Source organism: Rhineura floridana, chromosome 13 (assembly GCF_030035675.1).
Source record: "Rhineura floridana isolate rRhiFlo1 chromosome 13, rRhiFlo1.hap2, whole genome shotgun sequence".
NCBI classification, from domain to species: Eukaryota; Metazoa; Chordata; class Lepidosauria; order Squamata; family Rhineuridae; genus Rhineura; species Rhineura floridana.
Window position 1 is genome coordinate 9,137,392 of NC_084492.1, and position 144,179 is coordinate 9,281,570.

Genomic DNA, 144,179 nt, shown 5'->3' on the forward strand with positions numbered 1-144,179 from the left:
GTCCTTCATCTATTGTAACTTGTTTTAATTAAAATGTACCTTCAAAGCCTTATGCTTTGATGTTAAATGGATATTCAACAACTTCTTTCATACTGATATATATTTCTATTTTTCTGTTTCTGCAATGATGGCTAAGGGCACCTAGAATGCATTTTATTAATTGTAGTGTGCAAGATATGAATAAATAGGATATATTATAAAGACTGTTCTGCTGTCTGAAGTCTGACTCCCAAATAGAAAATTTCTGGTACCTCCCAAGACTCAAGAATTCTTGAGTGGGACCTCCTCTATTCTCCACCTACATTACACGACTGCTGTAGATCACTTGTGGTGACCTAACGTTCAACATACAAGGACTCTATGTAGACATGGAGGAAGGGAGAAAGTAAGAACTTTTGACCCTGTGCATTCACTGGCAAGGGGGCAAGTCTTGCCGGTAACGCTCCCATTAGGAGTCAAGCAGACACTGCCCTTGCTCAGTTTCAGATGCCTCATTAAAAGAGTTTTATTTCAGGAGACTTTTGCATCATGAGTACTTCTCTCCTGTTTTAAAATGGCCTTGTGGTTTTGTTTAATTTTTTGAGATGTTATATTTCTGAGGTTTTCGATTGTTGAGGTTCAGCTTGTGTTTTAAATTTTGTATATTGTGTATTTTTAATTGTAAGCTGCTTTGAGACCTAGATGATGAAAAGCGATATGATTTCTTTTTCTTCAGAAGAAGAATTCATGGAGGATAATGATTAGTGTGCTCTGGCTTCATAGTTGGAGGCAGTATGCTTCCGGATACCAGTTGCTGGAAACTGCAGGAGGGGAAAGTGGTCTTGCACTCAGGTCCTGCTTGGGGGCTTCCCATTGGGGCATCTGGTTGGCCACTGTGAGAACAAGATGCTAGACTAGATGGGCCACTGGCCTGATCCAGCAGGCTTTGCTTATGTTTTTATGTAATATATGCACTGTTGCATGCAACTTTGCGAAATTGCTTTTAGTACGCAGTTTCCCTAATAAAATGCATTTTTGCATGTAATTTTCACTAATATATGCATTTTATGCACACCTTCCCCTAGTATACACATTTTTTGCACACATCTGTTTGCACCACAACATTCAGATAAGTGTGAATCCCAAAGGATAGCTGTGTTTTGGCTCATGTATTGTTGCAGGGAAGTGTGAATTACATAAAGGCTCCCACTGGGAGGAAGGGCGGGATAGAAATTAATTAAATAAATAAATAAAATAAAATTTGCACTGGAATGCGAACCAAACCAAATTCCTCTCCCATCCCTAGTGCTGTGGATTCAGATGGGGAGCAGCTCTTGCGTTCCGATTCCCTCTCAGCTGTGACACATCCTTGGTGACTGTGGACTAAGCATGCTAGAGAATTCTGACAAAAAGTGGGAGGGGAACTTGCCAATATTTGCTTCTTCATCCCATGTCCGGAATGGAAATCAATCCAGTGAATAAGATTGGTATTTTCTGTTGTGGTTGCTTTCAGTCTGCAAATGATGTGTAATTGATTATGGGTCCCTCCCCATTTGCATTGTGTTTCCTTTGCATCGAAGAGAGGTGGAATAATGTAATAGCAATGTGATTTATGTAATTTACATAATTAGCTATGTACATTATGTAATTTCGCCATAGCAGACAGTGAGACAAATAACATTTGGCAGAAAGCAGGCTGCAGCGGAATGGAGACAGTGCCACATGCGACAAATACAGAGCAGAATGGAAAACAATCCCATCTTAAATCCATCCTGTGGACTAGTTTTCCTCTCTGAGCCTAACCTACTTGCAGGCAGTGGAGGCTGGTGGCCCCAGTGGCAGTGGGACAGTGAATCCACTCTGGGCTTTCATCCAGACTTTCACTTTGCACCTTGGGCAGCTCCTTGTAAGTTTGGACTAAACCTCAGAGCGGATTCACTGCCCTGCTGACATTGGAGCCACCAGTTTCCACTGTTCACAGGGCTGCATGTGGGAAGGAGGAATAAGAAAAGGCAGCACAGGCCACCCTGAGCTACTTGGAGGAAGGGTGGGGTATAAATATTAACCATCTTACAACTTTTGAACAAACACATTAGACACAATTTGCCGGATTTCTCTAGACACTTAGATGTATTATAGGTTTCAGGGAGGAAATTGCTACTACTTTCACAAAGTCCCATTTTTGACATGGTAACACACACTGTGCCTACACAGATCCCCAGATGTTTCCAATGCAGATCAAATGCTTGCTCCATGTCCCTGAAATCAGCACTGACACACCGTTCTCCATTCCAGGAAAACCATACAGACATTTCAATTACTGTTTTCTTTATGGCCAAACACTGTTTATGGAATGCAAGACAGCAAGCCAAGACCCCAAGTTGAGCTCAGATTTTATGGAGCAACATGGCGTGGGCTGGCCGCACTGCGTGCGCTTTGGCAAACGATGGACCCAGGCTGGGCTTTCCAAGTGCTTTTCCTGCAGCTACTGTACATCCAGCAGCAGCCATGTGGACTGGCCTTGAGAAAGGCACACAGAGAAAGTGCTGGCCAGTTCACACGTGCAAGTACACTGCTTCCCTTCTCATCATTATCATTACTTTCCGCTGCAGTGGTGGAGGGTGACTCCATGTCAGTGGGGCGGTGGAATACAGCTTCAGAGTTTCCCGGAAGAGGGACAGAGGAAGAACAGATGAGGCACTTGCCTTTGTGTGGTGGGCTATATTGCAGCCTCACAAAAGTCAGAGGTTTCTGCACACATACCCCTCTCCATTCTCCAGCCAGACAAGCAAGAGCTATTATCACAGTTCAGAATCACAGAATCGTAGAGTTAGAAGGGGCCTATAAAGCCATAGAGGCCAATCCCCTGCTGAATGCAGAAATCCAAAGTAAAGCATACCCGACAGGTGGCTGTCTAGCTGCCTCTTGAAGGCCTCCACTGTGGAACAGCCCTGTGAACAGTGGAGACTGGTGGCTCCGAGGTCAGTGGGGCAGTGAATCCGCTCCGAGGTTTAGTCCAAACTTTCAAGGAGCTGCCCAAAGTGCAAAGTGAATTCCTCCAGGGTTGGAGCCCACCACCTCTCTAGGTCACTGTTTCCATTGTTGTACCGCTCTAACAGTTAGGAAGTGTTTCCTGAAGTCCAGTTGAAATCTGGCTTCCTGCAATTTGAGCCCAATATTCCGTGTCCTTCATCCCAGCCTGAAAAAAGCAGTAGAGGAGGGCATGGAGCAAGGCTGGTGAGAAACGTGGCCTGGTGAGGAAGGGTTGTGGCCTGGGGGTTGTGGCTGTGCAGAGAGACCCCTGAGGGTTGGCGTTGTGTTCTGGTCCAACGCCAGATCCCACAGAGAAAACAGCAAGAGGGATTTAATTTTAAACCATTCATTGAGGGGGAATTGGGGTCTCCTAACAGCTGTCAGCACCTTTAGCAAACTACAGTTCCCAGAATTCTTTGCAGGAGGCCATGGCTGTTTGGTGTGATACTGCTTTATATTTATAATGCAGATGGGGCCTTATACTTGGGGGAGGCAGTGATACACACTTTGCATTGCTTTTGGTAGACTGCTGCATTTCTTTCTTTCTTTCTTTCTTTCTTTGTAATGTCCTTGCATTGTAGAATATATGAGGCAGCTCATAAAAACAGCCAGAGCATTTTGTTTTTAGTCTGTTGCCAAGTCAAACTTTCAGAAACGAAGCTCCCTTTGGACTTAGGGTGCTGGAGTAGGAATAGAGAGGTGTTCATTTAAAATACCACAACTCCATGCTCCTATAGCAAATGGTTGCAGTTGCATTCAGCCCATCTGGAGATGTGCTGAGCTAGCCTCCAAATGGACTTAAGCTAGAGAGCTGCTCTGAAAAATGATCTTTCCCGCACCACAATTTTTGCAGTGTGTATTCACAGGCAAATATGAGACATTTTCCAAGGGGCAGGGCATGTCTATCCCATTACCTTGATACATTTTGATGCACTGGCTGGCAATATGTTTTCCTCCGCTCCTGTATGGTTTGTATTGACAAGGGATTTATACTTTCATCTCTCTTTTTGAGGGGGGGGGGTAAGGGGCCCCAATTATCATTTTTGATAGCTCTTTATATAAAACCATAATGATAAATTTGGTGAGTGTTATTTATGGTCATTAGAGTAACACCTCTATCAGATTTCATTGCCTGTCGGCTGAATAGGCCATACACATACACAGACCCAGTAACAGTATCAGCAACATAAAACAATAGTTAGTAACACTTCTCTCCTAACCACCTTCTGGAATTTTGAAAGCAGAGCCAGCATCAACACCTGGCATCCGAGGGCAGCTGACTGGGTCCCAGTGCCCCAGTAAGGCCCAGTGCAGTGGTGGCTGATGCCCATTTGGGACCAATGGGGTTCAAACAGGAGGTGGGTTGAGTCAACTCATTCTAGCTTTGTCCCCATCCTCCCCCCCCCTGCTGAGTTCTACAAGGGCAACCCTGAGACCAAAGAGGAGGAAGCTGACTGCTAGGGCCACCCCTTGCACTGGCTGTAAGTGGGAAAGCAGGCAGGGGGGGGGCTAGCTGACATTTGTGGGGACAGTGCCCCATTTGCCCTGATGGACCAGCTTCCACCATTAAAATGACTGCTAACATTTGCAGCTTAGATACGCCTCTGTGAGCCAGCTTTAAAGTAAACCGTCTTCAGACTGGCTGTAAATAAGAAGGCAGGCAGGTGAGGGCTGGCTGAGGGCAGACGGAGTTTGATGGGGCAGCCCCCCACTTGCCTTATGGGCCAACTTGCACTGGCCCAGGGTGCTGACATTTACCTTACACACACACACTTAAATTTTCCTGTCTAGCCTGGCATTCCAAGTAGCACCTAGCAAACGGGTCTGATGACCATTAAGTGCCCCACAACACCCCAGAACCATGCTATACTCGTGGCATTGTAGAAAATGTAAATGACAGCTAGCCCTGGCCGGCTGCTGGGCTGCTTCTGCTTGTTTGTTTGTCTGTTTGTTTGTTTTGTTTGCTTGTTTGTTTGGAAGTGGGGAGCAAGATACTTCCTGATGTTTTGGAAAATAGTTCTGCTTGCTGAGCCAATTCTAGACTGGCCCAAGGGGAGTTCATCCATCACCGGGCTGCAGCAGGGATGTAAGCAAGGTGGCGATTTCCATTCTGACCTGTCTTCATTATAATTACCGCTGTTTCTGCTCTGCTGCAGTATGGTTCCTGCCAAATGTTACATTATTTGCCTTGCTGTTCAGTATTTAATGCAATTTACATAATTTGCAATTTGCATGTGTTACAAATTTCACATAACTAATGATGTCATTATTGCCAACACCATACATTTCAGTGCAAAGGCAATACAATTTAAAGGGACGGGAATGTCGTCAATTACATGTCATTTGTACGCCAAAAGCGACCCCAGCAGATGCCGGTTGGTGTTGATTGGATTGATTTCCATTCTGGATATGGGATGAATAAACAAACATAGTCAATTTTTGCTTTTGTTTCTATTTTCTTTGGAATTCTCCAAAATCCCTAGGCTACAATGAGGATAGCAATCTTTGTTGATATCTTTTCCTGCCAGATTTAACTCGTAGAGCTGAAAAGTCATGATGTAAGTCTTAAGTCAACTTGTGACTTAAGTTTCTGTTCATTTACCTTGACATAATGTTCTGTTCATTTACCGGCAAGACATGCCCCAAAGCCTTCCAGATACTTTTTTAAAGTGTTGGATCCGTGTCATGGGCTTTTTCTCCTTTAAAATTATCTCTCTCGTGGGACATTTTGAAAGGCTCTGCAGGCAACTGTTGTGGCCCAGCCCTTTCCACAAATAAATACCTCCAGAGAGAGACAGACATAGCTGGGAGAGCCAGCTCTGTTCATGGTGTCTGATGAAAATTATAGTAGTTATATTATTAAAGTAGCCTGCTTAGGCAAAGCATCAGATTCAGATAGCCTACCGGGGGAAAAGATTTTTAAAAGCAGAGCTTTTGGGATTGCTGCAAACAGTTATTAAGATTATTATGCATGTTCGCTCCTGCATTCAACCAAAGGCAACTCTTTAGAACACCCTGGTCTAACCCAATGCTCTCCTTAGCAGCAATCCAGAAAAAAATCCACACCTGTATGCCCCTCCTTTAAACTCACGTCTCTTCTCAGAAAGAGATTGGACTAGCTTAGTTTGGACGGCGCAAAAAACAGCCACAGTTGCACGCCTAGATGATGAAGCTGGCATTCAGCCAGTCAGATTAACATCATCCAATTTATGTAGAGCCTTCAAAATTACAGACAACGTTCCCAGCCACTAAGAATGTGATGTGTTCACATATAATGATAGCAGCAAGGCTCCCATTGATTTGGACAGGACAAGAGCCAAACCTTTATTTAATTCTAATGGTTTCTTTTTTAATTAAAGACAGCTTTTTCTTTCAGTGTTTCATCTGGGTCGCTGTTCTGGTAGAAGGATGCCTGAAACATCTTTCATTTCTTTTTTCCCCCAGTTAGTAGCTGAGCGCTAGATTATATTTATTTTTATTACTCATCTAAGGATGGAAAAAATTGTTACTTTTGGTTTCTTTCACTCTCTCATTTTTCTAATATTACGTTCAGTTCTCCACATTTCTACACCATTTTGTTATTTTTTAAAAAAAATGTTCATGAAAATACTTCAGCATTTTAGTGCAAATTTCTTCTTATTCTTATTATTACTATTACTATTACTATTACCACTATTATTCTACTACTACTACCTGCCCTTCACCAGCACGTCCCTAGACAGATTACAATAGTTTAAAATTTAATATAAAAAAAAATTAAAACAAATTACAATCACAGGAACAGGGTGAATACTGAATATTCACATTTTAATGTGATTTTGCCTAATATACACAATTTTTTTTTAAAAAAGCAATGTTCTTTTGTATGTTTATTTGCGCTATATGCATTTTCATGCACAGAACCCTAGCATATGGATTTTTGTACACATTATTTGTCTGGAGAACTGGATTGCAAAATTCGGAGAAGCGTGAATTTGAAAGGAAAGCTGTGTTTCGGTTTGTTGAAAGCACATAAGGACACAAGAGCCTGCTGGATCAGGCCAATGACTCATCTAATCCAGCATCCTGTTCTCACAGTAGCCAACCAGATGCTGACGTGATGCTCAAAAGCAGAAGTGTGGATTAGGCAGGTTTGCCTTTAAGTGCAAACGGAATCAAAATTTTCTCCCATCTCTATAATTCATCCAGATAGCACTCAAAATGCCTAACTGGGTGGATCAACCTTTGCCAACACGGTGTCTTCCAGATATTTTGGACCCAACTCCCAACAGCCACTAAGGGGAAGAATCCCTCAGTTTGCAAAGACATTTATTATTATTATCACCATTTATTACCAGTTTTTAAATACAGCATTAAAAACGATTAAAAGCAACCCAGAAAACACTAAGTTGAATTTCATTTTAATGTAGCACACATCACTGTTTATAGTGGGGAAGCTCTTCAACATTTTCTCTGATTTTACTGTGGACTTGGGACCACCAATGGTCCACAGATCAAAATGTTAGAATCATTGTCATTGAATCATTGCCATCACTTTGCATACACTGTCGCAGCACATTAGAACTGAAAGTAATTCCCACATACAGAGAGAGAAATTGTCCCAAAATTATCCTCTGTGATTTTTTCCTAGTGGGCATATGTGATGTTCATGTATTAGTGTATATATGGTAAGTGCTGTTTGTATAGGAGATACATGGTAAGTGGAAGGAAAGAGGAGGGGGGAGTGAATGGGCAGTAGAATGCTGGATGATTGGCTGAGTGTTTAGAATGGCTGAGTGTATAAATGGAAGGATGACAGTTAAATCTGGGTGGACGGTGAACGTGAGTGGGTTGTTTTGGTGGGTTTTTGAGAGGAGATTGGGTGGAGAGTTGGTGGATGTGAGGAGAGTGTGGAGTTCAGATTAATACTAAAACCAGTACCTCAGGAATAGATGAAACCATATGCTTAAGTGCCTTTATAAAGTAATCTTGTTACCTCTGTTATTTAATAAATATATTTGGTTTACCAAAGGCCTGATCCTTGGCTGGGGTTCCACAGACCAGAAGGGAGGGTAAGGTCAATACCAAGGCTGAAGGGTAACAAATGGTGGCAGCGGTGAAGAGAATAACACCACAAGTATTCAGAGCAAACCAGGATTATCTGCATTGATACAAAGGGATTGGGACAGCTTAAGCACGCAGTCACAGAGGTAACCTGATAGAGAGACTCAGGCAGAGTCTCTGGGAATACGGGTTATAGGACGTGACTGGTGGTGCTGCCTAGCAGGGGGATCTGGTGAGGTCTATGCTAGAGCGGGGAGAGAAACCATAAAAAAGGACAGTCCGGACTGGTGGAGTCCCTGGTGGTGCCTAGTGACAGGCAGTAACCACGAGCAGGTAGGAACCTGACAGGGAGAGCCAGGGAAGGGCGTCACAGCATACTCCAGGTTTGCATACATATGTGGAATGTTCAGGGGATATTTGATCTTCAGCATTTCTTTAGTTGCAGTTAGTAATAGATGGACTGAGCAGTCTAACTATATTTTTTCAGTCTTGCTGGCAATCATAGGACCATGTTCTAGCTAACCCCTTTTCAATCAGATTTGGGATCACTGACATGTTTTTCTCCTTTATTTTTAATGTGAAACCTAACTCTAGAGAGGTATATAGATCAGACTGTAGGTTACACAGGTCTCTCAGTCAGGGCCGGCCCCAGGCATGCCGGGGCCCTTGGGCATCAGCTTCCCCCAGGCCCTGGTGTGTGTGTGTGTGTGCGCGCGCATGCATGTGCATGCGTATGCACGCCCCCCCTACCTGTCGCCTGTCTTTTAGCATTGCCATTAACCAAGATGCCAGCCATGGTGTCCCTAAGGGGATGAAGCCTCCGCCACCATCTTGGTTGATGGCACGTGTGCGTGCTACACATGTGCATCTCTGCCATCAACCAAGATGGCGGCAGGAGCTTCAGCACCTTAGGGAAACCTCGGCTGCCATCTTCATTAAGGGCAATGCTAAAAGGCAGGAGACAGGTAGGTGGGGCAAGGGAATGCCGGGCAGGTGGAAGCTCCTGCCCTGAGATCCACGGCTCCTGCCGCATATCTCAGAAGGTGAGCAGAGGGGCCCCTCAGGGGCCCCTGTACTTCCAGGGGCCCTCGGGCCAGTGCCCAACCTGGCCACCCTTTAGAACCGGCCCTGCTCTCGGTCTATGCCAGGCTAGACATGGTTCCTCAAGTGAAAAAACAGCAATTTGAGACATCCCGTGAGCAAGCAGGCACTTCTGCAGATGGACTGGAGAGTGGGTCAGTCTGTGCAAGCCTGTGGAGATGGTGGTATGTCCTTGCCTCAGCCAGTTCTTCCCCAGGCTCCTCCTCTACTCTGCCTCTGACTCCTCCAGCACTGGGGGCAGAGTGGGAGGTGGCTTGGGTGGCAAGGCTGAGTCAGGAGGTGTGATGATGGGTGGCTCATCCTCAGCTACAGTCTGATCTATCGCAGACTGCTGCTCCAGGGCAGGGCTATCACTGGGCTTACTACTGAAGTCTTCTCTAGTTTCACCCACCTCCCTTTGCAAACTCTGGCAGGAGTTCTCCTCAGGGCTCATGACAGCCCATCCCATCCTGTTTTGCACATATTTTTTTTCCAAAGAATGCACTAAAACTCCACATTTCAATAGTACACTTTTACACATATACAACATGCATACTTTTCAATGCATTCATCCATAAAGATATGCATTTTGCATGCAACATTTATGGAAATGCATATTCTTGTGTGCACTTTTTGTGCTCTGAAATCACGTCGCAAAACCTGGAAAAGTGCATAATCCAACAAGGAGGTATGTTCTGTCCCACAAGCAAGTTCAAGAGCATCGGATCAGGTTGGTCCGCTGCAAAAAGTGGACTAAATGAATTCTTCTCCCATCTCCAGTAGTAATTAACCTGGCAGTCTGAATTTGATGGGATCTGACATGTCACAGTCAGCTGCACTGAAAATATTTGATATAAGGCCTGCAGTATCAATTAGTATTTCACAGTTGATTTGTCTCAGAATTCAGTAAATGTTACCTGAGTAACATATTTTGAATTCTGCTGTCAGATTTGGATTCCAAAATTTTGCAAACTTGTGAGTTCAAATGTTGACATTTAAAATTCAAATGTGAAAACTATTGGGATTCATTTTGGAATTCTGAGAAGCTTTGAGTCCAAAGGTTCCCCACACCTGATTTAGTTGCAGGTTACAAGTTATAGGAAGCCAGATTTCGCAATGGGACTAATGACCTAAGGAGGTACTGGGCCCTCCAACACTGGAGGCATTCAAAAGGCAGCTAGACAGCCACCTGTCAGGGATGCTCTAACTTGGATTCCTGCATTGAGCAGGGGATTGGACTCGATGGCCTTATAGGCTCCTTCCAACTCTACTTTTCTGTGATTCTACTGTAGACATGCACAGGCTGTTCCAAGCATGACCAGCCCACACCTCACTCCCATGCTGGCTGTGGCTGCTGAAGAAGCCAGGGAAGAAGGGTCCTCAGGGGGGCAGGGGATGAAGCATTAACAGCTGTTCTCTTCCCTCCTCAAGTCAGCAGGAACTGTAGTACAGGCAATACATTTGTCTAAGACAGTGGCGCCCTCCAAAACACCTTAGACAGCTCCTTAAAAGTATGGACTAAAACCCAGAGCGGATTCACTGCCCCACTGACACTGGAGCCACCAGCCTCTATAGCCAGTCAGCAACAGCTGAGGAGCCTCAGGGACCCCTCTCCTGGAGACAGGGCAAATGTCAGCAGCACCCGGCATCTTTGGGCAGATGCCAAGGCCCCAGCACTCTGGCAGGGGCCACCACTACAAGCAGCTGGGTGGGAGCCACTGGCCATTGTAATTGCCCACTATGCCTCCAATGTGGTGTCACTCCAGGGCATTGCCATTTAAATTCCGTGCAGCCCTGTACAGGTTGCAGCACTGAACACAGGAATACAGGAAGCTGCCTTATACTGAGACAGACCCACTGGTTCATCTAAATCAGTATTCTCTACACTGACTGGCAGTGGCTCTCCAGAGTTTTAGACAGGGAGTCTCTCCTAGCCCTTGATAGAGATGCTGAGGACTGGGCCAGGGTCCTTTCGCATGCAAGGCAGATGCTTTACCACTGAGCTACTGCCTTTCCCCTGCTGCCATTGCACCACCATTTAGTTATCTATTTAAAGTGCTTGATTACAGATTTAATGTAATTTTTTTGTAGAGAAATTCAACGAACATAATTATGTGTAGATATTATTACTACTACTGAGATTATACTAGACACATCATGAGAAGACATGATTCACTAGAAAAGATAATGATTGGAAAAACAGAAGGGAGTAGAAAAAGAGGAAGGCCAAACAAGAGATGGATTGATTCCATAAAGGAAGTCACAGACCTGAACTTACAAGATCTGAACTGGGTGGTTCATGACAGATGCTCTTGGTGGTCGCTGATTCATAGGGTCGCCATAAGTCCTAACCGACTTGAAGGCACATAACAACAACAAACTACTATTGCTACAACCTAAGTTTTACCAGCAGATATTAGAGTGGGTTCCAACAGTTTTAAGTTTGATACTTCTGTTTTTTAATATGATGAACGTATTATAGGTTTGTTTTTATGTGTACATAATAATTTTTTTAAGTTAAAAAAGATTGCAGAGAGCCTCCCTCCCTCTTCTGTGGCCCAAGCAGCAGCCACTCTGTGCCATGGATGCTCAGCATTCTGGATAGTTTTCAGAGCTCAAATTTAGCCCTGGACACAATAAGCTCCTTTAAGGGGCAGAGCCTCCCAGTGTGGTTTTCGTTCCTCCTCCACCACCACCCCCAGTCACTTGTGGTTCTCTGCATACAGGAAGGCTGTGCGCCAACTGTCCTGACCACCTTGCTCTGCCTCTGCTGGATATTGACTACATTCCTCCTTGCAGAATAAGACCACTGATCAGATTACAAGGGGCAGAGGGTAGAGAAAGGGCCTTCAAGACAGCCTCTGTGGTGCAGCGGTTAGCATGTCAGACTAGGACTGGGGAGACTCAGGTTCGAATTCCCCCTCAGCCATGATATTCGCTGGGACAGCCTCGGGGCAGTCTCTGGCCCCATCTCCACTATGCATTTAAAGCAATATCATACCACTTTAAATACCCATGGCTTCTCCCAAGGAATCCTGGGAACTATAGTTTCTTAAGGGTGCTTAGAGTTGTGAGGAGTCACAAGAACATAGGAAGCTGCCTTATACCAAGTCAGGTCATTGGTCCATCTAGCTCAATACTGTCTGCACTGACTGGCAACAGCTTTTCAGGGTTTCAGGCAGGAGTCTCTCTCAGTCCTACCTGGAGATGTTTGGGATTGATCCAGGGACTTTCTGCATGCAAAGCAGACACGCTGCCACTGAGCTATGGACCCTATCACCCTCAGAGAGCTAGAATTCCCAGAGTGCCCTTGGCAGGAGGGTTGATTGTTAAAGTACTCTGGGAATTATAGTTCTTGGAGGGGGAAAGGGGTCACCTAACAACTCTCAGCACCCTGAACAAATTCCACACGCTAGGGACCACTACAGAGAATGCCCTCTCCTGGGCCACCACCACTCCAAGCTTCTGAGGGTGGGGGAACTACCAAGAGGGCCCCTTCTGCCAATCTGAACACTCAAGGGGACCTGTAAGGAAGGGCACGGACTCTGAGATATTCATTTAGGGCTTTAAACACAAATGTGAGCACCTTGAATTGGAAACAAACTGGCAACCAATGCAGCTGTTCTAAAACAAGGGTTATATGGAATCTGAATGGAACCCCAGCCAATAATCTGGCCACTGCATTTTGGATGAGTTTCTGAGTTGTCTTCAAGGGCAGTCCCACATACAATGCATTGCAATAATCCAGTCTGGAAGCTACCAGAGCATGGAGTACAGTGGCCAAGTCATCTCTGTCCAAAAGGGGTCAAAGCAGGTAAATCAGCCAGGGCTGGAAACAGGCACTCCTAGACACTGAGGCCACTTGAGCCTCCAGTGACAAGGCTGAATCCAGGAGCACCACAAGGTTAGGGATCTCATCCTTCCAGGGGAGTGGAACCCCGTTCAGGACAGGCCGTCCCTCCACCTCCCGTACTCAAGACCTCTCCACCCGTACACATAACATCTTTGTCTTTTTAGGATTCAGCCTCAATTTACTGCCCCATGTCCAGCCCATCACTGCCTCTAAGCACCAGTCTAACCTCAAACCACCTCTCCCAATTCAGATGGAACGGAGAGATAGAGCTGGGTGCCATCCACATATGGATGACACCTCATGCCAAATCTCCTGATAGCAGCTCCCAGTGGCTTCATATAAATGTTACATGGGGGACAAGATGGAACCCTGAGGGGTTTTTTGAGAGCTTGTAGCAGGGGTAGCCAATGTGGTGCCCTCCAGATGTCTTGAACTTCACCTTCCATAATCCTTGGCTATTAACTGGCTGGGGTAGATGAGAGTTGTAGTCCACAACATTGCGAGGGCACCATGTTGGCTATTGCTGGATTGGAGGAAAGATTCTTTAGTTGATTCGAGTTGTATGACTAAGCTGTGTCCTTTCCTTCTATGTGGTCAGGCAGTGGTCCTGGGCCGCAGCACAGACAGCTGAGTATGTTTGCAAAAGTGTGCCATACTTTATGACCAGTTTCTCCATTCAGGGTCTGATCATTTCAAATCACGGTGGGAAAGCTGCACAACCAACCGCTGCCACTTCCTCACAGACATTTAAAAACACAAACAAAAATGTTCCACAAAAGAAAACATCAGAAAGCTGATGTCAAGAATGTTTTTTTTTTAATTTATGAATGTCTAACTCCTGGTTTTTAGATACCAGAAATTGAAACTCATTTGAGAGTTACTGTAAATTATACAGTCAAATAAATAGATTGCAAATGGAGACAGAGGCAGAACTACCAAAGGATGCCCATGTCGGGACTCCTCACTGTGGGCAGTTTTTCTGGGGTTTAGGAGGAGCTTAAGCCACCCCGTCCAAATTCGGGGATCAGAAGCAGATTTGCATCAGACCCTTGGAAAGATGTATTCTGGGAAATCTTGTCAGTGACCAATGCCTGGGATGGCTGCTTGGACTTATGGGGGGCATCGAAATTGGACAGGGCCTGCTGGAACCCCGCTGCATATTTCTGAAGGTCGTTGCTGAGCCAGTTCACAACGTTGGCCTCGTCCGAGGAGCCCTGCTTGAAAAGGCAAACAGTGTTGATGGCGTTGTTTCGCTCATTGTCCTTGATCACAATGACGTCTTTCTCTTCCAGATTCTCCAAGGCCAGATCAAAGTCGTTGGAAGAGACAGAAACAATGCTGGATTGGCTGGTAGTTTTCTTGGCTTTGTTCTGATCCTTCTCTTTTAGATTCAGGGTGGAGACGTCGATGAAACAAACCACTTCGCAGTTCTTGTCTTTGGGGACATCATGCTTGTACAGATCTACTCGGCACAGGCCGGCCTGGCTGTTTAACCAGTCGATCTCCTGAGTCATCTTTGTGTCTTGAAAATGAAAACAATAGTTTGAGGGAGCTTTAGGATGTTCTTTCAATGGACTGGCCTGGGTGACTCTGCCAGACTTAAGATGCTGCCTCCTATCTCAGCTTTCTGTGCTCCTTTGGACAGAGAGCGACTATTTCCTTGAGTGGGCATATGGTTTCTATAGCAGCAATGACATCACAAACCATCAATAGCCTCCAGCAACCAATGATGCACTGGCAATGCTTGAACAACAGCTACCTATGCAACGTTCTTTTAGAACAGTGATGGGAAACCTTTTGCAGTCTGAGAGCCATGGTCCCCCATGGACAGCCTTCTTGGGGCTGAGTGTGTGACCAGACAAGAGATAGAAGGTTCTGGCCATTTTGGTTCCCTCTCGTCTCCATGTTTCTCCAACAATTTAGGGATTTTTATTTTTAAAATCCTCATGAAAATAATTCAGCATTATGAATGTTAATTTTTCCTAATAAACACATGTTGTATTTCTCCTAACAGCAGAGCTTGGAAAAGTTACTTTTTTGAACTACAACTCCCATCAGCCCCAGCGAGCATGGCCACTGGATTGGGGTGATGGGAGTTGTAGTTCAAAAAAGTAACTTTTCTAAGCTCTGCCTAACAATATGCATTCTTTATGCTATTTTCACTATACGCGTTTTTGTAAACATTGCTGAGTAGGAGAACTGAATCACAAAATTCAGATAAGGGTGAATCTCAAAGGATGGCTGTGTTTTGGTTCTCATATTGTTTCAGAAAATGTGGATTCAGTAAATTTGGCTTTAAGTGTGAACTAAATCAAATTGCTCACCCATCCCTAGGCCAAACACACACCATCCTTCTTCCTCTCTCTAGGCAAGCAAGAAGTACCACAATTCAAGGATGCGTTCCAGCCTGGTAAAATCACTAGAGGATATACACCAGGGCCAGTGAAGGGCATGGCCTGGGGACGGTCATGGCCTGGGCAGACTCCCAAGGCCTAGACAGAGAGGGCTAGGGATGAGTGAATCCGTCAGTTTCATTTTCTTTACATAGCTTCCCCTGCTGAAATTCCTTCTTCTTCCCAACTGTGAAAGGTGCAGTGACCCTGTTCCCTTTGAATCTGTGCACCTTGCACCTGAGTGAGAGGCTTTGCCGTGCATCCCCAGACAGAGGACTGCAGGCAAGCTTTTTGTTAGATGTTTGTCTCCAACATTTCAAGGCAGAGGACCTGGAAGGTTATGGCCCTCCAGATGCTTATCTGTTTATTTGCAAAATGTTCTATACCACCAGCATTAAGAAGAAATACCATGGAAGTGAACAGCATAAGATCAGCTATACAATGTTCCTGGACTACAGTCCTCCTCGTCATGGGGGTCCAACAACATCTAGAGGCAGAAGAGGATGGGATGCAGCCTCTACACTTGCTTTCTGGCTGGAGGAGTTGCTGTTGTTTCCTGGGAAGGGTGAGGCGTACAGAGATCAGCGTGGTGCAAACACATGGGCAAAGTCAATCAGGCGCTCTTGCTGGTGCATGAATATAGCATGGACATCCCCACTGCTTTGCCTCTCCCAGTAAACAACAGCAACCCACCTGCCAGGAAGCAAGTGCAGAGGGTCTGCCCCCCCCCGGTAAGCTGTTTCTATCCAGAAGGCCACCAGTTCCCCATCCCTTCTGTAAGGAGAAGACAGAATGCTCTTCTTCTGTTTCAGGTGTGGGGGACCTTTGGCCCTCCAGATATTGCCGAACAACCACTCCCATCATCCTTGCCCATTGGCCATGTGTACTGGGGCTGACAGGAGTGGTCGTTCAGCAACATCTGGAGGGTTGAAAGTTCCCCACACCTGCTGTGTGTGTTATGGGCTGTGGCTGTTTGTGCCAAGGGCTCTCTCACTTGAGTTCCCTTCACCAAAGTTTACCTTTTATGTGTTTTAAGTTCTCCATATATTAGGCCTGTCTTTCCTCTTTTTTAAAAAAAGTATTTGCATGATGGGTTCTTTAATAATCCATCCGCAGGTCTTGGAGAACTGAAGTAAAACAAGCGTTTTCGCAACTCATTTACTGCTACAACTACAAAGGGTCCCCCCCCTTTCCAGTTTTTCCTTTTGTTTTAATGCTAATGCATTAAATTACATCCAGTAGGCAAAAGATGTCTCAGGAATACTCCTCTCTGGAGAGTCATTTATCTGAGGCAGGAATGTTATAAGAACATATCTTTCTGTCTTGGCACTAGCTTTCAAAAGTTTTTCCAGATTTACTATACAGTAAACTCTGTTTACACACGCACAGAGAGAGGGGATGGTTGTCTGGGCTTTATGTCTTCGGACTGCTCTTTCTAATTCATGTACTGTAGGTCATATGTGCTAAAGGACTGATCCTGACAGCAAAGTGGTTGTATATGAGAACTGGGCCTTTGGCTTCTGGGCTGGAAACATTTTTGAGAGATTGTGTGAATGGCTCTATTTCCCATGGTGTACATGTATATTTCTTCTGTCCTGCCATCACTTTAGGTCAAAAAGGTTGTGCAGGTTTTGGAAGAATGGCCAAAGCCTTTGAACCTGTGTATCAGAGGTAAAAGTGGGATGAGGTTACATATCAGAAACACACATCCCTCTTTTAAATGACTTTCAGTTCTCGCAGTGGGGAAATCTATTAGCTGGCCCTAGCCTTTTATTTACTCACAGCTGAAAAGGGGACAAGCAATTCTGAAATGGTGGCATGGGGCTGAATTTAGGGATGGGCGAGAAATTCAATTCAGTTTGCATTTCAGGCCGAATCTATCAAATTCGCACTTTCTGAAACAATATGAGAACCAAAACACAGCCATCCTTTGAAATTCACACTTAATTGAATTTTGCAATACAGTTTGCCAACCAAACAATGTTTACAACAATGCATACGTAAGGGGAAAGTGTGCATAAAAATGAATAAATGGGTGAAAACATATAAAAATGCATTATATGATGATAAAAAAGGTAAAGGTGTCCCCGCACTTGTAGTGCGAGTCATTTCCGACTCTTAGGGTGACGTCTTGCAACGTTTACTAGACAGACCGTATATATGGGGTGGGATTGCCAGTTCCGTCCCCAACCTTTCTTTACTCCCCAGCATAGGCCAGGTACTCATTTTACCGACCATGGATGGATGGAAGGCTGAGTGGACCTTGACCCCTTTTACCGGAGAGTCGACTTCCTCCTTTCGTTGGAATCGAACTCCGGCCGTGAGCAGAGCTTTCGGCTGTGTTACCGCCGCTTACCACTCTGCGCCATGGAGGATCTATGATGATAAATGGCTTGCAAAAATGTGTACATTAGTCAAAACTCCCTGCAAAAAATGTGTTTATTGGGGAAAATGTGCACTCAAATGCTGGCGGGTTTTCATGAGGATTTTTTTTAAAATGGAAATTGCTGCAAAAACCTGGAGAACTGAATTTAAGATAGGAAAAATTAGAAACTGAGAGAACCAAAAGTGGCAGATCTTTCCATCTCTAGTTGAATGGCCTGAGGATTGGGGCAATAGCTTAAGTAGGGAGTGGATGAATCTGAAGCTGCATAGTAGACAAGATTCTGAAGGTGGAATTGTTTTGGAATTAGTTTCATCGTCAACTTTCTTGGAAGCTCAGTTCCTCGTGCTCTCTCACACACAAGAGGGAAAGCCTGCTTTAAGACAATGCCTCCCGTGTGGTTGCCAGTCTCACAAGGATAGTAACACAGATGTCCCTGGAGAATATTTGACAGTTGTCAAGAAAAGCAGATGGCACACCAAAATGTTTCTTTCAAGGCAGAATAACACAGTTGGTTTGAAATGTGCATATAATGTTTTCCAGCTCTCTATTGGTCTCAGGAAATGTTTTCAGTAGCCCAATGCATACAATGGATGAGTTGAAATGCTTTCCTTGGAATGTACATCTTGACGAATATACCGTAAGTTATGAAGATGTAGAGTGTGGGAGGCAGTAGAAATGCTGAGTCAACATTTTCCTAATGTTTTCAAGGTAAGGCTCTTGCCCAGTTTAAAGAAATCTGAGTTGATTGGTTGTATGAGTGTTAACGGATCAGTTAAACCTACATTATAAAACAATAACCTTGAAGAAAAACAAGCATAGTTTTGCCTTTCTTTTCTTTTAAACTTAAGAATCTAAGATTTAAATCTTTTTAGTCTACGGAGTTAGGGTGGGCAAATCTGTCAATTTTTGTTTCTCATTTTTCCAGTCTTAAGTTCAGTTCTTCAAAATCCTTTGAATTTTTTTTTAAAAGCCTTCATTAGCATCAACATTTTAGTGTACAATTCTGCTAATACACATGTTAGGATGCAATTTTGCCTAATATACAGATGTTTGCAAAGCAAATCTCTCTATTGTAATTGTTATGCTGATTCCACTGTGTTTCCACCTCTGTTTTGTGAAAATGAGGACACACAACGCTAGTCAAACTCCACTCCTTTAAAACCTGGTCAGATCAGCTCGAGTTCTTTTTGTTTTTTTAATCAGCTTCAGAGATATTTCACAGCTGATTGGTAGATCAACCCATTTGCCTTCCAGGTGTGGCCAATGGAAACGCTTTGCTGCAGGCTCAGGCAGAGACAGTGATTGGCCCAACACTTTGCTATCGGTGGTCCTGAAAGGTCTGAAGTCAGCAGTGGGGAAGGGAGGTGTGTCCAGCCAAGGGCGGAGTTGCTTCAAAACACAGCCAGAAAAGCCATTCGGGCTGCTTTTGAAACAACTAGTGTGCCCGCAGTCTACATTAAAGGCAGTGCTTTTGGGGGGTCAAAAATGAATTACCAGTACTGATACCTTGATAAAAGTGCTGTGGGGTGCCAGCAAAAAATGGTTGCCATAGACAGCAAAAAAAATTTTTTTTAATTAAAAAGCTGCAACATTACTCAGCATTGGTGAGCACCAATTAAATATATGGTCATGCTTAACACATATGTGATGGGAACTTGTTCTCCAAAAATTCTCCACTCTGTGGGAAGCAAATGGGGAAGGGGGATTTGCCATATATTCTTGTGTGTGTTGAGGGGGTGAAATCGTCTAGTGGTTTTTATTTCTTGGAGAACTCTCTTCTGAGAAACTCTGGCTTTCATTCAACACCAAGCCAACCCCTCTTAATTCATACAAGTGGGTGCAGGAAGAAGAGGAGGATTAGGAGAAGTGGCCAAGGCCATTGCTTCTTTCAAACATATTAACAGAGTATTGAATAGTTTTAGAACTTGACCTACAGCTGCATCCAAAATTCATGGGTAGGTAGCGAGACTGGGGTGGCCATTTTGCCAAATAGTCTCCAGGGTAAGACTAATATTTTCCCACAGTCTAGGAGGAACTGAGAGAGAGAGAGAGAGAGAGAGAGAGAGAGAGAGAGAGATTGGCAAAACTTTGTCAGAAAATTCTTTTCTGAGGAATTTTGGTTCAACCCTATCCCAAACTGCAAACGGGCTATTTTTCACACACCCTCACCTTGCGTCAGCCCCCTCCCCTTAGCTGATGGCTGGAATGGCCACCTCCAACTCTTTTGACTTTCTCGTTATGTGTAGCTTTTAGAAACACTTTTTAAAATGGTGTCACAACCCACCTGAAGCACAGAAGGACGAGCAACACAGTCTTGGGATCTTCATGTCAAGGAAGGTTCACTTTCTGAATGCTCGCCCCTCCACCTTGCTGCTCTGAAGGGCACATGAGCCTTTCTGGAGAGAAGAAGCTGTCACTCTAAAATGAGAATTGGGGACCTGTGGCCCTCCAGATATTGCTAGAGAAGGACCACATCCACACCATACATTTATTCTACTACAGTTCGACTTTTATTGTTTTATGGCTTTCCCCAAAAAAGAATCCTAGGAAGTGTAGTTTGGGAAGGGTGCTGGGAGTTGTTAGGAGACTCTTATTCTTCTCATAGAGTTACAGTTTCCAGAGCTGGCAAGGCTCATTTAACATCGACACGAAAGCGAGCCTTCAGTGTCATCGGCCCAGTTCTCTGGGATGCTCTGCCGACCGAGCTGCAGCAGGCGCCTTCTCTTTTAACCTTTAGACGCCTGCTGAAAGCCTTTCTGTTCCCCCAGGCTTATGAAGATGTCTTTTTTGCAACAGTTGACCTTTGTTTTTTACTGTATTTTCAATGTTTTTTACTGTATGCTTTTTATTTGTTGTAAACCACTTTGATTTTTTAAAAAATGAAATAGCAGTTTACAAATATGTTTACAAATAAAGAAGGACTGACTGTTAAACCGCTCAAGCAGTGGTCGCTCTGTGACGAGGAGTCTCCTAACAACTCTCAGCACCTTTCACAAACTATCCAGGTGACAGGACTGTTGAAAGTAGAATAAGAGTGGAATAAATTCCTGGTGTGAGTGGGGCTTACATCACCCCCAGTAGCGTAGTGGCAAATTCAGAAGTGCAGCATCCCTTCATGTTAGTCACAGCCACGCCCCCTCTCCCTTTTTTTTTTTTGCTGCAGGGTTGAGAATGAGATCCTTATTCATGCCATTTCCAACAACAGACACTCCTAGGAGCCATAAACATGAAAGAAGAGAGTGTTAGTTACTGAGAAGAGTCTTCTCAGTGGCTGACTACCTACTTTCACTCTGATTGGTTCCAATCAACAGGAAAGGATAAGGAAGCACATTAGAAGACTCTTCTCAATGACTAACACAGTTCCTTTTCATGCTGATCAGCTCATAGCATGCTGGAGAAATAGGGACTCTGCTGGAACCCTGCTCCTTAAAAAGTAACGGGCTAAGACCCCCTGAGCCCCCAGACGACTATACCGCTGATCACCCCTGACTATTGGCCATGTTGACTGAGGATGATGGGATCTAGTATCCAACAGCATCTGCAGGGCCACAGAGGGTTCCTTATCCCGGCTCTAAAATATTCCATAATTCTTGGAGCCTGAGGGGAAAGTTAGGTAAGTGACATCCCACATAACAAGGGTGCAAATGTGAGGGAGTAAATGTATGAGAGTGATGAAAGTTCCCTTCAGATGAATACCAGATGAACATTGGCAATCAGGTGGAAACAAATGGGAGATGGGCTGAAGGCCAACACCTCTCGGAAACAACGTCTTATAAAGTACAAAGCTTCGCTTAAGGCAGAATGGGGGAAAATTGGAGACAGTGCATCGAATTAATTGCACAAGAGACGGCGCGGGCTTGAGCCACATCTCAAGATAAACTACCTGAACGTGGAGCCCATTAAGATGAGAGAATGGCTTCACATATTAAAAATACGTTTTTAAAAAAAAAATGTAAAAGTCTCTGAAAGAGCTCTGATTTATTTATTTTTTTGAAGTGTCCATTCCACGGTAGGAAACAATTTAGTGATGAATGCAGAAGCACAAAAATGGATGTTTTGAAATAGGCAAGGGGTTGAGGACATGTCTTCACCCACCACTGGCATATGGCCCCCAGATGGTTGCCCAGAATGGAATGTGGCCCTCAGGCTGAAAAAGCCTCCCCCTCCCCAGTGTACAAGATACAGGAATCAACTTCAACTGGATAGGCCATTTGAAATAGTTTTTTAAAAAAAAATCTGCCTGCAGAAAGCCAACAAGGATCAGGTGGTCATCAGGGCTGTAGCAAAGAAACCCCTGCTCCTGGTGGAGGCCAATTTAGCTTCCCAAGGCTTAGTGTTAGCACATAGAAAAGTAGCATGTCATGAAGGACGCTAGGCTGAACCCTTCTCCCTGACATAGTATTTTTCTATATGCAGGTAATGGTTTGTTTTTCCACCTATGGAGAAGTATTTAAATATGCATTGAAAGACGCAGGCCAGCCATTTGTAGCTATGCAGCTGCAGGCTTCACCGGCTCAGAAGAATCATTTCCCTTAATTATTAGTCAACATCTTTCCAGGACCGATTGCTGACATTTCAGTCAGGTTCTGAGTGTTTGTGAGCTCCCAAGAGATTCTCAGCCACTTCACCCAGCTCTGTGGAATGTGGCCACCCTTGGAGGATGGAGCTGTTCTTTAGAGGTTCCAGAGGTGAGCGAAGTATCTTCCCTAGCAAATTGCCCGAGGTGAAACTGGGTGCTTCCAGAGGAATGACAGATTTTGTCTTTCTCTACAAATTCCCTAAACAGAGCAAGTATATGAAGGCAATATCCCTATTACGGATGGATGAATCTGCAAGTTTTGCTTTCTCTCAATTTCTCCCTGTCCCAAACTTAAATCCAATTCTCTACGTATTCACAGCAGTTTGCAATAACAATTTTTTAAAATCATCATGAAAATCATTCAGCATTTTCGTGCAATTCTCACCTAATATACACTTTTTATACGGCAGTTTTGACTAATACACTTGTTTGAGGCAGGAGGCATGGGGGGCGGCACGACGGTGCTCACAAGACCTCCTGACAACTGAGTCACTGCAGTGTACCACGAAGGAGGGAGGAGGTGACAGAGAGGTCAGTATGGAGCAAATGCACCAGCAGGAGCACCGGATTGGCACATCCAGTGTGTTTGCATTGTGCCAACTGCCCTGCTGCCTCCCCCTTCCCTCCCAGTAAGCAGCAATGACTCAGCTGCCAGGAGGACAGGTGAGCACTGCTACCCCCACCATGCCGCCTGCTACTGCTTTGCTTTTTTGCAAGCCACTTCCCCTCATATAATGCATTTGGGTATGTTATTTTCATTCATGTATGCATTTTACGCCCACTATGGGGAGGTCCCACACTTTGCATGCAGACGGTCTCCGGCATCTCCTGGTAGGGTTGGGAGAGACTCCTGCTTGAAAGCATAGAGAGCCGCTGCCAGTCAGTGTAGACAATACTGAGGTAGATGGACCAATGGTCTGACTCGGTATAAGGCAGCAGCTTCCTAGGTTCCCCTAATATGGGCATTTTTGTTCACGTTGGTTTGGAGAACGGCATCACAAACAGCTGGAGACGTGCGAATTTTGAAAGGTAGTTGTGTTTCAGTGTGCGTATTGGTTTGAAAAGGGCAAATCAGGCAGTTTTCCATTAAAAATCAAATAAAAAATCAAGCTGAATTTCTCTCCCACCCCAAAGCACTGTGTAAGACAAGTCTCTACAAAGCTTTTCTCTGAATACGCCAGGGTGCTTGCTATATGAGGTTATCATAACATATTACCAAACCATTGTCAAAATCCATCTTTTGAATGAAGTCTTTGGCTCAGCTGCCTAGTTCCTATGTCCTACTTCAGAGGTTGGAACCTCAGGGGCAGGGGACAAATGTGGCCCTCCAGGTATCTCTCTCTGGCCCTCAGGATTCTCTGTAGGCCACACACCCCTCTCCCAGGCCCCACCCCTCCAGAGTCCTGCTTTGCACTCTCCTTGAGGGTTTTTGCCTGGCTGGGCCGTGTCCTTGAACTGTGAAAATGCTCCTTTCTTGCCCAGATGGAGGATGGATAGGAGGGGTGTGTGCAGAGCTTGGAAAATTTACTTTTTTAAACTACGACTCCCATCAGCCCCAGCCAGCATGGCCACTTTTCCAAGCTCTGGTGTGTGTGTGTGTGTGTGTGTAGAAACCTCTGACTTTTGCACGGCTGACATGTAGGCTGCAAGTACAAAGGTGACCTGCATCTGCTACTTCACCTACTTTTGCCTCTGGACCCACCCACCACTGGCAGGTAGCCCCCTTAGAAGGCTGCTGTCTTGGGAATGCCGCCTTGAGGCTGAAAAGGATTCCCCACCCGTGCCCTGCTGTTAAATGAAGCCTAAGCACGGGCAATTGAAACAACTTTATACTGTATCCCTGTTTACCCCTGCTGCTACTTCCTTCCCCCCATTCCCTCCCCTGTTGCTTCTCCTGTATTGAATTTTAGGTTGCATGCTCCTCGGGGCAGGGACCTCGCCTCTTGTAAATCACTGTGCACACAACACCACGAACAACAACAACATGCTAAATGTTGGAGGCTATGATATAGCTCCAAAGCCACAGGGCTTACTCAGAGCTCACCTACTGGTGCATATTACAAGGCACTTTTGTTTGGTCATGAACTTAAAAAAACCCACCTGGTTTCTGTCCCTCTCGGTTACAGAGGTACATCTGAAAATGCAGTAATAGGAAGCCCATAATGATCAGAATTTAGAACTACAAGTAACAAAAAGAGAAGCCTAAAGCTACTGCAAGCATTGGGTCTTTGCGTGCGTCTGTGCACTGAGCATGATCGAAAGCTCTTCAGCTCTGTTGCACACATGGAGCTTTGCACATAAAGAGGCTGCCCCATTCACTTTCACAGAGTTAGTACTCTCTAGGCACAGGGGAATATTCCTCTGGTTTATCTGTCAGCTCACAGAGGAGTACAGGGCAGGGCCTGAGCAAGTGGTGCGACATGTGCGTAGTGGTGCATTTGCACACATACAGCAGTTGCTCGGTTGGTGCAGCTCGTTTCAATTCACCATATGCAAATACAAGAAGCTAACAGCAGCCCACTCCTAGGTAAGCTGAGACAGAACGGAAGTGAGTCTTCTCAGTATGTTTAATGGGACTTGCTCCCTGGTAAGCATGCGCAGAACTTAAAACTTCCTTTTAAGTATATTATGATGCACTCCCCGGGTATCTCTAATTAAAATCTTATTGCATCCAGTTTCCTGAATATTTTACGTTAGCTTCCCGTAAACTGAAAAACTCTTACCTTCTGGTTAATCATGGAAAAGAAAAGGAAGGTTAAAAGAACCCAATACCTGTGAATTTCTGACACTCTTTCTCTCACCTTCCTCTCGGATATTAGCCACAAGTTTGGTTTGGAACAACATCTGCAAAGCAAAGAATATTTTTAGACATTAATGATCTGCAGATATTTGCAAATGGCAAAAGAGGGAGAGATGCAAAACAAGGGCACAAATATAAAACAGCCAAACAACTCTCGCTTTTAGCTCTGTTAGGTAAACAAACATATTTAGGAAGGGCACAAATTATATTCCGCTATATTTGGAGAAAGCAGACACGTTGTCCGCCACGGGCCCTATCAATCTGGCAGGCTCCCTACCCTGATCCTGCCTTTGCTGGACGCTGTCCAGCTAGCTGGATTTATGGCTGACCACTGACCACCCCTTTCCTGGCAAGACGGGGAGGGGAAAACTCTGGTTTCTTTCCCTTGTGGCATTTGAAATGCCTCCAAAGGGCTAATTCGAGACGGGTTAGGAAAGGCATGTGTTACGGGAGAGTGTGGATAGATAGATTCGTTTGTTTTCTCTCCCTCAGGAGGGAGATAAATCAAAGCACTTCTGTATAACACATATTGTTCACACATTACACTGAACACAGGCACAAGCCATCTCTACACTTGCACAAGTGTGTGTGTGTGAAAGAGTGTACTCTTCTTGGTTTGTAGAGCTCAACTGTTTTACCGATAATTGCAACGTTTTTTGTAAACCGCTTAGAGGTTGGTTGTTGTTTTTTACAATCGATCAATATTTAAATTTTGTGAAATAAATTAAAATAAAAAAGATTGTGTACTCAGGTGCACAGACTGTAAGCTTGTTGAATGTTCCATGGGAATTGCCGTGGGAGTGTACAACTCAACTATCTGTATACACAGGTACACTTGTGGAATGTAAGGTGTGAACAGCCCTATAGGAACACAGCAAGCTGCCTTATACGGAGTCAAACCATTGGTCTATCTAGCTCAGTGTTGCCTACAGCAGCCTTTCCCAACCTTTGGCTCCCCAGATGTTGCTGGACTACAACTCCCATCAGCCCCAGCCACCATGGCCAATGGTCAGGAATGATGGGAACTGTAGTCCAGCAACATCTGGGGACTAGGGTTGCCAGGTCCATGGCCTGAGACTGATCCTGTATCTTTAGGAGAAGAGAAGGTCAGCCAAGTGCAGGTGTTCTTGCAACACTCTAATGGGAATAACCACAAGGTGGAATTCTCCCTCCCCCCTCCACAACTTTAAGATATGGAAGACCTCTTGGTTGCCAGGCCCAGCCTCCCAGAGGTCTTCTGTATCTTTAAAAGTTGTGCAGGGGGAAGGGAGAATTCTACCTTGTGGTTTTTCCCATTAGAGTGTTGCAAGAACACCTGCACTTGGCTGACTTTCTCTTCTCCTAAAGATACAGGATCAGTCTTAGGCGATGGACCTGGCAACCCTACTGGGGACCCAAGGGTTGGGAAAGGCTGGTCTACACGGACTGGCTGCAGATCTCCAAGGTTTCAGAAGGGGGTCCTCTCCCAGACCTACCTGGAGATGCTGAGGACTGAACGGGGGCTTTCTGCATGCAAGGCAGATGTTCTACCACTGAGCTACTCCTAACCCACATTGGCAGCTGCCTTCTACTGAGTCAGGCCGTTGGTCCACCTACCTTCGTCTTGTCTACGCTGACTAGCATTGGCTCTCCAGGGTTTCAGACGGGGGCATTTCAGACCCTACCTGAAGATGCCGGGAATTGATCTCAGGGCCTTCAGCATGCAAAGGAGATGCTCTACCACTGAGCTATGTCCCTTCCCCACATTGACTCACCTCCGTGTAAATGACTTATGGAATTCACTGGCTTGAGTGGTCTCTTTCTCCCCTTCCTTGCTTTGTGTTGCTTCCCTCCATGTTTGTGGGGTTGGGAGCTGTAGTGTAATGGCAAATTCAGAAGTGCAGGGTCCCTTCATAATAGTCACAACCATGCCCCTCCCCACCCTTTTGCTGCTTGGTTGAGAATGAGATCCTTGTTACAGCTTTCTCCCACAACAACAGATGTCCCTAGGAGTCAATATGCATGGAAGGGGAACGTGTTAGCTACTTAGAAGAGTCTTCCCAATGGCTGATTCATCTCCATTCACTCTGATTGGCTTTGATCAGCAGGAAAGGTCAAGTTCAAGACTCAAGTTAGAAAACTCATCTCACTCCCTTTTCATGCTGATTGGACAGTAGGATGCTGGAGACATAGGGACCCTGCTGGGACCCTGCTCCCAAAATAGTAAAGGGTCTAAGACCCCCCGAGACCCTAGATGACTACACCCCTGGTTGGGAGGGAGGAATCTGGGATATCCAGGAAGGCCAAGTACCGATCTAGATGTGTTTGTTTCATATCATCATATTGATGGAAATATTTCAATGCGTTTTAAATAAACATAAATTGTGTTCAGTTTTCATAGTTATATTCCTACTTTTTTGTTTCTTTCTCCAAGGGTGACATGCATGGATGGGGCTAGCCCATTTTGTCTCACAACAGCCCTGCAAGGTTGGTTAGGCTGAGACAGTGACTTGCCCACACTACCCGGAAGTGTGAATATCTGTGTTTTCCCTGGTAGGATACAGCTGAAATACCAATCTTTGTTTGAGCAGTGTTATGCTTTTGTGTACAAGTTAGGGGGGAAATAAAATAAAGGCACCATTTGCAGCAACATAAAAAAGGCCAGCAGAATGGAGGAGAGGAGCTGGAAGTTCCTTTCAGCCTACAGAAAATAAAATGAATGTGAATGGAGGAGGAGACAGTGGGCATGGAGAGGGGAACTATTTACACACCAAAAGCATTGGAGCAAAGCATCTGCAAGCAGTAGAGATACGGAGTGAAGACTTATTTCCTTCCCTTTTTGTAACGCCAGGGGATTGGGTTAGTACGGATTTACAGGGGGAAAACTGTCTGATAGCTTCTGTTTGCCAGTAACTTCATGTGAACCATGCAGATTTAAAGAAGATGTAGCACCAAACACACACTAAGCCACTGTGTAGAGGAGCCCCTTGACATTGAAAGGAATGTAAGTTACGTAAATATTGATGTAAGCTATGTAATCTATGTAACTTGCATTAAACAGCAGGCAGCAATTTAATGCAAAGCAAACTGAAGCAGAATGGGAATAGCATTGACTGTGACAAGTGCCAGTTGGAATAGAAATCACTGCCTTCTTACATCCCTAGCTGCAGGCCCCGCTTGTCATCAGCTGTTAGCCATCCTCATAGCTTCATGGTCAACAGGAAGATACTTCTGACAGCCAGATAGGAGCAAAAAGCCATGGTTGGGGTGGAACTGATGCCTTCAAGTCCTCCTTGTGGTATTTCTAGAGGCACCTGAATTAGGATGGCCATGTGTCCTATATCACAGAGGAGGGTCTTCCGTGTGTAGGAGTCCTCTTTTTGCAGGGGCCTTGAACTTAAGAGTTGACCCCGGGATAGTAGACTGAAGAGGCAGACACAGTCTTCTCCACTAGAGTAATATCAGTAACAATAAAATAAACTATAGAAATACAATTAAAAAGCAATATAAATATTTAATCTGGACATGCCATGGACCACCAGAATGAATCTCATGGACCACCGGTGTTCCACAGACAACAACTTGGGAACCCTGATATAGTGCATTTCTGCATAAATTACCATAATTTCAGCAGGCATTTTAAGGAAGTTTTCTGATTTTATGATTAATTGTAATTGATTTTATCCACTGTGTGCTTTTTTTTTGTAATCTTTGGGTTATCGCCAACAAACTTTTACTCAGAGTAGAATCACTGATGTTAATGGATGTCCATTAATTTAAATGGGTCTACTCAGGGAATGACTAACATATTGGATACAATCCTTTATATGCACCACTTAGAAACTATTCCCACGTTTGATCTCGGGATTCTAGTAAAAAAGTAGATCCTACAAACCTGAAGTCGGCCCATCCCTTCCTTGGTCTGTATGCTGCTTTGATTCATCTGGCATCCTTCCATTTTCTCTTTCCCTGCATTAATATGATAAATAACACACTCTTCCTTTGATAACACGAATGCTCACTGTGGTAAATTGTGCGTTCTCCCCCCACCCCCAAAGGAACACTGTGTGCTAACTCCATTCCTCGAAGGCATCGTTCATCATCAGAACAGCTAAAAGGCACAACTAAAATACTTTGGTATTAACAAATGAAAATCTCACACACACTGTTCTTAAACGTCAAGTGTCACAGCTTCTAAAACATGAGCCCCAAGATTTTTTCCTTTCCAAATGATATGGCATTCCAGAGTCAATCTAGGGTTGCTCCCTGGCTCAATAAAACTCGTATAGGCAGTCGTTCCTGTAGCGCAACAAAAGCAGAACAAAAAGCAACAACCCCAGAACGTTTGTGGTACAAAAAGTTAACAGGATTTTGGCAGGAAGCGACAGGCCATGCACTGAACGAAAACAAAACAGGAGGTCCACGCAGAACTTTTTGCAAGAACAAACTGTAGTGAAATCAGGAAATCTGTTCTGGATTCAGGTATTATCAGAAATAGGTACTATTACCAGCCAAAATAATCCATCCCAACGCAGCCCTTTCTCTCTCGTTGGCATGTAAAGGTGCCTGTTCAACACGTATTCTAAACACTTTAGTGATTTATTTGTTAGTAGCCGCAAGACTTGTGTCAGCTCAGGACTGCAAGTATGCCACCAGCATTGCCATGAATGCTGAGCACATCACCCTTTCAGAAAGACTCATGCATCACCTTCAGGTGTTATGGGGGTGCGGAACCGCAGGACTTTGCTGCTGTACAGTGGACTTTTATCATTTACATTTTCGCTCGTTCTCAGCAAAGCCTGATTCCTGCTAATCGAGACTTTGTACAGAGATATTCATAGATGTCTTTTCCTTTTGTGGTCAGGGGCTCCTGGATTTTCCCCGTTCTTATATGATTTTTTAAATTGTTTATATCTCTCAGCTTTCACTTATTTCCTTTCTCCTCAATAACCTTCTTATGCTTTGCTTCCTTGACAATGGAAGGTCTTGTTTTTGCTTTTCTTGGTTGCTTTTTGTTCTTAATGTGCATTTTATTAATGTTAAAATAATAATTAAAAAATCACACACAAAAAGAGACAAGGAATCAGGGTTGTATGTAACCATCCCGATGCCATCCTGAGCAAAAGAAAAAAAAATGAATGTACAATTCCTGGAGAGGCCCCCAACGAGGGAGGAATTAAACATTAAGTCCTACACTGTGCCTTTTATGAAGCAGTAAGAGGAGGTTTTCTGGGTTACATTATTGTTAACTTCTCAGGTTCAAAAACAGGATGCCCTTATGTTAGTTACCAAGTGGCCATTTTTACTCTGTTATCTCTTGAAGAGATATGTACCAGCTAATCCTGTTAGATATTTGGCTAAATTGTATGTTTAGACAGGCCCAGCACCAGCGGGTGGCCAGGTAGAACAGTGTCTGAGGGCCCCTGCAGCCCAGAAGGGTCTCTGAGGGGCCCCTCCTTAGGCTGGGAGGGTGGAGCTCCCACTCTGTGATTTGCACTAGCATTGGGTCGTAGGGCCCAAGGATATGACGCTGCTGCAGATTGCAGAGGATCCGCCCTCACAGGAAACACCCCCCATGCAGATGGCATGGGCTTAAATAGGCCTGCCCCACTTACCTTTCATGTTGCCGCATCAGTGTGCTCACGTGTGCATGCTTCCCATCACCCAAGACACAGCGACGCGGCAGGTAGGTTGGGCAGGCGGGCCTATTTAAGCCCATGCTGCCTGCATCGGGAGGGGGTGTTGGGGAGCATAACGGTGCGGACCTGGAGCAGTCTGGTGTGCAAGGGCCCAGCCATGCCTGGCGCCAGCCCTAGTTTTAGAACTAACCTTGATATATGGATTATGTTTATCAGTGTTGCAGCTACTGTTTGGTTATTTTGGATTTTGTAGTTTTATTTTTTATTAATGTTTTTAGCCTTTTTGAATGTGCAATCCACTCATGTGCACGTTTTGATCTGTTACAAGACATGGTTACATTAAGCTAAACTTACCTGCATACAGAGGAGTCCAAGTTCCCCCACCCAGCCTGCTCAGCCACCACTTTAGGATGGCAGCCTAACTGGCCAACTGCTGTTGACTGGCATTTTAAGTATTCTCAGTGGTGGCTGGTGCCCATTGGGACTGGTAGGGCAGATGGCAGGGAGGCCAACAGTAGGCAGAGGGAGAGCCAATGACAGAGGGAGCCGACTAATTCTGGTTTTGTCCCTCTCCTTCTCCCTGCTGAGTTCCAGGAAGGCAGGGCTGAGGCTTAGGAGTCTGATAGCCGGTGCCATGCACTGAACTGCTTGTAAGTAAAAAGGCAGACAGGTGGGAGGCTGGCTAAGAGCAGAATGAGGTTGCAGAGGCACTGCTCATTCTTAATTCCCGTTGAATTCTCACTTCCATCCTTTACCTCCCTGCCTATATCCTGGGCAGCAGATGGAGATCAAAAGATGCTCAGTCAGGTCCTCTGGAATGCCAGATGCCAAGCCACTGAGCTGACTCCATGCGCCGCATGCACAGTGGGAGCCGTGTCTCTTTCTCCAAGAGATTTACATAGCTGAGAATTTTGGTGCCCCAGGTGGTTGCCTCATTTGCCTCGCTGGTTGGGCTGGCCCTGTGCCAACTGCATGGATTGGCGTACATGCCAAATGCACTCACTTCAAGGTTCCTGTGATTTGGAAATCTCTCCGGACTTTTTGGCATTTACGGAAATGTGTGTAATATCACGGACAGCGGGTAGCCAAAACAATTATGCATGTCTGTTGTATTTGCATGTGGTTTTTAATTTTTTTAAATTTTATTCTTAATGTGTTGTTTTATAAGTCAAAAAAGGATTTGCTGGAAATAGAGAAAAGAGTTGTACTTCTTTTGCCAACATACACATAGGTAGCATTGAATCATGTGGATGGATTTCTGTTTACCTTTTTGCTATTTCCAAAGGTGAATAACAGAGGGAGTCATGCAGCCTGCTTGGAACATCTGTTAGCATAAGGTAGCGTTCATGCCACGTTACATCATCAGGAATGAATAGCCAGCTCTGACATTCTCTGGGCTTCTTTCCATCTTGGTTATTAGCAATGCTAACTGTAACCAATGAATGGATGTGATTAACTGAGACCACCTTTAATGGCAGATGTTTTTTAAAAAAGAACAACCACCACCCAACAACATAGCAGTTAATTCACTCTCCTTGTGGACAGACTTTATGTGTGCACCAAAAAGTACCCACCCAACCCGAGCTTTGGATACTGACTAAGATATGGAAGGAAATTTTACTGATAAGGGTCAGAAGTAGGTCGCCCTGGATCTAGTGGAGGCTCATCCATTAGGGCAAATGAGGCACTACCCCCTCAACCTCCTAAGAACACAAACATGCGAATATAAGAAGAGCCCCGCTGGATCAGGCCAGTGGCCCACCTAGTCCAGCATCCTGTTCTCACAGTAGCTAACCAGTTGCCCATGGGAAGCCCTCAAGCAGGACCTGAAGGCTAGAACATTCTGCCCACCAGCCTTTCCAGCAACAGGTAAACCTCAGTCTGCCCTCAGCGAGCCCCCACCTGCCTTTTACCAGTCCAGAGGGTGGCATTGCTTGTCCTCCTCAGTCTTAGGATTGCCCTTGTCGAACTCAGCAGGGAGGAGGATGGGGACAAAACTTGAATTAGTCACCTCTGCCTCTCATTGGCTCTGGCTCACCTACTGTTGGCCTCCTTGCTTTCTGCCCCACCAATCCCAATGGGCATTAGCCACCCTTGACCAGATCTTCCAACTTTCACAAGCCCAACTGCAGGGAACTCTGAAAGGGAAAACCCCCAAAATTCCATTTTCTGATAATGACACCAAAAGCAACAGGAAAGGCCAGATCCAGCCTCTATTTCTCATCACATAGTGGTTTTTCTGCACTTTCAAGGAACAAATCCTTCAGTATGCCAACACCTAAACTTTGGAACTCCCTGCCCACTGATATTAGGCAGGTGTCTTCCCATGCTAAACTCAGTTTTGGTTAAGCAAGCCTACCCAGACATGTAGGTTCGGTATATATTTAAATAAATAATTTTGTTTTATGATGTCTATTTTTTAAAAACTGCTGATTTTATTTTGAAAAAAAAATTAGGCAGATCTGACAGATCTGGTTTATAACAGAAGAGGAATCTTTTATAATGTAGTTTGCTGAGAGATAATCATGTTTTGTGAATTATTGGAATATGGATTATGGAAATATCAGACTGGAAAGAACTTTATTTTTGTAAATTATGATTTATGGATAAATAAATAAATAACTTTTATAGACATCTGGCATCCTGTTCCCACGTATGCTCTGAGATAAAGAGGGGTACTGAGGCCAGCAGCGGCTCAAAAATCATTCTGGCTTGATTTTTTTTTTTTACTGAAATGCTTGTGGTCTTAAATGGGTTCCTGATTGGTTTAGGGTGTAATCCTAACCCAAATTTACACCAGGCTGGAGGCATTCGGTTGTGCTGGATCTGGTAGGCTCCCAGTGACGCCAGGCTCCGCTGGGATCTGCTAGCAGCAGCCCCCTGTCCCGGCTGAGCCACGGCAGCACGAGGAGCCTGCTGGCATGGCTGGGAGTCTGCCGGGGACAGCCAGGCCAGTGGACAGAGAGCTGGTGGAAGCCAGTGGTAGCCTCCAAGATGGGGTGTTCCAGGGCTGTGGCAGGTCAGGAGCCATGAGGGCGGGACTAATGCAGCATCCAAGTCCCCCTCAGAGTGCTCCCGTAGGTACCAAATTCCTGTAGGGAATTCTGATGGCAAAAAAGTCAGCAGAGGAAAACTGAATTGTGGGTCAATGGGGACTGCTTACTCCCTGGTAGTGCTATTTGTGGGAGCCGGCTCTCACTTTCTGGCTCCCGCACATAGCTCCCAATGGATCCTGCATTCAGCTAAGCCGGTAGCTCCCGAATGGGGAGTGGATGCCACAGCGCTTTCCGCTGGCTCCTCCTCCGCTGGCCCCCTCCACCAGCTTCCCATGATTTGGATTGCTCTGCCTGTCTTTACTTAAACTTGGTATATGCAGCCCTGTAATTTACCTGGAAATGAGATGGATATGAAACACACCGGAGGGTGAGGGTGTACTTTGTTTTTATTAATCTTTCAGGTGCATTATACTATGATGGAAAACCTCTTCGGGAAACTCATAGACTAGCTTGTTTTTAACATCTGATTTTATCAGTGGTTTTAATGTGTTTTTTATATTTCATGGAAACCGCTTTAGTGGTTTTGATGATCAGGCAGAATATAAATCCTGTTAAAGGAATAATAATAATAATAAAAAAATCTCAGTTTCTCATTTTTCCAGTCTTAAATTCAGTCCTTGACGTTTCTGCAGCAATTTGTGATTTTTTTAAAAAAAATCTCTTGATAGAAATTCACGAGCGTTTTCGTGCAGATTTTTCCTAGTAAACCCATGTCTGCGTGCAGTTTTGACTAATGTAGGCTGTGCTTGACACAAAGCCAGGCATGGGTTGTGGGCAGCAGTCTGGAGCCAGCCAGGAGCCAGACTGAAGAGCCATCGGGATCAGTCGGCAAACAAGACAGGACAAGAGAGCAAGATTGCCCAAGAGCCCAGGTAGATCTTGTTGCTCCAGCAAAGCATCGCTGAGCCAAGAAGCCTTCTTTTATTCCTTGCTGCTGAGAGGAATCAATGGCCAGCCCAATGGGCACAGCCATTCACAGCTTGGAAGGTTCATCACGGAGAGGCTGCAGTTATGTGCTTTGTTACATGGGACAGTGGTGAGCTGTTTCTGTCTGGCTTCTGGCTGTCAGGAACACAGCATCCTGAGAGAAACGACACTGACTTTTTCCATGCAAAAGGACCGCCTCTCCCAAAATGAACCAGCCCGGACCCTGAGGTCTTCATCAGAGGCTGTTCTCTGTGTGCCCCATCTGAGGAAGGTGCAGAGGGTGGCTATACAAGAACAGGCCTTTTTGGTGGTGGCCCCCATCTGTGGAATGCTCTCCCCAGAGAGTCAAACTTGGCACCAGCCTTGTTGGACTTTAGGTGCCAGGCTTAGCCCTTTTTTGTTCTCTTAGGCATTTAGGCATTAAGCCTTTACATACCTAGCGCTGACCTGGTGCTAGACCCTGAGTCCTCAGAGGATGAACAAGATACCCCACAAGTGAGGGATCTTGAGGAGTGGACAGGGCCCCCAGAATCCAATGGTGAGAATCCCCTTGAGGGACCTTCTGGGTTAATACCTGAGGAAGAACTGGAAATATCACAAGAGTTGGTGGAGTTGACACTATGCAAAAGGGCACTGCTTGAAAAATCACGGATGCGGGGGTCTCAGATACTCCTCTTTCTTCCCCCCAATGGATTATGATCATTCACAGTCGCAGCGGCGGGGGGGGGCAGCAGCGGGGGGCAGCAGCGGGGGCCTGCTGTTTCTACTAATCCCCCCCTTGCTTTGTTGTATTTTGTGGAATGGCCTGTGATATTGATCTTGGTTTCTTGATGTGCTTCTGGAACATATTTTGACCTTTATGGGTTGTTTGTGTTTGACCATAGACTGTGTGGCACTAGAAACTCTGTCTGGGCTGGTGAGTATCTTGGTGCGAAGCTGATACTTCTGGGCCTGGGACCTTAGCTCCTTGATAGTCTCCTAAAATGCTTGTCTTTTTGTGGGGTGGCTAGTCCTTGTTAGTATGTTGCTTGATGAGCATTTTATCTATGTTGTGTTTGTTTTAAATTTTTCTCCGGTTTAGAATTGCTTTTTTGTGTGTGCTGTGTTTTACCTTGTGAAGTTACTTTGAGATTTTTATTGCATAAAGTTATTAATAAATGTAGGTGGTGGTGATGATAGATGTTTTCTGCATTTTCAGGTTGAGCATCTCTGTAGCTTCCAGCTGGCACAATGGAGAGTTGCTGTGTCCTTGGGCCTTAAAACAGTGCTAGGGAACCTTTGGCCTTCCAGATATTGTTTGATTCCAACTCCCATCAGACCTAGCCTGTGTGATGGATGGTCAGGGATGATGGGAGTTGTAGTCCAGCATGTCTGGAAGGCAAAAGGTTCCCCAGCCCTTGCCTTGGAGGGATAAACCAATGCAGGTCACACAAACGTTGCCCAGAGAATTGCTCTGCTCAGCAGAAGAGTGGTGAAAGCTTGTCTGGTGCCCCTAGAACGGATATTGCTGAAAGATTACCTGAGCCAAACCACAATGTAATGTCTCGGAAGGGCTGGTGGAATGACATCCAGGTGAGAACATGGGCAGGGAAAATGAGAAGGTCCAACCTGCTGCCGCTGCAGTCAGAAACAGGGTGTGGTGATTCAAGTCTTTCTTTCTTTGTGCAACCCAACGACTGAACCCAAACACACAGGCTTTAGGTGGGTGGGATGAATTTCACGCTAGCTGCACATAACTGCACTTTGCAAATAGCCTATTGTCTGTGACTTGATCTGTGAATTGCATGTGTCTACATGCCCCTGAGATCAGTCTTCTGCTCCAAGCATCACATGTTCGTGGCTTAAAGAGTACAGAGAGAGACCTTGTTGGCTTTTGTCTCTTCTCGCTAATGTATGTAATCCACAGTCTACAAATAAGACAAGACTATACTCATACCAGGTGGTTCAAAAGAAGTTGTCAAAAGCTACTACTACGAAGATTGACTGTTACACACACTCTTCCTTTATGGAAATGAAGTCAGTGAAGCCAAAAAGCACAAAAGCCGTAAGATGTTGCCTTATACTAAGCCAGACTGGTGGTTCATTGGGTGTTGCACAAGCGCCAGGTGTTAAATGGAAGGCTGTAGTTTTGGGGGAGAGGACTTGCTTTCCAGTGGCGGCCGGTGGCTCTCTGTCAGTGGAGCAGTGCAATTCACTCTGGATTTTAGTCCAAACTTCCAAGGAGCTGACCGCGGTACTAAAACCCGAAACAGATTCCACTGCCCCAATGACAGGGAGCCAGGGGCAGCCACTGCTGCTTTCCTTGCAGAAAGCTCACAGATCAGTCTCCAGCTAGGGCTGGGAAGGGCTTTATAAAAGGCAGCGGCTGGCAGTGTGCTGGCAGTGAATCCATCTCACCTGTGAATTGGCCGCAGTTGGTTCCAGAAAAGAATAATCAGCATGAAATTATAATCTTCCTTGGCCCAGTTCATCTGTGGGAAAAACGCAAAGCCGTTTTGCATTGCACTAGGTGTGTATGTGTATAAATATTTATATCTGTGTTTTTACAAAGATGGCAAATATTTACGGTTCAAGGGTTGTTCTCTGAAAAACGAGGGACAAAGGGTGACCCACTTGAGGATCCATGGGTGTGATGTGCGCGCAGGCACCTTTTAATTTGAGGATGAAATGGTGTTGCGTACGAACTGCTGCACTGACTAGTTTACATCGCTGTGGTGTCTTGCCAAAGTTACCTATCTGGCTTTACTCTTTCAGCTTGAAGTACGCGGCAGCTCTCCTGGGAAATATGTCCACTGAATGCTGGGGAAAGGACAGTACAGGTTCTGCCTGGAAGTAAAAGCATTAAATTCGGGGAAGGGTCTTCCTGTACCAGAGCTGGTGCTCCCATTAGGCAGCGCATGGCAGATGCCTCCACCATTCCTGAAGCGAAGCTCCTCTACACTCCCTGAAGCTACCCTGCTGCCCTTGGGCAGAGTGGAGAATGCTGTCCTATCGCCAGTGTTCAGTAGCATAGTGGCAAATTCAGAAGGGCAGGGTCCCTTCACGTTAGTCACAGCCACACACACCCCTTTTTTTTTTCGCTGCAGGGCTGAGAATGAGATCCTTGTTAACGCCTTATCCCACTACAACAGACATCCCTAGGAGCCATGAAAGAGGAGAGCGATAGCTACTGAGAAGAGTCTTCTTGGTGGCTGACTCTCCTCCTTTCACTCTGACTGGCACCAGTCAGCAGGAAAGGACAAGTAAGCATGTTAGAAGACTCTTCTCAGTGGCTAACACACTCCCCTTTCATGCTGATTGTTTGGTAGGATACTGGAGACTTAGGGACCCTGCTCTGAAATAAGTAAGGGGTCTAAGACTCCCCAAGATGACTACATCCCTGCCAGTGCTGAAATTAGATTCAATTTCCAGCCTGCTTGGATTTCAAACATGGATTGGAGAGCACCATCTTGTCCTTCACCTCAGGTACAAAATACCTTGGATGGGCTATGTCCTGAGCAATCTCGGATATTTTGAGGCTAGCTACTTCTTATTTATCTACTGTTGTGTTTATATCCAACCTTTCCTCCAAGAAGCTCAAAGGGTGTACATGTTTCTTTCCCTCTTCATTTTATCCTCCCTACAACCCTGTGAAGTAGGTTAGGCAGAGAGGCAGTGACTAGCTCAAGGTCACTTGGTGAACTTTATGGCTGAGTGTGGATTTGAACCCTGGTCTCCCAGATCATAGTCCAACCACTTTGCCACACTGGCTATGTTTAAATAGTAGTAGATCACATCAGAATCATGTATTTGTTTCCAGGCATTTGATCATTACAAAACAGTGTTTAATGATATAAAAGTAAGACAAAATAGCAGAAACAGAAATTAACTTGGACACAAATTACAACATGAACAAACATAGGGTGCTGAATTTCCTTGGCAAATCACACCTTGCCCCTTAAGAGGGAAATATTATTACTCTTAACAAATATAAAAATGACTAACATGAAATAAAATATGTTATGCAAATCTGAATAAAAATATGTAAATCCAGAGTTAGTGTAAAAGTGTGGATGTTCCTGGACATTCTTTCAAGAATTTTTTTCTCTTGCCATTACTGCAGGGAGGAAATGTGCCGTTTTCACAGCTGTATATTTTGCTTGTCCACTCAGTAAGTAAATGATAGACTAATATCAGATGTCACCTCATCTCCGTCCCAAGTATTGCTCTCTCAAAACATTATATAAAGGCAAAATATAACAAAGTTCAGTAGTAAGGAAAAGCATTTTGTACATCTTTAAGGGCTTTGTTGTCCTTTACTTTTTCATGTTTATGAACCAATGGGACTAAGAAGGCCCACTGATCACTTCTTTCTCATAGGCCCATAAAAAAACTTGGAGCCAGATCTCCATGTGACATCTTGCAACCTGGGGGTAAGTAGTCTGGGGTTGTAAACCCCTTACTTTTTTCGGAGCAAGGCCCCATCCAGGTCTCTGTGTATGAGCCAATCATAATGAAATGGGAGTGTGTTAGCTATTGAGAAGAGTCCTTGTCCTTTTGTGCTTATGGGAGCCAATCAGAGTGAAAGGAGGTGAGTCAGCCACTGAGAGGACTCTTCTCATTAGCTAACACAAAGCCTCCCCTTTCATGCGGATTGGTTCCTAGGGATATCTATTGTAGTGGAGTGTGAACTTGAAGATGACACAAAGAATGAGGGAGGCAGTGGAAAGGGGGCATGGCTGTGACTATATCACTTCTGAATATGCACTTCTGAATTTGCAGCTATACTCCTGCTTGCAACCACTTTGGCATACAGGAAATGGGAGTGCAGAGTAGTGATGGCATAGAAGTTTTGGAGAAACTAATTTCAGACCCTAGGCTTCAGTGAATACTGCCAAACTTCGGGAGTTAGAATCTGTGATCAGAAGCAACAGGATCTTCTATAAGCAATCCCCGCTGCTCTGAGCCAGGTTTCTCCTAGGATCTTTACAAGAACAGGAACTTGCTCAGAGATGCAGACATTGAAGTCATTACCCAGCGCCACCTAGTGGCCCTTGCTCCAAGATCATTCATACCTTTTGACGTTACCCTTCTCTATAAACTCTTCAGGTATATAAAGATGTGTACATCTCTACTCATTTTTTCAAAGATGTACTCACTGTTACATTTGATCAAATCAGTTCAAATGTGTGGTGAGGGGAATAAAATGCCTTTTTTTAAAAAAAAATGGGCTCATTATGGAATTACTTTAGAAAGAGAACAAGATTTTATTTTTAGAAGCAAGAGCAACAAGAAGTGCGTTTTATGCTGCTCTTCCTTACAATGACCTATTGATGTAGTTTACTTAAGCAAAATGGCATGATTCTAGAAAACATTAGGTGTATTCATAAGCAGAGTCCTGCTGGATCAGGCCAGTGGCCACATGTGGTTCAGCATCCTGTGCTCACTGTAGCCAGCCAGATGCCCATAGGAAGACCCAAAGCAGGCCCTGAGTGCAATAGCACTCTCCTAGCTTGCAATTGCCAGCAACTGATATACAGAGGCAGCCACCACTGGAGATTCAGACTCTCACCCATCCATCAGATTCTTTCAGATGGTAGAAAAGTGGGCACATGCTACATGTATGGATCCCCTACACGTGTGCGATGGGAGAACATCTGATTGCTCCTCCAATACACTAAATGGAAGTAGGTAGGGGGGAGATTTTTTCTGGGACTGCATTTTTTTTTAGTAAACTGATCTAATTTGTACCTCCTGGCCTGATACACAAATTGAGATGTAATGATCCTTCAGGTTTCATACTTCTCCAGTTTTTGCAATTCAATTCTTGGCTCAAAAAATGTACCAACCTGCATATAAAATATGTTTAGAAATGCATACACAGTATTTATTTTGTGGGAAGATATTTAAAAAATATTTAAACATGAATTTTCATATTTTTTTTATTTGAATCATAGGCTGTATTCCATTTTTCCCCCTCACAAGAGCTCAGTGCGGCCGACAACTGTAATGACATACAAAACATTGTTAAACAGTAATTAAAATATCCACACAGTCTAGAGCAATTAAAACGTAAAGCAGCAGGCAATAAACCTTTCACTGTTAAGTTTTCGACCAGTTACTTCCCAACAGATGGCCAAAATTCTACTAATTAATGTGGAAATGAGGTGGAAATAATTTATTTTAGTTACTACGTTTACATCCCACCTTTCCTCCAAGGAGTTCAAGGTGGCATACATAGTTCTCTCCATTTTATCCTCACAACAACCCTCTGAGGTAGGTTAGACTGAGACATGGTGACTGGCCCAAGGTCACCCAGCGAGCTTCATGGCTGAGTGGGGATTTGAACTCGGGTCACCCAGTTCTAGGGATGGGAAAGAAATTCAGTTCAGTTCACATTTAAAGCTGAATGTATCATATCTGCACTTTCTGAAACAACATAAGAACATTTGCTACCGGGCCAAGTTCAAGGTTCTAGTTTTGGGTGTACAAAGCCCTATATAGCTCGGGACCAGGATACCTGAAAGACTGTCTTACCCCTTATATACCCAGTCGATCACTGCGCTCTGCAGGTGAGGGCCTCCTGCAGATACCATCTTATCAGGAGGTTCGTTCTGCACAATATAGGAAACAGACCTTTAGTGTAGTGGCACCTACTCTGTGGAATTCCCTCCCCTTAAATATTAGGCAGGCGCCATCTCTGCTATCTTTTTGGCACCTTTTGAAGACTTTCCTCTTCAAAGTTGAGACCTATCCCAGCCTGCGTCTGTGTTAGAATTCCTTTTAATGTCTTCTTTAATGATATGATTTAATCCTTTTTTTGAAAAGATGTTTTTAATGTTTTTTTTTAATGTTTTAAATGTTTTGTTTTAATGTATTTTAAGGTATTTTAATGATGTTTTAAAGTGTTTTTAGCGCTTGTTTGCTGGCCCTGGACTCCTGCTGGGAGGAAGGGCGGGATATAAATCAAATAATTAATTAATAAATACACGAGAACTGAAACACAGCCATCCTTTGAAATTCTCACATTCAGATTTTGTGATGCAGTACTCCAACCAAGCAATGTTTACAAAAATGCATATATTGGGGGGGAAATGTTTACAAAATGAATATATTGTTAAAAATAACATCAAAAATGCATTATATTAGGATAAATTGCTTACAAAAATGTGTACATTAGCCAAAGCAGCATACAAAAATGTATTTATTTGGAGAAATTTGTACTGAAATGTGAATTTTCATGAGGATTTTTTTTTTAATTGCAGCAGAAATGTGGATTTAAGATTAGAAAAATGAGAAACTGAGACAACTAAAACTGACAGATCATTCCACCCCTACGCACATCCTAATCCAACACTCTAACCATTACAGCACACTGGCTGAATAAACACATGCAAAATTGACACAGACTGGAAATAGGCTGATCAATCCATCCCTGTTTGGAAGGTAGGCCTGGTAAGTGAACTGGGCCTTTCACCTGAAAGCAATAGAAGGAAACTTAAGTGTGGCTAAATTAAGCCCCATTGCTTTGTAGTTGGTTGTTATTTATTTTATTTTATTTTTGAGCCCCATACCTTTTTTGAGGAGGAAAACTAAAAAGAATGCATATATGCAAGAAGGGATGTATTGACCATCAGACTAAATTTGGAAACAGAGTTATGTATGCCATTGAGGCTTTCACCCTGCTGTCAATTGCACGGAGAAGAGCTCAATGCACTCTTTGAGCTCCATATACTGTTAGCTAGAGCCAGAGCTCCAAACAAATGTGGGGCTCTGGATCATGTCCATTGTCTCTAGGTGGGATCTATAAAGTGCAAAATCAAACAGTACTGGAGTAACAAATTACTAGAAAAATATCAGTTCCTGGTTTTGGCATTGGCACAAGCATTTGCTACTACTATGCAGACACAATGCAAAACATAGTATATTATGTAAGCTGAATGGGATCATACAGAGGGGTGAAGGATTACTGACAATAAAAGCCTGTCTCAATCTCCAGGATGACAGACAGATTAGCAAATCTACTGCACATGCCTGCTGGTAGCAGATAACGTTGATTCCGTAAAGGTTGGACATGTCTGTAAATGCTGATTAAACTTATCTAATTATACCTTCTAATAAGGTGCAAATCTTGAGGGCAATGCAACTTCAGGGTAGAAATGCAGCTGTGTTTGCCAAACGCCTGCAGTTGTTACAGCAATTTTAAGACAAGAGGCTGCAGCCAGGGCTACTCATTATGAGGCAAACACAGAATTTCAGAACCTCCGTTTGCCTGATAGTGCTGATAGAGAAAAAGCCAACATTTTCCAGAACACTCAACAGGCAGGAGATAGTGTAAGGCGAAGGTGGGGGACCTCGGGTCTGGAGACCAAATGCGGCCCTCCAGGCCTCTCTGTTTGGCCCTTGGACCTCTTCCCAGTCCACACCCCTTCTCTGCCTGGCACAGCCACCTGCATGCCACACCCTTCAAGTGTTTCTGCCTGGCTGGAACATGTCCTTGAACTCTGATTCTGCCTCTTGGGCATCTGGATGGAGAAGTGTGTGTCGAAGCAAACCTACTGTACAAAGGTCACATTTGCGGCGGCTGCACCGCCCACTTGTGCCTCTGGCCCCGCCCACCACTGGTATGTGGCCATCAGGAGGTTGCTTTCAATGGAGTGCGGCCCTTAACACTTTCCCACCCATTTCATTTCCTCCCTAACCTTGTCTGGGTGGTTTCTGCCAGGGCTGGCCCTTCCTTTAGGAAAACAGGTTAACTGCCTCAGGTGGCAGGTGTGGGAGGTGGCGCATTCTCCCCCAACTTGTGGACCTGCTGCTTGCCTCTGCTGATGAGCCCCGCTGCCTCCTGTCCACCCAGCAAGGCTCTTTATCTCCTCACTCGCTCGTTCCCTCCCTCCCCAGGGACGTCTTTCCCTCTGAGCAAAGCATTCTGGGCTGCTGCCATCATTTGCTGCTGCTAAGGATGGGCAAATCTGTCAAATTTGGTTTCTCTGTTTCTCATTTTTCCCCTCCTCAGTTCTCCACATTCCTGCATCTGTATGAAAGTGTCATTGGTGACAGCTTTTTGTCTTGTTTCTGACATTGTAGATCCAGGTTATGGGCTGGGCTGAGGATATGGACTGGCATTGTGCAATGCTAACATTGCATGGATTCTTGGGGGGGGGACTTGTGTGCATGAGGAGTGCCAATCCCATAATAAGCACCCATCTGGAAGCACCCTTTGATGGTTTAGCTTAACTTTCAAGGAGCCTTTTTCCCCCCCAGGTGCAAGCTTCTTTCCAAGACCATATTTGTCTGAAAAGCAGGGTAAAAACACAGTCAAAAGATAAACAGCTGAGTGGAAAAGGTGGATTCTGCTGGGCTGCAAATTGACCAACATTCTTGTAGCAAGGAGGAGGAATCTCTGGGCCTTTAGATGTTGCTGGACTCCACATCCCATCAGCCTCAGCCCGCATGGCCAATGTTCAAGAGGATCAAAGGTTTCCTCATTCCTGTTTTGTAGCAAGCTGCCTCAAACTCAGTCGGACAGTGGCAGATGTCCAGTGTGGCAAAGTGGTTGAAGCCCGGTGAGGATGAGCATGATCTGAGACCCCTGCATGCTAACAGTCATGGGGGACTGAACAGAATGTCCTGGCACCCAGCACAGCAGTGCTCTGCTCTGCAACATTTTGTTGCAGGTCCCCCTTGCAGGGTTTGTTCGTACTGCATGTTACATCAAGAGTTTGCAGTCAAACATGGTGTTGCCTATTTTGTTCCTGTTGAGTGCTACAGTAACAGTTGGAACCCAGGCACTGAAGCTCCAGCATGTTTCCATCACATATTGGATGCACATGAGGCAGTAAGCTTCTGACTTCTACCACTTTAGACAGCGTGAGATGGGGGCAGAGGGAGGTTGATCCTTTTGAATGTTGCCCCGTATAAAAAACTCCCTGTGCATGGTAAACTTGGTGGTGGGTTTGTGGTTCCATGTCAGCAGGACAGTGGAATCCGCTCTGGGTTTTAGTCCATACTTTCAAGGAGTTGCCCAAGCCACCAATCACCAGTAGACACACTAGCACAATGAGGGTTACAAAAAGGCACTTTTTTTGTTGTACTAGTTGACCATATAAGCAGAGGGTTTTCGCATGTGGGGCTGTATTTAAATATCTGACACCTGCCTAACCTATAATCTGAAGCAGAAGCGTCCAGAATTCAGCTGCATGACTGAGCAGGGGTCAAATCACACACTCCAAGATTTGGCAGACAAAAATAGCAGGAATTTGAGTACTTGTAGTTGCCATACCCCTTTATGCTGCCTAAACCACCTCACTTTACACATTGCTGAAGGCCATTGTCTGCTGTACATTGAACTGATCACAACAAATAAGTAATAGCTTGATTAACTAAAAAAATCTTTGGAATTATTAAGCCTATGTACTAGTAGGGAACTTATTACCTTGTGGATTCTTATGTAGCCAAAACAGCACCATCCATATAGGAATCGGCAGACTTGGGGAACCCCAAGGGTTACAGAAGTACAAAACATTTAGGGGAATCCCTAAAGAGGGGGTGGACCCTAAATGGGGACTGCCCATCCTCAGTGGTCACAGAATGCTGACTGACTGTTGGAGAAGTGGAAATAGAAAACTGGCAAGAATGGAAAGGGGCATGGCTGGCTGGCTGGCTGGCTAGAACCCTGAATAGGAGTATTCCACACTGCAACATTTTGTTGCAGATTCCACATGTAGAGGTTATAATAAACTCACAATGGATTCAGTTATCTTTATTACCGAATATATTTGACTCAAACACATTCAGCAACATTTACCATCAGGGCAGGCAATAATGCAAAAATGTTAAAAACAGAATGCTGCCATTTTGCTTCCAATGTCAGTGGGGCGGTGAATCTGCTCTGACTTCTAGACCAAGGACAGCTCCTTGAATGTTCAGACTAAAACCCAGAGCAGATTCACTGCCCCACTGACATTGGAGCCATTCGCTCCCATTTGCATGCACTGTACTGAAGATGCACTGGTTCGTCACTCAAGGATTCCACTGTAAAAGGCCAACTGTCTTATTTCCTGCAGGGAGAGTGTTTTATCAGGTGCAAGTTTCAGAAAACAGGGTCTGTGTCTGGAAAGAGATGTATTTAAAGTGTATGACTAATTCTGAATAACACAGAGCAACTCTCAAATTCATGTTTAGCACTCCTAATTTGCTAATGTTAGTTCTTGACTTTCCCCCCTCACCCATCCAGCCTAGGCCACATCTGCACCATACATTGAAAGCGCTGCTATTCCACTTTAAACAGTCATGGCTTCCCCAAAAGAATCCTGGGGACTGTAGCTTGTTAATAGTGCTGAGAGTTGTTAGGAGACCCCTATTCCCCTCACAGCACTACAATTCCTAGAATTCCCTGGGAAGAGGGATCAATTGTTAATCCACTCTGAGCACCCTTCACTAGCTACACTTCCCAGGATTACTTTTGGGAAAGCCACGGCTGTTAAAGCATATCTTAGTGCTTTAATCATGCAGATGTGGCTCTTGTCAACTAGGTACATCAGTGTAGTCGGTGCTGGTTTTGGTCAGTGAATCTTACAATTTTCTGGCTTATCCTACTGGTTTCCTAACATTTCAAAAATTACCAGTAAATGTCAACATTCACCAAGTTTCTGATATTTATCATAACGTACATGCTGGCTGCTTCCTCTGTTTACCGCATCTGAAGAAGAAACCTGCTGCATGGTGTATTCATGCCAGAATAAACCAGTTCAGGGTCTTTCCAGATTTGATTTTCCAAACAACAGCTGAGCGGTTGTTAATTCATTTGATGACTTTCCTCACAGTGGAGCACCTGTCGTGGTGAAACCACATTTTCCCCAGCACCTTGACAACAACACTAACTACATTGCTGGGAAAACACAAATCATCCTCATGGCAGATATGCCTGTTAGCAAAGTTAGCTTAAAAACAGACCCTCTTTATTCCAAAGCACTATATCCCTCTTGATCAGCTCTCAGGGCTGGTTTCTCCCCCTTTGCTTATGCCAGTTTCCAGGAGGCACATGGCTAGTTGGTTAGAAGGAAGTGCTGGATTTGATAGGTACATGTCCGACTTTGAGATTTTTAATCTGTCAAAATAAAGATATTACCATAACAGTGAGTAGTATAAGTACTATGGTGGTTTTGGATTGGATTTTTATTTTATTTTCCGCTGCCTGCAGTTTTTGTGGATTAGCTGGACAGCCTTTGGCCTGATCCAATGGAGGGGCATTGCTTTCCTGCTGCCTACTTAAGAGCAAGCTATGCAAGGAGGATGAGCACCATGGCTGCATGCAAGGCCGTTCGGGCTGGGCTGTGTAGATTTCTGCGTCCCAGGACTGAAAACCGCTGCTTGCTCTCGCCTCCTGCCCGTTGCAAAGCAGGAAGCCGGAAACCAACGAGACAAGGCGACTGTGTGTGAGAGCGTTATGTGCGAGTTTGTGCGGCGGCGGGTTTTTTTTTTTTTAAATGACTCAACTCCACCCTCTTCCTTCTTTTGCTTTATCTGCAACCGGCAACAGAGTGAGAATCCCCCCTCCCCCAACACACACCGCCTGTTACCCCGATCCTATCAATGTTTACTCGGAAGTAAGTTCCGTTGATTTCGATGGGGCTTGTTTCGAAGTTGATGCGTGTAGGAATTGCAGCCAGGCAGCCCGATCCCGTGAGCCTTTACTCCAGAATCAGTCCAGCTGATTCCCATGGCCAAGTTATCTCGCAGCCTCAAGGGCCCGATCCCGCAGGAGCTGGCGCAGAAGCAACTTCTCACTCCGATGTATGGCACTTACTCCCCAGCATGTCCGCGGAGACCGCGGGCGTCGCAACCTCCAGCCCCACGCACTCTTAGGCCGTGTCTAAGCATATTGATTCCACTGGGGTTTTTTTCTGGCGTGGCTAAAAATTCTGCATATTCGAGGATCAGGCTCCAAAGGGAATCTAGTCCTGCGCCGGGTCGAGCAAGCATCCCACTTTCTGGCTGCGAACCAAGGCATACTTACTAGCGAGTAAAAAGCCCCTTTGAAACCAGCGGGGCTTTCTGCCAATTAAAACACGCATAGGATCGGGCTGAAGGGCGCCGTTGCCACTGCATCCGTGCGCACACTGGTGTGCGATTTGGAAGCTGCTAGAAAATCAGCGGCGCTCACCTCCTAGCAAACACCCATCGGATCGGGATGTTCTGGATGTAAATAACCCCTCCCAAGTATGCACCTTAGCGAGCAAAAGAAGCCCCCCGTCTCAGCAAGAAGGGGATCGGGCTACAGGTAGATGTTGCACCTCCTGTATGCGCAGTTAGCACAGTTAGGTAATTTGAGATGACGGTGTTGATAGCCTAAAAAGAGGGGGGAGGTGTCCATCTTTACAGCGCAACTTTAATCACGTCCATGGAGAGCAGGTGTGGAATAGCGGTTGGAGTATGGAACTGGGACTTGGGAGATCAGGATTCATATCACGGCTTGGCTACGAAGCCCAGTGGGTATCCTTGGGCTAGTCACAGTCTCTCAGCCTTACCTACCTCACAGGGTTGTGAGGGGAAAATCGGGAGGGGGAGAATCCTGTTTGTAGGCCATCTAGCGCTCCTTGGAGGAAAGGTAGGATAGAAATGTAATAATTAATAAATAAAATAAATACCCTGAAGTAAATCCTATTGAATTCAACGGAGCTTTACTCCCAGGTTAGTGAAATTAAAATTGTAGCCTTCCATGGTAAATGCATTACTTGCTTTGGCAGGGGGTTGGACTAGATGACCTTTGGTGGATCCTTCAGTGATTTCTACTTCAGAGTAATAACAATACAGTAATAATAATATGATGTGACAAGCCATCTTTACAGTGGATTTTGGAGAGGCCCGCCCCCCTTCACTCTCCTGAGTGGGAGCCTGGACTTATTTATGTATTATATTTATTGGTCGCTTTAAAAAAAAGTACTCAAAGCGGCTTGACAAAACAAGTTAGACTTCTGCCCCCCTCTCCACAAAGTCCTATGTCTACAAAGGGAACCACTGTGTGTGTGTGTACATATATATACACACACACGCATATATATACATATACATATATATACATATACACACATATGTACACACATGTACAATTATATGTACATACATACATATACACACAAATACATATATACACACATATATATGCATACATGTACGTATGTATAGTTATACATACATACGTACATGTACATGCATACACACGCATATACATATATACACATGTATATACATACATATATATACATCTATAAAATCATTGAACTATGACTGCGCAAGTCGGAACGTAGGTCCCTGCGCGCCCTCACCTAAACCCCCGCGGTGGCGGCGCATGCGCGCTCGGCCAGTCCCCATCCGCGGTACAGCACGCACACGCACACCCAGCTGGAGCGCAGTTCGTTGTGAATGGTTGAGGGCGCCTGGCCGGAGTACTCTGTACGGGCGAGGGGAGGGGCGAGAGGGAAGTCGCTCGCTCGCTCGCGCGCTGCGAGGGAGACAACCCGGCAGAGAGGGAGGGGAGTGGGTGTGCGGAGTGGAAGCGTCGAGGAGAGCGAGGCGCCTCTCGTCCTCCTCCCTCAGTGGCTCCAGAGACGCCTCGGCGGCGTGAGCCACGGCCGTTGTTGCCGCTCGCCCGCGTCGAGTCGGGCTTCCCTCTCCCCCACCCTTCCCCTCTTTTCTGAGTTGTGCTGAGGGAGGGAAAGAAGGACGGAAGCGGCTGCGGCGTGAGGGGGAACATATATATATATATATATGTATATATACAAAAGCTGCTGGGCTTCGTTTAAACGCCGCCGCGTCCTCCTCCTCCTCAGCGAGGGCGACAAAAGCCGGCTTCGCCTGAGGTAAACGAAGAAAGACGGAGGTGGAGCCCGAGCGCGGCTGAGGGAAGCAAAGCGGTCCAGTCAGTCAGTCAGTCCTTCGCGGCGGCGGCGGCGGTCGCGGCGGCTACCGCCGTTCTCGGTCCTCGCCGCCGCCTCCTCTTCCCCGGCCACACCATGCCGCGGGTTGTCCCGGACCAGCGCAGCAAGTTCGAGAACGAGGAGTTCTTCAGGAAGCTGAGCCGAGAGTGCGAGGTGAGGGAGGAGGAGGAGGGAGAGACACAAATCGGAGCGGAAGTGGAGCGAGAGGCGGCGGGGAGCGACGGGACCCACACCCGGAGGAGCAGCCGGGCTCCAGCGACTCCGCCGGGAGAGGAGAGAAGCGGGCGAGGGGGGGGGAGAGGAAGGAGACGGGCAGGCGCCGGCGGGGCAGGCAGCCGTTTCTCCGACCGGCGGCTGAGGCGAGGGGGGGAGAGGGAAACGGAGGCGGAGGCGGAAACTTCGCCCCGGCGAGCCCTCCATCGCGCTGCTGTGGAGTTAGGCTGCCATCCAGTGAACGTCTACTCAGAAGTAAGCTCCATTGGGTTCAATGGGACTTACTCCCAGGTAAGTGTGTGTTGGATTGCAGCCTTACTTCCAGACCCGGCGTGGGGGTTAATACCGCAAATGGGCAGCAAGGGTCTGTGGGTGTTAATAAAATGAAATGGGGGTGCTTCCAGATGGGTGCTTCTCATGCAAGCAAAACTTCCCGCAGCGTCCACACGCCGTGGGTGGGTATCGCAGTGCCAGCCCCGTTTAATCCGGATTTACCCTTCAAAGGGAGAAATCTGGTAAAATTGGAGGAGGAGGAGGAAGGGGCTGGAAACGTGTTGCCAATGACCCCTTTGAGTTAACTGGATGGCCTGTCTTGTGACAGTTCCCCGTTGGGAAGCGCTCTTTATCTTTTGTTGTTGTTTGGTTTTTGGCAGATTAAAGGGGGGGGAGATGGACCTGCACTTTTATGGTATGGGTATTGTGAAAAACTTGCATGCATGAGAGCTGTTGCATGAGGAGAGCTGAGATCGCCCCCTGAGAAAGAAGCCACTCCTCAGGCAGCCCCAGTTCGCCTGCGTGCATTTTTATTGATATGTTACTGGTGGCACGTAAGACTTAAAACACACTTTAATTAATTTAGGCATTTTTAAAAAACCTCATTCTTCAAGTGGCGGGTGGAGGAGGCACTCTCAGAGCAGGTTAGAAATGCCAGTGATGAGACAGTTCCTGCCCTCAGGTTTACAATTTAGAAGAGTCAATTCAAAACGAAAAGGGATTGGAGGTGTGTATAGGGGGGAGAGAAATACATAAAAACAAAGCTGCTATTAAAAAAAGTAGTTAATTTTTTAAGTAACAGAACAGTTGAGCCCTGCACAGACTTGAACTAATGTGTCTTCAGTGGGTTTTTTTTAAAGTCCAGCAGCGAGAAGGTCATACGAGGTATAGGGCCATCACTGAGAAAAACCTGTCCTTGGTACTTGGAAGCAAGCCCCCCAACTAGGTTTTTCCCAGAAAGATGTAGCAGGATTGCATCCCCAATCCTAAGGAGATACAGGATTGCATGGTTCAGGTTTGTGTGCTGACTTTGAGCCCTGTTCAGCTTGGATGGGAGAGGGGGAGGTTACTTCTAAGTAAGCAGAGCATAGACCCTAGTCCTATATCAACTCACTAAAGACATATTATCTCAGCTCTCCTAAAAAAAAAATTGTGCACTGGTTACCAGTTGCTTTCCGGGCCCAATTCAAGGTGTTGGTTTTAACCTTTAAAACCCTGCACGGTTTCGGCCCAGTCTATCTGAAAGAGCGCCTCCAGCATCATAAGCGATGCTGCTCAACAAGATCAGCCTCAAAAGACCTTCTCTCCATCCCACCAGTTAAAACAGCTAGACTGGTGAGGACTAGGGAGAGGGCTTTTTCAATTGTGGCTCCCGCTCTGTGGAATTCCCTCCCAAATGATCTCCGCCATGCCCCCTCTATGATGAGCTTCTGCCGGGCCTTGAAGACCTAGCTCTTCAGACAGGCTTTTGGGGTGGGTTAGGTTTTATTATCATTTGAGATTTTTTTAACGCAATTGTAAATTGTTTGTTTTTATGTTGTACGTCGCCCAGAGTGACTGGATAACCAGCCAGATGGACGACTAAAATTTTTAATAAATAAATTTAATAAATAAATTGCAAACTGAATTAAGACTATACTCCAGGAGGGGACTTATTTCCAAGTAGATACATTCTTATTGAAGTCATTGGTGTGTCTGTCCTCTCTCCCCTCCTTCAAGTACACTACTTCACTGGGGCCTCCCTAATTGGCCCATGGTATCTTCTATTCCCCATAGCGAAAAGAGAAAGTGTTTATTATATGCCTTATTTGTACTTTGTAATTGATTAAGTGGAAATAATGACCTGTATTGTGCTGCTGATAATGGGTTTCTTGCCACCCATAAACATGTGTTGAAACAGACAAAGAAATTTGTCCTTTGGACAGCCTGGTATAGTTTGACAGACAATGGCAGTGTAGTTAAACTTAAAACTTATTTCACATTAGTGATTTGAATATTTAAAGTCTAAAGCATGCAATGAAAGAATGAAAGGAAATCCACTGCTGCTCATTTGCCCTGGTTTTGAGTGCCAGTTTTGCCCTGGGGTGGGTGTAGTCATTGAGTTCATATTGTGATTGTGCCTGAGTGGTTGCCATAAGATGCTATGCCTCTTGTACCTTTCTGTTCTTATCCACGGAGGGGCTGTGGACATGGTGGTCCTTGAGGGGAGTAAAAAGGGGTGACCAAAGGTTATGTTCTTATTTATCTGACATAGGTTTACCCAGTTTCACATGCATTAATTACGTCCCTAAGCACCTTTTCACACAAATGCGGTGGCTGAATAGTATTGTTATTGTTCCTCACAATGTATGCAATGTATAGGAAATTATAAACTGTGTGTTGTTGGAGGTGAGCATCATGCAGACTGATTAATCCCAATTAAAGATGAATAACCTTGCAAATGATGGTGATAATGCACATTGGTTATCTCAGATGCCTCAGACTTTTGGTTTCCATATATCAAATGTGCTTAGTGTGAATTAGTTGGGGGTACTGACTTTTTTTCATTTGAGAGGGGTGTGGTTTTAACAATTGTAAAACTGGCGGGGGGTCCTGTATTAACTTCTGTAATACTTAATAGCATGTGATCTTGTGAACATGTCTCACATTTTGGGAGGGGGCAATCGTTTTTCCCCTGAAGCTTCCTGATTTGGAGCACACGTGGCAGCTCTTATTTCCCCTTTCTCATAATGTGCTCTCAATGTCTAGCTCATCTCTGGCATTTATTGCCTCATGTGCTACTAATGCCATTAAAACAAGAAGTTCAGCTTCCTATTTTTAGGCCGAAGTAGTTCACATGCAAATACTCTAATTTCTGTTGCTGAATTCAAACTTGCTGTGTTCCTTCCTTCTGCCAAATTGAGTGGTAGATCATATGCTGAATAGTGCATTCTTTTTTGCATTATTTTCCATATGTGGCTGCATCTGTGCATCATGGAAATGTGTTCCTTATGTGCTTGTACATTTGCATTGGTTTCTTATACATAATTTGCAATGCAGTTTGGTCTATGCCCGTACATAAAATTAATCAATCAATTTGCACTGCACACAGAAGTTACGGAAACTGAGTTCTTCATACACCCATTCATTGTGTCAGGGAGTTAGTTATCGTCTTTGTACCTTTCTGTCCTTCCTCTGAAGATGTTGAACTGCTGTATTTCGTGTTCAATACATCTCATTCCACTTATGAAGTACTGCGTTTTTAGAAGAGCTTGCCTGTCATTCTTTGCATGCTGCATGATCAACGTTGATATCTCCCCCCCCCCCAATAACTTATCCTAGCCTGTCCTGTATCACTTCATCATCTATGAACGTTTGTCTCTAAGGACCTGTATTCAAAGGTTGGCAAGTAAAATGATAGGAATTATTGGGAGGTTTTAAAAATAATGTCTAAAGTTGAATTGTGTGCTGAAATACTTCTCTTGGGTGGGAGATGTTAGTGGTGTATTGATACTTTGTTACAGTTACTTTGGAGCACCCTCTTCTCAGCCTCCCAGAAAGTAGAGTACTCTACTCAATTTATGTTTCAGCGTATGATCTGTGTAGGCTTGTCCTTATCTCTTTCCTGGTATTGTAAAATGTGTAGGATTCAGTTTTTGATTTGGCCTGTGCTTATTGCAGATTAAATACACTGGCTTCAGGGACAGACCGCATGAAGAAAGACAGGCCAGGTTTCAGAATGCTTGCCGGGATGGACGCTCTGAGATAGTAAGTATATATGCACAGATCCTATACCTTTGTGAAATGTACTTGTGTGTCTTCCTTTCTTCACTGTTGTGGACATCTTGGAGCCACAACTAGTCTTGCCTCAGACAAGGATAAACTGCACAATGCATGGGTATTTATCTCATTTCTTTATGCTAGTAAGACAGTATGAAATAAGTGTTCTGAGCTGCTAGTACTTAATGGAGCAAAAACCCTTTTTCTGCTGACTTCACAAACTTGATGAAAATTCAGGAAAGTACAGCCTAGATACCTAGAGCCTAGAACTAGACTATAAAAAATTATCTGTTGACACATGGTGTTAATTTGTGACACTTGGAAGATGGTTGATCATTCAATTTCAAAAAGTTTTCCATCCTGGCTGTTTGGGGGTGATTCTTACTAGTCAAGGTGACGATGGCAAGACTCCCTGAGTTGTTTAAATGGCAGCTTTCTGTTGTTCTTATTGATAAAATGCCTAAAATTGCTAGGTGCTATACAGTAAATTTTAAAGAGAATTCCCTGGTTGAGACTTGCAATCTAATTGTAATAAGGTACAAATTATTATAAAAAGGACATAGAAATAAAACATTATAGGTGCTTAAACTAAGGCTGTAATCCAGTACACACTTACCTGGGAGTAAGGCCCATGGAACCTAATGGAGCTCTGAGTAGACATGTATTGGATTGCAGCCTTAGTAAGTATTCATACTCTACAGCTATATGCACTCACTGATGGCTGTTTCAGCAGGAAAAGCCCCCCAAATTAAGTATTGCTATGCAGGAAAAGAACTGTTAGGTGATAAGTTCAAATTCTTGCCTGTCGGAATTTACACTAATAAAATTGCCGCCTTTTGTACCAATTGAGCTATGCTTTATATTAAGTTATGACAGCTAATAATATTTTCTTTTGTGAGCTTTGTTACAGTAATAGCCGATTGTTCATGTCCTACTACACAGAGGAGTAGATTGCTTGTTTATATCACTGCACTATAATATGAGTCAGTCTATGGGATTTTGATATATTAAAAACTGTCTGCAGCCCTGGGCTCCTGCTGAGAGGAAGGACGGGATACAAATTAAATAAATAAATAAATAAACTTAATACTTAATCTCAGTTTCTACTTATTTCTTGAATAAGATGTGAGTACTCACTACCTAATGGCTGGTGTTGTACAGTTTCTTGAATAAAGACACTCAGTGAGGCATTTTTGTGTCCACAATTGTCTTCAGGTATATTCATAGAATCATAGAGTTGGAAGGGGCCTGTAAGGCCATTGAGTTCAACACCCTGCTCAATGGAGGAATGCAGGTATTGTTCTTATGTGTCATGAAATTGTCAAAGGAAGTTACATGTTTAGTGTGGTGAAGGCTGGGGTAGGATAGGCAATAAGCACATGTGCTGCACTTGGAGCTGTTGGATGTTATGATTGCATATCTTTAGGAAACTGGATCTGTTGCTGTGGTCCTATGATTTTAAGCTCATAAATGATCACAATTAGCCTAGCTCGTGCAGAACTACTGGTCAAACAGCAGTATGATTTTTTTCCCGTTTGACAGTAATATTTCCATTGCAGCCTGCTCTCATGAGGTCTGTATGTTATAATAAAAAGGTAGATAGTTATCTTACAGAGAAATTGCATTGGTCTGAACTCTGGTTTTTGTCCTGAACATTTTGCTTGTCTCGTTAGATCTCACATTGGCTGTGTCTGGATGTCACAATAAACCATGACTTATTGTGATGGGAATGAACCTACTCGAGCTCATGCACTCCCCTTTACTGTTATGTTATGTTTTTTATTTCTAGGCTGCCTTTTGGCCAAAAAGGCCCCCAAGGCAGCTTACACACAAATAAAAAACACAAATACAAATAATAACAATTTACAAAAAAAGCAAACTAACAGAATTATAGCATTTCTAAAAAGCATCAACAGCTATCCAAAAGCATTTGGTTCAGCTGCAAGGAGGGATTCGAAAGCTTTTGCTTCAATTTTGATTAATTGCAACTCATCATTTTGTCCAAACCCAACAAACTGTGGTTAATCTTAAGTAGGTTGCTTGAACCAAGCCAATTTCAAACCATGAAGTTGGCTTGTTTCAACAAATCTTGGTTAAGGATTTCAGACAAGATGCTAAACTTCAGTTAATCAAAAATGGAAGCAAAAGCTTCTAATCTCATGGCTGTGCTGGAAGAGGAGTGGGACAGAGGTGGGGCATGCAAACTTGAGGCTTACGTACCTTGTTCCTGTCACAATAAACTATGGTTATAGTGACATCTCATTTATTACGGTGATCAGACATAGCTAGTTTAATTATCAAAAATAGCCAGTAGAAAGCGAACAACATTCATTCAAACATACCTTGCTCTTGAATACTACTTTGTTGTATTAAATTTTGCATAGAGTTCCAGTTATAAAAAAAGGAAAGGGTCACAGATTCTGCAATTGTAAAATTAACACGCCTAGATTTGCTACCAATTAAGATTATCACTCCTCATGGGCAGGAAGTTTTCTGTTTTATAATATCCTTAAAGTTCAGTTACATCAGCTTTCTTCAACCTGGCATACTCCAGATGTTTTTGGACTGTAACTCCCATCAGCTGTAGTCAGGACTGCGAGCAGTCTGGGATGAAGGATTATGTAGCTCAAAATATTTGGAGGGCATCAGGTTGGGGAAGGCTGAGTTATATAAAAATGAAATTGACTTGTTTTTATCCCATACTTCCAAAGGCAAATTAAATAGTTAATGAGATGGCTAGTGTAAAATTATAAAATAGATTAGTTTTATAATCTATTCCAACAATATTCATAGTATCTAGTAACAAGTTGCAATTGCTCATTGGTTCTCATGATAAGCTATATTATCTGATAATTATTAGAGTATTTATGTCCTATCCTTAATCCATATATGTCAGCGTGGGCAACACAAATTAAATAAGATGATAATGTCATCATAATAAAAACTCAGTAAAAACAGTATATCAGACAACGTTCAGTTGAACATCAGTGGCAACTTCCAAATGTGTGAGTAAAAAGCCATGTCTTGAGTTGACATCTAAATATTAACAGTGTCAAGAACAGTGTTGAAACACTTTATCCAATATTTAGATCTTATAAGTAGGGACCCACACCAAAATGTTGTAGTGTGTCCTCTGCACTAAACAGGAGCGTTCCCTTCCAAGGCTCCAGCAAACCTGGACCAGGAACCTTGTGCTGTTTGGGGTTTACAGTTGCACTTTTTAAAGGCAGTAAGGATTTTTTCTTCCAGTGTGCTATATAGCAATAAGGGGTTCAGGACTGATAGCTGTCCTCAACCCAAGTACTTTATTGCTCTTTAAGTTTGGAGGTGATTATAGTATGAATTAGAGGGGTTTTTAACCAAATGGCATGTATTTCCTCCAACTCTAATGGTCACCTCTAGGATATAGGGGCACAGGCCAAATCTCCCTCTGTTTCTCACCACCACACACACTTTCAACACTTCATGGCCCAGTTGTCCAAAGCTATTTGTTTAACTGATAGATTCCCACAGTCCACCTGGCATTCCTCTCCCCCCTTTTATGTCTTGAGGAAAAAATAAGAGTTTCTGATAGAAAAACAATGGAGAAATTCAGGGGTTTAGTGTAGTTTAGTTTAGTTTGGGTAGTAGCATATCCCCCTCCCATGCTACAATAGAAGAAGGGGGGAAAGCAAAAGGTAGCAGGAAAGACAGGAGCTGTGTGGTTCACATTGAACACCAATGACAAAGTTCCCCATCTGGACAACAAAATAAGAAAATACTAAAGGATCTTACCTCTCTATGACCCATCAACATTTCATATGTATGAAGACTCAAACCACGTTAAAAGAAAAATAGACTCTTTTATAATATAATTATCATTTTGTAAATTAAAAGTTATTTACGTCTATAGATCTAAAGCGTCCCCTGAGTATGCAGAAACCACTGTCATATTTTGGATGGTCCCATGTTACTTCCACATAAATAATTACTTGATTTTGCTATTGGAGAGGATAAGATTAACAAACTACAGATCAGCAGTGCAACTACCTTTTAGCATTGTAGTCCATTCCTGCAAATCTTGGCAGAGATATTACTGTATACTAGAAAGCTTCTGAAGAAGTTCTATTCTGTGCTTTTAATAAATTTTCTAAAATTGATTTTGAAACTTTGAAAAATGAGAAAATATTGTTATGTAAAATGAAATTCCACTTCTAAACTAGATGCCTGATATGCAGATCTTGATTTGATGATGTAGTAGCTGTCACCTGTTTTCTCCTTACTGTGACCACATAATGAGTAAGCATTATATGGCCTCCTATGATTATCAAATCCACATGCTGCTGCTTTATATGACAGTTTAGAGTATGAAAAAATATTCTGATTGGAGTAGGACAGAATATTTCTGGTAGCTGCTAACTAATGAACTTGCAGCATAACTTGAAAACTTAATCATTGATAAAAATTTGTTTTCCATCCCTGTAACCTGTTTTAGAATGTTTTTAATTAAAATTGTTATTTTGGCTGTTTTTAACTATTTTTAGTATGTTTTTCTTGTTAAATTGTTTTGTTTATGTTTGCCGCCCTGGGCTCCTTCAGGAGGAAGGGTGAGATATAAGTTAAATAAAAAATAATAATATTCTAGCTTCATTTTAGCAAGAACTGCAGTTTTTCACCAGCTTCCTCCAACCATTTTCATTCGTTGGGATCCATATCCATGGATGTTAAGGTGTTCATTATTTAATGAATATCGAAAAAGTCAAAGAATGGCTAAAACTTAAATGTGAACATTGGATTAATTATAGTGGTCACTATTTGGGGAATTGGTGGTTCTTTTATTGGAGGACTACATTAGGAAAGTAGATGAAGAAAGAATAGAAAATTAATCTCTTTTAAACATTGAAATGGTGAACATATGTAAATATTTTTTCAGAGAAGTAAACTCTGTATCAGACTACTACCATTAAATGAATAACACTCAATTTCTTCAAATTCCTTCTTGTAACATCCCAATCCTCATTCCCAATTCAGACAAAGCCCAAATAATTGTAAAATGCATATTTTGTCTTGATCTAAGTGTAGATTGTAAGAACTTTGAAGCTTTCCTTGTGCTGCTTGGTGTGTGTTTTATTTTTTTTATCCTGCCCTTCACCAGTACCAGTACCAGTCTATAGAAAAGTATTGTAATGTGATTTTATTTTGGGAATTGATTTAGTTGTGTTAGTCACAAAACTAAAAAAAAATTAGTTTGAAAAACCTATGGCACTTTATAAAGACTAGCTTCTTGAATTGAAGAGAAAAGGCTAAGAAATGCTCTTGGGTGCATATCTGAAGCTGCAATGTTTGAATCAAAGTTCTGCTTTCAGTATCTGTATTCATTTTCTGCTGTACTTCTTCTAGTGAGTTCGTATGGTGTACATTAATCTTGTGTTCATTCATTTGTTGCTGGTAATGGATGCAGCTTGAAATGCAAATTTTCTTTTCAGACTAGCATTCACAAACCTTTTTTTTCATGTTAGGCGCCCCGCATTATAAAAACTCTGCCTAACTAATCTTTCTACTCATAAGTGGCACTTAAAAATATACATTTTCTTATGAAACTACTTATACCAAGAGAATGCACCTTTTAAAACATTAAAACCAGTTAGTTAGATGTGCATTGTAAACTAGCATAGGATTTTCAGGGCGTGTTCTGAAAGAGATTCTAATGTCTGCAAGAACAATTTAAATAGAGTATTGATTATATGTTGTATCTTATATCTGAGACAGCCAATGGCAAATGTTGTCAAAATGAAATCATATGTTTGTAACTTAATACTTAAGAAAAATGATGAGTGCATGTTTTTGACTTTGAGCATTCTTAGTGCTGCTTGCCTTTAAGACATAAACTGATGTAAAAATAAATGACTGCCTGCATAATTTATGTAATGTCTTGCTCCCTGATCCTGTTTGTATTGATTTTTCTAAAAGGCTTTTGTGGCCACAGGAACCAATCTGTCTCTCCAGTTTTTTCCGGCCAGCTGGCAGGGGGAGCAACGGCAGACACCAACCCGAGAATACGTTGACTTTGAAAGAGAGGGAGGCAAGGTAAGTACAAAAAGTAGATCAAGGTTGTGCAGGTGTATATTCCCAGAGGCTTTAATATATGAGCTAAACGTTATGATGTGGAATGTACTTGTAATAATATATATTAATATTCCTATATTATTTCTGGTGACCAGACTGTTGTTTGGTTAAAACCTTGCAAAAAGTAGATGATACTGTGTTATGGAAATGTGGCAACAGTCTAGTGGCCCCTAATGGATTTTGCAGAACTCCCAAGATAATCTCAGGGATGGGAGAACATTGTTGTATATGCAGAGCAGCCCCCAATCTTAAAGTGAATAGGAAAGGCCTCACTATAGATCACAGTCATAATATCGAATTGAATCAGTCTGTGCAAAATTGTGCTACCCTTATTTTAGGTTTGCTGTTTCCAACAAGTAGTTCACACTTTCTATAAAGTATTCTTTTGAACTCTTGATTCAATTGTTTTAGCCATAATACTGCAGATAAGTGACTATCCTTTCTGGTAAACAAAAATGTGATCTTTCTGTTTGTTCAGTGCTCAGTACAATGGTATCTCTATTTGTGCCCTTGAGCACTTTTTAGTATGGACTTAATTTTGACAGTTTGTATATAGTTATTTCTAAAGAAGAACAATTTTCGGGACTTCCGGGAAGGGTGACTTAGCCTGTGCCTGCTTTTGAGACGGGCTCCTGCCTCAAAAGAAGCTTATTCAGATATATCAGTCAGTTTTTTCTTTTTTTTTTGACTGATTAAACTTCTCCCGGGTAGGGAGAAACGAAGAGATTAACCTCAAAGCCTATTTTTGTTGGGACGACCAGATCTCATTAATTTATGGGACGAGGTCCAGCCGACGAAGGTGGGACGGATTTTCAACAGCAAGCTCTATCTGTTAAAGCGAACGTTCATCTTATCTTCTAAGAGAGAACGCACTAACAGGCAAGCACCCTTCTTTCTATATTTTTCTTTTACTTGACTTAAATTGTTGCTGTTTAAAAGAGATTTGCCAGATTGATCAGTTTTTGACATCTCACTGGGGAGCCATAACTTCTCTCTGCTACGCACTAATTAATAGCTTATCTCTGTTTTTGTTGCAAAAAGCTGTCCTGGATTTGCATTCTAAAGATATACACAGAAGAGGGATTTCTATTCCAGATTTTTATTTTGAAAAATATTATACTGTTTTGAGACTACTCTCTTTTTGGTCTATTTTATTTTGACGAATCTGTTTCTTGACGATTGCCATTAATTGTTTCGATCCTGGGAACTGCATTTTGTTTACTTAACTATTGGAGAGATAAGGCTGTCTGCTCTGTTTATACTGTGATGTCACCAAGTTTGGAGTATTAACCCAATTGTTGCTGAAATAAGAAGTGGTTTTCCTATATTTTTCTTTTAAAATGGCAATTAAGAAAGTGGCTGAAAATCTGGAAATAACTATGTTTCAGAAAATAATGGATGAGATTGAGATAATGAAAATTGAATTGAGTAAAATGAAGCAGGAGATTAAAGATATAAGGGTCCCTGTGAGAGAGGTGACCCTGGAAGGGGTCCCTGTGAGAGAGGAGACCCCGGAGATTGGAACAGGGGTCCCTGTGAGAGAGGAGACCCTGGAGACTGGATTAGGGGTCCCTGTGAGAGAGGAGATCCCGGAGATTGGAACCAACGTGGAACAGGAACAAGATTTGGAGTCTATGGACTTTAGAAATAAAATCTATTGTTTGGAACTCAATGTTATCTCTGAAGAAATGAATGAAGATTCTAGAGATAAAGTTATCAATGGCATGGATAATCTTCTGGACTGGAATGATGTGATGGAGCCCAATATAGAGAAAATCTATGGAATTAACTGCAGCCATGTGACAATGGAAAAACTTTTAAGAGATGACCCAGTGTATTTTGAAAAAAAGAACAGAGATATGATTTTACAGCAGTATTTCAGCAACCTATTCAGAATGGATGGCAAGAAAATATTTGGGATAGAGGTAATTCCCATCAGACTCTTACTATATGACTATGGCTTTGACAGCAAGATTATTATGGAATACTGATAATGGAAGATTGGATATTGAAATTACTGGACTTAACAAGACTACTGAAGATGGAAGATGGAAAATGGAACTAATAGAGATAATAGAACAATGGCTACTGAAATTATTGAACCTAACAGATTCTGATGTGATGGATTAATTGAAATGTTTATTTTGACTATGGTTATGACAATAAGATTATCATAATTAGTAATGAGATGGATTAATCGATATGCTTATCTGGAAAAAAAAATTGATAGATATATTTCTTAAAGAATTGAAACCTCTCTTTGACTTTTTGTGGAAAGAATAAAGTAATGTTTATGAGATTTGATGATTAAGTAAGATAACTACTGGAGGAAAGTGATTTTATAATATGACTTAAGAGACAGGATTGTTATATATTATAGACTTATAACTGATTTGATCTTTGACAAATGGGAAGTCAATATTTTACTCTTTATTTTTTATTTTTGTTTTTTCTTTTCTTTTTTTCTTTTTGTTTAACTATTTTTGATTTTGTTTTTTGTCTTTGAATGTTTTATGATTTTGTCTTGTATGTTTTATGAAAATCTGAATAAAAATTATTGGAAAAAAAAAAAAAATAAAGAAGAACAATTTTCCCCGATGTAATATTTCCTTCACCAAATGCAAAGAAACACTGCATGATATGGAAATCTTTTTCTTTCTGAGAAGTGATAGAGATGAGGGTACTGGAGAAGAAAGGAACAATGAGAACTCTTAAGGGTGTCGATATTTGGGCTTTCTCTGTCTAGAAAATGAAAATTTTAAATTTTATAATATTTTCATCAAATTCTTTTCTACCACAAAGGAAAGAATAAAATATTGGTACTGCTGCTCAGTCTTCCACAATGCTTTCTAATAGCATTTAGTGTATGTCACTATTTTTTAATGAATAGTGTAAGGCCACCTAGCACGCTGCATTTCTCTAACAAAAATGTAGGAAAGATTTTATAGGAAGAAGGCACACCATATGTAAGATATGATTGGAAGGCATCAATAGTTTTTATAAGTGTTTTGTACTCCCCCCTCCCCCAAAACTGGTTTTTTTCCGGGGGTGGGGGTTTCAGGCCTTCAGCTTTTCCTACACCTGTATGTGAAAAATAAATTATGAAGCAGCCCTTCAAAGAGCACAGTCAAATTCATGTGTCTCAGGCAGCTAATCAAAGGAAGGTTGAAGTTGCATGTGCATTTTTAAAACTCTGAAGTTTTATATTGAATTGTTGCATGTTTAGTTTTGTCTACAATGGCTACATTTATGCATATTGAAGAGTTTGATATAGTCATATTCTAGATAAAATCTGCAGAGCATGTAGTTGATTAGATGTACTTGAGCAAGTTCTTCTCATTCTAGTTTACCTCACAAGAACAAAATGAATTATTGCACTATGCCTTTTTAATAGTTTGGGAAAGGAAAACTAAATTTAAGAGGTAGACATGCTTGAATGTATGTTCCAGTAGTTACTTGGATGTCCCTCTTATTTGAATGTCATTGTAGATCTGTTTATTTATTTTTTCTAATCCCAGAAGAAATAAATGAGTTTCCACCAAGTTATGACTAAAGTGAAATTAAAAGGTGTATCTGGGAGTTTCTACAGAGGCAAAGCATGAGAGGAATTTTGAGGGAAGCAAAGAGTTTAAATACTAGCAAAATATATTGGGTGAAAGTCTTTTCATCACTAAGGATTAAAACTTGCTTGCCTTCAGCTGCAAGCTGGCAGATTTAAACTTCTAGAAAATACTTGTATATATGTTAATAGCATTTAATACGTAGTTATTGGCTGGGCAAAAAGTACTGAGGTTTCAGAATCTGGGCATTGTTGAACAAGCTGGAGCAATGTTCTGACCCAGTATGTCTGCTCTTTCATTCACCCTTGTCTCTGTATGAATATTTCTGTTCTGCTTAGGCTTTCAAACTACATTGGGTACTTTTTGCTGGGTTAAAGAACTCTTTCCTACTTGTAGGCCAAAGTACTGTTTGAGGCTCAATTAGTTTATGACAAGCTTATCACATAGTATTCTTAAATGAATCTCTGTTTAGTTAAATAAAGACCTAGATCAATAATATCAATTTATTCTGATTTTTATCCCTTTCCATTTTTAAAAGGTACTTGCTATAAATTACAATCAAACATGACAGTCACTCTAGTGCATTGCTTTGCTTTTTAGCAAAGTGATATTGGTCATGTGACCCAAGAATACAGAAGCTGCTCCCTCTCATTTTTTAAAAAGTACTTTTTTCTGTGCTGGCTGCCTACATGACTTAATGTTGGGCTTGTACAGGCTATGTGTACATACATATTGTATACATATTGTATAGCTGGCTTCTCAAAATGAGTGTAGAACAGTCTTGGAAGCAAAGGTACCTGTATCTTCTGCCACACACCTGCACTCCTGGTTGTGCAAGCCATGCAAACATACATATCTGATGTGAACAGGTATTGTGTTTAGTACCCTGAAGTACTAAAACTGATACATCTGGTTAGGTGTCCTAGGAATTACATGAGGATATAAGTGATAGTTCCTTGAGAAGAAAAGTGAGGTGTAACCACTTGCTTGGAGCTTAGTCCCACTTCATTTAGCTGCTGGTAAGGCAGTTGTCAATTCAGATTTGTTGCTAGTAGTACTTTCTTCTTGTGCATGTCATTCATCATTCTTTAAACCCACCACCACCAGAGAATGCATAGAGTAAAAGACCAATAGGCATTGAGCATGTGAAATAACCAAGAACATCATGGCTAGCATAGGCAAGCTTTGACATAAGCAGGAGAGGAAGATTTCTCGATAATGTATTTTATTACTTGCTGACCTTCTGGCCTCCTTTCCTAAAATTTTATGTTTTGTGTGATCATCAAAGGACTGCTTCAGGTTCATCTTGAAGGTTATCACTTTAAGTTGTAGCCTTTCTTCGTTAAGTCTGCATTACAAGTGAATGCAGTTTTAATGGATATAAATATCCTGCTATCCAATTTTGCTGAACGAGCAATATTATAGAATCGTAGAGTTGGAAGGGACCTATAAGGTCACCGAGTCCAACCCCCTGCTCAATAATCCAACTTAAAACATACCTGACAGGTGGCTGTCCAGCTGCACCTTGAGAGAGACCACCACCTCCTTAGGTCATTGGTTCCATTGTCATACCGCTCTAACAATTAAGATGTTTTTTTCTGATGTTCAGTTGAAATCTGACTTCCTGTAACTTTCACCCATTATTCTGTGTCCTGCGCTCTGGGACGATCGAGAAGAGATTCTGGCCCTCTGTGTGGCAACCTTTCAAGTTCTTGAAGAGTGCTATCATATCTCCCCTCAGTCTTCTCTTCTCAAGGCTAAATATGCCAGTTCTTTCAGTCTTTCCTCATATGGCTTTGTTTCCAGTCCCTTGATCATCCTCGTTGCTCTCCTCTGAACCCGTTCCAGTTTGCCTGCATCCTTCTTAAAGTGTGGTGTCTAGAACTGGATGCAGTACTCAAGATGAGGCCTAACCAGTGCGGAATAGAGTGGAACCAATACTTCACACGATTTGGAAACTATATTTCTGTTAATGCAGCCTAAAATAGCATTTGCCTTTTTTGCAGCCACATCACACTGTCGGCTCATATTCAACTTGTGATCAACAACAATCCCGAGATCCTTCTTGCATGTAGTGTTGCTGAGCCAAGTATCCCCCATCTTATAACTGTGCATTTGGTTTCTTTTTCCTAGGTGTAGAACTTTGCACTTATCCTTGTTAAATTTGATTCTGTTGTTTTCATCCCAATGCTCCAGCCTATCAAGGTCCCTTTGAATGTTGTTTCTGTCTTCCAAGGTATTAGCTGTCTCTCCCAATTTTGTATCATCTGCAAATTTGATAAGCATTCCCTGCTCCTCCTCATTCAAGTCTTTAATAAAAATGTTGAAGAGCACTAGGCCAAGGACCAAGCTCTCGGTACCCCGCTTGTCACCTCTCCCAGGTTGAGTAGGAACCATTGATAAGCACTCTGAGTATGATTTTGTAGCCAACTGTGGATCCACCTGATAGTTGTTCCATCCAGCCCACATTTAGCTAGCTTGCTAATCAGAATATCATGGGGCACTTTGTCAAAAGCTTTGCTGAAGTGGAGATACACTATTTGCACAGCATTTGCACAGTCTACCAAGGAGGTTACCTGATCAAAAAATGAGATAAGATCAGTCTGGCAGGATTTGTTCTTGACAAATCCATGCATTGTTTTCGAGGTGCTTACAGATTGACTGCTTTATAATCTGCTCCAGAATTTTCCCAGGGATCTATGTCAGGCTGACTGATCTGTAGTTCCCAGGTTCCTCCTTTTTGAAGACTGGGGCAACGTTAGTCCTCCTCCAGTCATCTGGCACTTCACCCATCTTCCACAATTTCACAAAGATAATAGACAGCGGTTCCAAGAGTACTTCAGCCAGTTCCTTCAGTACTCAAGGATGCAGTTCATCGGGCCCTGGAGATTTGAACTCATTCAGAGTGATGAGGTATTCCTTGACCATTTGTCTATCAATCTCAAGCTGCAATCCTGCCCCTTCAACTTCATATTTCTCAGGAGGGTTGTAGACCCTCTTTTGTGAGAAGACTGAGCCAAAGTAGGAATTGACTAAGTCTGCCTTTTCTTTGTCATCTGTTGTTATCTTGCCATCCTCATTGAGTAGCTGTATCACCATTTCTTTTCTCTGTCTTTTACTACTACTACTACTAATAATAATAAATTTAATTTCTGTGACGCCTATCTGGCCAATGGCCACTCTAGGCGACGTACAGCAGTTAAAACACAATAAGATAAAATACAATAGTACAATAGCAAAACAATAGAAAAACAGTACAGCAGCAGACAATGATATTAAAACAGGGTATTAAAACAGGATATACTATGGATATACCTGAAGAAAGCTTTTTTATTACTTTTGGCATCTCTCGCTAACCTCAGCTCATTCTCAGCTTTAGGCTTCCTGGCACCATCCTTGCAATTCCGTGCTACCTGTCTGTACTCTTCCTTAGTGGTCTGGCTTTCCTTCCTTCCTATATGTGTCCTTTTTTGTTTTCAGGTCATCTCTAAGCTTTTTGTGAAGCCACATTGGCTTATTTTGCTGTCTTCTCTCTTTTTTTCCTTGTTGGAATTGTTTGCCATTGTGCCTTTAGAATTTCCTCTTTTAGAAACTTCCACCCATCTTGGACTTCTGTTCTCATTAGGATTGCTTGCCACGGAATCTTACTTACCTTCGTTCTGAGTTTATAAAATCGTCTTTCCTGAAGTCCAGGGTACGTGTATGGCTACTCTCAGCTTTTGCTTCCTTTACAATCAAGAACTCTAGTATAGCATGGTCACTTCCCCCAGAGTTCCCGTAACTGCCACTTCATCCACCAAGTCATCTCTGTTGGTCAGAATCAAATCAAGGATAGCTGATCCTCTAGTAGCTTCCTCCACTTTCTGTAGGAGTCTGTGCATTTCACCTGTCGTATATTTGCCCATAAGATACAGATGGATGTATTTAAAAGTAATAATATCAAAACATCCATATGTTAATTGCTAAGTCTTGGAACATTGTTAACAGTATAGTTGCTTCTGATGTCAGGTGCTAAACATCCGAATGAGAGGTACGTAGATCTTTGCAATACCCTAGGGCACTAATATTTCTCCCTATTTTAGGGATATGAGGGGTGGCTTAAATTGAGAGCTACTGGCATACCTAAGGCCACCCAGTGAAATGAGGTAAATATTTTCTAGTTGTTTCTACTTGCACTGTAAATGCTCGCTATTACTCAATGGTTTTAACAGGGTTCCATCAGACCTTCTGTTACCATTACCCATTTCAAATGTTATTCCTTGAACAGCCTAACTCAATCTACTCTTAAAATTTTTCCTCAAAACTTATTTTTGCAAAGCCATTTGTTTGGTTCTTCTGTAAATCCTCACTGCTTTTTAATTGAAGCCTGTTCATTACTTCATATTTGTCTTTTACGTTCTGGTTGGATTTTTGTGTGTGTAGTAAAGACCTTAAATAGAAATAGTTCATGAAATAAAGGCTTTTTGAAAAGCTCCATGTACCATATGTCTTACTTCTGAAGAAAAAATTGTTACCTTTTTCACAACTGTTAAAATTTATTTTCATTTTCACCATTATGTAATTTAAATTGTACTGTTTTCTTGCAAAGCAAACATCAAATAACATGAAGAGCAGATACTGCAACATAACCTATGTTGTCTCTCATTGCTAATTGTCAAGTCATTGCAGAAAAACCGTAGGTGCATCATTTATGTAGTAGATTTATATCCTGCTTTCTGACTAAGAGTCCTCAAAGTGGCTAACAGCATTTATAAAACACAAAATATAACCCAAGAACCACAGGCTCAGAAAACAAAACAAAGCAGCCGTCCCTATTGGAGCAGAAGCCACCGTCAGATATTCCTTTCTACGGGGCTGTTGCTGTATCTTGGCTCCATGGGATTCAAGGAGGGGAAAGCCTAACTGGAGTAGGCTTTGATGTTGTCTTTGGCTGCCTCCCTCACTAATTTATCGTTCTCTATAAAGATGCTGAAACAGTCAGAACACCATAACAATGGCCTATTGTTCTTGGTAGGGTTTTTCTAGAAGTGTATGCTTTTGGGATGCTAGAAGTACAGTGCCGTGAAAAAGTAGTTGCCCCCTGTCTGATTTTTTGCGTTTTTGCGTATTTTTGGCACTGAATGTTGCCAGATCTTGAACCAAAACCTAATATTAGAGTAAAGGGAACCTGAGTAAACAAACACAAAATTTTTATACTTATTTCATTTATTAAAGAAAGTTAGGTAACACCCAATGCCCCTGTGTGAAAAAGTAATTGCCCTCCTATTAACTCAACCCAATGAAAGGGATTATTAGGGCCAGAAGTCTGAATATCTTGGTAAACAATCAGGCCTGCTTTGGGCCAGCCCTGCCAATATAAAACTGACTAACTTTGGCCCTTGCCATCAGATTGGAGTTGCCAGCACACAGGTTCCAAAGCCACATCATGCCACAATCAAAAGAAATTCCTGAACACCTCCGGAAAACAGTTGTTGATGCATATCAGTCTGGAAAGGGTTACAAAGCCATTTCTAAGGCTCTGGGGCTCCACCAAACCACAGTGAGAGCCATATTGACCAAATGGAGAAGATTTGGGATGAATGAATGAATGAAACTTTATTTTTACCCCGCTCTTCTTCCAAACTGGAACTCAGGGCGGCTTACAAATAAAACTACATGTAGTTTAAAACATACAAAAATATACAATTAAGATATAATTAAACTACGCGCAACCTTAAAACCATGAAACAGGCACTTAAAATACTATAAAACCATTTAAAATAATACAAATAACAGCGTAAAACAATAAAACCTTGTAGAACCCAATCCTAAACACCTTCTATCTCAAAAGCCTGTCGGAATAAAAAAGTCTTTACTTGCTGACGGAAGGATGGCAAGGAGGGGGCCATTTGTGCCTCCCTAGGAAGGGAGTTCCAGAACCTAGGAGCAGCCACCGAGAAGGCCCTATCTCACATCCCCACCAATCGCGCTTGCGAAGGTGTTGGGACTGAGAGAAGGGCCTCTCCTGAAGTTCTCAGAGCCCAGGCAGGCTCATATAGGGAGATATGGTCTGACAAATAGCCTGGACCTAGGCCATATAGGGATTTATAGGTCAAAATCAGCACTTTGAATTGTGACCGGAAACAGACTGGCAGCCAGTGGAGCTGTTGTAACAAGGGAGTTGTATGGTCCCTGTAACCAGCCCCAGTTAACACTCTGGCTGCAGCTGTTTGTACCAGTTTAAGTTTCTGAACAGTCTTCAAAGGCAGCCCCACGTAGAGCGTGTTACAGTAATCTAAATGGGATGTAACTAAGGCATGCATCACCATAGTCAAATCAGGCATTTCCAGGAACGGGCGCAGCTGGCACACTAGTCTTAACTGGGCAAAAGCACTCCTGGCTAACGCCGAGACCTGGGCCTCCAAGTTTAGAGCTGAGCCCAGGAACACACCCAAACTGCGAACCTGTGTCTTCAGGGAGAGTGTAACCCTATCCAGCACAGGCTGAATCCCTATTCCCTGATCTGCCCTTCGACTGACCAGGAGCACCTCTGTCTTGTCTGGATTGAGTTTCAATTTGTTCGCCCTCATCCAGTCCATCACTGATGTCAGGCACTGGTTCAGGACCAGGACAGCTTCCTTGGCTTTAGGTGGAAAGTAGAAATTGAATTGGGTGTCGTCCGCATACTGATGGCACCGAACCCCAAACCCCCGGACAACCTCTCCCAGCGGTTTCATGTAAATGTTAAATAACATGGGGGACAAGACTGAACCCTGAGGGACCCCATAGATCACGGCCAAGGAGTCGAACAGGAATCCCCCAACACCACCTTCTGGGTTTGTCCCTCCAGAAAGGAATGGAGCCATCGTAACACAGTGCCCCCAAGTCCCATCCCAGCAAGGTGGTCCAGAAGGATACCATGGTCGATGGTATCGAAAGCTGCTGAGAGGTCCGGTAGAACCAACAGGGACACACTCCCCCTGTCCAGCTCTCTGCATAGGTCATCCACCAAGGCGACCAAAGCTGTCTCTGTCCCGTAGCCAGGCCTGAAACCAGACTGAAATGGGATAGTAGTGAATCTTCCCAGGGGTGGCCGTCCTGCCACAATCCCTCCAAGAGCAAGGCGTAAAATCATCCAGGAAGTCACGAAGGACCCCAGAACAACATCCAGAAATCTGCAGGCCTCTCTCACCTCAGCCAAGGTTCCTGACTCCACCATCAGAAAGACACTGTGCAAACATGGGATTCATAGCAGAATAGCAAGGCAGAAACCACTGCTCACTAAGAAGAACATGAATGCTCATCTAGAGTTTGCCAAAAAGCACCTGGATGATCAAGAGTTCTGGAACAATGTTCTATGGACAGATGAGTCAAAGATGGAACTTTTGGGGCAACATGGGCTTCGTTATGTCTGGCAAAAACCAACATTGCGTTCCACATGAAGAATCTCATACCAACAATCAAGTATGGTGATGACAGAGTTATGATTTGGGGATGCTTTGCTGCATCAGGACCTGGACAACTTAACGTCATTGAAGGAACCATGAATTCTGTTTTGTCTCAGAATTCTACAGGCGAATGTCCGGCCATCTGTCTGTCAGCTGAAGTGCAACTGGGTCATGCAGCAAGACAATGATCCGAAACACACAAGCAAGTCTACATCAGAATGGTTGAGGAACAAGAAATTTAAAGTTTTGGAATGGCCTAGTCAAAGTCCAGACCTAAACCCCATTGAGATGTTGTGGCAGGACCTAAAAGGAGCAGTTCATGCTCGAAAACACACAAATGTCACAGTTCTGTATGGAGGAGTGGGGCAAAATTCCACCACAGCACTGTAAGAGACTGATCAGGAACTACAGGAAGTGTTTGGTTGCAGTCATTGCTGCTAAAGGTGGCGCAACCAGGTTTTGAGTCTAAGGGGGCAATTACTTTTTCACATGGGGGCATTGGGTGTTGCTTAATTTTCTTTAATAAATAAATGAAATAAGTATCAAAATTTTGTGTTGTTCACTCAGGTTCTCTTTAATATTAGGTTTTGGTTCAAGTTCTGACAACATTCAGTGCCAAAAATATGCCACAACGCCAAAAATCAGACGGGGGCAAATACTTTTTCAAGGCACTGTAGCTCAGAAAGGGTTATGAAAATGTGACACATTGTTGATTAAGATGTCCCTCTGGAGGATAGATGGGGCATTTTAATATGCATACCCATCTAGTTCTAGTGGAAGTTGATCTATCAGTTGAGTCAAGTCACCAAATGGTGGATACCAGCATGTTTTATATAAGATGTTGATGCAGTTGTCTATAGAATTCCTCAACAGATAAGTGCTATCAGGGTATGCAGGCTTAATTGCAGCTGGTTGAATAGAAAAGTTTCTTCTGCAAAGCAGAGCACTGAAAGCACTAGGTTCAAGTATAGTTTCTCATGTCACCTGCAAAGTGTTAAATTTAAGTTCAGACTCGGAATACAAAACTGTTCACAGCAAAAATGATGCTTCCTGATGAGAAAACTAGCTTACAAAAATAAATACACAATAGATATGTCTAAAGCAGTTCATATAGTGTCATAGCAAAAGCATCACCTCAGTACAGTCTACCTGATCCAGCCATTTCATAGTCTACCAAACAGAATTTTAGTAGCTGAGTTACTGCACCAAAGATTTGATTAGGAATGTTATAATTCCAAACATAAGATTGTACAAATTACAGGATAGAGGTGACTGACACCGCACTGAAGACTATGTATTGATTGAAAATAAATTTGAACATCGTTCAGCGGTAGTGGATGTAGTGTATCAATCCTTAAGTGAGCTAGACAGATTAATTATTATAAAGACTGTAGTTTCCAGATCCGCTAATGTGTCTACAGCTATCCAGGAATACATATCTTACACGTGTATTACACAGAAAACATTCATTTGGAAAACTAGCAATCGTATTGGGATATTATTGACGATAAGATGCAGCAGCCAGAATGTTAATTGGATCGCAGCACAGGGAACATATCACCCCTATGCTTTATTGATTCCACTGGCTCCCAATTTGTTTCTGGGCCCAATTCAGAGTGCTAGTACTGACCTTTAAAGCCTTAAACGCCCATGGACCTGTGTACCTGAGGAACAGCTTATGCCCATATGTACCTGCCCATGATGTAAGATTGGCTGCTGTGGTCTTCTCTGCGTGCCTGGAATGAAAGATGCCAGACTGGCAGGCACATGGGAGAGAGCCTTTGTAACCATGGCCCCCAAGCTCTAGATACCCTACACCAAGAAGCCTGTTCTGCTCCCTCCCTAATGGCTTTCTGGAGACTTCTGAAAACAATCTTATTCCAGAGAGCCTCTAGGGAAGGACTGAAGGTAGAGCCTGTAACTAATTTTATTTTTCCCCCTTTTTTAATTTTTATCTCTTTAGTCCCCTTTAATATCACTCCCCTATATTTCTTAACTGTATTTTATGTATTTTTAATCTGTTTTAATGATTTTGTGATTTTAATGGATATGATTTTACTGTGAGCTGCCCTGAGTGTCCTGTTGTAGGGTACAAGGGCGGGAGATAAATATTTTAAATAAATAAGTATTATTTATTTATTTATTGCATAGTCCCATAGCCGAAGCTCTCTGGGCAGTTTACAACAATTAAAAACATTAAAAACAAATAAACAAATTTAAAAACACATTTTTAAAAAGCAATTTTAAAACAAAATAATAAATAAATAATTGCATGCACACAGTCAGGATTGCATTGTCTATATATACCCTGCTTGCTTAGGGGAATTATTTATTATTTATTATTTATTTATTTATTTTATTTTATTACATTTCTAGACCGCCCTATAGCAATAAGCTCCCAGGGCGGTGAACAGCATAATAAAACAGATTAAAATACAAGCGGATGTAAATACAATACAGTACACAATAAAACATAATTAAAATTCCAAATTTAATTCAATTTTAAAATTTTTAAAATGCCTGGGCAAAGAGGTAGGTCTTTACCTGGCACCGAAAAGATAACAGAGAAGGCACCAGGCGTATCTCGTCAGGGAGGGTGTTCCATAGTTCGGGGGCCACCACCGAGAAGGCCCTAGCTCTAGTTGTCGTTCTCCATGCCTCCTTATGCGTTGGGACACGGAGAAGGGCCTTCGACGTCGAGCGCAGTGACCGGGTAGGTACATAGCGGGAGAGGCGTTCCGCCAGGTATTGCGGTCCGATGCCGTTAAGGGCTTTATAGGTAAGAACCAACACTTTGAATCTAAGTACGGACCAATAAAGAACCAACAGAGTGCTTGCTTCAGATGGCTAACGATAAGCACATTGTAATTGTAATATTTACTTATACAAGAATAATGGTTTAAAGGTAAGATCATACCATTATGCAATAACTTAGAACAATAAGACATCTTTACAACTTGAAACACCACTACAGAAACATAGGGAATAGACAAAGTTAATGAGCCATTCCACAGGATAATGCATATGTTGCATGGGCCTTTTGCTTAGTTATTCTTGCAGAGATAGTAGGGAAAGACTAGAGGTGGGGAGTTACGTTATGTGGAGTTATGAGGTGGAGTCTTAGAGAACCAGTTTTGCTCTGTGGAAAAGAAGTTGGAATGGTTACATACAAAGTAGTAGTATGTCTCATCTCATGGAATTCAGAGGGGGCAAGATCAAGAAAATAAAGGAGATAGAGAAAAGTAGGTTAAGATGCAGCAGCTGCCTGACCCAGAGAGAAAGGACAAGAATGGCAGCTTCTGGGTTTTTCACTGTGTGTGGGTGCACAGCTGGCTATAGATGCTTTGATAGATGTATTTATTTATTTATTAAGTCGCCCATCTGGCTGGTTATCCAGCCACTCTGGGCGACGTACAACATAAAAATATACAAATTACATTAGAGCATTAAAAAATCTCAAACAATGATACTAAAACCTAACCCACCCCAAAAGCCTGCCTGAAGAGCCATTTCACATAATCCTTCTACCTGCCAATGGTGAGGTCCTAGTTTCCACTGGTATGACTGGTCATCCAACCCTAGGGCACTGACTCCTTTCCACAACTGTTGGTTCCCCAGGTTCTCATGAACCCACCCTATCATGATTTAAAGGTAGGGTGGAAATCCCAATTTTACTTTTTTCATAGATTTATATACCACTTTTTGCCAAAGCCTCAAACCAGTTTCCAGCAATAGTAAAAATACCAGTATAACTATTATTAAAATCACAGTGTAGCAATGAGACAATAGAAGTAGGGCAGCTTAGAAGGACACTGGTGGGCAGCTTTGGGATGAGGAGTCTACTCCCAAACCAAAGTTTAAATTACAGTTCAGAGGCAAGGAACACGAAAAAGGAGGCAAGGGAAGGATTTAGATATGGCACTAAGGTTAAGAAGAAAAAGTCCATTTCTGTGACCATCCACATGGTAGAGCAGGGGCAAGGAACCTTTTTCAACCTGAGGGCCTCATGCCCTCATGAACAACCTTCCTGGGTTTGCATACCAATGATTGATGGGGGCATGTGCAAAAATGGGGCCAGCAATGGGACATGTCTCTTACCTTGCACAGTATGTTGTATTCCAGCCATGCAAAAGTCAGGGTTCTATGCATCCACAACTCTCTGTTTTCCTTCCAGGCAAGCAACAAGTGTTATCACAGTTCAAGAACCCATTTCATGCAGGCAAAAGTACTCAAGGGGTGTGTGGTCTATGGGAGGGGTGTGAAGCCTAGAGAGAGTCTCAAGGGCCACGTAGAAAATTCTGTAGAGCTATATTTAGCCCCTGGGCCTGAGGTTCCCACTCCTGCAATAGAGCTGCTAAAAAAGAGTGACATGCACCAGCTTCCAGGACTGATTCCAAAAAGGTGAACAAGCTGGGGTTTCCATGAGAAAAATGTATCGTATAACTTCACCCTGAATCTGAAAAAGCTTTTTCACAAAGGTCTGGGCTTGGGACTGGAGCAGCCTTGTCCGACCTTTGGGCCACAGATGTTGCTGGACTGCAACTCCCATCAGCCCCAGCCAGCATGGCCAATGGTCAGGAATTATGGGAACTGTAGTCCAGCAACATCTGTGGCCCAAAGGTTGGATAAGGCTGGACTAGAGAGTCATTGCAGACATAGATGGTGAGTTGATGGGATATTCTGATTCAGGCCTATTAAGTGCATGCCATAGGGCTAAAGCCAAGTCACTGGAGCATTTCCTCCTTTCAAATCTAATTCTGGCAAGGTGATCTCACTCTTGCTGAAAGAGGGACACACTTGGACTTCTCAGGAAATACAAAAGAGAGTAGTTGGGTTTAATTAAGGCAAGATATGCTTGCCAGCTGGCCCAGTTCATTCACAGGAGATGATTTGATCAATGGCAGAATAATAGGTGTTGCTTGCATTAGATATGGTATTAGATTCCAGAATTAAATTAGGGGAGTTGCAGTCTCCTGCTTGTGGCTTGCATGTCATTAAGCCAGTGCCAGCTGACACACAGGCCTCATGCCAACAGACGGCCAGGTTGTGCCCTGGCCGAGGGCCCTGCTGCTGGGGCTGGGTGGATGTAGCTCCTGCTCTGTAATCCATGCTAGTGTCGAGTTGCAGGGTGTGTGCACCACAACCCAATGCTGGCACAGATCACAGAGCAGGAGCACCTTCCCAGGTAACACCTGCGCCTGCTGTCAGCGCAGGCTGGTTGCGTCACTTCCCACATCACCACATCAGGGCACTACACGTGCATGCTTGCCATCACCTAAGATGGGGGGGCATCAACATGGGTGATGGCAGGTGTGCGCATACAGCATGCTGGTGCAGCTAGGCCTGTTTAAGCCTCTGGCAGCAGTGGTGACACCGCCACACCACTGCCGTCAAGGGCAGCCCTGCTCACACAGTAGGGGCTTTCCCTGGTTTATCACAATGATGCTCTCAGAGCAAAGCCAAATCTCTCGCACAGTTCCAGAACATGTGCAGAGTTCTAGGTATTCTAAGTTACTTGTTAACATAATTCACGTTTTAACCTTTTGGTGCCTAACTAATTAGCTGATATATTTGTACAAGAAGAGTAATAATTTAGCTAGAAACGTACAACTTTCAGCTGTAAAGTTTGTGATCATAGTGATGATCCATAATGTACTTTAGATAGCAGAAGTTGCAGTCCTGGCTCTCATTTTAAATAGTTTACATTAGTTAATAAAGCAATCCAAAGTATAATGTGAACTGTCCTTTGAACATCTGAATAAGTAAAAATAACAGTGCCTTGATAGACAAATCACTTGGATCACACAGAAGATGCAGGCATGCTGTCTTGCGAAGGTGAAGTCATATATAATATAATTCTGCTTTCCTTTTGGCTTATATTAGCCTTACACTTGATAACCCGTATAATCATTTTCTGGATATTTCCAGCTATAGATTTGTTAAAAATGGAAATGGACTGCCTTCAAGTCGATCCTGACTTATGGTGGCCCTATGAATAGGGTTGTCATGGTAAGCAGTATTCAGAGGTGGTTTACCATTGCCTTCCTCTGAGGCTGAGAGGCAGTGACTGACCCAAGGTCACCCAGTGAGCTTCATGGCTGTGTGGGGATTCAAACCCTGGTCTCCCGGGTCATAGTCCAACACTAACCACTACACCACACTGGCTTTCTTGTTAAATATACAAGTACAAAAAATAATTATCAAGACCAACAAATTAGTTTACAGTAATAGGTTGTCAGTTCCAAGGGAGAAAATGGCTGGTTGGATAAAGTTGGCAGAATCATAAGAACGTAAGAAGTACTTGCAGGATCAGGCTCATCTAGTTCAGCATCCTGTTCTCACAGTGGCCAACCAGATGTCTATGGGAAGCATTCAAGAAGGATCTGAGCACAACAGCATTTTCCCATTCTGAGGTTTCCAGCAATTGGTGTTCAGAAGTATACTGCCTCTGACTATGGAGGTAAAGCATGGCCATCATGGCTACTAGTCATTAACAGCTTTATTTTTGAAGTATTTGTCTAATTCTTTTTTAAAGTCCTCCAAGTTGGTGGCCATCACTGCCTCCTGTAGGAGGAAATTCAATAGTTAAACTATGCAGTATGTGAAGAAGTACTTTCTTTTGTTTGTCCTGAATGTTCCAACATTCAACTTCATTGGATGTCCACAAGTGCTAGTGTGATGAGAGAAGAAAATTATACACTTCTATCATGTCACCCCTTACTTCCCTTTTCTCTAAACTACAAAGCCCCAAATGCTGCAACCTTTCCTCATGGGGAGTCACGATAATTTTCGTTACCCTTTTCTGAACCTTTTCCAATTCTCCATTATCTTTTTTGAGGTGAAGCGACCAGAACTGTACACAATATTGTAAATGTGGTTGCACCATAGATTTGTATAACGGCTTTATTATATTGGCAGTTTTATTTTCAATACCTTTCCTAATGATCCCTAGCATGGAATTTGCCTTTTTCACAATTGCTGTGCACTGGGCTGACGTCTTCATCGAGCTTTCAGTGATGACCCCAAGGGTCTCATTTCTGGTCAGTCACCACCAGTTCAGAACCCGTGAGCATATATGCGAAATTAATTTTTGTTTTTGCCCCAACGTGTATTGAATTGCATTTGCCATTTTACAGTCTATTCACTCAGCTTGGAGAGGTCCTTTTAGAGCTCTTTGCAATCCCTTCTTGTTTTAATGACCTTGAACAATTTAGTATCAGTAAACTTGGCCATCTCACTCCTAACTAGTTAATTCATGAACAAGTTAAAAAGCGCAGCTCCTAGTACCAATCCTTGGCAGACTGTACATCCCTCCATTGGATAGCAGCATGAATAAAGAAGCAAAATTTCTTTCTGTCTTTTCACTCAGTCCTTCAATCCCTTTTCAATTAGTGTTCTATATGTAAATTGCTATGTAATTCCCCCAGAAGTAGAAGTCCCCCACCAGTTCTACCACTTTAAAAATGCTGCCAGAGTTTGCTATTGGGTGTGGGAATACTTTCGACATTGCATGTTGTATTTTAAAATGTTTTCCCTGGCTTCCCCTTTGGCCCCCAGTGTAGTTTGAATATTAACCCTTTAGGAACAGAAACTAGCCTTTTTGTGCATGCTTGCTGTTAATTTGGTATAAGAACCATGCTATAAATTTAGATAGGTGGCAACAGTCTTTGGAAAGCTGAACTGTGGAAAATCTAGGGGGGAAATGAAGTTTGATATTGCTCTTGACAATTTCACTTACACTTTTTTTTTGATAAGTTATTTGACAAATAGGAGACTGTGTGCTTGGTGGTGAAAGGATTTGTGCTTGAAGGAACATGATGTCCCAAAACATTCCTGTTATTTTTTTTTTGTTTGCTTTAGAATCTTGAGGCAACATGCTGTAACAATACTGCCATCCTTCTAGGAACCCCTCTGTTGTCTCTTCACTGTAGTAGTAACCCCACTTAATTTTCTATTCCTAGTAGTCAAAATGTCTCCTCTTGAGTGACATTATTCCAGAGCTGTGTAGAACATTGGCTATTCCTGCGTGGTTTGTTGTCCAGATGTATGGCAGAATGCCAGTTGGCAATCATGGTGGTCTTGCCATGAATAAGTGCTTCAGGGAAAACATTGCAATTCATCTGCAGACTTCTATTCATTCATTTTCCCTCCCTACCTAACTGAGTTACGCTACTCCATTTATTTATAGATTAGAGGAAGCCGTTTAACAGGTTTTAATTACAATTCTATATTACACCACGTTTACAGACTCAAAAATTAAATGCATTTCCTTGCTAGTTTCTACACTGAAAGCATTTGTTGCAACGACCAACATGACATATCCCCCCCAATCCCTCTGCCTCCCTGTCAGTCTAGTGTACATACATACATACCACATTTACTTCTTATAGCTGTAGAATCTGCTATTGAAAGCTTCGAGCTCCTTTTGTCGGGCCTGTGACGAGAACAAGGGAAATGTCTGTGTGGCTGTTTGTTTTGTTTTTGTTTTTTGGCAACTTCTCTTTGTGCTGATTTTGACATGACAGCATGTTTCACCTACTGGTATAAATTTAGTATGGAAACTTTTGACTTCACACACTAGGATATTTTTCCAGTCATGATTCTTCTATTATAATGTATCTCAGCATAAAAAAAATGTAATTAGTCCTAGACTCTTCCCTATTGTCAGTTCTACCACCTCCAACTATATATAATAAAATTCCTCATTTTGAAATTCATTATTGATGATGCTTCTTCTGTCACTTCACATCAGTCACCAACAGACCATCCAGAGATGTCTTAAATAAGATTATGGGAATGCAATTCCCAAAATTTAAAATAGTTGTGTCCCATTGATGTTTGATCTGACCTAGCATCTTCTATTGGACAACACCAAGGAAGAAGAAATAAGTCAACAGTAGAAATACTCTGCCTTGTCAATCATACTCTTACCAACTTGGTGTTTAGGGGTACACTCTTCAAACAAGCTCCCTGCTGTTAAGATCACAGTTAAATTGCCATGGATCCAGTCTAAAGAGCCAGTTTAAACTGAAATTGGTGAGATTTATACCTCACCTTCTCTCAATTGTCTATAATGTTGTTTATAACCAATATGAATTGACTTCTTCTGCTTGAAGTCAGCTGTGTTGCTGCTTTTCTTTAACTCATTTTGGTATAGGATGAGAAATATTTTTAAAACTTTTTAAACTTCTGTTAATCACCTCTAACAAGTGAAGGTGAATTCTCATCTTGCGTTGGAGTCTGCTCAATAATTTAAAAGTTTTACGGGGGGTGGAATCCAGATTTGGCCCATATGTGCTAATGGTGCTGTGTCTGTACATGTTATTGCACTTTGAAATTCAGTTCCTTCAATCTACTACCACCAAATCAAACTCTGAGGAACAAGAGAAGAAAAAGAGCAGCCACATAAAAATGTCTATCAGAAATTACCAAGAGAATATATACACAAGATTCTTTGGTCAGGTGGTCTGGTTATGTAGTTTGCTGCAATCGACAAAAAGTTTCACTGAGAGTAAGGGGTTGTTACAGATCTTTTGTACATGTATCTACAAATGGGCCATCTTTCTGGTGGATGCTTAACAGATGTCTCTTGGATGTGGAATTACCAGGGGATCATCAGCTGCTTAAGATAAGCATGGTTGGACTGATATGGGACGAGACACTCCTTCAAGTATTTAGGTCCTGAGTTGTTTAGAGCTTTATAAAATATTGTTAGCACCTTGAATTTAATTCAGTAGCAAATTGGTAGCTGATACAATCCTTTTGGGATTGGTATAATATGATCCTAAGGAGTGGAGCCAGTTAGCAGCTTAGCTACTGTGTTTTGCAGTAGCTGCCGCTTCAAGACCATCCTCAAGGGCAGCCCCACATACAGTGTGTTATAATAATCAAGTTGCAAGGTTACCAGCACATGAGTCACAGTGGGTAGGCTATCCCTGTCCATAAACATCCACAGCTGGTGAACCAGCCCTAGTTGTAAAAAGGTACTCAATGCTACCAAGGCCTTTTGGGCCTCTAGCAACAATGATGGATCAAGGTGCATCACACCCCCCAACTATTAATCTGTTCCTTCAAGGGGAGTCTAACCCCATCCAGAACAAGCCTTTTACTTAATTTCTGAACCTGGGAGCCACCAACCCACAGGACTCCATCTTGTTGGGATTCGGCTTTTCAACAGGGCAGTAGTTGTCATGTTTTATTTATTTATTTTATAAATTTACAAATAGCTTTACAACCTGAAAACACTGATGTGGTATACAAGATAAAAATGAGATAAAATACAAGCTCTACAAACTAAAAACAATAAAACAATTTCCTCAGATGTCCAATAAATTCATAAATGACTGGGTCACACCTGAGGTAAAGCATTCTTAAACAAAAACATATTCAGGTCATATTCCAGATTCTGAAATCTTGCTATGAATTGGCTTCTACGGACAAACATTGGTCGTCCAGATTATCTGGCTTTTATCATTTGTACCATATCCCAGTCCAGGACTCCCCAATGCTTTCTAATAGAGCAAGGCTGCGTGAGACTATTTCTCGGCACTGTTCTTGGTTAGATAGGCTGGCTATTATTAACTCCAAATTCTCCAGGTTGTATGGAGTATTCAAGCAGGACCACCTTAGAGCGAGTTATTTGGCCTACCCCCTTGCGATAAGTCTCTGGCAGGCCTTTACGGCACTAAGATTCCAAACGATGCCGAATGCAGTGCTGCTCGGACGATACAAGCAGGTTCCATGGTGTCAGCGGCTGTGTATATGTGGAGCGGCAGTGGTTGAAGATCTGCCCCATTATCTGTTGGAATGCCCTTTGTACTCCAATCCTCAGATCAAATTTTTGGGAGGCCTTCTGCCACGGCAGGGAGCGCTTTCGGACCCACATATTATTTCCCTTCTTTTATCAGATAAAGACGACACGATTACGTACACAGTTCCTCAGTTTGTACTCGCGGCACAAAAGCTCCGGGTGAAGCACATAGAAGAAGAAAAAATTACATAATTACAATCTTTGGCAACATTTCTAGATGTAATAGCAGTTGGCCACAATACAGAGGAGCTTGTGTTCTATTTGTAGTTCTACTTAGTATCACCATATTTCTTAGCATCTGGCTTTCTTCTTCAGTAGATCTGTTGTTATGTGCCTTCAAGTCGACCATGACCCATGGCGGCCCTATGAATCAGCAATCTCCCAGAGCATCTGTTGTGAACCACCCTGTTCAGATCTTGTAAGTTCAGGTCTGCGGCTTCCTTTATGGAATCAATCCATCTCTTGTTTGGCCTTCCTCTTTTTCTACTTCCTTCTGTTTTTCCCAGCATTATTATCTTTTCTAGTGAATCCTGTCTTCTCATGATGTGTCCAAAGTATGATAACCTCAGTTTCATCATTTTAGCTTCTAGTGATAGTTCTGGTTTAATTTGTTCTGACACCCAATTATTTGTCTTTTTTGCAGTCCATGGTATCGCAAAGCTCTCCTCCAACACCACATTTCAAATGAGTTGATTGTTCCGTTATCCGCTTTTTTCACTGCCCAACTTTCACATCTATACATAGAGATCGGGAATACCATGGTGTGAATGATCCTGACTTTAGTATTCAGTGATACATCTTTGCATTTGAGGACCTTTTCTAGTTCTCTCACAGCTGCCCTCCCCAGTCCTAGCCTTCTTCTGATTTCTTGACTATTGTCTCCCTTCTGGTTAATCACTGTGCCACGGTATTGATAATCCTTGACAAGTTCAATGTCCTCATTGTCAACTTTAAAGTTACATAAATCTTCTGTTGTCATTACTTTAGTCTTTTTGACGTTGCGCTGTAGTCCTGCTTTTGTGCTTTCCTCTTTAACTTTCATCAGCATTCGTTTCAAATCATTACTGGTTTCTGCTAAGAGTATGGTATCATCTGCATATCTTAAATTATTGATATTTATCCCTCCAATTTTCACACCTCCATCTTGGTCCAATCCTGCTTTCCGTATGATATGTTCTGCGTACAGATTAAACAAATAATACACCCCGTCTCACACCCTTTCCGATGGGGAACCAATCGGTTTCTCCATATTCTGTCCTTACAGTAGCCTCTTGTCCAGAGTATAGGTTGTGCATCAGGACAATCAGATGCTGTGGCACCCCCATTTCTTTTAAAGCATTCCATAGTTTTTCATGATCTACACCGTCAAAGGCTTTGCTGTAATCTATAAAGCACAGGGTGATTTCCTTCTGAAATTCCTTGCTCCATGCCATTATCCATTGTATGTTTGCGATATGATATCTGGTACCTCTTCCCTTTCTAAATCCAGCTTGGACGTCTGGCATTTCTCGCTCCATATATGGTGAGAGCCTTTGTTGTAGGATCTTGAGCATTACTTTACTTGCATGGGATATTAAGGCAATAGTTCGATAATTACTGCATTCTCTGGGATCCCCTTTCTTTGGTATATGGAACACTTCCAGTCTGTGGGCCATTGTTTAGTTTTCCATATTTCTTGACAGATTTTTGTCAAAATTTGGACAGATTCAGTCTCAGTAGCTTGTAGCAACTCTGTTGGTATGCCATCTGTTCCTGGTGCTTTGTTTCTTCCAAGTATTTTAAGAGCAGCTTTAACCTCACATTCTAGAATTTCTGGTTCTTCATCATAGGGTTCCTCCATGAATGAGTCTGTCATCCTTGCATCTCTTTTATAGAGTTCTTCAGTGTATTGCTTCCATCTTCCTTTTATTTCTTCTCGGTCAGTCAGTGTGTTCCCCTGTTGATTATTCAACATCCCTACTCTTGGTTTAAAGTTCCCTTTCATTTGTCTAATCTTTTGGAATAGGGCTTTTGTTCTTCCCTTTTTGTTGTCCTCATCTATTTCTATACAATAACTATTGTAAATAGTTCTCTTTGTCCCTACATACTAGTCACTGTATTGTTGCATTTAGGGTTCTGACCTTATTTCTATCTCCTTTTGCTTTTGCTTTTGCTTTCCTTCTCTCTCTAACCATTTTAAGAGTTTTGTCAGTCATCCATTGAGGTCTTTCGCTCTTTTTAACTAGAAGTATTGTCTTTTTGCATTCTTCCCTGATAATGTCTCTGACTTCATTCCATAGTTCTTCTGGCTCTCTGTCAACTAAGTTTAAAGCCTCAACCCTGTTCCTTATTTGATCTTTATATTCTTCTGGGATGTTATTTAAATTGTATACTCTGATTTTCAATACAACCAGTTCATGATCTGTACTGCAGTCTGCTCCTGGTCTTGTTTTTGCAGAAAGTGTGGAACTTCTGCTACCAATTATATAATCAATTTGATTCCTATATTGACCATTTGGTGATGTCCACGTGTACAGTCGTCTTTTCGGTTGTTCAAAAAATGTGTTGGCAAGAAACAAATGATTGGCTTCACAGAATTCAATAAATCTCCTGCTTCATTTCTGTCTCCTAAGCCCCATTTTCCCACAATTCCTAGTTCTTCTCTGTTCCCTACTTTTGCATTCCAGTCCCCCATGATTATCAGCACATTTTGTTTTGGTGTGTGATCACTTTCTTCCTATACTTGTGCATAAAATCTCTCCAATTCCTCTTCTTCTGCATTTGCTGTTGGAGCATAGATTTGGATGATGGTTATGTTAATAGGTTTCCCATTTAATCTCATTGATATCACTCGCTCAGACCTTGTGTTGTAGCTCCTAATTGCTGTTGCTACATCACTTCTCACTATTAAAGCAATCCCATTTCTTCTTAATTTCTCATTTCCTGCATAAACTATTTTGTAGTTGCCTGATTGAAAATGTCCCATTCCCGTCCATTTTAATTCACTCACACCAAGTATTGTAATGTTGAATGAATGAATTTATTCATACAGTCAGAGACCAATACAAAGGCATTAAAAGTACAGTATTAATATAACCAATAGAAAAACATCAAAAATACAGTATTAATACTGCACAAATTAAAACAAGACACACGTTCTAGGGAAGGCCAGGTCCACCTAAAAAGGCCAGCGATCAGTACTGTGCAGGCTGTTGGCCTAGCAATGTTCTATGTTGTGTAATTGCTGCGGCACAGAATCTCGCTACCTTGCTTGTAACTTGGGGTTTTTGATCTGATAGGAGGTATCTAACATAAAATATGTCGTCCCTACCCGGGAATTGTTGGGTGATAGGGGTGATGGTTAAAAGACGAAGGTCATGATAAAAAAATACAACCTAAAAGTACGTGGCCAACAGTTTCCACTTCACTCGCACCACAGGGGCATAAGCACTTGGCAAAAGGAATCTTTCGGAATCTGCCATCAAGAAGAGCTGATGGTAGTACATTAAGCTTTGCCAGCGTAAATGCCTTTCTGAGCCAAGAGGTGGGAAGAGAACTTAAATAATATGCTGGAACAAAAGCCCCAGTGGTGTGAATAGGGCCAAAGTTGGACCCTATCTGGGAGAGGTGGTTTTGGTAGTCAACATCTAAAATTCGTTGAAAGATGGCCTTCCTTGCGTTGGTGAGTATTGTAATGTTGTATTTCCTGCTTGACAATTTCTAACTTTCCCTGGTTCATGCTTCTCACGTTCCATGTTCCTATTGTATGCGTCGTACAACTCTGGACTCTCCTTTTGTATCTGTGCGCATCAACTTCTGGGCTTCCTTTTGGCTTTGACCTAGCTGCGTCATTAGTCACATCGCTACTCGTACTTGTCCTTTGTTCTTCCCCAGTAGCTCATTGAGTGCCTTCTGATCTGGGGGTCTCATCTTCCAGCACTATCTCGTGTTGCATTTTGGATACTCTGTTCATAGGGTTTTTTGTGGTAAGAGATGTTATGTTATGTTTTATTTCTAGGCCGCCTTTCGTCCAAATAGGCTCCCAAGGCGGCTTACACAGAAATACAAATACAAATACAAATAATACAATTTACAAAAAAAAAATCAAACTAACAAAATCCTAACATCTCTAAAAAAACAAGAGCACTATGTTCAAACAAAGAGTACTATGTTCAAACAAACATGTCACATGTAAAAGTGCTTATGTTGTCAAGTCAGGCTGTTGCCTGAATTTATTCTTGTTTCTTACTGCTTCTCCACCCCCACCCCAATATACTGTCTGCTCACAAGCTCATAAAAGTAAAATTGAGTTCCTCCCTTACTATTATATGCAAGTAAAAATACAATGGTAGATTTAAGGACTTTTCTTTAACAATTCTAGCTTTAGCTGTCTAATTATGGAGATAGTTAATGCTTGAACACTTGTCAAGTTGACTCTCCAAAGTCATCTATAAAAACCAACTCCTTTGAAAACAATGCTGTTCTGTTCTCTTCCACTCTAATTTCAGATTTATCATCAATATAAATATACTGGTTTTCTTTATTCCTTCTTTCCAAGGTACTTTAGGTCTCCAGCCCAAGCTGTGCTTTTTCCAGAGTTCATTGGGTATCCCAAGTCATTTGTTGGCCTGTCTTTAACATAAGATATTCAGAAGTGGTTTACCATTGCTTTCCTCTGAGTTTGGATGCATCTTAGTCTGGTGTCTCAGCTTTGACCATTCTAGCCTCTTGGTCTAGACTCCTGACGGCATTGCTCTCAGCTTCTTCAACACTCTCAAACCACCTCACCACGTTAAGGTGTACATCCTAGAGGGGGTCAGTAGATCTGGTACAATTTAAATTAGATGCTCATTCGGTATGATCCAGTGGAAACAGCAAGCCCTAGGTTTGCATCCAGTGTTAGAGGAGACCCACTGAAAATAATATACATAGCTAACCTAGGTCCATTAAAATCAATGGGTCTACTCTGAGTATAAATTAGTTGGATACAATCCCTAAAGTTTTACAGAGTGCCTTTAACTATATGATGATCGAACCTTGATATGTGCAATGCAGAAATTTGAACTAAAATTGTGTGATCAACATGTTATTTGTGTAGTTTTATTTTGAAGAATTTTTCATGTTAATTTGACTTTGAGTTTACAAAATTTCCACAATAATCATGCTTCTCTATTGTGAAAACGCCATCAGTATATGCCCATAGACAAACCCTTATATATGAAGAATTAAAAATGCAGTCTAACCAATTTCATACTAGAATAAAAACACTGCCTCCAAAGGGCGTAGGGTGGCATCAATGGGATCATTTATTCTGTCTATAATCTTGTGAGGTGGTTTAGGAAGAGAATGACTTGCCCATGATCCTGACACTAACATAGGTTCCTAACACTGGAATAAGGGGTTGAGTGTCTTCTTGTGTCCATGTTGATGTTATGGCATGTGATCTTATGTTCTGCTGTTGTGCAGCCAAGTAGGGAATCAGACTAATAATGAGTAAGGATTTGTTGTAATGTTCTAATAATCCTATAAAGGGAAATCATGATTTAGTGGCCTCTGGCAAGAAAATTCAAAGCAGAAATATATTTTGAAATCAGAGTGTTAACTTCATTTCTTCACCTAGTTTGCAATAAGATTCTGATACAACTGTCTATAATATAAATGTTAGTTCATTACATGCTACTATGTTCAGATTCATTGTTTGGTTGCTTTCTGAAAAAGTGATCTGTTGCCCCCAGAGACTAATGTCTCAAACTTCCATCAGTATGTTAAAACCATGGGATTCAAAAGATCAGTCTGCTAAATGCCCTTATTTTAGCTGAGTTTTACCTCCAGTCTCCATATGGTTGCAAAGTGGAATGTTCTATATATTAAAGCTACACTTTCAACTTAATAGATGGGCCACTGTTGAAGTAGTACCTGTAGAATTAAGCTAGGTAATCAGTTTTCCTTCTCTACTGCAGATAAAATACACTAGTGAATTTACCTGCAGTTAGTTCTTCCAAAGTGTAATATATTTGCAAGACCTTGGATGATATCCAGTGTTAGTCATACTTAAGAGCAGGGCTGTGGAGTCGGTACACCAAACTTTCAACTCCGACTCCTCTATTTTTCTACTGTCCGACTCCACCCAAAATTGCTTCTTGTCAATCAAAATTTATTTGGAAGTCGGAGTCGGTACATTTCTACCGACTCCGACTCTTCCCAAAATTGCTTCCGACTCCAACTCCACAGCCCTGCTTAAGAGTAGACCTATTAATATCAATGCACTTCAGTTTACTCCCACTATGGCTTAACTGTGTATCTCCCCTTATATTCCAAAAAGTATTATGAAGTATTTCATTACACTGTAAACTTGTGGGCAAGCCTCATTAATTCTCCATTGTGCATCACCTAGCCGTTTTAGATACTTTATAATAAAAATGAATAAATAACTTATAAACATTACAATGGAATCAACTAGTGATCTGGGAAGCTTTAGCAACAATGTTCCGAGCATTCCATATATTCTTACTCTGCCTTCTGAAAGTTGTAGTGGCATTTTCCATTTTTTTAAAAAAGATGGGCAGACTTTGTAAAGGAATTTGTGAACAATAATTTGCACAGATTAGGGGTTGAGGTTAAAGACTTCCATTGTATAACTTCCACTTAGTGTTGAGCCTCAACACATGATAGTTTTTTCTTGTCATGGAGCTCCATTAGTTCTTGATGGTGCTTTGAAAGGATTTTCTCCTTTGAAGAGATAAGAATGGTCAGCCATTAGCATATCTGATTGTAATGAATACTCCTTAATTACATTGATTAGAAATAACGCAATCTTATCTCACTAACTCATATAGCCTATTCTGCGCTTGGGTGATGTTTAGTAAAATTACATCTTTTGAAAAGAGAGTTTAAGCATTAAGTGACTGGTATGATTCAGGATCAACACTGAAACTTGACTACTGTGCCTTACAAGGAGACAGGAAGTTCACTATGTGCTTATGAATAGGGAAAGTTGCATATATTGAGTCTTGGGTAGTGACTCACACGTGAGTGTCTTGTACAAGAATGCATGATGGGCACGTTTGTGGGAAATATGATTGAAAACAAATTCCAGTGCAGTGGTATGTTGTTGCTTTTGTTTCCCTGTGGTGACTCACTAACTGATGGGTGATGACTGATGAACTAGATGCAATCTGTTGAATTAGAAATGATTCAGTTGTCTTCCTAAAAACACTTCTGTGGTAACTTTATAAGATATGGAGGTAAAGTATAGTGCTGTCATAATTCATTTTTAACATCTATATCCCACTTTCTATGGGAAATTAAGCTGCTTATTATATCTTTTTGTCTAAAGAGAAAACTTAAGAGCTGAAAATGTGAAAGTTGATGTATTGCAAGCATGTGTGTTATTGGAAGATCCTGTAAGATGTAGTTGGCTAACAGATGTAGAGTATGTACTTCACAGGTACATTATTGTAGAGAGAGTAGCATACACTTACTCTTACTTTGTTTCAACATAAATAATGTCCAAATATTGTTAAAATTACTGAACCTGTCTGTGTAGTTTGTAGAAAGGACATCTTTTAAAGTGGGGGAAGGTTGGTGGTGGGTGGGGAATAGACATGTAGACCAGGGCTCTCCAATTCCAAATTGCTGATTTGGCTTGAAATAGATCTTTAGTCTGTTTCAAGCAGCTGCTGTTACTATGCAAGCTTCTAAGCAATTGGTGTTGGTTTTTTAAATAGTATTCCTAGTACTTGAAACCTTACTTGCATCAAAAAACGTTGTGAAGAGTCCGTCTGTCTATCACTGGATGGAAAATGGGCAAATATAGAATTTAAATATCCTTAATATATATAATACATAAAAATCAGTGTATATGTATAGTAAAAACAACTTCAGTGGTTCATTGGTTTGTGACAACTACCGACCGGTTTCAAATACCCCCTTTTTAGGGAAGGTGATTGAGAGGGTTGTGGAGCAGCAATTGCAAGGACTCTTGGATGAAACAGATTATCTTGATCCATCCCAGTCTGTGTTCAGGCCTGGTTATGGGACTGAATCGGCCTTGATTGCCCTGATGGATGACCTTTATCAGGAGAAGGACGGGGAGCGTGATCCTGTTATTCTTACTTGATCTCTCAGCGGCTTTTCATGCCATTGACCATTGTGTCCTTCTGGGCCAACTTGGTGAGATGGGTATTGGAGGCACTGTATTATAGTGGTTCCGATCCTATCCCCAAGGTCACTCTCAGAAAATAGCATTGGGTGGCTGTCTTTTGGCCCCCTGGCAGTTGTGCTGTGGGGTGCCGCAGGGTACCATCTTGTCCCTCATGCTGTTTAACATCTATACGAAGCCCTTGGGAGCGGTTATCAGGAGATTTGAGGCGAGATGTGAGCAGTATGCTGACAATACCCAGCGCTATTTGTCCGTAACATCTGAATCAGGAGAGGCTGTGCAAGCCCTTGGCTGCTGCCTGGACTCGGTGGTGGTCTGGATGAGGGCCAATAAATTGAGTCTGAATCCTAGCAAGATGGAGGCACCGTGGGTTGGTGGATCCCGAGTTTGGATAATTGGTCAGTTGCCTGCTTTGGATGGGGTCGTACTCCTTTTGAAAGAGCAGGTTCGTAGTCTGGGGGTGCTCCTGGAACCATCTTTGTCACTAGGGGCCTAGGTGACCTCCATGGCTAAGAGTGCCTTTTTCCAGCTTCAGCTGGTAAGACAGCTGCGGCCGTTTCTGGACCAAGATAGCCTGACCACTGTTGTTCATGCACTGGTAACCTCCAGGCTGGATTACTGTACTGTATTCTATGTGGGGCTGCCCTTGAGGTTGGTCCGAAAGTTGCAGCTGGTGCAAAATGCAGCAGTGAGACTGCTCACTGGGGTAGGGTATCACCAACATGTCACCCTGCTGCTGAAAGAATTGCATTGGCTGCCCATTTGCTACCGGGCCAACTTAGTTCAAGGTTCTAGTTTTGGTGTACAAAGCCCTATACAGCTTGGGACCAGGATACCTGAAAGACCATCTTACCCCTTATATACCCAGTCGATCACTGCGCTCTGCAGGTGAGGGCCTCCTGCAGATACCCTCTTATCAGGAGGTCTGTTCTGCACGACATAGGAAACGGACCTTTAGTGTGGCGGCACCTATCCTTTGGAATTCCCTCCCCTTAAATATTAGGCAGGCGCCATCTCTGTTATTTTTTTGGCACCTATTGAAGGCTTTCCTATTTCAACAAGCCTTTTAAGTTGAGACCTTATCCCAGTCTGTGTCTGTGTAGGAATTACTTTTTAATATGTTTTTTTAAGAAACCTTTTTTTTAAAAAAAGACTATTTTAACCCTTTTTTAAAGATGTCGTTAAAGCTTTTTAAAAAAATGTTTTTAAAGTTGTTTTAATATATTTTAAGGTCTGTTTTTATAATAATCTAAAATGTTTTTAGTGCTTTTGTTTGCTGCCCTGGGCTCCTGCTGGGAGGAAGAGCAGGATATATAATAGATAAATAAATAGATAGATAAATAAATAAATAAATAAAATGTGTTATTTAGTTCTTGAAATCACCTTGAAGAGCCAAAGTAACTTTAGGTTTCACAGAGTACTAAGAAATAAATCAACTGTTCTCACAGGAATTATATCCTTGAACCATAACATTCAAAAGACTATCTTCATGCTAGAGCAGGGCTTGTCTACATTTTTGGATTGGGGGCATATTTTGAATTTTGAGAGAGTGCTGAGGGCTTCAGTCACAAAATGGCTACCATGAGGTGCATGACATAACACAAAATGACTGCTATGGGGCATGGCATAACACAAAGTTAGAGTATAGTCATTGTTGCTTCTCTCTCCCTCTGCCCCCGGACAGCAGGGCTAGTGCCAGAGGGCAGCCAGGTTGGGTCCTGGCCAAGGGCCCATGTAGCCCAGAGGGATCTTTGAGGGGTTCCTCCTTAGGGTGGGAGGGTAGTTCTCCCGATCCGCAGCAGCGTCAGCTCCCAACCCTGCTGTGGATAGAAGAGAGGGAACTCCTAGGCACCCCCAATACAGTCAGCACAGGATTCAGTAAGCCCACACACACACCCCACCTGTCTCTCCTGTTGCTGTGCACACTGTGCACATGCCTACCATCAACCAGGATGGCAGTGGGGGCATCAACCTCTTAGGGAAGTCGCCATCACCATCTTGGTTGATGGTAGGCATATGCACACAGGGCGCATGGCATTCATATGAGGTGACAGGAGAGGTAGGCAGGTGCCATGAGCTCAGGGCAGGCTGGTGCCAGCCCTGCTGAAAAGCCTCATATTTACCCTGGGAAGTCAGCTATGTCTTGCTTGCTCTGATTATGGGGATGCAGCTGTTAAAGACACAAGGACCCTATTTTCCCCCAATGCCAATCCTAAGCCAAAACCTAGGCTGCCACCCTGCACCCACTTTCCTGGGTGCAAGCCCCAATAAACATAAAGATACTTATTTCTGAAGTAGATACATATACCATTGTACTGTAAGTTAACTATACAGTGAATTCTTACTAAGTGCCTGGATATCAGCTCTTTCACAGCAGGAGAAATGCCTAACCCGCTTTCCAAAGTTTTCACTTTTTGCATTTGCTATTAGGAGTTGGGGATTCTTTAACATCAGCCTGTCCTTATTGTGTAGTAGTATTTGGAGAAAATAACTTCTAGGGAGTCTTGATCTCAGACAAATCTACCACAGGAAAGATACATCCTGGTTGCTAGAAAAAAAGGAAGAGCCAACTGTGGAGATTCCAGGGACTACTAGTTAATGAGACAAAAGCAGAAAAATATACTAAAGGGGAGGGGGAAACAAACTCTTTAGGACCCCAGGGATTCCTATTGCCTGGTGTCCAAACAACTCTCCTAACAATCACAATTCTGACTTCACTCATAGGCTAAAAGCACTTGACAGGTGGGAGCAGCCAGCTTGGTTTATTTAACAGGAACTTAGAAGGGTGCCTGTACATTTTGCTTCATAACATTCTTTCTAGAAGGACTAGAGGCTTACTTAAAAAAATAAAGCTCAAAATCTGGAATCCTGTCTGGGGGCACCAGTAAAGGCCTTTGTGGGTGCCATGACATCCATGGGCGCCAGATTGGCAACCCTGTATTAAAACCATCTACTTCATCAACATGATGCCCTCCAGATGTTGTTGGACTCCAGCCACCATGGTCAATGTCAGGTATGGTGAGAATGGGAGTTCAGCAACATCTGAAGGACACCACGTTGGCTACCCATGCTTCGTTCTTCTACGCCATATACAGGCAAACACCATTCTACCTGGCAGGAAAAGGATGAGAGCCTCTGGTTTATATATAATCTTGCCCCAAACTCTCCCCTCCTCACCCTGTGTAGAACAGGAACTAGCATGGTACCTGGATTCATCTGTACCCAAGATCATCATGATAAATATGTATCCATTGCTCTTCCCTAAGGAGTCTACGGCCTAAACTCTGTACCCCTCTTTTATCTCGTGTACAGATGAACCTGATATTGCACAGATTCGTACTTTCTAAGTACGATGAGAAAGACCACGTGTGGGGTGAAGGCAGAAAAATCATTAAGTGGTCCACCAAGACTCTCAGCAATTTTCAAGTGGTCCATGGGGGGGGGGTTGGGAACCACTGATCTACAATATGTACAAAGGAAGGTTTAGGTGAAGTTGAACTAGATTTAAACATCCCAAATTCTCCAGAAGTTAAATATTAAGGGGTTTTCATGATCCCCAATCACCTTAAATTATTATTGCCCCACAATTAAACATCTGCCAGTTTATTTACAAGAGTGTCCTCAAAATGAGCAGTTGAAGAATATTAGTTCTTTAGATAACTTTGAACAAAATTGTTATTATCCTGATTAAATATTTTTCATAGGCTGATCTTTCTGGTGAGATTCCAAAATTGCTACCTTATTTTGGTAGCAAACCGTTGTGCAAATGACTTATAGTGACTTGGACATCTGTTCAGGTAACTTTATTTGATAACTAGTTTACTTTAAAAGATTAAATTGGCATGGTAGGTGATATGAAAGCTATAAACCAAAAATAGGCTTAAGAAACGGAGAGGAAATCATTTTTATCTTAAAAAAGGAAATGTGGTCAAACGGCTTCAACAATAACAGCAAACAGTTTCCCTTCTTCCAAAATGCGTCCCCTACTTGGCCTGACAGAGAGGAAATTGCACTAACATGATTTAAAGGGATGTTTTGGTAAAGAAAAATGTCAGAGCAAAGGGCCACAGGACATGGTATATATGCTTGCCACAACTGGTAAGAAATTTAGAGGGAGCCATTTCAGTTGAGGATAGATCAGTGTGAGTGTGGGTGTGTGTGAAATATTCTGCAGGATTAAAGAACTCACTCTTCATTATATTCAAGTTTATAGCAATAGTATCGGCTAAAGCAATCAGAAAATATTCATCCTTCAGCCATATAAGTGAAATGTATATAAAATGAGCAAATAAAATAAAACATGACCTTGTAAACATATGGCATTGAAAAGAAATCAAAATGTCTACAATTTTCATATGTATGCAACTATATAAATTTTCTGATTTTTGGCTACTACAAAGGCAAAATCAGCCATGGACTTGTAACATTTAGAGCCTGACTAGCTTTTTTTTTTTTTTTTTTTTTGCTGCTCCATGGCGCAGAGTGGTAAGCGGCGGTAACGCAGCCGAAGCTCTGCTCAAGGCCGGAGTTCGATTCCAACGGAAGGAGGAAGTCAAATCTCTGGTAAAAGGGGTCGAGGTCCACTTAGCCTTCCATCCATCCGTGGTCGGTAAAATTAGTACCCGGCATATGCAGGGGGGGGGGTTAAAAAAAGGCCGGGGAAGGAACTGGCAATCCCACCCCATATATACGGTCTGCCTAGTAAACGTCGCAAGACTTCACCCTAAGAGTCGGAAACGACTCGCACTATAAGTGCAGGGACACCTTTACATTTTTAATGATTGCCTTTGGCTTTCCCAGAAGACATTTGGACTGGGGTAACTGATGTTTTGTGCTTCTGTTCTGTATTTCTGTGCTCTGGTTGTACTTATAATTAGCCATGTTTTGTATTCTTTTTTTATTGTTGTAAGCCACTAGGCTATAAATGTCTTAATAAATAATATTGGATTTACTTGTTTATTGGTCTTGCTAGTGCATTCTAACAAAGTCTCTCAGATCCTTAGCCAGCTCTTGATACAGTTAATGGGATCATTTGGGCCATGTTTAAATTAGAATCAGTATATACTGTATCACACAAGTGTGCAACCCAACCTCTGTGGTTTATTTGTATGCTTTATTAATCGAAAAGAGCTATATTGCTACATTTATTTGCAAGAAAGCATTTTTGTTAAAACAAAGAGTTCATGGGATTTTAAAAAAAGTTTTCTGTTAACTTTCTTTTCTCACTGCAGTCCATGGCGCACACTTTTCTTTCTTTGAAATCTCTGTTAATCATCCTCGTTTGCACTCTCTCTCCTCACCATGGTGTAGCTGTGAATGTTACCTCATTTTTTTTCCCCTGACGCGCAGGTCTCTTATTCTCTCCTCTCATTGTTTTTCTTCATTCTTTCTTCATTCTGTCTTCACCTGCTTCCACTTTTCCTCACTGAGCTCAGTAGAAAAGAGACTCCCACACTCCCAGCAATTTAATGCTGATGTTGATGGCCTGTGCAGCATGGACACCTGACTGAAGCAGTTCTTTAAAAAATGGTACCAACTCCAATAGTTGCCTCTGAATCCAGAGATGGGACTAATCAATGCACCATTTAACACAGGAATTGTTTCATGAATCCATGCAGGTTGCAGATGTTTCCACATGCTGCCCTGGGCTTCTGCTGGGAGGAAGGGCGGGATATAAATCAAATGAGAGAGGGTTGTGTGTGGTTGGGTGTGGGAAAAGACTTCAGGTACAGTAGGGCCCTGCTTTACAGCACTTCGCTTTATAGCGATTCACTAATGCGGCGGCTTTCAATTAGGGAAAGTCCCCGCATTAAGGCGCTTGTTCTGCTTTTATGGCAGTTTTTTTTCCCGTCGTGCGCCATTTTGATGTCATTTTCGCGCAACGCGCCCCATTATTGTTGATGGGTTCTGCTTTACGGTGATTTCCACTTTATGGCGGCAGTCCGAAACGGAACCTGCCGTATAAGCGAGGCCCACCTGTAGTGGTTTCTCAGAATGCCCTGGTGGAGTTGTTGGCTCACTGACCTTACAAAGCAGAAGGCTGTTCTACAAACATTTGGAGAATAATAACTAAAGAAAGCATGTATGTTAGTGTGCTTCACTGTTAGGTTTTCTCTCCCCCCGCACACACGTGCACCCAAAAAGAGTCTTGCTGACATGAATGTAAAAGTTCTTTAGTCGTAGCATCCCTTTCTCTCTTTTTAATAACTTTCCTGGGGAGAGAGGCGCTGTTGGAGTGAAAGAAAGTATACTGAACTCTCATCTTGGCAGACACTTAATGCTCCTACTGGCAGGATCAGTTTCATAAACAATCACAACTTATTCTTCATGCTGTCTTCACAACTGTTGGGAAACAAAACAGTGTAAACGGAGATTTAACTGCCACCCACAATATAAAAGCTCTAATCTACATGGTATACAATAGACCTCATTTCAGCCTCCTTAGTAAGAATTGTGGCAAGTTAAAGAAAAATTTCAGAAAATGCCAGATATTTTTCCACTTAATTGTTATTCCCTGTTAATGTCACTGAATGCACTATGCAGGTGTGTCTCTAACTGTGGAGATGAGGTTCATGCCACCTGCCTCAAAATAAGACTCTGATAAATCAGACCAAAGCCCTGTCTAGTTCAGTCTGTTGCTCTCACATTGTCCAACCAGGTGCCTATGGGAAATCCATGAGCAGGGCATGAGTACATATTCCCAGCAACTGATATTGAGGGGCATTCTACCTTTGATGCTGCAAGTAATATACAGCCACATGAGAAGTAGCAATTGATATCGTTGTTGTTGTTGTTATGTGCCTTCAAGTTGATTACGACTTATGGCAACCCTATGAATCAGCGACCTCCAAGAGCATCTGTCATGAACCACCCTGCTCAGATCTTGTAAGTTCAGGTCTGTGGGTTCCTTTATGGAATCAATCCATCTCTTGTTTGGCCTTCCTCTTTTTCTATTCCCTGCTGTTTTCCCCAGCATTGTTGTCTTTTCTAGTGAATCATGTCTTCTCATGATGTGTCCAAAGTATGATAACCTCAGTTTCATCATTTTAGCTTCTAGTGACAGGTCTGGTTTAATTTGTTCTAACACCCAATCATTTGTCTTTTTCGCAGTCCAAACACCACATTTCAAATGAGTTGATTTTTCTCTTATCCGCCTTTTTCACTGTCCAACTTTCACATCTATACATAGAGATCGGGAATACCATGGTCTGAATGATCCTGACTTTGGTGTTCAGTGATACATCTTTGCATTTGAGGACCTTTCCTAGTTCTCTCACAGCTGCCCTACCCAGTCCTAGCCTTCTTCTGATTTGTTGACTATTGTCTCCCTTTTGGTTAACCACTGTGCCGAGGTATTGATAATCCTTGACAAGTTCAATGTCCTCATTGTCAACTTTAAAGTTACATAAATCTTCTTTTGTCATTAATTTAGTCTTCTTGACGTTCAGCTGTAGTCCTGCTTTTGTGCTTTCCTCTTTAACTTTCATCAGCATTCGTTTCAAATCATTACTGGTTTCTGTTAGTAGTATGGTATCTGCATATCTTAAATTATTGATATTTCTCCAATTTTCACGCCTCCTTCATCTTGGTCCAATCCTGCTTTCCGTATGATCTACGTACAGATTAAACAAATAGGGTGATAAAATACACCCCTGTCTCACACCCTTTCCAATGGGGAACCAATCGGTTTCTCCATATTCTGTCCTTACAGTAGCCTCTTGTCCAGAGTATAGGTTGCGCATCAGAACAATCAGATGCTGTGGCATCCCCATTTCTTTCAAAGCATTCCATAGTTTTTCATGATCTACACCGTCAAAGGCTTTGCTGTAGTCTATAAAGCACAGGGTGATTTCCTTCTGAAATTCCTTGCTCCATTCCATTATCCATTGTATGTTAGCGATATGATCTCTGGTGCCTCTTCCCTTTCTAAATCCAGCTTGGACGACTGACATATTTCGCTCCATATATGGTAAGAGCCTTTGATGTAGAATCTTGAGCATTACTTTACTTGCATGGGATATTAAGGCAATAGTTTGATAATTACTGCATTCTCTGGGATACCCTTTCTTTGGAAGAGGGATATATATTGAACGCTTCCAGTCTGTGGGCCATTGTTTAGTTTTCCATATTTCTTGACAAATTTTTCTCAAAAATTGGACAGATTCAGTCTCAGAAGCTTGTAGCAACTCTATTGGTATGCCGTCTATTCCTGGTGATTTGTTTCTTCCAAGAATTTTAAGAACAGCTTTCATCTCACATTCTAAAATTTTTGGTTCTTCATCATATGGTTCCTCCGTGAATGAATCTGTCATCTCTTTTATAGAGTTCTTCAGTGTATTGCTTCCATCTTCCTTTTATTTCTTCTCGGTCAGTCAGTGTGTTCCCCTGTTGATTATTCAACATCCCTACTCGTGGTTTAAATTTCCCTTTCATTTGTCTAATCTTTTGGAATAGGGCTCTTGTTCTTCCCATTTTGTTGTGTTCTATTTCTATACAATAACTATTGTAATAGTTTTCTTTGTCCCTGTGTACTAGTCGTTGTACAGTTGCATTTAGGGTTCTGACTGTGTTTCTATCTCCTTTTGCTTTTGCTTTCCTTCTCTCTTTAACCATTTTAAAAGTTTCTTCAGTCATCCATTGAGGTCTTTCTCTCTTTTTAACTAGAGGAATGGTCTTTTTGCATTCTTTCCTGATAATGTCTCTGACTTCATTCCATAGTTCTTCTGGCTCTCTGTCAACTAAGTTTAAAGCCTCAAATCTGTTCCTTATTTGATCTTTATATTCTTCTGGGATGTTATTTAAATTGTATTTTGGCATTATGAGTGCTTTGTTGTTCTTCTTTAGCTTTACTCTGATTTTTGATAGGATCAGTTCATGATCTATACCACAGTCTGCTCCTGGTCTTGTTTTTGCAGACAGTATGGAACTTCTCCATCTTCTGTTTCCAATTATATAATCAATTTGATTCCTATATTGACCATCTAGTGATGTCCATGTGTACAGTCGTCTTTTTGGTTGCTCAAAAAATGTGTTGGCAAGAAACAAATCATTGGCTTCACAGAATTCAATAAGTCTTTTTCCTGCTTCATTTCTGTCACCTAAGCCCAATTTCCCCACAATTCCTAGTTCTTCTCTGTTCCCTACTTTTGCATTCCAGTCCCCCATGATTATCATCATATCTTGTTTTGGTGTGTGATCAATTTGCTCCTGTACTTCTGCGTAAAATCTCTCCAATTCTTCTTCTTCTGCGTTTGACGTTGGAGCGTAGACTTGGATGATGGTTATGTTAATAGGTTTCTCGTTTAATCTCATTGACATCACTTGCTCAGACCTTGCGTTGTAGCTCCTAATTGCTTTTGCTACATCACTTCTCACTATTAAAGCAACCCCATTTCTTCTTGATTTCTCATTTCCTGCATAAACTATTTTGTAGTTGCCTGATTGAAAATGTCCCATTCCCGTCCATTTTAATTCACTCACGCCAGGTATTATAATGTTGATACGCTCTATTTCTTGCTTGACAATTTCTAACTTTCCCTGGTTCATGCTTCTCACATTCCATGTTCCTATTGTGTGCGTCGTACAACTCCGGACTCTCCTTTCGCATCTGTGCGCATCACCCTCTGGGCTTCATTTTGGCTTTGACCCAGCTGCGTCATTAGTCACAACACTACTCGTACTTGTCCTTTGTTCTTCCCCAGTAGCTCATTGAGTGCCTTCTGACCTGGGGGTCTCATCTTCCAGCTCTATCTCGTGTTGCATTTTGATTTCGTGGTAAGAGGTATTCAGAGGTGATTTACCATTGCCTTCCTCTGAGTTTGGATGCCTCTTAGTCTGGTGTCTCAGCTTTGACCATTCCGCCATGGGTGCCCCTGCTAGGAGTCTAGCCTCTTGGTCTAGACTCCTGACGGCATTGCTCTCAGCTTCTTCAACACTCTCAAACCCCCTCACCACGTTAAGGTGTGCATCCTAAAGGGGGATTGATATCCTTATTCTCCATAAATCTGTCTAATCCTATTTTAAAGCTGCCCAAGTATGCAGCCAGCTCAGACTAGAGTAGCTTGGTTGCTACCTCCTGATTTTGAAAGGTAACAGTACAGATCAGGCCTGTATGTTTGGAGCTACGTATGTATAAACTTCTATCAGGCATCAGAGAGTAACCATAGTTCTGTAGATGGTGTGGTGTAGTGGTTAGATTGTCGGGGTAGGGACCAAGGTTCAAATCCCCATTCACTGTCTCACAGTCTAACCTGCCTCACAGGTTTGTTGTGAGGATAAAATGGGAATGGGGAAGATCCATGCATATCGCCTTTAGCTTCTTGGAGAAAAGGAGGGATATAAATTGGGTGTCCTCAGATGTCTACAAAATCTTGAATAGCAAGTTGGTTTCATAAATGCATATCAGTAAATATTTGTTAGATATTTGTATGCTGCTTTTCATCCATAGCAATTCTCACAGTGGATGACAATATCAGCTTTATTGGCAGTAATATCACCATCACAGTATAATGATCCTATAATGTGTATCTAGGTATTAATGTAAATACTTTTTGAACACTATCCTGCTGATCTGGAAAAAATTGTGAAGAAAGAGAAATGAGCCATCTCATTAAGTAATCTGTCTTTGGAAAACCAAGTGCTTTCATTAGATGGTATTAAACAAGCCTTGGCTGATGCCAACTGCCATGGCTCCTGGCTCTGCTGCTTTGAAAAGGAGGTCCTGGGGACACTATAGAATATCTCTCTGCTGCAGCCAGGTAAAAATCTAAAGTCTACAAAGCAGCATTGAAGACATTTTTGAGAATCTCCATGTGCAGAGTTTGTATAATTTTGAATATCAGGTACTGAGGAAAAGCAGGGAATTGCCACTACATGTCCTGTTGTGAGAGCTTACAGAGCTTACATTCTCACAGAGGGGCAGTAGAATTTTTGACTACTTTTTTCTTTGAACAACTGGCCCCAATTTTTTATAGCAAACCAATTTTAAAATTTCACTTAGTTTCAAATGCAGTTTTGCCTCAGAGGGCAGATGATGTTGAAGAGAAAGGAGCCTAAATCCCTATTGGGCTCACAAAATATGTTTCATGGTTCTGAACTGCATTAACTATGCTCTGATTCAACAATTGTATTAAATGTTCTTCTCTGGGATTAAGCCTGAGGTAACTTAGCTGTGTCACTGTAACTGTTTCTCAACTATGTGAAGCCAAGAGTTCTGACTTACAAGCTGTTTCTGGGAACATCTTTTATTGTGCCAAACTTATTACAAGGATAAACTCTTCCAGTAGAGCAGTCAAGTTTTGAACACTTGGAATAATGTAATGTCCAAATGTTAATAGTGTACTGTCCTAACAGATGTTTATTTTATGATTCTTGTTTACTAGTAAGAGTTCCTTTGCATTAAATACAGTTAACAAAATTATCTGTATATACATAGTAACTACATAGTATAGTTACAAGAAGCAAAACTGTGTACAATCAGAATCTTAGTTGGCTTTTTTGAGTTATACTTTTTAAGTGCTTCCAAGTGTCATATTTGAAACTGATTAGCGTTGAAGTATTGATGAGTATTCGGCATGTAGAATAACATTGTAAAAAGCAAGTGAGAAAAATTAGATAGCTCCATGAGTAATTCTTTTACAAGCTTGGTTCAGTCTCTTATTGGCATTTCAAAGTATGAATACTATAGTCATTTGGGTTCCAATTTGGGTTCCAATTTGGATTCCAATTTGTCACTACAGTCGCAAATGGCTTCTGTGGCTGAGTGCTTATGCCCAGCTTAGGCTGATTCGCCAGCTACAGCTGTTCCTCACCTGGATAGCCTGGCCTCAGTTCTCCATGCTCTGTGGACCTTCTGTGTGGACTGCTGTAATGCCCTGTATATGGGGTTGCCTCAGAAGACAATCTAGAGACTGTAGCTAGTAGTTGTTATGCTGGTAAGTGGGATAGCCCGATGGCACCATGTGTCACCAGTTCTGTAAGCGCTGCACTGGCTACCAGTGAGCTCCCGGACTAAATTCAAGGTGTCAGTACTAGCATATAAAGCTGGTCTGAGTTGGACCTGGAGAAGAGCCTCAGAAGAACATCTAAGGGTCTGAGTTGGTTCAGACAACTGATTAAGAGAATGTTTTTAACTGTTCTTAGGATGTGTGTGTATGTGTTTTATCACTGATGTGTTTACTGCCCTGGTCTCTTCAGGAGGAAGGAAATGGAAATGGACTGCCTTCAAGTCGATTCCGACTTATGGCAACCCTATGAATAGGGTTTTCGTGGTAAGCGGTATTCAGAGGTGGCTTGCCATTGCCTTCCTCTGAGGCTGAGAGGCAGTGACTGGCCCAAGGTCACCCAGTGAGCTTCATGGCTGTGTGGGGATTTGAACCCTGGTCTCCCTGGTTGTAGTCCAACACTCTAACCACTACGCTTAGCGGGATATAAATTGAATGAATGAATAAATAATATCAGGTCAAAACAATCTCTGGATACAGGCGGGCCCCGCTAATACGGCAGGTTCCGTTCCGGACTGCCGCCGTAAAGTGGAAATTGCCGTAAAGTGGAACCCATTGAATATAATGGGGCGCGTTGCGCAAAAATGACGTCAAAATGCCGCAAAAGCACAAAACTGGCTTTAAAACGGGGGATTTTCTGCTGCCGCGTTAGCGGAACGCCAGAAAGCGGAGCACCGGTAAGCGGAGCACCGGTAAGCGGGGCCCGCCTGTATAGAGAAAAAGGCAACACCTTTTTAAGGGCCATCAAAGGACATCACCATCGTTTAATGGAATAGGGCTTTTCTGTTTTCCTTTTCTCCTCTCCACAGCTGTTCTCTCTCTAGCATGCTAATTCCCAGGTCTCCTTAACTGATTCATTTTGTCTATGCATGTTTTAACCGTGGTTAACACTAACCATTGTGTGATTGCAATCTAGGATTTGAAACCAATTTTATTGTTGGTAGTTAAGGAATATATTCAAAATAATTCAGCACCTACACATGGTTGACTTAAACCATTTCTTTATTATTAGTCTCCATGTACATAATATGCAAAGATGAAAAGGATGAAAAGGTCCAACAATGGTTGGAGCAGATTGGTTGAAAAAAGATCTCTTTCCGCTGTTGCATCTTTCCTACTCTGCAGTCACTTTCTTTTTTTTCTTTGATGCTTCTATTCTATTCCCCGCCCCATACTTTGGTCACTTATTCTTTTCCTTATTTGTCCATTTTCATCTCATATCTGTTTTGCTGTCACCATTACATATTGGGCAGTTAAACTGAAATACATGTGAGAAGATCTAACAGTTTGCTCATAAGAGTCTTCTTTAGAATGGCACCGTCTTTTGCAGGAGGTCCCTGCCCTAAAGCAAACTCTATACGAAATCTGCCATTGCCATCTTTATTGTACTTTTCAACTGTCACAAGAGATACTGACAGTTTGTACCTTGGCTGGCAGAAGAGAACAAAGAAGGAAGAGGGTGCTTAGGGTTTAGTGACCTGCCCTTGGCACAAGCATACTGGTTTCAGTGACTAGGTCAACCTTGATTGAAGCTACCAGAGGTATGGGGCTTTTTTGGATATGAATGTGACAAAGGGGTACAATGTTGGAAACTGTGTGTTTTTGTTTGTTTGATTGAAATATCTCACTTTCTACTGGTATGCTCAAAGTAGCTAACAAAATCACAATTGCACATATAGAGAGAGTGTTTGAATGTCTCATTAAGCATGATTAATGGTTTATCATGAAAGTTCAAATCATCCCCACTTCGCTCTTACTCACTAGTGAGACAGAGTGACAAACTGTGATATTTGAATTAGCATTACATCTGAACCAGGGATTGTGGTTTCACAATCTGACGCCAAGGATTATTCTTGATTTACCAGTCATGGTCTGCTTGAACAAAACAAACTGTGATCCCCGGTTCAGATTTAATACTTAGTCAAGGATCGTGATTTATTGCTCTTGCTCGCAAGCAGGGAGGATTGAAATGGGAGTGATCTGTGGATTCACAGTAAATTATTAACCATGGCTTAGTATGAATTGTTAACCATGGCTTTACTTACAGTGTCATGTGAATGCAGCCATAGAGAGATAATAGCAATGCAACACTTTACATTTCTAGGTGTGGATTCATGTATATACATACAGTCTGCATTATCAGTGTATGTCTTCTCATATTTCAGGTCTACCTAAAAGCACCTATGATTCTTAATGGTGTTTGTGTTATTTGGAAAGGCTGGATAGATCTCCAAAGACTGGATGGCATGGGCTGCTTAGAATTTGATGAAGAGCGGGCACAGGTAAGGGAGGGAGCTTCAAACTTCTCAGATGCCAGTTATTTTATGAATTAAAACCTGCAATTATGGTACACTATATAACTTCAGGAGGGAAAAATCATATGATGAGAAACTGAAAACACAAGAAGGATCTCACTCTTTGGATTTAAGTGTTGCATCTTCAATCATATATGATCAGCATCTTTCAGTCTGCCTTTTGATTCAAGGAAGAAGTCTTCCCACACTCCACTGTTTTCTTTTATTAAAAGAAAGACAGTGAAAAGAGGGTAAACTTCTGCCCTGTTCTTTCTGTTTCTCTTGCCCTTATTTTATTAGGAGATCGACCTTTATTCTTAGCTTCTATATCCTTACCCCTTGCGCTTCTGACTCTGATATTCCTTGTTCCTAATTTAAAATGCATGCAACTCCTTTCCTTTCTATTCCTATTATTATTCTACTTATTCTGTAGTTCAAGAGAGGGAAAGTGGAAGCTTGCTTTGTGCCTGTTTGGGAAGTAGTAAGCTCACCTGAACTTGGGGGTATTGAATGGTTGTGGTACACTTCACTAGATGTTAAATGATTTAAGCATTTTTCAGTGGTAACTGATGATACTTCATTTAAAAAAAAATCCCGCAATGCATAACCTCTTCTTGGCCTAAACCCTATGTGAAGGTATTCTTTGATCCCTCCATCTCATCCCTGGCCTTCCACCACCTCTTTTTCCTATGGTACTTTACCTCCTCCACACAACTTTTATCCAGGTCATGCTTCTTTTGTCTGTGACTTAGCCTTCACACTGCTAGCCTAGCACTCCCAAGTCTGCATTTCACCTCACCCTCATTTCACCCCATGAAATGGTAGAAGATCCAACGATGACAGAAGCAAGACTCACAGGTGAAAATATATATATTCACAGTTAGAAGATGTTTTATGGCTTTTAAGTAAAATATTTTAATCAAGTAAATCCAAGAGCAAACTTTCTTATATATTGAAAATATAAGGAAGTTTGCCCTTGGATTTATTTGATTAAAATATTTTATTTAAAAGCCATAAAACATCTTCTAACTGAATTATTCTCTGTTGTTTTATATGTTTTGTTATGTACATCGCTCAGAGTGGCTGGTAAATCCAGCCAGATGGGCGATTAATAAATCGAATTAAATAAATAAAATAAATAAAAAATTAAAGGTATGAGGGTTTTTATGTAATTAATAATGGTGCTTTAATGAATCATGCTTTCACCTCTTTGGGTCATGCTTCCCTCTTGTAAGAAATATAAGTTATTTAAAAAATCCCTGGAAGGGATTGTGTTATGCTGTACCAACGTAAAAATTGCCAAGGAGAGACTGAGCTTTCACTTAAAAGTAGACCAGTGACAAATTTACACATCTCCCTTCTGTTTGTATTAAACTAAGCAAGGCCACTGGGGGCACTCTTTCACATCATTTCACAAAATAGCTTTAGGCAAAAAAGGCAATTTGACATTCTTTCACTACAGGCATTTTATTTTAAATTTTAATTGTAATATGCCTAGTCCCTTGATAGGTAAATATGGAGGTGGAATCTCTGGAGTGGGATTTTCTAACCTGCAAATCTTGGGAAAACTTAACTATTAAAGGAATATCACATTTAATGTAGCATGGTGTACTTTGACAGTTGTGGCTTAAAAGTTTTGATTAGTACAAAAACTACAAAAAAGAATGTGAAGAAGAAACTATTCTTTCATGGAAGAGTGCAACAGAGTTGTACTTTATCACATATTGTTAAACATAAAGTATCTTAATAGGTCAGTTAATTTGCAGGGAGGAGGGGGAGAAACTTGGACAACAACCCCATTTTAAACTTTGAGAAATATATATGCAGAAGTGATGCAGCAGAAGTCTCTTTAAATTATAAAACATGGTGGAAGATAGCATTTTTAAAAATATGACTGGCATTTAGGCACTGGTATTTACAGGAGGTTAATTTGTTTCTTATCAATAGGAGTTTGAGGAATTTTACTCCTAATGTATACAACATTTGCTTCTGCCAAAATAGCTAACTGAAAGAACTCAACTCTTCAGTTACTGTTTGTTTAATGTAATGTAGGAAACCAGCTTTGCAGAGAGAAACCAATATTTTATTTATTAAATTTCTATCCTGCCGTTCCTCCCAAAGAAGTCCAAGGTGGCAAGATTATACCCTCTTAAGAAAGTTTACAGTTTATGTATTTGAGAATATTATACAACATTGGTGGACTGTATTTCTAGACTTGCTCTTTTTGTGCTTGTTTTGTATATTGTATGGGAGTTCATTTTTAAGCACATTGTGCTAACATGTTTATAGAGTCTGTTTTCTGAAGGCTCTTAGCTGAATATAATATGATATGACAAAAGAGAATAACAAACGTAGCTATTTGTATATATGGAAAAGGCATGATCCTCTGCTCACATGCGAACGATACACATAAGGCTTGATAGAGCCTTGTTCTCCCCCTTGCATCCCTATTCTGCATGGTGTAAGTTATCACCCATTTTCCATAATGGCCTAGTATGTTGCCTAATGCACTCCAAGGAAAAAAGACCAGCCCTATGACAACCCACATTTCAGAATACCTTATTTCTTCATTTTATGTTAGAAGCTGACATCTAATCTGGCAAATGTGGCCTAGAATCTGATAAAAAATTATTTATTTTTATTTTATTTCATTCCATTTCTATACTGCCCTTAGCCTATGGCTCTCTGGGCGGTTCACAGCAAGGAATAAAATACAATACAGTAAAAATCAGAATGTATTGATGATTCTGCATGATCAGTAGCACATAACTGCAAGTTGTCTTGTTCCCCCTTAAACACTTCATATTTAAGTCACCTTAACCCAAATGTATGGATGTGAAAGTTGAATAGTGAACAAAGCGGATAACAGAAAAATCAACTTATTTGAAATGTTGTGTTGGAGGAGAGCTTTACGCATACTGCGAAAAAGACAAATAATTGGGTGTTAGAACAAATTAAACCAGAACTATCACTAGAAGCTAAAATGATGAAACTATAAGGTTATCATACTTAGGACACATTATGAGAAGACATGATTCACTAGAAAAGATAATAATGCTGGGAAAAACAGAAGGGAGTAGAAAAAGAGAAAGGCCAAACAAGGTGGATTGATTCCATAAAGGAAGCCACAGACCTGAACGTACAAGATCTGAACAGGGTGACTCATGACAGATGCTCTTGGAGGTCTCTGATTCATAGCGTCGCCATAAGTTGCAATCGACTTGAAGGCACATAACAACAAACCCAATTGTGGCCCGTTTGGTGGGGCAGAACTGACCTCCAACACTAGCATTGGCAGGGTAGGGCTATGCAGGTGCAGCTGTGGAGCCAATGTGTTGGTGTGCCCACACAGCCTCAATCCTCACCACTTTCTTGCCCCATTCAGGTAAGCTACAGTGTTGGGAGGCCAGCTTCACCTTACCACACAGCCCATTGCTGCCTAAATGAAGTCTTCAGTCGAGCAATAATTATCTGATTCAAATTAAAGGTTCTTCTTGCGTTATCTTGTGTTTTTGACTGGTAGCAGGAAGATGCATTGGCACAGCAGGCTTTTGAAGAAGCTCGGAGAAGAACCCGTGAATTCGAGGACAGAGACAGGTCTCATCGGGAGGAAATGGAGGTGAGAGTTTCACAGCTGCTGTCAGTTACTGGTTAGTACTCTACCAAAAATCTAGATTTTTTTTCTTCAATAATGTTTTTGCTTAGAACATGTTAAGATCCTGTGTTTTATTGGATGTTGCCATTTTAATAAATCCTGTTTTAATTAAAAACATTACATTAGGACATTAACAGTACAAATCCTTCTATCAGCGCAAGTTTGCCACTTGAAAGAGGACAGTTGCTGACTTTACAATCCCTAAGCCAATTAAGTATTTTAATTTAAGATTATCTAATCTAGCATTGTTAACTTTCACCTCTGAAACAAGGGAACTCAGACTGCATACCCTATTTCTTTGTGTGCCGCAGTAGTATTTACATATGATAGAATTTTGTATTGAACTATATATGCACATTATTGAATAACAAACTGAATTCTGTCTTATATGGCCAAATGAAATAGTATTATATAGACTGACAGGCTTTTTCGTTTGCAGTGGGGATAAACAAGGCAAATGTGGCTCAGATCTGAGTTGAAATATGCATAACAAAAAAACTCTTATATAGCATGGATAATTGCTAAAGCTGATTTGATATTCTCAAATTATGCTTGGTGTGTTGACATTAATATTCTGGATATAAATGGCAAAAACACTTTATGGCATTACTAGGCTAGGAGAGTTGCTATTTCTTGTTGGGACAAGAGTGAGAGGAACAAACTCATATGAGAGCAACACATCTTTCTAATGCAAATAAAAGCCTTTTTTCTATTGCAAAAGTAGAAGCAAAAGCACAATAACATACAATATGGCATGCATGGTGATGAAACTAGATAAAACTTGTTCACTATAGTACTAAAACAAATACTTTTTACTGTGGAAGCAATAACTTGTTTTGAATATAGGGTTTAATCTTACATAAATAGTAAGAAAAGTACTTAGAAACCAAATTACATTTTTCCTCTTGTTCATATTTACTCAGTGTTAATACATTTAAAAAGTAATCTTGATTGTGGAGTAAGTGAAAAGAGGATCTTGGCTAACTTCAGCGTCGGTTCTACTCATAGAGTGTGGATATTGAAAAGTTGTTCCTTATTTAAAAAAACAGAACCAAAATACCTTACATTTTCACATCACAAGATTACTGCGAACATACACGTAGTAGAATACTTAAAGATTGGAGCGATGAAGATTAAAAGTCTTATTGTTAGAAATTATACCACGAGTTGCTGCAAAGTCTGCATTAAACTTTTTTTTAAAAAAATCATGCATAAATGGCTTTAATAGATACCACATTTGAGTTCAGTGAAGAGAGAGAAGCCCTTGCAATGCTTGGTCTGCCCCTACCAAAAGAGAGGCGCCAGCTCTTTGGAAGCATTCAGCCGAACCCTGGCAACATATGAAAATGATCAGATTTTATTCGTTATTTATACAGCTTTCTTTCCTAGAAGAGATGTTCCTTTATTTTATAACATGCTGTGCAATCTTTTTTGAACTGTAAGAATCCAGTGGATTATTGCACATGCAAACAAACCCAACAAAAATCCTTACTGAAACATTCAAACGCAATCGGTAGTCAATTTTTGAATCTTATTTGACCTGTTATAAGGGATAAGAATAAGTAAGCTGAGTGGCTCTGGAAGTATTGTAGCTACTATTAATGATTACCACTTCAAGAAACATTTTGTATTCTTGCATAAATGAAAGATTTCACAAATAACATTATAGCAAGAGCACATTCAGATAATTTTTGTATAAAACAGCAAGTGTCTCTTTTTAATAAATACAAGAAGGCATGTGCTTACTTAAAAAGAGGGGGAATAGATATAAAACGTAAAAATAACCATAATATGAAAACAAGTTATGGCACATGGTTTGAAATAGCATTTTAAAAGCATTTCCTATTATGGCAGTCAACCAATAAAAGTTTTCTTCTGAACAGGTAAGTTGTCTAGCTCTTAACTGTTTGATTAAATTTACATGTGTGTGTTGAATGAAGCTGAGATTTTTCAGCTGCCAAATTCTGCAGCGCGTATCTATTGTGCTGCTTCTCTGCTCTTTCAAATAATTTCATAATACTCAAACCCAAACAAAGTCTAACATGTTTGTGGATCCCTCTAGATCCACAAAGCAAACTAGAATTTCAGAGTGGATACTCATCCAGTATCTGAGAACTTCAGTATGTGTGTACCAGAAAAACAGCTTGGAAATAAGCAGTGCCTGGTGTAAGCTCAGAAGCTGGTGGAGGGGGGTGCTGAGGAAGAGTTTGGAGTGGTTGGGAGTGGGAGCTCTAAATATCTCTCCCTATAACCAGTGGAAACAGAATAAGCCTGCAGACAATAAGGTTATTTGCAGATGTCTTCTTAAGTTGCATAATTTAATCAAGCCATAGAAATAGGTTTTTCTTAGTTAAGAATGAGGAATATTGGGATCTTATGCTATTTGTTAGCTGATCTTTATGACAGAAGCATGACAGTTTAAGAGCAGGGAGAATGATAAAAATAAATGGCGTAATCATTTTCAACAAAGCATCTTTGATTCTTCTTTGCTGGTCATGCTTTATAAGTATGATATGGGAAAATGCCCAAATCAGCTCAAACAAGAACATTACAAAGACTGTTTACTAGATATGCTTTTGACTGATGCCATGGAGAGGAGATTGCCAGTGTACTTGCTAATATTGTGGTAGCGCTGTTGTACTCAACATAAAGGGGATTTGACAAAAATGGTTTTATGTTGTTGGGAGACATTAAATGTGTTAACCAGTAAAGCTTTAACTATTTAACTTACATTTAAACTGTAATTATCACTGACTGTAATTTTTTGCATCTCATTGCCATTCAACTCTCACTTCACCATTTTCTCCTTTATATCTAAGATTTCACTTCATACATCTGATGAAGTGGGCTTGAGCCCACAAAAGCTTGTGACAGACTCTTTGCTGTAGTTTTTTTCCTGCAAGAGACTAACCCCTCTGGATTTTTTTTTATAAATTAAGAGTTTTACTTAATAAAAATAGCTGTAGAAAGAAAATTCAAAATAGCTCAGATGACATTCTTCATTGGACCAGCTGTGTCTAGGAAAGGAAAGCAAGCTTTCAAGTTGTATAGGCTGTGGAGGTAGGAGAAAGCAGAAAGCTGTCTTGAGTAGAAATACAAAAAAGAAATATTATGTCTTATCCCTTGATAGATGGATTTTTGTATGGAGAGGTAGAGAAGCTGACATCTGACATCACATATGTTTCCACAAGTATGGATGTGGAAAAGTTACTTTGCATATTTTAAAACACTGAATAATTTCAGTGTTTTAAAATATGCAAAGTAACTTTGTTTTCTTCTAAAGAAAAGGCTATCACAGCATGAAATGGTAGTTTCTAGTAAACTGAAAACTGAATCCTAACCACCTAACACTTTTTTCCAGTTTCACCAGTATCGTATCTTTATGTGTCTATGGGAGGCAGCTAAAAATCCCAGCTTCTTACAGATTTCTTTCCACTAGGAAAAAAGGTGCTTTCGGTTGAGAAAGTATTGTTTCATAGCTGTAGAGATCCTATAAATATATAATTACTATTGATCACTGTGGGTCAGTATCTCACTGTTGCTCAGCCTCTTTCTAACCTACATTGACTGGAAGAAGATGCTTATATTACAGTATTGCTTGACTTGCAAAATTGATGTGCTCTATACTGCACTCAGCATTGATTCTGGGCAAAATGTAAAAGGTTTTCTTGGTACATGCATTCACTTGGACTTTTTAAGTATACCATTTGCTGCTAAGTGGCAGCAGTGCTATTCTGTGCACGCTTACTCAGATGTAAAACCCAGTTAGTTCAGTGGGGTGTTCTCCTAGGAAAGTTGCACAGGATTGCAGTTGTAAACAAAACAGACTGTGCTATTCTGCTGCCACAATGTATGAGAGAAAGTAAACCTTGAATCTGCTTAAGCAATACCAACGTTTCATTTTTCCATAGGGTTTCACAAGCAAAACATAAAATTCTGAAATGCAAATAGATGTAGCTTAAGCTCTATATCTGTAGATACTCTACTTTGATTTTTTCAAGAAATAATCAAATTGTAATTTATTGTGACCCAACACAATTCAAGCTATTTGACAATGTGATGTGTATCTGCTGTCACAATCAGATCCCAGTACTTGAATACCTTAGCAAAATGGTTCTCATCTCAGTCTACAGTATTGTCTTTTCAACTGCATTTTGAAAAGGGTTTCCTTTTATGGACTGCCTTTCAACTCACTTTATTGTTGCCATTTCTGCAGGGGGGGAAAGCTACTTCTTACACAAAAAATTGTGTTGGGTGTAAATTATGAATATGAAGGGCACATATAATGCAAGTCAACATTTATTCCTTTTAAAAGGAAAAGTGGTGATTTATGTCCATGTACATCCTTCATATCTGGCATGGATTGCAAAAGATCACATAAAAAGCAGTTCACAGGCTCACACAATCTACTTATATAACAAAATCAGGGATTTTCCCACAGGCTGGGCAAGGACTTTCAGGTAGAAATTGAGAGCATGCATCTCAATTTTTTGTATTGTTGCAGAGAATTCTGAGCAATACTTGGTTTGTAAAACTACCCATATTAAAAGAAGCATGAGAATCTAGAGAACTCAGGTAGGACCACCTTAAATTGTGTGCCTTAACCAAGTGCCTAATCTGCCTGTATGATGCAGCAAGGACCATCTGCGTGAGTTGCCATGAATTCAAGGGGAACTTCTTCCTTGCTCATGCTGAAAATTGATTCACTGTACATGCTAAGTGTAATTGCTAGGGTTGAATTCCATACAATCAGACCATGAGACAAAGAACTGACTGTAAAGCAGTCTTTAGCACAACAGAACTAAAGCTTAATTTGTTGATATGGAACCTCACCTTATTTATTTACTTAGTTAACTTGAATTTCTTAAACAGTGAATTCTTTTTTTTTTCAGTTTGATGAAGCCAAGGCAGGCTGAGATTAATTAAAAATAAGCTGACTGCATTGAATTAGAGGCTCCACAGGACAACTCCCATGGTGCTGAACACTGTCCCTCCATAACTAGATGCCTATGGGAAGCCCACAAAGAAAAGCTGAGTGCAACAGCACTTACCCCACGTTTGATTCCCTGTGACTGAGAGTCAGAGACATAATGCCTCTGACAGTGAAGGTCAAATGTAGCCATCATGGTAGTAGCCTTATCCTCAATAAATCTGTTTAATCTTTTAAAGTCACTGGTGGCCATCAAATCTATTTTATGGGAGCCAATTCTCTAGTTTAACTATGTGCTGTGTAGTGCAGAGCTGCTGCTTTTATCTCCTACTTTACATGAGTTTATTTGCTCATATGTGAAGATAATAAAAAGTTGGATTCTGTCATGAGAGCAGAATTGCTAACAGAACAAAAAAAGATCCCAAGACCAGCATAGATTACAACTTATTAAAAATGTTTGCCCTACTTTTTTAAAAATAGGGAAATGGCTGCAATGAACAGACTGAGTATTAAAAATGATGCATGGTTTCAATTATTTGAAGAAAATATTAATTTTGGTAATAGACAAATGCAAAATATTTATATATTTTGCAGAATTTTTGAGCAGGTTTATCTAGAAACTTGTACTATTTTATTTTAACCAAATAAGTTGTTCTTCTGTAAGTAACTTTGCATACAATATTAATATGTAGCTCATTCAAGCAAGCTTCTATAAATAGGAAGACTCTGTGATAGAAGGAATAGGTACTCTGCAGTCTTTTAGGAAGGAATTGAGATAAGGCTGCATTGAGTGCTCCTACTTAACCACTGTGGGGTTTTTTTAGTATATTTTAACCAAAATAAGTTTGAGGCATATGACTTAAATCTGTGTGTGTGTGAAAAATATTCTGTGTAAAAGGTGCAATAAATAATGTAATAAAGTTCCTGTGTAGAGTTGCAATTAGTGCAGCCTGTTCTGTATAATTTACATCAGAAATCCGAAAGGCATAATGTAAAAGAGGGCTTATGTTGTTTCAAGAAATTTCATAATCCAAATTGCATTTTTTGAACACAAATATCTGACAAGCTCAAGATTTTTAATGACAAATTGAAATAGGCCTGACAAATCAAGATGGGAGAATGGTTAGGTAAGAAAATGGTTACTACCCTAGTGTTTAGTTAGATTAGGGCCTTATTTGTAAAACCATGTAAGAAAGAACTTGTCTTGAAAGATAGTGAAGGGCCTGTGGCAAGAGTGGATCTGGAAGACAATTATCAGAAGGCAACTGAACACATGAACAAGGTATTTTCAAGCTTTTAAAATGGTGATGATGCAAAAAGATAGAAGAGATGGCAGGGGAAGCATGCTCTGTTAAATTCCTGGTTAGGAAAATATAGGGTACTAGAGGGGCAAAGCCCCCCCTCACTTTGTTCACCATTCCCCAAACACACACACACCAGGCACCCCCAAACACACACCAGGCACCCCATACACACATGCACACAGACTCTCTCTGCAAAGTTCATAAGATGAGTGGCAGAAGAAATCTTCCCCAGGAGGAGGATTGAAGGAGAAGAAAGAGCTTAACCTTCCTTAACCATTGAGTCAAATGTGTGGGGAAGATGAGATAAATGTAGGCCTTGAGACAACACATTGTGTGAGTCCACTCCAATCACTTTAGAGGGCAAGGGCAGGCTCCATTTCTCTTCAACCACAAAGAATACAACTGTTCGAAGGAGGGATTTGCAGCTAAACTGCCTATTCCTCCTCAAGACTGGCACTGTGACAGTGATTTTATTTTGAGGCTGTTTCATAGCCTCTTGGAACTATAAAATATAATGGTGATATCCAACTGTAACATCCCACTTGTGCAACAGGCTTCTGCTTGCACAAAGTGGGCTTCCCTTCTTTTCCCTCCAGCCTCCGCCCCCTAGAATCTGCTCCAGCAGGTTGGGAATCCTCTAGAACAGACAAGGGGCTTCAGGAGGGAGCAGAGGAAAGGAAGGTCCTGTTGATCTGCTTCCCAATATTGGATCTCATGCTAAATATTTCTTGTGTATTATTTTTGTGATGCACATGGATTGGTTTGAATTTATAGATCATACATATTTATTTCTATAGATTTGGTCCATTGTGTTTTGAAATCTGCTGTAATAACTTGCTTCATCCCATTTTGGAGTTTTGAGGAATCTTGTTGTTTCAGCAAGATACTTCACAATCTTTGGTATTAACATAAAAGACCAATAAATAAACAAACCTGTCCTCATTCTACAGCAATCTTTACTTGTGCTGCTGTCCAACTTAACAGTAGTGTTAATCACTTAGCACTTTTGTCTTCTGGTTGAACTCCTCTGAACTCTACAAGTTTTCACAAAACTGTGTCTTACTGGGCTTTTGCAGTAACTTTCAGTGGTCAGAGTCTCACAGTACTAGTGAGCATTTTACCACTGGTTAAAAATATAAGTAATACAAATATTGAAACACTAAAAATTGAAACATTTCTTACATTATGATTCTAGTTAAGAATCCCTTTTGCTTAATGATGTAGGTAGTTAACTTTTTTCAATGAAAATTTATTTTGTAGGCTGTAAGAAATGTCTTTGCATTTGGTAAGTGCACCCTTAGTGCTGTTTTTAAAATCTTGTCAAATTATCTTTTTTGTTTTTGAATAAAATCAGTACTAGCTCTGCTCAGACATAAGGGGAACCATCTTTTGCTATCTATAAATTCTTTTTCCTGGCTCATCGGAACAAAAAAATGACTTCTAGAGGTTTTCATAAAGTCTGGTTTTTATATTAGAATATTTGGGCAAAGGTCAATAACTGGAAATGGGATTTATGCCCCTTTTAGGATAAAAGTACAATTTCCATTTATGTTGCATAAGTAGAGATTGCCTACAATGGAGTGACAACAATGAAACACATGCTTGTTCTTTTTCCCAGAGTTAAGGCTGCCACTGCATATTTTAACCTTTAACATCTGGGGGATCCAGCTCTGCTAGCTTAATAAAGCCGTTTTTTATTTGAGGACAAGTGTGTCACAATAATTTTGAGTAGCGTAGTGGAGAACAAGGGAATGGAGAGGACCATTTTGCCAACTATTCACTGTGCTGGTGTAGAATAAATATTTATGTATGCCATTTGAAAGAATCCTCTAGACATTTTAACTTTTTCCTCCCTGTTTATCCCTCTCCATGTTAATCCAGGCAAGAAGACAACAAGACCCTAGCCCTGGATCAAACCTAGGAAGTGGTGATGATCTCAAACTGCGTTAAGTGAGACAACAGCTGTGTCATGAGTGTGCTTTTTAAACTTAGCAAATGATGGAATTAAAAGACCAGAAACTGTGATAACTGGGTATATACTATAGTCTATTCCCTGACCTACGGCAGCCAAACTATCATGTCCTGCCATGGTTTGCACTATGTTTGTGTTATATTACCTGCATTTCTGTTCTTTAAGCATGTCGCCAGTGAGAATTTGAGATTCTTGTTTTTCTATGCAAGCTTATAATTTTATTGGCACTATTTTAGTGAAGAGAGAACTTTATGCAGCTATAAAAACAATTCCTCAACTGTAATATTTGTTCATTTCAGAATAGGTCAAACATTGCAGAATAAAGTTTTTTGTGACTTTAAAAAAAACAAAAACTTTCTATGCTAATTTTTAGATGCGCTTTTTGGAAGGTTAATTGTGTTCTTTCCTTTACACATGTGGTGTTGTCTTTTTGCACTTTCTTTTCTCTCTTTAAACTTGCAAAACATTTTATTCTTTCTGCATTATGCAGCCTACACCAAGTAGCAGTGTTGTCTGTCAACTGATTTACTAAATTACGTTTTCTTTTAAAGAAAACACTGCAATATACCATGAAAGATTGTTAATTTAAAGCTAATGTTTCAGACAGCAAAATGTCTAAATGAGTATTTAATCTATCAGCACATTCTCTTGTGGATTCAGTTCTGCAGTTACTAGTTGGCAGTTAATATGCTCCCTGTTCAGATAATCTACTGAAATTCATTGAAACAATTGCAGTATGGCTTTGATTTTATTCAGGGACTCTGTAAAAATAGAACTAAAACGGGATACTGCAACTTTGTGATTACGTTTGATGTTAATCTAGCATGGCTGAGGGTAAAACTGGTATCTTAAATACAATCATGTTGAAAATAGCTGCTGATCTGTTTTTATATCCTACTCTTATTCTAACTTTGGTGGAAATATACATTGAGACATTTGAATTGTATGCAGAACAGTCTCAAACTGGCCACACCTTGTCTTTGTGTTTTTGTTACTTAACAAAATGAATAAGCATCATTTGCTTTTGCCCTTCATTCGCTGCTTTCTTTCATTCTTTCACTCAGAGTACCGTTTGCCAAATTTTGTGTCAAATTGATTTTGTTTCTCAGTTTATTCTGTAGTGTGAACATCAGTCTAAACTATATGATCCATTTGAGATTTTCAGTCCCAGCATTCATTTTCTATGTTAATACAGTAGGGCCCCACTTTTCGGCGTTCTGCTAATATGGTGGTTTTCAATTGGAGTAAGGCCCCACTCGTACGGCGCTTGTTCCGTTTTTACAGAGTTTTTCGGGTGTTGGGCACCATTTTATTGATGGAGTTCCGCTTTTCAGCAGGTTTCGCTTTTAGGCGGGGGTCTGGAACGTAACCTGCTGTATGAGTGGGGCCCTACTGTACAGGATATGTTATTCCTTATTAATGGTGGCAGTTGAACTTTAAACAATTACAAATGCCCTTAAAATTCAAAATAGTTGATAAAAAATTTCCTGCATATAACAACTCTTAATCTTTCTACTACTCTTAATGGTCAATCTATAGTATTGTCCCAAACAGATCCACTAAACAGAAATTCATCACTCATCTTGCTAATTTTAATATTATTTCTGTGCATGTTTTCTTGTCCAATTAAGAGACAATGGTCCAAAACATAGTTTTCTATTGCTGTTCTGTTCTTGCCAGGGATGTTCCCTTGTATTTCAAATAGTATAGTATTTTCTGATTGCTTCAACTAGTGGTTTCAAATCATAAGTACAGAAATTATACTATTGCATTTAAACGTAAGCTGTCTGTGTGTAAATAACTTTTTTCCTATTCTCTAGAATCATGCTACTTTATGGCCATGTTTGGATAATCATGTCTCAGCTTATTAGTCCAAGATAAAAATTAGCTTTTAGCCTATGCACACAGCCCCTTTGTTCTGCCCTTTGTGGTAAGAGAAATCAAACCAGGAAGCTTCTAATTAACCATAGTTTTCCAGTTTGCCTAAGCCAGGCAATGATGGTTAGTTACAGGCGTCCTCTTTTGATGAAGGGAGAAGCAAAAGTGCTGTGTTCACAGGCAGTAGGCTCATTCATATCTTGGCCAAACAAGGCTACTATGTCTTAATGCTGGCATTAAGAACACAAACCCTCTCCCTCTGCTAGTTAGTGCAGACCTGCTAAACTTAAAAACCTTAAGTTATTGATGCAATTTGATATTTTTTCATAATTTCTATTTAAACAGAAGTTGCATCGTCTTCAAACTCATCTTTAAGAGTTGCCTTAAGCCTCAAGATTGCTTTTGCTATCTTTTTTGTGTTATGTTAACCTTACATTTATAATAAACTTCTGTGAGTGAAACAAAGTGGCTTTACATTCCTTTCTGTCATTTAACTGTCAGTTAAGCTATCATTTAACTGATGCATGCCATTATATATTTAGAGATAAAGGACATTTTGGCAAATATTCTGAAGTACTGTCATTTTTAGGAAAATGGTGGATTGCTTATTGTGGCATCTAGAGGCTGTTGTCATCCTTTTATTACGTTTTAAGAATATTGCCAATACATGAACAAGTGAAAAAGAATGAAGTTCAGTCAAGAGTTAAATCATACCAGTATTGGATATATGAACATAACATTTTTGTATCTTTTCACTAGGTTCTGAAAAACATAGAAACCAGTTTTGAAATCCAGTGCTTAGTGAAAGTAAGCTATATGGGGCATGGCAAATTTTCCCTCTGCTGGAAAAGGGGGAGGAGTTATCCTTTTCTCCTGTTCCCCTTTCTCTTCTGAAATGTTTTTCATGAATCCATACTTTGATGTTCCAGATTATCATCAAAACTGTATTTGATCTGTAGATAGCATGTAACCAAAATGCAAATGATAGAGTACAAAAACTGCATATTTTTCTACTGTTCTACATTTGTCATTTCCTCTTTTTAAAAAAGCACTCTCTCATGAAACTGTGCAGATCAAGACTTTTTTCACTTACAGTACCAAATCCACATTTTTCCCCTTACAGAGCGAATCCCTGGTTCACATGGTGACCAATCTCCAAGAGAGAACAAACCTAATAAAAATATATATAGACACCCATGAGCTCTACCTGCTTCTTGCTCTCAATTAAAAGCACAAATACTATATTCGGCAGGAAGGGAGGGGGAAAAATAGAAGAGTAATTATGTTGAAACAGCAGTTGCTGCCCTATAACTGTCTGCAGTAAAGAGTATTTGCTATTTTAATGCACAAGCTTCTGCATGAAGGATGTGCATGCATATCAACCTGCAGTTCCAAGTTCCATCTTACTCATAAATGGGTGTTGCCTTTTTCTGCATTTACTCAGCAAAGTGAATGGATTAGTAATGGCAATGGTACCTGGAGTGTTACTTTATCTGCATGGGGATTATAACTGGACTATTGTGTAGCGTTAGGACAAACATAGTGTTAGACCAAACAAGGCAGTTGGGCTGCCTTAGTTGTAGAATCATAGAACAGTAGAGTTGGAAGGGACCTATAAGGGCATCGAGGCCAACCCCGTACTCAGTACAGAAATCCAACTTAAATCATATCCAACAGGTGGCTGTCCAGCTGGCTCTTGAATGCCTTCAGTGTCAGAGAGCCCATCACCTCCCTAGGGAACTGGTTCCATTGTCATACTGCTCTAAGAGTTAGGAAGTTTTTCCTGATGTTCAGTCGAAATCTGGCTTCCTGCAACTTGAGCCCATTATTCCATGTCATGCCCTCAGGAATGATCAAGAAATCCTGATCCTTCTTTGTGTGTCATATACACATGTCAGTCATGGGGGCTTACTGTTCTTCTTGCAACAACCTGATATCTAGTACATTACAGCAGAAAGAGTGTTTGGACCAGAGGCCTGGGTTTGATCCCCAAATTAAGCTATGAAATTGTCACAGGCACTCTCTACTCTATAGGAGTGTAGGGGAAAAACAGCATACTCCTTTGTACACCTCTCTGAGCTCCTTCAGGGAAGGGTAATAGCAGATGTGATGATATATAAAGACAGAGCTGATGTAGAATCAGACATATATGTACTCCTGTTTTGCAAGTTATTTTCCAGGAATAATTCAGTGCTATCTCCTTCACACAAGTTGCTCTGAAAAAGTGCTGAATTGGTACATGCGCTGTCAACAGAATTCTTAAAGCATAACTGTCCTTGGTGGAAACTACTTTAAAAGACTTTTCCCACACTGTATTCTTTTAAGTTTGTAGTGTGCAGAGGAAAAAAGTTGGGTGTTTTTTCTAATAACAGCATCGCTTGGTTTGGAAAGCACATGACTCGTTTTCTAAAGCTGTTCTGTCCCTGTGCCCCCCCACAAACACACACACTTCAGGAGAACTGATCTAAGTTCTGATCTTATTTAGTATGTGGGCTTTGGTCACAAAAACATTCTTCTGTGGTTAACAAAAGAAGTGGGACTAAACTTAAAAGTGTTTTTAAGCAGAATAAAACCTTACAATCTCTACAGTCACATTTTTAATGTAGCTGAAATACATTTAAGAATTTTAAATCCCACTTCTCAAAAAATAACACTAGTATGTTTTAGGAATGCTGATTTAATGAGAGGAAAAAGTTTCTTCACACTTGCCTTTTTATTAGAATTTGTGGTCATATGGTGCTCATAAACAGTAAGGTGTGGTGTGGCGGTTAAGAGTGTTGGGCCACAACCTGGAAGACCAGAGTTCAAATCCCTGCTCAGCCATGGGTGATTCTGGGCCAGTCTCTGTCTCTCAGCCTAACCTACCTCATTGTGAGAATAAAGTCAGGAGGAGGAGAGCTGTGGTTGGATGCCACCTCGAGCATCTTGGAGGAAATATGGGATAGAAATGTAATTAACACATGCATGCAAGCCTAACTATTGCTTACACTGGCTGGGGCTGACTATAGTTGGATTCCAACATTTGGAGGGGCACAGATTCCCCATCCCCGACTTAGTTGGATACAATCAAAGGCCCAGCACTGACAAAGGGGCCACACAATATATGGCATTTCAAAATCTAATAGCTTAATTTTTTTAAGGGTTCATTATGGACTATCAACAGCTCCTATGATAATTAAATGAATCTTCCACATTCTGAGACAGGATTGTCATCAGCATGGCCTACTTGTAGCCCACTGTTGGAAGTGAAATACTGGATTGGTCTAATTCAGGAAGGCCCTTCTAAGTCAGAAAAATGTTTGGAGAGGGTAGCACTGTGGTTGCTCGGAAGTAATCAAGTTTACCCTCCTCTCCACCAGGATGGTAAGATAATGTGTGGACTTGGGCGATCCACAGGAACACCTGATCATCAGAAGCCGTGCGTGTGTGAGAGAGAGAGAGAGAGAAACAGGTGCTTGCAGTGCAAATTGGCTTTATGCATGTGCTGTTTCCTTAGAGGTCTCCTTTAAGGTTACCTTTTATTTATAAGAATATTTATAAACCACCAACTCAATATAAAAAAATCACAGTGGTGTACAATAAAATAACTAAAATATAAAATTAAAAGATCGTAAAACAGATTAACATTATATTCTCTAAAAACAAAACAAACATTTTCAGCAGGTGATGGAACATGAGAATTGTAGGTGCCTAATATCAATAGGAGCAGTGTTAAAATGAAGGATGAGGAATGCTGGGCCCTCCTGATGTTGTTTATTTATTTATCTTTTATGTACACCGCCCAGAGAGCCTTCGGGCTTAGGGCGGTATATAAATTAAAATAAATAAATACATTTATTTATTTATTTATTAACTTTATTTATACCCCGCTGTTTTTCCAAATTGGAACTCACGGCAGCCTCCAGATAAAAAACAGATACAATTAAAACCTACCAAAGTTAAAAGCATATAATACATAAATAATAAATATAAACAGATATAATTAAAAAATGAACTCTAATTTAAAATAGCATTAAACTGTTTCTGATAATTAAAAACTATACTCATAAAATCAGAATAATTAAAAAAAAAACCAGCAAGAACAATATAACCTCCTTTTGGGCCTATCCTTAGCCGCCTTTCGGAATCAAAGGCTTGCTGAAATAAGAAAGTTTTTACCTGTCGACGAAAGGACTGCAGAGAAGAGGCCATTCTTATCTCCTTAGGGAGGAAATTCCAAAGCCTAGGGGCAGCCACCGAGAAGGCCCTATCTCGTATCCTCACTAGTTGTACTTGTGCTGATGAAGGTATTGAAAGAAGGGCCTCTCCTGAGGATCTCAGGGCCCGGGCAGGCACATAGAGGCTGATGCGGTCTGACAAATAGCCTGGACCGAAGCCGTGTAGGGCTTTATAGGTCAACACCAGCACTTTGAATTGTGTCTGGAAACAAATTGGCAGCCAGTGGAGCTTTTTTAACAGGGGAGTTGTATGGTCCCTGTAATGAGCCCCAGTTAACATTCTGGCTGCAGCACATTGTACCAGCTGAAGTTTCCAAGCAGTCTTCAGAGGCAGCCCCACGTAGAGCACGTTACAGTAATCTAAATGGGATGTGACTAAGGCATGTGTCACCGTAGCCAGATCGGACAGGTCAAGGAACGGGCGCAGTTGTCACACTAATCTCAAATGTGCAAAAGCCCTCCTGGCCACTGCAGAAACCTGGGAATCCAAATTTAAAGCTGAGTCCAGGAGGACACCCAAACTGCGAACCTGTGTCTTCAGGGGGAGTATAACCCCATCCAGCACAAGCTGTATCCCTATTCCCTGATCTGCCTTACGACTGACCAGGAGCACCTCTGTCTTGTCTGGATTAAGCCTCAATTTGTTCACCCTCATCCAATCCACCACTGACATCAGTTTAAACATCGGTTTAAAACTAAGACAGCTTCCTTGGAAGAAGGTGGAAAGGAGAAATAGAGTTGGGTGTCATCAGCATACTGGTGGCACCGAACTCCAAACGCCCGAACAACCTCTCCCAGCGGTTTCATGTAGATGTTAAATAACATAGGGGACAAAACTGAACCCTGAGGGACTCCACAGGCCAACGGCCAAGGAGTCGAACAGGAGTCCCCCAATACCACCTTTTGGGTTTGCCCCTCCAGGAATGACCGGAGCCACTACAAAACAGTGCCCCCAAGTCCCATCCCAGCTAGGCGGTCCAGGAGGATACCATGGTCGATGGTATGGAAAGCCGCTGAGAGGTCCAGCAGAACCAATAGGGCCACACTCCCCCTGTCCAGTTCTCTGCGTAGGTCGTCCACCAAGGCGACCAAAGCTGTCTCCGTCCCATACCCAGGCCTGAAACCAGATTGAAATGGATCTAGATACTCCGTTTCATCCAGGAATCTCTGGAGCTGGGAGGCCACCACACGCTCTATTACCTTACCCAAGAATGGAATATTGGACACTGGCCGGTAGTTATCCATGTTTAAGGGTCCAGGGAGGGTTTTTTCAATAAAGGTCTCACAACTGTCTCCTTTAGGCACCTTGGAATTCTGCCTTGTTGTAAGGAGGCGTTGACCACTCCTTTCACCCACTCAGCCAGTCCCTCTCTGGCCTTTTTTATAAGCCAGGAAGGGCAAGGGTCCAGCAGACGTGGTGGCTCTCACCTCTCCAAGGATCCTGTCCACATCCTCAGGCTGCACAAATTGAAAAGAATCCATCAATATTGGACAGGCAGGCGCCAAAGTTACATCCCCTGAGACTGTATCAATCCTAGTGTCTAAGTCGGAACGAATCTGAGCGACTTTACCTGCAAAATGTCGTGCAAACTCTTGACAGCGGGTTGTTGAGTGGTGTATATTATCCTCTCGGTGGTCCGAATGTAAAAGACCCCTAACCACTCGAAACAGCTCCGCTGAACGACTCCCCGCAGATGCAATGGCAGCAGAGAAAAAAGATTTCTTTGCTGTCTGTACTGCCACGGAGTAGGCCTTCTAGCCTGTGTTCGGTCATACTCGCTCCGAGTCTTCCGCCAGCGTCGCTCTAGTCTCTGTCTTATTTGCTTCATCACCGCCAGCTCTTTGGTGAACCAAGGGGCAGGTTTGGCTTCACTACATGAGAGGAGATGCTCAGCAGCGATCGTGTCCACCGCCCTGGCCATTTCCTCATTCCAGAGGTCAACCAGGGCTTCGACAGGATCGCCTGCCAAGGTGGCAGGAAAATTCCCAAGAGTCCTCAGGAACCTATCTGGGTCCATCAGGCTCCTGGGGCGGACCGTCCTAATCGGTCCCCCACCCTTGCAGAGGTTCTGAGTCCCAATGAGTCTAAACCCAACCAGGTAGTGATCTGTCCATGACAAAGGAGCCAAAAAAAGATCCTCCACACCAAGATCACCATCATCCTTCTCCTCACAGAAAACAAGATCCAAAGTGTGACCAGCAGCATGAGTGGGGCCAGTTACTACGTGGGACAGACGCATGGTTGTCATGGAGTCCATGAAGTCCCGAGCCACTCCTGACAGGGTGGCCTCGGCATGGATGTTGAAGTCCCCCAGCACCACAAGCCGCGGGGTCTCCAACAACAACCCCAAGACTACCCCAGTTAGCTCAGGAAAGGAGACTGTTGAACAGTGGGGTGGGCGGTACACCAACAGAATCCCTATTCTGTCCCGGCCGCTCAGCTTCAAATACACACACTCGAATCCAGAACACTGCGAGACGGCACCTGGTCAGGGAGATGGTATCTTGGTACATCACTGTGACTCCTCCTCCCCGCCCCCCAGGTCTCGCCTGCTGCTGTACTGAGAAACCTGATGGGCAGAGCTGAGAGAGATTAACCCCCCCAGCTTCATCCAACCAGGTCTCAGTAATGCAGGCCAGGTCGGCGTGCTCATCCAGGATCAAGTCCTGAATGGCCGTTGTTTTACCATTCACCGACCTGGCATTCATGAGCAGCAATTTCAACCCAGGGGGACTGACACCGTGGCTATCCAGGTTATTTGAGTGGGGAGACAGTTTGGGGGCAACCAACGTCCTGTTGCATATCCCTCTCACCCAATAACATCGCTGTCCTCCCACACCGTATCTCCCTCTGCCCTCTGTGGTACTAATGGGAGCCACCTGGATCCCCCTCCCTGACCTACTATGAGAGGAGCACATCCTGTCATTATAGGAAAACTGAAAGCCTTGAAATAGGTCATCTTTGGACTGAGGCTCTGGAAAAGGGGTACTATCTCGAACCTTTCTAAGGGCAGGGTCAAGGTCAGAAATTTTGTTTTCCCAGCCGGCAGCATTTCCAGACTGCACAGTTGCTTGATCAGGCCTCCCAAGAAAATTCAGTCAAAAATAATAGGAGGGGGAGCTAGCTGGACTTGTACTTTCTGAATTTGCCCTCTCATAAGAGAGAGCATTTGAATCACAGAGCTCTCCTACAGAATGCTCATAATTCCCTCCGCATTGGAGGACATAATGACTATTGGGGTTATTGCGAGCTTCAAGAGACATAATATCTTCCTCTATTAGCTCGATCACTTCCATGCTTGGACTTCATGTGCTTACATTAGAAGAGATCCATTCAGGAGCTTTATTTAGGGATTCCTTCGTTGTAAAACAAGCATCACACGTCCCATGTTCCTCTGTTTCTAGTTTTCTCATCTCTACCCAAGACAGTGAAGGTTTACATATAAGGGGGTTATTGTTGCCAGGGGGAAGTGTCCAGGGACTCAAAGGGTAAATACCCCTCCGGGTATCTGCGACAGGATTAATTTCCACTAGAAGAGAGGAGATCTCAGACATCGGAGCCTTCAGAGGAAGGGCCTTGTTGGACTTCAACTCCCATAAGCCCGAGCTGGTGTGGCCAAATAAGGATGATGGGAGTTGTAGCACAACAACACTGGAAGGCCACACACCTCGGCAGAAGAGAATGAAACAAATTCATGTCTCCACTTTGTGGGCTGATGCTGTCACCTCCAAACATTTGTACTCGGTTTCCCCCAAATAATGAGAAGTCCAAGGGTAGTGCTAAAGCATAAGAATATCAGAAGAGTCCTGCTGGATCAGGCCAGTGGTCCATCTTGTCCAGCATCCTGTTCTCACAGTGGCCAACCAGATGCCACTTCTGGGAAACCCGCAAACTCATCTTCTGCAGTATCCAGCAACTGGCATTCAGAAGCATACTGCCTCCAGCCATGGATGCAATGTCCTGTGGGTGACCAAGGACACATGATTCTTGCAGTTTTTCTGTAATACCTGTTCATTTACAAATATACAATCAATCAAAGTCCATTATAAACCAGCAGGACAAATGCTAATTGTGTTTCAGATTCCCAAAGAGGATATTACCCCCAAGCAGCTTCCAATGAGCAAACTTCAGCCCCTTGGCTGTGTTCATGTGCGTACATGTGTACATATCCAGATTTATTTATTTATTATTTGATTTATATCCTTCCCTTCCTCCCAGCAGGAGCCCAGGGCAGCAAACAAAAGTACTAAAAACACTTTAAAACATCATAAAATACGTTGAAATTACTGTACAAAGATTTCTCCTGGTTGCCTCTCTATCCTTCTGCCAAACTGTGATGAGTATTGTATTCCAGGCATAGAGAAAACAAGGAACATTCATCCTTTTCTTAAGTCCGTTATGTCACCTATCAATTTTGCCAGGCTAAATCAGAGCTATAGGCCCAGCCCTTTTGTTGCAAACCATGACAGGCACTTCCATAACGTAATGAACAAGGCTGTACGTTCTTAAAACAAATTCATGGTTTTATGAGGGCAGGACTGCATATCGTAGGAAGTAAGCACTGAGTTCCCTAACTTGAGTTATCTTGTAACATGGGACAGCCAGGGGACATTTTCAAGGGGGAATTGATTGGTAAGGGTGCTTGTTTATTGTGACATTCCTGCATCTCTGGGATTACCATCTTCTGATTCCCAAACGCCTAGATCAGGAAATCCCCAGGAAGTCTGCCTCAGCCTGGGTCAGGCTTCAGCCTCACCACCTTTTCCCCTAAAGGTGACCACTGATATAATCTGTCCATAAAATTGGTATAGATGTAGGTACAGAATAGACCTTAGTATGGTAACAGTCTTGTCCAAGCTGACACGTGAGATTTTGAATCAAACCAACTTTATTACATACAAGATGGTAAATGTGATAGTAAATGAATAAGTTGTTATTGTCCCTATTCTACCTACCTATCTTACCCCACTAATCCCAATGAAATCATCCCCCAAACCCCCAGACCTTCTAATCCTATCTAACCCTAACTGTCAAACTTCAACAGTTTTTCTCTTTCAAAACTCCCCTCAGAATTCTTTTATTTATTATTTATTTTATTATTTGATTTATATCCCGCCCTTCCTCCCAGCAGGAGCCCAGGGTGGTAATACTTGCTCACACACCCCCTCCCACCTGTCAGTCACATCTCATCCATACCTACTAACATGCTATTAACACTTTCTACCCTGAACACAATTTCAAAACAGTTTTAAACAAATAATTCTGATTTTGTTACACTTATCCTTTTCCCTACTTGCCAGGTTTCCCTGGAATCCATTTCACTCATTTTCTTTCCTAATCCATCTCCAAGACAGGAAACAAGTCCTGGCAGGGCTGGCCCAACACATTCTGCTGCCTGAAACAGAGTAGCCAATGGCACCCACCACCACCAGAGGTAAAGTGCATAGGAACCAAGGCTCAGCTAAGCTATTTTGGCCCCCAATTGTAGGCACAAAAGCCTACAAGTACCTTCCTCCTTGTTAATAAAAATCCAACAACAATAATAATGGTAGCAATATCAATAACAATTTGCTGCCCTTTCATGATAGCTGGGGTGGGGGGCAATCTTGCAGGTAGAGGGTTGTGGGATTAAAATTAGAAAGTGGAGCTGCATCTCCTGTCCACGGATCCCTTTTAAAGTGACCTGGATGTTGGAAAATGGTGAAGTGCAGTCTTTACTATCCTGGTGCCCTTTGATGTTTTGTACTACAGCTCCCATCAGCCAGTACCCTTCCCACCCTCACATTTATATTGATCATTAGGAGAAGTGTCTTAATGGTAAGAGTAATTTTACAATGGAGCCAATTATCCAGAAGGTGGTGGGGCACATCCGTCGACCCACCCTCCTGATTAGAGATGTAAGAAGGAACCCTTTTCCCTTCTGCTCTGTATTTGCTGCATGCAGCACTGTTTCCATTCTGCTGCAATTTGTCTTCTGCCAAAATCTATGCTATTTGTCTTGCTGTTCACTGTAGCAAAATTACATAAATTACATTGTCATTTCATTGTTCCAACCCATTTATTTCAGTGCAAAAGAAATGCAGTGCCAATGGGGGCAAGGGAATGTAACCAATTACGTATTGTTTGTAGGCTGAAAACAACAACATCAAATACTGATCGTATTTGCTGCCTTAATTTCCGTTCCAAACATGGGATGAACAAGTGAGCCAATCTGGATTTCTTGTTGGTGCATCCACACTGTCACTGCCTTGTCCAACCCAGCCCCATCCAGGGAAGCTGCAGCAATGCTAGTGTCAGGAGAGTGGCTCTGTGGCTCTGCCCCATCGCACCAACTGCTACTAGTGGGCCTTCTCCCCACTGGAAATCTTCAAACAGAAGTTGGGCAGCCATTTGTTAGTGCTTGACCTCTGGATTTCCAGCACTGGGTTTGACTAGATGGCAGAACATAAGAAGAGCCCAAATAACGAGAAGTCCAAGGGTAGTGCTAAAGCATAAGAACATCAGAAGAGCCTGCTGGATCAGGCCAGTGGCCCATCCAAGCCAGCATCCTGTTCTCACACTGGCCAGCTTATGGGAAGCCCACAAGCAAGGCCTGAGTGCAAGAGCACTCTCCCCTCCTGCGGTTTCCAGCAACTGATATTCAGAAGCATCCTGCCTCCACCTCCAACTCTTGATTCTATGATTACCACAGCAAACACAGGATGCATGTTTGTCTAGTTCAGCGTTTCCCAGCTAGTGGGCCACCAGATGTTATTGGACCACAATTCCCATCTTTCCTGACCATTGGCAATGCTGGCTGAGGCTGATGGGAGTTGTGGTCCAACAACATCTGGTGGCCCACTAGCTGGGAAAGGCTGGTCTAGTTAATGTGAGTTTGTCATTTGTGCCACCTTAAGTGCTCATTTGCTGCTGCCGCAAGTCACAGGATCTGCGTGCAGGCCTCATAAATGCCCTTCTCTTTACAATACGTACTTTTTCAATCATCCCAGGTGAAGTGAACAAACAAAGGCATTAAGAGAAACAGGATTTCTGATTTGCAACTTCCTGCTTTGTGTATGAGATGAAACATGCTGTTGAGAGAGCTTGTTTTTCTTCCTCTTCACAAGGGCTGGGTATTGTACACCTTCGCCACACCTCACCTAGTCCCTTTTAAAGTGACCTGGACGTTTGGAAATTGTGTAATGCAGCCTTCAGGAACCTGGTACCCTCTTGATGCTTTGGATTACAACTCCCATCAGTCCCAGGCAGCAGTTTTGTAGTCTAAAACTTCAGGAGGGCACCAGCTTAACCTTGGCTGGGGTAGTGCTTGAGCCAAAGGGTCCCCTGGTACAAGGCCTAGTCCTCAGTTGTGGATCAAGTATGGATCATTGATTGCCCAACAAAAAAAATTCAAATGTTTTTATATACCACCTCCTTCCTTGATCATTCCTTTGCTAGATAGATCATTGGCTAGCAGTCACGGGATTCAAGTAAGGTCTCATCAATAAGAGCTCATCCTTAGGGCCGGGGTGGGGAACCATTTGCAGCCAAAGGGCCACATTCCCTTCTACACAGGTTTCTGAGGGCCACATGCCAAAGGTGGGTAGGATCAGAGGCAAAAGCAGACACAGCAATGCACGTGAATTTTACCTTTACAGAGTAGTTTCTACACACAGTCACACCGCTCTGTCTTGGCAAGGAAGAAGCATTATCACAGTTTAAGGGCACATTCAAGCCAGGCAAAAGCACTCAAGGTGGGTGCAAAGCAGGGGAGAAAAGACCTAAGGAGAGTCCTGGCGGCCAAACAGAGAGGCCTGGAGGCCACTTACATATTGCCCAAAAATGAGAGGAGGGGGGAAGGGAATGCATCACCAAAAAGAGGGGGCATCGGCTTGCATGAAAGTTGCATATTCTGAGTTATATGTATAGATGGAAATTTAGTAATACTATAGTAGTTTGAAAAGAAATTCATACACCTCACCATAGTAGGTAAGATGAGGACCAAGTGACCTGCTGTCCACGTGTTAACTGACAATGGGCAACTTCAAGACTTCCCCACTGCTCTCCTTTCTTAGGGCTCTATGTCTTTAAGCCAAGATTCTTCAAACAGAGGGCTATCCTCTCACAGCCTTTCAAATAGATGGCTTTCTAGTGTAAAGTTATGACACCCTACAAATGGTGCTGGTTCCATCTCGGGGAGGGGGCTGGCAAAATATCCTCCTGTGGGACCCCTCCTACATCACTCTCCCCCCCCGATGGGTTTTTTAAATTTATTTTTATTGATGGATTTTTTTATGTGACAGCAGGCAGAAGTGCTGCAATCTAATTTCCCACAATGCCCCAGAGCAGCGGCAACTGGTGGCTCCATGCCGGTGGGGAAGTGGAATCCATTCTGGATTTCAGTCTGAGCTTTCAAGGAGCTCTCCAAGGGGCTTCAGCTCCTTGAAAGTTCAGACTAAAACCCAGAGTGTCCACAGCCCCACTGACATGGAGCCCCCAGGTGCCACTGCCCTAGAGTGATGCTATAACTGGGCCCTTGTGAGGAATTAAAATGGAGCGTGGCTCCCAGATCCAGATTTCCAGGGGGGGACCTTGACTTGTAATCAGTGATGGGTCCTGGCAGCCCCCCAAGGATACCAAGTGCTGACGTTGGCCCTGCTGCCAAGTGGTGAGGACTTTCTAACCCAGAGATGGGGAACTTCAGGCTCAGAAGAAGAGCCCCCATAGGTCTGCTCACTCAAGACTTTCCCTGTACTGTGCTCACTACAGTTAGCTGGCTGGCTGGCTACCTATGCTGTACCTCAGGCCTAATTTCTGATTTTCTGTGTGTGCAGTTCAGCTTGAAGCTTTTTCAGGGTTTCTGGACAGACAAATAAAAAAACATCCAATTGTTTTCCACAATTAGTTTCTAGTTGCTTAGTTAGACCTTTATACAGCAACCAGTTAAAAAGATTTCCCTTGATTGTTCAACAGGAAGGAAAATGTAAAGATCAGAAATAAGACTAGAAGAAAGGATCCTTAAGGAGCAGCTAAAAAGCACACCCTACAATATTAATTTTCTCTCTGAAAAGGTATATTGTGAACCGACCATTCGAAAAGCTTTCTTGCATGTTTCTCAAGCATTTTTATCAGTTTACGAAAGGAAGACTATTAAGCAGTGAATATTTTGCAAAGTTAAGGACTCGCTCTCATTGACTACCACAAGAAAGTTGTACTGCATTGTTCTCACTGCCACTCTCCCTAGATGCTTGACTGTGACTGCATGGTAAGGTGCTCTTACTCTGTTTCTGAACCTGTTTTTTTGTACTGGTGTTGTCATACAAGATTAAAACAGAGGTTTTGGGAAAACAAGCCCCACAATAGTTTTTAACTGCTTAGTTATAGCATAAGCTATTGTGTTTTACACCTTTCGGTACCCCCTTGTTCACTGTATTCCTAACATCCTTTTTTTGTGCGTGAAACAAAAACTCCCAGCCGTTTCATTCCTGGTGTTCATACTGTTGCGCGCCTTCCCCCAATCTCTGAGCAGTGAGATTTCGGGGGTCCCTGCACCCATCCAGGGTTTGGTTTCCTTTGGGAAGAAGGTCAGCGGAGACTGCGGTGTCTTTATGAAATATGGTTTATTTATTTACACACATTCCAACCTGAGCTTCAGAATGGAGGGGTTCAAGGCATCAGCAGTCCAATATCCAGCTTTTTCATCTGGGTGTAGGGGCATCCTATAGCCATGATGCAGAAGGATAGCCTGTCTGCATGCCTGCAGCCCCAGCCATTCTCTAGAACATGCACAAAGCTACCAGCACACTTCTGCTAGCTGCCAGGAGACGGGGGGGGGAGGCTCTCCTACAGAGTTTTTAAATGACAAAAGGGGTCTTCCTGGCCCATTCACCGTTGCTGGGCAACCGAAAGGCCCATCATCTTACCTGGCCACTCTATTTTATTAACAAAGGAGATTCATCTGGCTAACAGAGCCAGCCCCCAGAGCATAGGATTCCAAATCAGGCTGGAAAGGTGACCCACAGAGATCATCCATTCCATGCTCATAACAATACTAAATGCTAACGTGGCCTTTACATAGCCCATTATGTAAGTTCACACACTCTCTACATGGAGGAGTGAGGAGTAAGGCCACACTGCCTTTCCCTTCCCCTGGCCTGGCCCTCACATGGGGGTGAGGATTGGCTGGTGCTATGTGCCTCCACCTAAAAATGCCTGACCTAGAAACAGCAGTCACAGAGGCCCCTGAGGGGCCTCTCAATAGGATGGGGGAGGAGTAGCGCTCCTTTTCCACGATCCGCAACAGCTCGCAGAGAAGGAGCTTCTTCCGCCCGCCTGTCTCTCCTACCTTTTGAGGCTGCACCCGCAGGACTGCCATTAAGCAAGATGGCGGCCAAGGTTTCCCTAAGGGACTGAAGCCTCCAGTGCCATCTTGATTGATGGCAGCGCTGCACACGCATAGCATCCCACACAGCCTCAGAAGACAGGAGAGGCAGCGCCAGCCAGCCAATGGGCGGGCGGAAGAAGCTCCCTCCCTGTGAGAGACAGGTAGGTGTGTGCACGTGCGCATGTGTGTGAGCGCATGCATGTGTGTATGAGCATGTGCATGTGCACGCCAGAGCCCAGGACAAGCTGGTGCTCAAGGGCCCCAGTACGTCTGGAGCCGGCCCTGCCTAGAAATGTGGCTGCCCCACCTAACAAGGAAGATTGGCTACAGGGCTGCTCTGCCCACGAACGGCATGCGGCCCTTGCAAGGTTGCTCAGAAGGGAATGTGGCGCTCAGGCTGAAAAGGGTTCCCCACCCCATTTCTAACCACTTTCGCTGCATTCCTGGATTTCCGATCACAAGTAGAAGCCTGATAAGGCCTGGTGTGGTGCAGCAGTGAACAGCCTGAGCTCTGAATCACGCAGTCCCTGCTTTGAATCTGTCCTCTGCCAGGAAGCTACAAGGTGTCCTTAGGCAAGTTGCTGTAACTCTCCACCAGGGACCTCCCAAGATGTGTTTTAAGATAGGACAAGGGGCTCCTGGTGGCCCAAAATCAAATTATAAAAATGTCTTCCATGGGGATCCCTTTGAATTAGGGATGGAAAGATCTATCAATTTCAGTTCTCTCAGTTTCTCACTTTTCCAATGTTAAATTCAGTCCTCTACATTTCTGCAGCAATCTGCAAAAACATCTTTAAAGCCTCATGAAATTTCTCCACCATTTTAGTGTGAACTTCTCCAAATAAACACATTTTTGTAGGCAGTTTTGAGAAAGGTACACATTTCTCATAATTTCATGCTGTTTTGCATGTTACTTTCACTCATATATTCATTTTTATGCACACTTTCCCCTAATATATGCATTTTTGTAAATATAGTTTAGTTGGCGAACTGCATCCCAAAATTCTAATAAATGCAAATTTCGAAGGACGGCTGTGTTTCATATTGTTTCGGAAAGTGCAGATTTGAAAAAAAATTTTGAAATGCTAACTGAATCGAAATTCTCACCCCTCCCTACTTTGAATGCATGCATAGTACCAGTGACTGGGAAGTGCCTTCCCTGAAAAGAAGGCATTTCCTCAGGTTTGGAGATGATGGCCGTGCTTCACTGCCTAAATAAATAAATAAATACAAACATATTTTTAAAATCTGTTGCCTTCATTAAGCAGGACATGTTTTTAGATTGTTCCCTTAAGTAAACCTTTCCTTGAGTCATGGGTTCAGTTGGTCAACTAAGCACTGCGGCCCTGATAAATTGTTCTTGATATTTGCAGACAGTTGGCCATGCTGGTTGGGGCTGCTGAAAGCTGGGCACCAGCGACATCTGGAGGGCCCCGGGTTCCCCTTTCGTGCCCTAGTAAATGGACAGGATGTCAGAAGCCGGGAGTGAATGAAAGGGAAGGGGGTACAACATCTATTTGCCTGCCATGTGCTCTCTTGTGATTCTAGCATCTTATGCTGTCCATGGTCAGGAACAGGATACCGGGTTACTATTGTGTTTTTGTTTTTCACCTAGTTAGCTCAGCGCTGGCCACTGAGGAGAGGGTTTCCTTTCCTCAAAGTGGCCATAAGGATAAACGGTGCTAGAAGGGAAACATGTCAGCAGCTACTGCATGGGATAAACGGCATATTAATTTAGTAGGGGAAAGGCACCTTTTTATCAGCTGCAAATCTCTCAGTGGGTGTTCACTGAGTAATGCAGCAACCCCCCGATATATTTTCACAATGTGCCGCATCTGATATCTGTGTGTGTGTGTGTTACCCAAGTTCCCTTCTCTCATCTCCTGCACAGAAACATGAGCCTCTGTGTTCCTATACAAGACTTCAAATCGGAGATGAAATGCGGCCAGCCAAATTCTCCCTTTAATGTATGGCGCAGCGAGCGTTGTCTCCGATGCAACATGCAGTATGTATTATCTGTAAAGTAAACCGTCTTTGAAAAATCAGGAGAAACGCAGGCATCTGTTTCTAATGAAGGGTACAAATTTAGACCTAACTCTGTATGAATCACAGCTTTAAATATATCTGGTGAGGCCAACTTTTGTTACATTCATGCCATCGTAACGAGCATGAATGGGGAAGCACTACAGAAGAAATGGGGTGTGCCAGGGAGCAGTTTGGAGGAACTGCTACTTTGTGGTTAACAGCTCCGCCCATGGCTATTTGATGACCTCATGATCCTTCCACTCACAGAACCAGGCCATCCTCTCTCCCTCTTTCTCTCTCCCCCCCCCACAGTTTCCTCTCCAGGCCCACAGCTGGCCCAGAGCCTTGAAGGCTAACCTTGTACCCGGGTGTAGGATGATGGATCAGCAAAGTTCCACAAGCATCATGTCAAAGCTACTGAGCAGCACAGCGCAACAGCGGGAGACGTCTCGCTCTTCCTGCCACTTAATGGGTGGGATGGATTCTACCAAAATCTAAACCAGATTGTCAGGGCCGTCACTGAGCTGGGCTGCTCATGTTGTCAGTTCTGCCTGGGCTTCCCTTTCCTCCAGCTCACTCCGCCCTGCTGGCACCTTCATCAAAAGATAATCTAATAAAGCAGATTTTAGTAGGATTATTTCTTTTTCTTTTTTCTTGCTTCATTCAGAAGGCATGAAAGAGGACCTGAAAGCTTTTGGCTTGGTCCTGATAACCTTTGAAGTAGGAATAATGTAGAGGCATTGGCACGGTGGGGGTGGGGGACAGACCTTGGGGCTTTCCCGACATGATCATCCTCTCCTTGGAGAACTGGAAACATAAGGATGTCTTTATTTTTTTGTTTTGTTTTGAAATGGTGGAGAAGAGAGTGTGGCATCAATCTCTAACCTTCATCAGGCAGAGTCACATGGGAACAAGTTGCTATGGTGTTGCTGTGGTCTACAGAGCTTCCATCCCTGTCACCAGGAAACCACTCTGTCTTGGAGCTGGCTGTGAGGGCCTGCACCTGGTTTCGGGCCAAGGAGACAGCAAACTAGGGTTGCTGCTGGTGTATCATCCACCCTGCTGCCCGGCAGCTTCTCTAACCAAGCTGGCGGAGGCCATCTCAGCTGTGGTGTTGGAGCAGCCCAGAACGATAGTCCTGGGTGATTTCAATGTCCATGCAGAGGCTGCCTCTATTGTTCTGACTCTGGACTTCATGGCTTCCATGACAACCATGGGGCTGTCTCAAGTTGTCACTGGCCTGACACATAGGGTAGGGCACACCCTCGACTTGGTTTTTGCTCCAGATGGAGGAAGGGGTGGTCTGGAGAAGGGGTGTGTGTGGATGTCACCCCGTTGTCATGGTCAGACCACTTCCTGGTGAAGTTTAGACTTATGGCTCCAATCCTTTCCTGCAGGGTGGGTCAACAGATTAAGATGGTCCATCCCTGGAGACTAATGGAATCCACAGGATTCCTGAATGCCCTGGGGGAGTGCTCAGTAGATAGAGCAGGTGACCCTGTTGAAGCCCTTGTCACGCTGTGGAACAGTGAGGCGCATCGGGCTCTTGACATGGTTGCCGCCGAGCACCGCCTCTGGCATTGTGGAGCCCGGTTTGCACCTTGGTACACCAGTGAGCTAAGGGCAATGAAACAGGCTGGACAATGGCTAGAGCGCAAGTGGTGAAAGATGTGCTGTGAGGCTGATCAGGCACGAGTAAAACATCATAACCATGCCTACTGTGTGGTGATGAGGGCGGCGAAGAAGGCCCACTTTTCTGCCACCATCGTATCCTCAAGTAGCCATCCAGTGGACCTTTTCCATATTGTCAGGGGTCTGTTGACATCAACTCCAGGAAGTGGAGTTTTAGACCCTTCAGAGGTCCACTGTGAATTGTTTGTAAGGCACTTTGAGGGTAAAGTTGCTCTCCTCCGTAGCAGTCTTGATGCCCCTTCCACATCTGCTGTAATCCCCAATGAGGTGTCCAGTGCAACATCTGCTGCAGCTTCTTGGGAACAGTTTCAGTTGATGCAGCCTGGTGACATATGACAAGGTGCTTGCGTTGATGCAGCCAGCAACGTGTCCTCTTGACCCTTGCTCTTCTTGGCTTATTAAAGCTTGCCGAGGGGGTTTGACCGAGTGGATCCAGGATGTGATCAATGCATTATTGTGGGAGGGGGTGGTTCCAGCCACCTTGAAAGAGGTGGTGATCTGACCACTTCTGAAAAAGCCCACCCTGGACCCATTGGTTTGTGACAACTACCGACAGGTCGCAAATACCCCCTTTTTAGGGAAGGTGATAGAGAGGGTTGTGGCACAGCAATTGCAAGGACTCTTGGATGAAACAGATTATCTTGACCCATCCCAGTCTGGGTTCAGGCCTGGTTATGGGACTGAATCGGCCTTGGTCTCCCTGATGGATGACTGTGATGTTCCTATATTAATGTATATATGGTAAGTGTTGTTGTTTAGAAGATACATGGTAAGTGGAGTGAAAGAGGAGGGGGAGTGAATGGGCAGTAGAATGCTAGATGATTGGCTGAGTGTTTAAAATGGCTGAACGTATAAAAGGAAGAGTGAGAGTGGGGGTGGATGAGGTGAAACTGAGTGGGTTGCTTGGTGGGGTTTAGAGAGTTGTTTGCCAGGAGAGAGTGGAGAAGGAGGGGGGTGGAGTTTGGATTAGTATTGAGTAAAACCATATGCTTATGTGCCTTAAGAAGAAATCTTGCTAATCTTGTTAGCTTTGTTATCTTTAATAAATACTTAATTTGGTTTACCAAAGGCCTGATCCTTGGCTGGGATTTCACAGACCAGAAGAGAGGGTAAGGTAATGACCAAGGCTGAAGGGAAACTGTAACAAATGGTGGCAGCGGTGAACAGAATAACAATACCAGTATTCAGAGTCTCTGGGAATACTAGTATTAGGACATGACTGGTGGTTGCCTAGCAGGGGGATCTGTTGAGATCTGTGCTAGAGCGGGGAGAGAAATCATAAGAAAGGACAGTCTGGACTGGTGGAGTCCCTGGTGGTGCCTAGAGACAGGCAGTAACCACGAGCAGGTAGGAACCTGACAGGGAGAGCCAGGGAAGGGCGTCACATGTGGTGGCAGTAGCGGTGGGATACGAACAACAGAGAATCCAGATACGAATACTAGAGAATCCCTAACAGTGGTGTGGCAAACAGAAATAACAAAACAAGATTACTTGTGAGAGTGACTGGCAAAGAGTGTGTGGCAAAGAGTGAGTGAACTCAAACACCATGGCTGAATATATAAAAATGAAAAGAGAGGAGCTGGTGGAGAAGTGCATAACATTCAATTTACCTCACGAGGGTAAAGGGGTAGATGAATTGAGGGTAGCACTTACAGGATTTGCAACTGCCCAGGAAAAACAACCTGTCAGGGAAGAGACCCCAGAAGGATATTTAAGCAATCCCGCTTATATAGAGTACTTGAGAGAGAAGTTAAGATGGGAGGCTGAGGAAAAAGACAAGCAGAGGGAGTTGGAAGCTGAGAGATTGAGGATGGAGGCTGAGGAAAAAGACAAGCAGAGGGAGTTGGAAGCTGAGAGATTGAGTATGGAAGCTGATGGGAAAGACAAGCAGAGGGAGTTGGAAGCTGAGAGATTGAGGATGGAAGGTGCAGAGAAGGAAAAACAGAGGGAGTTGGAAATTGAGAGAATGAGATTGGGGTTTGAGGAGAGGGAGAAGCAACGAGCATTGGATGCTGAATTACAAGTAGAAAAGTTGAAATTTGATAGAGAGAAATTTCACTCTGAGGAGACAAGGAAAGACAGAGATGGAGCAAAAATAAAAATTACTCCAAAGGACTTTGCTGTCTATGAGCCTGGTCAAGATCCTCAAATTTACCTCAGCACCTTTGAAAAAGCAGCTCAGTTGTGGGGGCTACCTGAAGATAAATACATGCAGTATTTATCAAACCTGATTAAAGGGGAATTGGCTGAGGTATACCAATATTTCCCCTCAGACAAGCCCGTCACCTATGCTGAATTCAAAGAAGCAGTGTTTAAAAGATTCAGACTGGGTGATTATTTTAGAAAGCTTTTCAGAAATTGCCAGATACAGACAGGGAGGTCTTTCGTGGAGCTGGGGGCAAAACTGATGGACATATTTGGGAAATGGCTGACAAGTGCAAAAGCTCAGTCTGTGGAGGAGGTGAAAAACCTCATGATATTGGATCAATTATACCATCAGTTACCACCAGAAATAAGGCTCTTGGTCAAAGACCGTTCCCCTACATCGGTGCAGGAGGCCGCAGAGATGGCGGATCACTTCGCCTCCAACAGAACTGGCTGGGTGGGGAAAACATCAAGAGATTTTAAACCCAGACCATATAACGCTGGCAGAAGGGATGTGGTACCACAGAGAGTGAGTCCTCCAGTAAAATCTGAAGGGCACAGGACACCCCAGAGTGGATCTGTGTACCCTAAAAGTGAGGAGAAATTATGCTACAAATGTGGTAGACCGGGGCACCTACGTTTTCAATGTGAGGTTGCCAACCCCATTAGTAATCCTGCTCAGACAAGGGCAGTGAAAACAGAGCCCAAGGCTTTAGAAACAGCAAAAAAGGTTCAGTTCTGCCAGATAAACTGGACAGAAGTAACAGACCTTGATTCAAGTCTGAGAGAGGAAGTGAGTGTACAAGGGGCAAATTATTGGGCATTGCTTGATACTGGTGCCGCTCAGACATTACTGAGGCCAGATTTAATAAAATCTGAGGTAATATTACCTCAGGAAACTGTGACTATCCAAGGAGTGAGGGGTCAACCAGAAAGTTTGCCTGCGGCCCTGGTGGAAATGACTTGGAGAGGCCGAGAGGGCCGATATAAAGTAGGCATTAATGCCCAGCAACAAGAACCAGTAATACTGGGAAGAGATGTAATGGGAGCCCAAGGAAAGATATATGTAGTGACCAGACAGCAAATTGGCAGAGAAAAAGAAGCCATATTAAGGGGGGCTGAAACAAACAGGGTGGAATCTGTTAACCAGCCTCAGGTCACCATAGCAACCACTAGCAGGCCTGCTGAAGGAGACAAACTGTATCAAGTGGTCTCTGGGGAAGGAGCAGATCAATTCAGGGAAGAGCTGCATAAAGATATAAGTTTGAAGCAGATAAAGGAACAAGCCCTGACCCAACAGATTCCTTTCACTGACAAACTGAGGAATCAAGTTGTGTGTGAGAATGGGATTTTATATAGACTGTGGATGCCTGCTGAGAGAAAGGGTGAATGTGAACCAGTGAAACAAATGATGGAAGTGGTGGAAAAGAATTTGAGTCAAGCACAGGAGAAGCAACGTTACTGGTATGACAGAACAGCCAGGGAACATGTGTATGATGTGGGAGATATGGTTATGGCGTTCATACCCAGGAAACATGACAAATTACAGGCTAACTGGGAAGGACCATATACCATCAGAGAAAGGCTTGACACAGTGACGTATGTAATCACCACAGACCAATTAAACAAAAGCAAAGTGGTTCATGTAAATATGTTGAAGCCTTACCATACCAGGGATGTACAGGTGTTGCAAGTTACCTTATTCCCTCAGGGAAGTGGGCCTGAACTTCCAGATTTGGTACAGGAAAGCAAAGACAAAGGAGGGGTAGATCAAGTGGAATGGTCAGAGGAGGTGAAGGAGGAAGTAAAAGAAGAGATTCTGAGAGTTTTGAAAACCTATTTGAATCTCTTTAGCAACAAACCTGGCCGAACCAGTATAGTTATACATTCCATTGATACTGGAGATCATGCCCCAATCAGATCTGTTCCGTACCGTGTGAATGGGAAAGTTTTGAATGAGATCAAAAAGGAGGTGGAAGAGATGCTGGAATTAGGAGCAATCAGGGAATCCATCAGTCCCTGGGCCTCAAGTATTGTCCTGGTTCCGAAAAAAGATGGAACGACAAGGTTTTGCATTGATTATCAGCTAATCAATAAAATTACTGTCCCAGATGCGTATCCTATGCCTAGGGTAGACGCAATGTTAGAGTTATTGGGGGCAGCAACCATTATCTCTACACTAGATCTCTGTAAAGGATTTTGGCAAATGAAACTAGACGAGCAATCCAGAGCCAAAACTGCCTTCAGTACACCAGATGGGTTATATGAGTTTGTGACCTTACCCATGGGACTAAGGAACTCACCAAGTTCATTTCAGAGGCTAATCAATACTGTGTTGTGAGGCATGTCAGATTTTGCAGTGGCCTATATCGATGACGTGGCCATTTTTAGCAAGTCGGTGCCTGAGCATGTCCCAACACCTGACAACAGTATTGGAGGCCTTAAGAAAAGCAGGCCTCACAATAAAAGCTAAGAAATGCCAGTTTGGACTAAAGGAAGTAATCTATTTAGGACATAAAGTGGGGAGTGGGAAAATCACCCCCTTATGGAGCAAGGTGGAGGCAATACAAGCGTGGCCGATCCCCTTAACCAAAAAACAAGTAAGGGCATTTCTGGGTGTGGCTGGATTTTATAGGAAGTTTGTGAGAAATTTTGGGGAAATAGCAACCCCCTTGCATGAATTAACAAAGAAGAAGTGTTCTGAGTGTGTGGTATGGACGGATGAATGTCAGAAGGCTTTTGATCTACTGAAGCAAGCCTTGTGCCAAGGACCCATATTAATAGCACCAGACTATGAGAAACCATTCATCGTGGCTACAGATGCGTCGGACCTCGCGCTGGGAGTCGTCTTGCTACAGGAGAGAGAAGGCACCAGACATCCAGTGGCGTACCTGAGTCGCAAGCTGACGCCGAGGGAGAAAAACTATTCGTTGGTCCAGAAGGAGTGCCTAGCGGTCGTGTGGGGACTGAACAAGTTGCGCCCATACGTGTGGGGACAAAGATTCACAGTGACTACGGATCATCGGGCCTTGTTATGGTTGCAGACTATGAAAAACCATAACACTATGCTGCAGAGGTGGTCCTGGGCCCTACAGGACTATCAAGTGGACTTCCAGTTCATAAAAGGCAAGGACAATGTACTGGCCGATGGACTTTCCAGGCAAGTGGCTGGGACTGCAGTGACGTGACCAGACGGAGGAACAAAGAAAGACATTTTCCTCATAGAGACTTTTATTTGTTAACACGACGTATAAATCCTGGAACAGGAATAATACTCTGCCGTTGTTTTAAGGGGGGGAAATGTGATGTTCCTATATTAATGTATATATGGTAAGTGTTGTTGTTTAGAAGATACATGGTAAGTGGAGTGAAAGAGGAGGGGGAGTGAATGGGCAGTAGAATGCTAGATGATTGGCTGAGTGTTTAAAATGGCTGAACGTATAAAAGGAAGAGTGAGAGTGGGGGTGGATGAGGTGAAACTGAGTGGGTTGCTTGGTGGGGTTTAGAGAGTTGTTTGCCAGGAGAGAGTGGAGAAGGAGGGGGGTGGAGTTTGGATTAGTATTGAGTAAAACCATATGCTTATGTGCCTTAAGAAGAAATCTTGCTAATCTTGTTAGCTTTGTTATCTTTAATAAATACTTAATTTGGTTTACCAAAGGCCTGATCCTTGGCTGGGGTTTCACAGACCAGAAGGGAGAGTAAGGTAATGACCAAGGCTGAAGGGAAACTGTAACAAATGGAAGCAGCGGTGAAGAGAATAACAATACCAGTATTCAGAGTCTCTGGGAATACTAGTATTAGGACGTGACTGGTGGTTGCCTAGCAGGGGGATCTGTTGAGATCTGTGCTAGAGCGGGGAGAGAAACAATAAAAAAGGACAGTCTGGACTGGTGGAGTCCCTGGTGGTGCCTAGTGACAGGCAGTAACCACGCGCAGGTAGGAACCTGACAGGGAGAGCCAGGAAAGGCTGTCACAATGACCTTTATTGGGAGAAGGACGGGGAGTGCGATCCTGTTATTCTTACTTAATAATAATAATAATAATTTTAATTTATAAGTCACCTATCTGGCCAATGGCTACTCTAGGCGACGTACAACTCAATTAAAATACATCATAATAAATACAGTACAACAATAAAACAGTAAAACAGTGACAGTTCAGAGTAGCAGGCAATTAGTCAAAAAGATTAACCCTCCCCGGAAGTCCCGAAGGCCTGTCTGAAAAGCCAGGTCTTCAAGGCCTGGCAGAATACATTCAGGGAAGGGGCATGCTGAAGATCATATGGGAGGGAGTTCCAGAGGGTGGGGGCCGCCACTGAGAAGGCCCTCTCTCTAGTCCCTACCAGCCTAGCTGTTTTAGTTGGTGGGACTGAGAGAAAGCCCTGTGTGGCTGATCTTGTCGGGCAGCATAATTGGTGGCGTTGGAGGCGCTCCATCAGATAAACTGGGCCGAGACCGTGTAGGGCTTTAAAGGTTAATACCAACACCTTGAATTGAGCCCGGCAAACAACTGGGAGCCAGTGCAGATCGAACAGCACTGGGGTGATGTGCTCCCGGCGACGACAGTTTGTAAGTATTCGAGCCGCCGCATTTTGTATAACTTGTAGTTTCCGGACCGTTTTCAAGGGTAGCCCCACGTAGAGCGCATTACAGTAGTCCAAACGAGAGGTGACCAGGGCATGTACCACCAATGGGAACTGATGAACAGGGAGGTAGGGTTGCAGTCTACGTATGAGGTGTAATTGATACCAAGCTGCCCGGCTCACTGCCGAAATCTGAGCCTCCATGGACAGCTTGGAATCAAGGACAACCCCTAGGCTGCGGACTTGGTCCTTTAGGGGCAGTTTCACCCCATCGAACATCAAGTCAATATCTCCCAACCTTCCCTTGTCCCCCACGAGTAGCACCTCGGTCTTATCAGGATTCAGCTTCAACCTTGATCTCTCAGCGGCTTTTGATACCATTCATCATGGCATCCTTCTAGGCCGACGGTGAGATGGGTATTGGAACAGTGGTTCCAATCCTATCCCCAAGGTTGCTCTCAGAAAATAGCATTGGGTGGCTGTCTTTTGGCCCCCTGGCAGTTGTGCTGTGGGATGCCGCAGGGTACCATCTTGTCCCGCATGCTGTTTAACAGCTATACGAAGCCCTTGGGAGTGGTCATCAGGAGATTTGAGGCGAGGTGTGAGCAGTATGCTGACAATACCCAGCTCTATTTCTCCATAACATCTGAATCGGGAAAGGCCATGCAAGCCCTTGACCACTGCCTGGACTCGGTGGTGGTCTGGATGAGGGCCAATAAACTGAGTCTGAATCCTAGCAAGACGGAGGGACTGTGGGTTGGTGGATCCCGAGTTTGGATAATTGGTCAGTTGCCTGCTTTGGATGGGGTCATACTCCCTCTGAAAGAGCAGGTTCATAGTCTGGCAGTGCTCCTGGAACCATCTTTGTCGCTAGAGACCCAGGTGACCTCAGTGGCTAGGAGTAGCTTTTACCAGCTTCGGCTGGTGAGACAGCTGTGGCTGTTTCTGGACTGGGATAGTCAGACCACTGTTGTCCATGCACTGGTAACCTCCAGACTAGATTACTGTAAAGCTCTATGTGGGGCTGCCCTTGAGGTTGGTTCAGAAGTTGCAGCTGCTGCAAAATGCGGTGGCAAGATTGCTCACTGGGGCAGGGTATCACCAACATGTCATCCCACTACTGAAAGAATTGCACTGGCTGCCCATTTGCTACCGGGCCAAGTTCAA

At 42.5% G+C, this 144,179-nt stretch overlaps 1 protein-coding gene across 3 annotated transcripts; it reads left to right on the plus strand.

Moving 5' to 3' along the window:
- Positions 1-49,115: 49,115 nt before the first annotated feature.
- On the plus strand, positions 49,116-119,139 carry CBFB (core-binding factor subunit beta). 3 transcript variants are annotated; one of them, XM_061593911.1, is made up of 6 exons: positions 49,116-49,818; positions 53,812-53,898; positions 59,860-59,976; positions 104,120-104,236; positions 107,772-107,898; positions 116,019-119,137. In XM_061593911.1, the coding sequence occupies exons 1-6, from the start codon at positions 49,741-49,743 to the stop codon at positions 116,039-116,041; spliced, it is 549 nt and encodes a 182-aa protein (XP_061449895.1). In that variant the 5' UTR covers positions 49,116-49,740; the 3' UTR covers positions 116,042-119,137. The 3 variants fall into 3 exon arrangements, with proteins under 3 accessions (XP_061449895.1, XP_061449894.1, XP_061449896.1); XM_061593910.1 differs by having other exon boundaries at positions 49,119-49,818; positions 107,772-107,867; positions 116,019-119,135; XM_061593912.1 differs by lacking the exon at positions 49,116-49,818 and adding an exon at positions 50,043-50,169 and having other exon boundaries at positions 107,772-107,867; positions 116,019-119,139.
- The last annotated feature ends 25,040 nt before the right edge of the window (positions 119,140-144,179 follow it).

Excerpts from the sequence above, each read along its gene's own strand:
- CBFB (XM_061593910.1), top strand. The coding sequence starts at position 49,741 with ATGCCGCGGGTTGTCCCGGACCAGCGCAGCAAGTTCGAGAACGAGGAG. Across the intron at positions 49,819-53,811 it reads AGCTGAGCCGAGAGTGCGAG|ATTAAATACACTGGCTTCAG; the intron begins GTGAGGGAGGAG and ends TGCTTATTGCAG. Across the intron at positions 107,868-116,018 it reads CTCATCGGGAGGAAATGGAG|GCAAGAAGACAACAAGACCC; the intron begins GTGAGAGTTTCA and ends ATGTTAATCCAG.